The sequence below is a fragment of the Bolinopsis microptera genome, chromosome 4 (assembly GCF_026151205.1).
Source record: "Bolinopsis microptera isolate Bmic1 chromosome 4, MBARI_Bmic_1.0, whole genome shotgun sequence".
In the NCBI taxonomy this organism is placed as follows: domain Eukaryota; kingdom Metazoa; phylum Ctenophora; class Tentaculata; order Lobata; family Bolinopsidae; genus Bolinopsis; species Bolinopsis microptera.
The window spans coordinates 11,756,575-11,878,265 of record NC_087075.1 but is presented as its reverse complement, the minus strand read 5'-3'; the positions used below and the strand labels follow the sequence as shown (position 1 = coordinate 11,878,265).

At 38.4% G+C, this 121,691-nt stretch overlaps 7 protein-coding genes and 1 long non-coding RNA gene across 8 annotated transcripts; 3 read left to right on the top strand and 5 right to left on the bottom strand.

The window, feature by feature from the left end:
- Positions 1-3,749: 3,749 nt before the first annotated feature.
- Positions 3,750-5,030, bottom strand: LOC134813809 (uncharacterized). Its single transcript, XM_063821688.1, has one exon. The coding sequence runs from the start codon at positions 5,028-5,030 to the stop codon at positions 3,750-3,752; it is 1,281 nt and encodes a 426-aa protein (XP_063677758.1).
- A 26,563-nt stretch (positions 5,031-31,593) lies between these two features.
- Positions 31,594-34,261, top strand: LOC134813807 (glutaredoxin-2, mitochondrial-like). The gene is made up of 6 exons (XM_063821687.1): positions 31,594-31,622; positions 31,999-32,084; positions 32,292-32,380; positions 32,536-32,605; positions 33,372-33,555; positions 34,143-34,261. Exons 2-6 carry the CDS (start codon positions 32,067-32,069, stop codon positions 34,259-34,261), a joined length of 480 nt encoding a protein of 159 aa, XP_063677757.1. The 5' UTR covers positions 31,594-31,622; positions 31,999-32,066.
- Positions 34,262-37,935: 3,674 nt separating this feature from the next.
- LOC134814167 (uncharacterized) lies at positions 37,936-39,033 on the top strand. The gene is made up of 2 exons (XR_010160109.1): positions 37,936-38,096; positions 38,305-39,033. It is a non-coding gene; the product is annotated as an uncharacterized LOC134814167 (long non-coding RNA).
- Positions 39,034-39,670: 637 nt separating this feature from the next.
- On the bottom strand, positions 39,671-43,541 carry LOC134814467 (prothrombin-like). Its single transcript, XM_063822593.1, has 8 exons — positions 43,470-43,541; positions 43,137-43,272; positions 42,791-42,906; positions 42,172-42,283; positions 40,597-40,796; positions 40,277-40,423; positions 39,931-40,077; positions 39,671-39,792 (listed from the first exon to the last, which is right to left on the bottom strand). The coding sequence occupies exons 1-7, from the start codon at positions 43,519-43,521 to the stop codon at positions 39,947-39,949; spliced, it is 894 nt and encodes a 297-aa protein (XP_063678663.1). The 5' UTR covers positions 43,522-43,541; the 3' UTR covers positions 39,671-39,792; positions 39,931-39,946.
- Positions 43,542-43,779: 238 nt separating this feature from the next.
- On the bottom strand, positions 43,780-85,916 carry LOC134814466 (natterin-4-like). The gene is made up of 9 exons (XM_063822591.1): positions 85,878-85,916; positions 56,773-56,837; positions 56,442-56,577; positions 56,096-56,211; positions 55,607-55,718; positions 44,782-44,981; positions 44,419-44,565; positions 44,076-44,219; positions 43,780-43,937 (listed from the first exon to the last, which is right to left on the bottom strand). The coding sequence occupies exons 2-9, from the start codon at positions 56,822-56,824 to the stop codon at positions 43,930-43,932; spliced, it is 915 nt and encodes a 304-aa protein (XP_063678661.1). The 5' UTR covers positions 56,825-56,837; positions 85,878-85,916; the 3' UTR covers positions 43,780-43,929.
- LOC134814468 (cdc42 homolog) lies at positions 64,753-66,498 on the bottom strand. Its single transcript, XM_063822594.1, has 6 exons — positions 66,394-66,498; positions 65,974-66,046; positions 65,669-65,778; positions 65,408-65,521; positions 64,971-65,058; positions 64,753-64,835 (listed from the first exon to the last, which is right to left on the bottom strand). The coding sequence occupies exons 1-6, from the start codon at positions 66,496-66,498 to the stop codon at positions 64,753-64,755; spliced, it is 573 nt and encodes a 190-aa protein (XP_063678664.1).
- Positions 66,397-118,487, top strand: LOC134814464 (centrosomal protein of 290 kDa-like). Its single transcript, XM_063822589.1, has 54 exons — positions 66,397-66,520; positions 67,450-67,510; positions 67,811-67,901; positions 68,100-68,268; positions 69,729-69,842; positions 70,210-70,302; positions 70,760-70,918; positions 71,193-71,351; positions 71,522-71,656; positions 72,651-72,733; positions 72,881-73,049; positions 73,355-73,439; positions 73,723-73,856; positions 74,118-74,250; positions 76,324-76,432; positions 76,719-76,815; positions 77,858-77,948; positions 78,175-78,250; positions 81,334-81,426; positions 81,648-81,804; positions 82,001-82,141; positions 82,352-82,471; positions 86,584-86,696; positions 86,830-86,871; positions 86,988-87,051; positions 89,636-93,697; positions 93,807-93,927; positions 94,113-94,200; positions 94,360-94,597; positions 98,405-98,497; positions 98,704-98,763; positions 98,913-99,044; positions 99,412-99,522; positions 99,709-99,859; positions 100,013-100,116; positions 100,290-100,413; positions 100,584-100,679; positions 100,819-101,039; positions 101,182-101,321; positions 101,500-101,625; positions 101,830-101,914; positions 102,168-102,263; positions 102,641-102,765; positions 104,385-104,491; positions 108,807-108,914; positions 109,361-109,490; positions 114,246-114,377; positions 114,561-114,648; positions 114,798-114,923; positions 116,300-116,374; positions 116,839-117,047; positions 117,255-117,359; positions 117,643-117,702; positions 117,898-118,487. The coding sequence occupies exons 2-54, from the start codon at positions 67,489-67,491 to the stop codon at positions 118,028-118,030; spliced, it is 10,095 nt and encodes a 3,364-aa protein (XP_063678659.1). The 5' UTR covers positions 66,397-66,520; positions 67,450-67,488; the 3' UTR covers positions 118,031-118,487.
- LOC134814465 (uncharacterized) lies at positions 106,456-108,306 on the bottom strand. The gene is made up of 2 exons (XM_063822590.1): positions 106,896-108,306; positions 106,456-106,607 (listed from the first exon to the last, which is right to left on the bottom strand). The coding sequence occupies exons 1-2, from the start codon at positions 108,211-108,213 to the stop codon at positions 106,543-106,545; spliced, it is 1,383 nt and encodes a 460-aa protein (XP_063678660.1). The 5' UTR covers positions 108,214-108,306; the 3' UTR covers positions 106,456-106,542.
- Positions 118,488-121,691: the final 3,204 nt, after the last annotated feature.

The window sequence follows — 121,691 nt, the reverse complement described above, 5'->3', positions numbered from 1 at the left end:
AGTGGTTCACATCAAAAGAGGGACTGTGTTTGTGACTGCATGAGATGTTGCTTTTTACTCAGGGACCACCTGTTACTCTACTATTAAGTGCGTGTTTCTGAACGCCTGTTACTCTACTATTAAGTGCGTGTTTCTGAACGCCTGTTACTCTACTATTAAGTGCGTGTTTCTGAACACCTGTTACTCCACTATTAAGTGCGTGTTTCTGAACGCCTGTTACTCTACTATTAAGTGCGTTTTTCTGAACGCCTGTTACTCTACGTTTAAGTGCATTTTTCTGAACGCCTGTTACTCTACTATTAAGTGCGGGTTTCTGAACGCCTGTTACTCTACTATTAAGTGCATTTTTCTGAACGCCTGTTACTCTACTATTAAGTGCGTTTTTCTGAACGCCTGTTACTCTACTATTAAGTGCGTGTTTCTGAACGCCTGTTACTCTACTTTTAAATCTCTTCTTATATTCTGATGATTTTCCGTTAATCAGAGTTTAGGCTAGTAATATTAGTAATGGTCGTAAAATAAGTAATATTAGTAATGGCAGTAATACCCACAGATTTTGTGCTAGTATACAGAGCCCCACTTCACAGACCAGACCCGGAGTTGAGCAGGAGCCAGGTCTCAACAAGTGGATCAGGGGTACCAGGAGTAACATCCCCTCGTGATGTTACTATTAAGGTGGAGGTGGGTTTGTCTGTAATTTGTCTCAACGAGTGGATCCCCTCGTGATGTTACTATTAAGGTGGAGGTGGGTTTGTCTGTAATTTGTCTCAACAAGTGGATCCCCTCGTGATATTACTGTGGGTGTGTTTACACTGTGTTTACACTGTGTTTACACTGTGTTATCGGTTGTGGAGATCTTGGATGTTTTAGCTGGATTTTATTAATTTTACTATGGTGCTGTAATTTGTTGAACAAGTTTCTGTGTAACAAATATCTTTATAATGCATATTTTATCGGTTATAATCAACAAATCAGCATTGATACAATAACTTGTAGTTCTTTAGTTCAGTTTGTATCATGTATGTACGATGTGTTTCATTTCGATTTCGTTAAGGTTAATTAGCTAATTTTAAAATTCTCAGGAGGACTGTGAAACAGAGTTCGCCAGATCAGAACTAAAGCACATCAGAAACAGAAAAAACTTCCACGATATTGTAAAAAAGCTAGATCTGAATCTAGAGTTTGAGGTAAAAAAGCTAGATCTGAATCTAGAGTTTGAGGTTTTTGAATATTCTATTAAACATTTCTCATATGGTTTATGCATAAATAATTCCGTAAATTTTGTTATTATTAAAAAGAGCATGGATTTAAACATTGTGTTAGTACGTCTAAACAGTAAACTGTTTGCAGTAATTGTGTCGTCGCCATGGTTACCATTTGCATTACTGTTGCAAAGTTATTTTCAATGATCAAGAGTTTGTCATTTTCTATCTTGTGGCAATCATACTCTTGGTCAGAAAAACTGAAATTTCAAATTTGTAGTAAAGCTTAATATCCCGGATAGGCAGTTAATACGTCCACAAGCACTTACTTGCTTGGGTTACTTGGGGTTGCTTCATAGATCCTCTATCGGGTCATCAGAACGGCTGACCACCCGTGCAGCGAAGTTGCTGTCTTTTCTGCGCTCCAGTTCAATAACGAATTCCCGTTCTGGCAACAATATCCAGTAACAGGAGGTTCGTCCGGAATAGATGTAACAAACTCCGTCAACAATGACTTGAAACGTAGGGGGTCCTCGATAAGGTGCAGGTTTGCGGGAATGATGTTCCACAATCGAGGCCCCATCACTACAAATGAGCTGTCAAAGATCGATTGATTCCTTTGGCTACTGGACGTTGACAAGCTAGGGACTACTGCTTTCTGGCCATAACGGAGTGTATCTGTAAACTTCTTACTTTTTATTTAGTGATTCGATGTGAGGTTTCCAGTTCAGCTTATTTTCATTTTAGAGAGTTAGAGGATTCATTTTCACGTTTGTTTGGGGAGAAATACATATACTTACTTGATACTTGATAAGGTCTCCTCAATCATTCGAGTGGCCTGCACCAAGGAATTGCCGCTTATGTCGTATCATCTCTCTCCAGTGCTTTCGGTTTCCTGCCAACTCTCGGACCTTATCAAATACAATGTCTGGATCTCCTGTGAATGTTACTGCGTCTTCTAGGACACAGGTTCGCCAATTCTTTCTTGGCCGCCCACGTGATCTTCGGCCGTGAGCAGGTGTCCAATCAAATAGATACTTTGGTAGCCTGGTGTCCGGCATTCTAGAAACATGTCCAAACCAGCGAAGACGGTTGGCACTGATGTAGGTTATAACCGGGTTTATTCTTGCCCGCTCCAACACTTGAACATTGCTTGTCCGGTGGAACCACTTAATTCGAAGGATTCTCCTCAAACAGTTTTGATGAAAAACTTCGAAGCGATGTAGTTGCTTTGAAGTAGTGTTCCAGACTTCGCTTCCATAAAGTAATATTGTTAGAACCGCTGCAACATATATCCGTATTTTGGTGTTAGTTTGGATATTGCGATTCTTCCAAATATTACCGAGCTGATTGAATGCTCCTGAGGCTTTCTGGATCCGTGCAGACAAGTCCCGGTCAATAGTCCCATCACTTGATATAATCGACCCAAGGTAAGTGAAGTTGCTGACTTGCTGGATAGCCGTGTCTCCTACTGTAATGTCCACTGTTGATGCTTCAGTATATGGCCTCTGTGATGTATTCTTGCCGATGGCCATAACCTCTGTTTTCTTCGCATTGATTCTGAGGCCAGCCTGAGCCGCATACTTGCATAAAAGATCAGTCGTCTCCTGGAGACCGTCCTTGGTGTTGTCCATGATAGCCAAGTCATCTGCATAGTCAGTATCCAGGACGACTGTATCCTGACCGGAGCTGGTGGTAGCTCTCTTGTAGTAGTAAACCCGCGACGGGGTGGCATGTGCCTCAATAAAAATATTACAATCATTTATTATTATATCAATTTATCATTAAATATTTCAAAAATATCAATAACGTATGGTTGATCCTTCACACTTGGTAAAATATATAAAAATAAAGTTAATCTACACTAAAGAATAAATAATCTATATTATATAAATCAACAAGATTAACTCCCCATCTTCTTGTAGTCATTTATCAAAGCGGTAGAAATCCAAGTAATTTTGCACTGCCCCGTGTGACAACACTTTGTTATCCTCAGCCCGCTGCGCAGGCAGGTTGATGCAAACATTAAAGATAGGTGGACCCTGAATATCCCCCTGCCCAGAACCAGATGTAACGTCAAACCACTCAGAGAGCTCGCCATTATGTCTGACAGCACTGACGGTGCCGCAAAAGAATGCTTGCATTATGCGAATGTATTTACAAGGCAAGCCATAATGACTGAAAGCTTTCCAGATAAACTCCCGATTAAGTGAATCGAATGCCGCTTTAAAGTCAACAAAATTTATGTAAAGGGGGAGATTAAACTCAATGCTGTTGTGAATAATAGTACGGAGCGAATAAATCTGATCTATGCAAGACCTGTTTTTCCTGAACCCGCACTGATTCTCTCGGAGCAGTTCTTCAAGCCCCGCATTCATCCGTCGCAACACTATTATCTGATAGAGTTTTGATGCCGTGGAGCGTAGGGTAATGCCCCTGTTGTTCGAGCAGTATGATGTATCACCCTTTTTTGGGACAATAACAATGATACCCTTAACCCAATCCTCTGGCACATTCTCTGTCTCCCATACACGTGCAAACAGTTTCTCAAACAGTTTTCTCTCTGTCTAAAAGACCAGGAGCCCCATACTTCAGCTGTTCGTTGGAAATTTCATCAATTCCAGGGCTCTTGTGATTCTTCAGACTCTTAAAAGCTTCAGAGATCTCTGTTCTGCTAGGGGGTATATCACTATCACTCAGATACGGAAAACATGGTGCGACCTCTAGACTGTCTAGGTCTGAAAGGTCCACGTCCCCTATCTGCGGGTTTAGTAGTTCAGCGAAGTGCTCACCCCATCGTTTTCGTTGAGCAGCGGGGTCAGAAATCAACTTCTCGGTTTTATCTCTGACAGCAGTTGACTTCCGACTTTTCTTGCCTGACAAGGACTTGATCATCTGCCAGACCTCCCTCTGCTGACCGTGTGAAGAAGCTGTTTCCAGATCGGCTGCAACCCGTAAAGCCCAGTTCTCATCGTCCTTCTTGCAGCTCTTCTTAACACGCTTATTAGCAAGAGAATACTCAGATCTATTGAATCCATCACTTGGGCATTTCTGCTTGACCTTACTCCGCTCCGTGATGAGATCCTTTGTCTCTTGTGACAAGTGCTGCTTCTTCCTCCGGCGCGGGCGTTGACCCAAAACCTCCAAAGAAACCTCCCTGATGCCCTCCTTGACCAACTCCCACTCTCCATCCAGACTCTCTTCCACCGGTAGACCACTGAATCGGTTATGCAGTGCGATGCAATACTCCTGCACCTTAGATTGGTCACGCAGAAGCTCGATAGCTGGTGCTTTTCTATGTGACCCTTGTATCTTTTTGATTCCCATCAGTTTGATCCTCATAGGACTCTTGACCAAGTAGTGATCAGAGCCTATGTCTGCACCTCTATAAGTTCGAACATCAAGAAGAGAGTGACTCCACTTGGTAGAGATACAAACATGATCTATCTGATTGACAGTACGGCCATTGGGAGACCTCCAGGTGCCTTTATGGATGTCCTTGTGTTGAAACAATGTTCCCCCAACTGTCAACTGATACATGGCACAGAAATCCAACAGCCGAAGTCCGTTATTACTTGACGTCTCATGTAAGGACTCTCCTCCAATTACCCCAGACCAAGATGAGTTGTCGCGACCAATCTTGGCGTTGAAGTCACCAAGAAGAATCTTCACGTCGTGACTGGGTAGGCTGTCGAATGATCCACCCAACTGCTGATAAAAATCGTCCTTAACGCTATCCTGCGCATCCTCCGTAGGAGCATAGGCCACCACAACAGAAATATTGATGTGCCGACTATGTAGTCTAGCTGCTAGGATACGCTCCGACATAGGGGTGTAAGAGATAAGCGAATTCTTGACGGTTTTTGACAAAACCAACCCAACACCCTGCCTCCTATGCCCATCCGATCTCCCTGAATAAATGAACAATGACCCATTATCCAGCATTTCCTCACCAGTACCTGGTCTATGTGTTTCCGTAAGACCCAGAACATCCAACTTGTACTTAGAAACATTCTGTGACAATTCATAGAGCTTCGATGTGCTGCTTTCCAGAGACAGAACATTCCACGTCCCCAAGTTAGGTCTGTTTTTTATAAAATTGGAAGGGGATGATCTCCCTTTTTCGGCGTTCACGTTGGTGATGTGTGAACTAATAACACTGTGGCAATAAGGTGACCTCTTCGTTCTCATCTGCGTCCTGGGGTCCTTGCGGCTTTGCCCAGACCGCTTCATACTGGAATCACCGTTCCTTGCATTCCGAGAATCACTCCTATCACGGTTTTTCCTTGTTGTTTCAGTAGCGTTGTTATTTGAGGTGGAAGGGATGCTGGCCCTTCGCACCCGATGAACCGCATGCAGTCCTAACGAGACAGATGTCCCGGTTATATTTTTCGACCTGTTATACTGGTCTAGAGCCGCAGTGTTCTGTTACCGTTCACCTGTTTTAACTGGAATCACCCAGAACAGGCTACTAAGCTTAACAGTGGCACCTCGAGAAGGGTGTGGCTCTTCACCACGCACTACGGATCTTGGGCTCGGAGAGGTTGTGTAAGACACTTCACGAGCCTCTGGAGTTTTGGAAAACCCCTTAACCAACCAAATACATATAACAGCTCTTTTTAGCGTTAATGTGTGTAAACAGGATTTCAGAGTGACGGGTGACATGTTTCGTGTGGTAATGCTGAATATCCCAGGATTTCAGAGTGACGGGTGACATGTTTCGTGTGGTAAAGCTGAATATCCCAGGATTTCAGAGTGACAGGTGACATGTTTCGTGTGGTAAAGCTAAATATCCCAGGATTTCAGAGTGACAGGTGACATGTTTCGTGTAGTAAAGCTGAATATCCCAGGATTTCAGAGTGACAGGTGACATGTTTCGTGTGGTAAAGCTGAATATCCCAGGATTTCAGAGTGACAGGTGACATGTTTCGTGTGGTAAAGCTGAATATCCCAGGATTTCAGAGTGACAGGTGACATGTTTCGTGTGGTAAAGCTGAATATCCCAGGATTTCAGAGTGACAGGTGACATGTTTCGTGTGGTAAAGCTGAATATCCCAGGATTTCAGAGTGACAGGTGACATGTTTCGTGTGGTAAAGCTGAATATCCCAGGATTTCAGAGTGACAGGTGACATGTTTCGTGTGGTAAAGCTGAATATCCCAGGATTTCAGAGTGGCAGGTGACATGTTTCGTGTAGTAAAGCTGAATATCCCAGGATTTCAGAGTGACAGGTGACATGTTTCGTGTAGTAAAGCTGGATATCCCAGGATTTCAGAGTGGCAGGTGACATGTTTCGTGTGGTAAAGCTGAATATCCCAGGATTTCAGGGTGACAGGTGACATGTTTCGTGTGGTAAAGCTGAATATCCCAGGATTTCAGAGTGACAGGTGACATGTTTCGTGTGGTAAAGCTGAATATCCCAGGATTTCAGGGTGACGGGTGACATGTTTCGTGTGGTAAAGCTGAATATCCCGGAGCATGTGATGATGAAGTGGGCGGAGAAGTTTGGTTTTGAGAAGCCACTGAAGTACGACAGGAGGGATTTCACTAAGAAGAATGAGGTAGGGAAATAGCTACATTTAATGGGTAGTTATAGTAAAATAGTGACTCTGACTATTGAACTGCCACTCTGAAGTCCTGTTACTATGGTAACAAGTTTTGTTACTATGGTAACTATAAACTGCCTACTGTACAATGTTTGGCATGATAAAGGTAATAACTGATAAGTACGTCTAAGCTATGCTTATAATCATGCCTTAAAAATGGATAAATTTACAACTTGCCCTTACAGGATACCAGCCAGGGAAACGTAAATAAAACTAAAGGGATGTCTAAAACTAAAGGGATGTCTAAAACTGCATCCTCAAAGTCTGGATCACTCTCCAACGACCAGTCACCGGTAACTAAGTAACTAAGTAACCGGTAACGTATTCCGTGCATGGATTCTGTGCCAGGTTCATTGTAATATTAAATTTACTAATTTACCTCACGGCATCTGTATGTTGAGGTTTTTGGCATGAAATGTTTCGGGTTCGTTTGCGGTCTTCACTTTTAAGCATAAGATGTAATCTAAATCATCCTAGATGAGTCAGGAAGAAGAAGAGGACACTGAAGACACAGGGTTCTGGACCTGGATACAGGACACAATATTCTACATCCTCCACGGGAAGGTATTTAACATAATGTACTTTAAGTAATGGGAGTCACGATGTGATACAATGGGGGTCACGACGTGATACAATGGGGGTCACGACGTGATACAATGGGGGTCACGACGTTATACAATGGGGGTCACGATGTGATACAATGGGGGTCACGACGTGATACAATGGGGGTCACGACGTGCTACAAACATAATCGTGACAGGAAATAAATCAAGAAACATGTTTTGCACCACAACCATTAGTGACAGTGAAGGTTCGTTGAAATTTCAAGTTTCAGTTAGATTTCAAAGTACTTAAACCCTTTGAACCCCTAAAAGTTCTCTACCATGTGCAGGTACCATTTTACACGACAATGAGGGATAATTTCTTTCCAAAGTATGTAAAAGCCCCTTTCCTGACGAAACATAAAGATAAATACATGGGGAGCGACAGGAAGGACTTCTTCACTACTTCCGAAAGAAGCACTGTAGTAAGAGCACTGAGTTACCATAGTAACACAACTTGTTACCATAGTAACACAACTTGTTACCATAGTAACACAACTTGATACCATAGTAACACAACTTGTTACCATTGTAACACAATTTGTTACCATAGGAGCACAACTTGTTACCATTGTAACACAACTTGTTACCATTGTAACACAATTTGTTACCATAGTAACACAACTTGTTACCATAGTAACACAACTTGTTACCATAGTAAAATATATATATAAACAAAAGCTCTAAGAAACAGATAGTAAACAAAGTAAACATTTCTGTCCCCTAATCTTTCTCAAACAAAAGTCATGCAATTTGCATACTTCTCCATTTAACTCTATTCTGAGCAATTAACGTTAAATAGTCCAAATCACATAAATTATTTAACGATAATTTTCGGACACTAAGGTCGTGTAGAATCAGTGAGAAAAGGTTTGACTGCGGTCTTCCACGCCGCCCTTGAAGCTGTAAGGTGTTGACAGCAAAAACAAGCGACGAATAGGCTGGGCCATCTGTAGGCCCACGCAGTACATGTCCGAGCATCCTCCACCGACTACGAGTCACTTTAGCTGACAATGGTTCGCTATTGCAGCGTTTGTACAAGTTCTTGTTGGAGATGATGTGAGGGTATTTGTAATTCAAAATTGATCGCAGATGACGTCTGTGAGCAATATCTAGTTTTTCCAATACTGATTTAGGGGCAGCCCAGCAAGATGAATTGTACATTAAAACGGATACTACCAGAGCCTCATACAACAGAAGCCTCTTGCTCAGAGGGATCTTATGGTTCCAAGCTTTCTTGTATTTGTTAAACGCGGCATATCCCAGACATATCCTTCTAGAGATGTCCTCCTTACTACAAAGCATGGAGCCAAGCGCCAAACTGAAATTTAATCTTTGAATTAGAATTTAGAATCAATAATGTTATTTAATATTCACACTCATAAAATTGAATAAACTTATTAATTTGTTCAATAGTTAAGTTGCTAGAAGAAATAAGTTTAGCATTCAACATATTCTCATATCACCGTTAGCACATGTGATACAAAAAACCGCAGTTCTCTTACTGTAATATATTTTCTGATAATACTAACTGATTTACCACTTTGCAGGTGTACCATAGTAACACAACTTGTTACCATAGTAACAACTGAAGTAGTAGTAGTCACCATAGTAACTTTGCAGGTGTACCGACTTCTACAGCAAGCTCCTTACCACAAGGAGGGTAACAAGGAGTTCTTTGGGGTGGATGAGTTAGTTGCTAACGGTACTTATAAAGCAGCTTATCCTCTACACGATGGTCCTTATGAGACAGGTTAATGAAATTCTCTGCAAAGTTATTGAGGATGTATACAAAAATCAGGCATTGGAATAGAGTCAAGTTAGAGATATAAAAAATGTAGCGAAATTAAACTGGAAAAATGTACCTGAACAAGGGTAATAAATAATATATTTCACTCAAACACCCGGACGAATCTATATGTATAAGTTATTTGATTATTACAGAAGCACACGACATACCCTCCAACCACCGGAAACTCCTGAGGTTCTACTGGGCCAGCTTCAGGAGGTGGAACAAACACCAACCTCTCAACTTTCTGTTTCACTTTCTGTTTTACTTTCTGTTTCACTTTCTGTTTCACTTTACAGAAGCACACGACATGCCCTCCAACCACCGGCAACTCCTAAGGTTTTACTGGGCCAGCTTCAGGAGGTGGAACAAACACCAACCTCTCGACTTTCTGTTTTACTTTCTGTTTCACTTTCTGTTTCACTTTACAGAAGCACACGACATGCCCTCCAACCACCGGCAACTCCTGAGGTTCTACTGGGCCAGTTTCAGGAGGTGGAACAAACACCAACCTCTCAACTTTCTGTTTCACTTTCTGTTTCACTTTCTGTTTCACTTTCTGTTTCACTTTACAGAAGCACACGACATGCCCTCCAACCACCGGCAACTCCTAAGGTTTTACTGGGCCAGCTCCAGGAGGTGGAACAAACACCAACCTCTCAACTTTCTTTTTCACTTTCTGTTTTACTTTCTGTTTCACTTTCTGTTTCACTTTACAGAAGCACACGACATGCCCTCCAACCACCGGCAACTCCTGAGGTTCTACTGGGCCAGTTTCAGGAGGTGGAACAAACACCAACCTCTCAACTTTCTGTTACACTTTCTGTTTTACTTTCTGTTTCACTTTCTGTTTCACTTTACAGAAGTACACGACATGCCCTCCAACCACCGGCAACTCCTAAGGTTTTACTGGGCCTGGGCCAGCTCCAGGAGGTGGAACAAACACCAACCTCTCAACTTTCTTTTTCACTTTCTGTTTCACTTTCTGTTTCACTTTCTGTTTCACTTTCTGTTTCACTTTACAGAAGCACACGACATGCCCTCCAACCACCGGCAACTCCTAAGGTTTTACTGGGCCAGCTTCAGGAGGTGGAACAAACACCAACCTCTCAACTTTCTGTTTCACTTTCTGTTTTACTTTCTGTTTCACTTTCTTTTTCACTTTACAGAAGCACACGACATGCCCTCCAACCACCGGCAACTCCTGAGGTTCTACTGGGCCAGCTTCAGGAGGTGGAACAAACACCAACCTCTCAACTTGATACGGATGTACTTCGGGGAGAAGGTGGCTATGTACTTCGCATGGACGGGTAGGGAAACTTAAGTTTAGTTTTGTCAAGACTTGACAAAACTTGACAAAACTTGACAAAACTTTATTGCGAGCTTATTATAACATTATATAATACAGAAGTTTGGTGTGTAATAAGTATTGTAATAAGTTTTCTACAATCGAACTAATTGTCTCCCATATTCTCCTTTCAGGGTTTTACACACAGTCTCTGTTTATCCCTGCTATCGTTGGAGTCCTTGTATTCGGATACAGTCAGATGGGTATAACAATATTTAATTTTATAATGATTTGGCAAATAATAATTAAAAATTTGTTTTGGAGTATCCTAAAGGTTTTATATTAGGACCACTTTAATTTTTTAGTTTTACTGAATTTGGTTGAATAATTTTCATTTAAAATTTCAGTTTTGATCAGACACATGTGTTAAATTGTAAAGATCTTTATAATTTCTAATCCACTGACTGCACAGGACTGGGTGACGACTATGTAAGCAAGCACATCTGTAACTCTGAGAAGACGTATATGATGTGCCCTGCGTGTGAAGACGAGGGGTTCCCACCTTATTACATCTCCGATATCTGCAGCATCGCACAGGTAGTACTAGAGTACTAGCTAGTGTAAGGTAATTAGTGTTTCACTTTCACTTTTTATTTCACTTTCACTTTAGCCTAACGTATTTGTAGCATCGCCCAGGTAGTACCAGTTAGTGTAAGTGATCATTGATCATGCCATAACTTTTTCAAATAAACAAAAATGTATGAAGAAAATTAATTAATTGAACTGAGAAAAACCCTGAACATCAATCTTCTTAAAATGTTAATATGGCGATGTCAGTGAACACCAGACTTTCTTGTTTCACTTTCTGTTTCACTTTCTGTTTCACTTTCACTTTAGCCTAACATTAACCTTCCTAAGGCAGCGATGGCGATGAACAACGGAGCTACACTGTTCTTTTGCGTGTTCATGTCTATTTGGGTTGCTTACTTTTTAGAGTCATGGAAGAGAAAGCAGGCTTTGCTGGGCCATATCTGGGGTGTCCTGAAGTTTGATGAATCCGATGTGAGTTACCATAGTAACACAACTTGTTACCATAGTAACAACTGAAATATTTCCATATCTGGGGAGTCCTGAAGTTTGATGAATCTGATGTGAGTTACCAAAATTTGCCAGGCATTTTTCAGAATTTGGCCGCCAAATTTTTTAAAGGCCTAACTCAAAATTCCAATACAAAACTTAAGGTCCAAATGCGATTCTACGTTGATTCTGAAAATTTCATGTAAAAATATTGAAACCCTATTGTTCATTTTTTGCGATTATTTGAACACAGAATCCACAGTTAGGTAGATACTGAGCTGATAATCATAGAGAATGTGTAGTATAGGCTTACCTTCCATATAAAGTTAGTTTCGTTCAAAAATATTGATATTTGACCAATTTATGGGCCAAAATCTATCAAATTTGGTGCGTATGCCCAAATATGGTCATATGGTTTTTGGCTCATAACTCAGTCATTTTTTGTCCAATCTGGATGAAAATTCATATACGAGTTTAAGGGACCACTAGCTACAAGAAAAGCACCTAAAATCTGGTTTCTGAGCATGTTCAGGATATTTGGCTTAATTGGGCCTAATTTGGACCAAATATGGGCGTGGCTGCCCCGCGGGCACCGTTTGGCGGTTGGGGTCCGGGACCCCCTCACCAAGTTTCACAACTTAAACATTCTCTGTCGCCATTATTTTGGTTTTTATATAATTTCATTACTGTATAATTCTGTATTATTTGATAAAAGTTTTAAATCAAATCATCATCAATACTCACACATTCTCAGGAGCAAGTGAGGCCAACTTACACGCAGACCTGTGACAGCTGGGAGTACAACCCCCGGACTAGGAGACATGAACCTTACATGACCAAGAGGAAGCGATACCCACGCTTCCTTACTACTTTCACTCTAATTCTATTCATTGTTAGTAAGCGATACCCACGCTTCCTTGCTACTTTCACTCTAATTCTATTCATTGTTAGTAAGCGATACCCACGCTTCCTTACTACTTTCAGTGCTATAATATATATGCTATAATAATAGATATGACTTTATTTCCACTATTAAATAAATCTTCAAAGTTGAAACCCTGAATACCAGCGAGATAACAGTATACAAACTTTAATTGGAGTGAGAAAAGTAATATGTTTCAGTTAGCGTGTGTATTGATGTTTGCTGTTGCTGTTATTGTATACGATCTGGCTGTTTACCTGGCTCTCTTCGATATTCCAAGGTAGGTTTAGTCTTAATAAATTAAAACTAAATTAAACTGTATACTAAATTATACAGTTTACACACAGCTTTGATTTCATCTTACAACTTTTGAGGACTTCTGACCCCCAAAACCCTTATTGTATAATTGTTTTTTAAACCTGGTAACCTGGTAACCTGGTAACATGGTAACCTGGTAACCTGGTAACCTAGTAACCTGGTAACCTAGTAACCTGGTGACCTGGTAACCTGGTAACCTGGTAACCTGGTAACCTGATAACCTAGTAACCTGGTGACCTGGTAACCTGGTAACCTGGTAACCAACACAAGAGCCACATTAACACATCTTCCTCAGTATGAAGAGATATGCACGGTGGTTTTCATCTGTTTAGTGCGGGGATTATGAGCCTAACTCTCATTATCATTATGAGCAAGGTAAACAGCTGTAGTGCACGTGATTCATAACGTAAAATATAAGCAAATTGGAACTTCTTACGATCTTCCAGTAGTGAAATGTGTTCTGGGATGGTTAATTTGTAACCTGGTATCAGGTATAGTCAGTCTAAACCCTAGCTGAAAAGACTTCAATGCTGCAAATCTTCAATGCTGCGTCTCATAGCTTAATGAAATATAGTGTTCAGTGGCTTATAGTTCTGTCCACTATTTGCCATCGAATTTCAGTACTACGGAAAGTTTGCCGTAACAATGACGGAGTGGGAGAACTACAAGACTCAGTTAGAATACGAGAATACTCTAACCATAAGAAGATATGTGTTCGAAGTGTTCAACTTCTACAGTTCTCTTGTATACATTGGTTTCTTTAAAGGAAAGTGAGTTGTATGCAAAACTGTACAAACAAATTAAACTCAGATAATGGAGTCTATGAGATTAATGAGTGTTACCATAGTAAAACAACTTGTTACCATAGTAAAACAACTTGTTACCATAGTAACACAACTTGTAACCATAGTAACAGATTCGAGCATAAGATATCCCTGGCGGACTAACTGAGAACACCACAAAACAATGAGCACTGCTGAGACTTTTACCACCTCTATATATCCCCAGGTTTAACGGTTACCCCGGCAACCACCCCCTAGTTTTACCACCTCTATATATCCCCAGGTTTAACGGTTACCCCGGCAACCACCACCTAGTGTTACCACCTCTATATATCCTCAGGTTTAACGGTTACCCCCGGCAACCACCCCCTAGTGTTACCACCTCTACATATCCCCAGGTTTAGCGGTTACCCCGGTAACCACCCCCTAGTGTTAACTGTTACCACCTCTATATATCCCCAGGTTTAACGGTTACCCCGGCAACCACCCCCTAGTGTTACCACCTCTATATATCCCCAGGTTTAACGGTTACCCCGGCAACCACCCCCTAGTGTTACCACCTCTACATATCCCCAGGTTTAACGGTTACCCCGGCAACCACCCCCTAGTGTTCGGGGTTAAGATGGAGGACTGTCCACCAGGTTGGTGTATAATTTCAGTCGGTTTGAAAATATTTCTTTTATTTAAACGAGATTTTGTGCTCGGTTCACTCGATGTGTGAAGTTAAGATCGAGCTGAGATTTCTAGTTCACATAAAGAAGTAAGAGCTCATATACAGAATAAGATGTAGATTACCGTATCTTCCTGAACAAGCTGCCACATATCAACCCGTTTAATTAAAACCAAACATTCCAAAAACACTGACCCCAGGAGGGTTTTTTTTATTCCGACTGGGGTACCCCGGGTGGCGAAACATACTGACTGAAAAAAAGTTCCCTTCCCTTCTTCCGGGTTTAAATTTTTCCTATCATGTCACTAAAAAAAGGGGGCTTTCTGGGGCCGGTAAATGTTACCATAGTTTTCAAAAAGTAAAAACTTTGGGTTTCCAAAAATTTTCAAAAAAGGGAGCGGGTGGGACAGGGAGTTTACCAAAAGTTACAATACTTTTACCATAGGGAAAAATTTAAAAAAAGGGAGCTGCTGGGGAAGGTAGGTTAAACCCTAGTTTAAAAATAGTAAAAACAGGGGGCCCCAGTTACAATAATAAAGGGACGCTGGGGCAGGGGTTTTGACCATAGTTACCCAATTTGGGAATACCCAGGTTTCCATAGTTACAATAATAAAGGGGCTCTGGGCAGGGAGGGTTACCCTAGTTACAATACATTACCCTTGTTACAAAAATAAAGGGAGCTGCTGGGACGGGAGTTTACCAAGTTTACAAACCCGTTTTCCATATACAAAAAATAAAGGGGGCCCGCGGGACAGGTAGGGGTAACCCAAATTACAATACTTGGGTTAAACCCTAGTTACAAACCCAGTTACCATAGTTTTTAAAAATAAAAAGGGGGCTGCTGGGACAGGTATGTTCCATTGTTAAATATTTGTTACCATAGTTACCAAAAAATAAAGGGGGGCTGGGGACAGGGAGTGGGGGCCAAGTTACAAAAACAGTTCCATAGTTTCAATATTTAAAGGGGGCTTTCTGGGACAGGTTTTTATTCTACTGTTTTTTTAAAAGGAAAAGGAAAAGCGGCACATATTTCCGGGAGTAAACAACAGCAAACACCTTCGGGAAACCGAAAAGGGGAAAATTTAAAATCACAATTTTTGAAATATTTAATCAGAATGATGGTTAAAAAGTGGGGTTTAAAAATTCCATTAAAACCCCATCCCTGCAGGTTTTTAAAAAGAAAAATAAAAAAGAAGTGAAAAGGGAAAAAAAAAGGGGAACCAAGGGCCCCCCGGGGGAGAGCCTTTCGAACTAGGGTGAGACCAGAGACGTGTTTGCGGAGTATTTGGAGTGATATACAGGTTAACAAGTTACCATAGTTACACTACTAGTTACCATAGTAACACTACAAGTTACCATAGTTACACTACAAGTTATCATAGTTACACTACAAGTTACCATAGTTAGTAGTTACACTACAAGTTACCATAGTTACACTACAAGTTACCATAGTTACACTACAAGTTACCATAGTTACACTACAAGTTACCATAGTTACACTACAAGTTACCATAGTTACACTACAAGTTACCATAGTTACACTACAAGTTACACTACTAGTTACCATAGTTACACTACAAGTTACCATAGTTACACTACAAGTTACCATAGTTACGCCTTGAGATGATTATTCAGGTGTCATTGTATTTTAGGATCATGTGGAGTTGGAAATATTGATATTTTGTAGATAGTGAACCAACTTCTTCCAGTAAAGTGTATTTTAGATTTGATGCTGATTGATCACGTACGGAGAGACCTCATGTTCATGTTCAATATAGAATCTCACTAGTCGTCATTCAAATTTTACAATGAGCCCCGTCCGTACCTAGTGGTGACGTCTGTAACCTTTCATAACTATGCAATATCAATCTCACCTAACCCCTGCAGTATGGATTTGTGACGATATTTGTAGCAGCGTGGCCTCTTGCTCCCCTTCTAGCTCTTGTCAACAACCTTCTGGAGATACGATTGGACGCGTTCAAGTTCGTGGCCCAATTAAGACGCCCTACTGGCCTCAAGTGCAGGGATATAGGTAATTTTTTCTTTTTTTCCTTTTTAAAGATAGGCTGGACCTGGTGGCTCACAAGAGGAAAGCATGAAGATGCTCTTCCTGCCTCTAGGTATCCCTGCTACATACCAGGGTTAAATGTGTGGAGATGATAACGGGGTAAAATAAGTACTGTTAGTTCTACAACTATCAACTTAAACATAGTAACCTGGTAACCTGGTAACCTGATAACCAGGTAACCTGATAACCTGGTAACTTGCTACACGTTGTATACCTCTCGTGCACGCGAAGCGTGCACGCCGGCTGGCCGGCCGGCTGGAGAGGGGCCGGCTTCGCGCGTGTGTCAACTGGTAACAGTATTTGTCAGGTATTTGGTACGATATCCTGTCCGCTGTAGGGAAGATAGCTATAGCAACCTGGTAACCTGGTAACCTGGTAACCTGGTAACCTGGTAACCTGGTAACCTGGTAACCTGGTAACCTGGTAACAGTATTTGTCAGGTACTTGGTACGATATCCTGTCCGCTGTAGGGAAGATAGATATAGTCTGTAACGTGGGTATTATTGCTAACCTGGTAACCTGGTAACCTGGTAACCTGGTAACCTGGTAACCTGGTAACCTGGTAACAGTATTTGTCAGGTATTTGGTACGATATCCTGTCCGCTGTAGGGAAGATAGCTATAGTCTGTAACGCTGGTATCATTGCTTTTTCCTCTGATTTCCTTCCTATGATGCTCTACGCTTACGATGTTAGTTCAACCTTGAAATCAATAATCTGATCAAAAACTTAGAAAATATTGTAAGTTAAAGTGTGTTATCTTATAAATATTATTTATTTTAGTTATATTTTTTCGCTCTTCTGAGTGGGTCGATCATATTAGATTGCTTTGTTTGACTAAATCTGTACTCCTGTTACTATGGTGTTACTATAGTTATATTACCATGGTAACAGTGTATTCCACAGAATGCAGACGAATTTCAAGCCCAAGGTCTACAGGACCGGCTCAGTGGATATGTTAACTTCAGTTTAGCCTACGCTTCTCCGGAGATGACCGGACTCAATATAACCTGCAGGTAAAGTTGTTAATTTGTCCGGGTGTCTGGTTTTTTGGGTGTCTGGGTGTCTGGGTGTGTGTGTGTGTGTGTGTGTGAGAATAGCCGGGAAGGGCCGGTATTAGTTTAACTATAAATCTGTAAACATGTGACAGAAATCATTGAGTTTATTGTTAAGTTCAAGGGGAACAGAATGGAAGGTAAAATATGTGGATTATGCTTCTACTGACACTAAGCCTACAGCTGCCTCCGTTAGTCAGAAGTAAGCACTTTTTAGCAGAACTTAAAAGCTATTTCTATACCTTGTATTTTTATTATTTATATTCTTATACAATTATTTAGCTGAATTATTAATCAATTGCAAATGGTATTCTATGAAGAAATTAGTAGGCTGAATTATAATATGATTTACATCTTAATTCTTTTTCTGGGTACGATTATAAAAGAACATGTTTGGCAGGTATTGGTCGTATAGGGACCGAGACGGGAAACACAACTTCTTCTTCTGGAAACTATTCGCCGTTCAGCTTCTATTCGTCATATTCTTTGAGGTTATTACTTATAATTACTCAATTAATTGTTACTTATTAATAATTACTTAATATTTAATTACTCAATCTACTTAAAATAATAAGGGCTGATCGGCTTATGTCCTATTCTCTCACTGATTAACTAATACTACGGATTTTTTATAGAATTGTTAAACAGTTTTAGCGTTTAACTTATTCAGCCAATGGTTTTGCCAAGTTGCCAATAAGTTGCATATTTTGAAAGAAAATAATTCGGGGCCTTCAAAGGGGGGGGGGGGGGGAGTTACAAATGTTACAAGCGTTCTAGGTTCTTTTGCGATAGTCAAAACGCGACAACTAGCGCTGGATGGCGACAACTAGCGCTATCCAGCGCTAGTTGTCGCCATCCAGCGCTAGTTGTCGCTATCCAGCGCTGGATAACGCTGGCCAGCGCTAAATATATATGTTCGATAATTGTCGCTATCCAGCGCTAGTTGTCGCCATCCAGCGCTAGTTGTCGCCATCCAGCGCTAGTTGTCGCTATCCAGCGCTAGTTGCGACACTGTCGCACGCGATAGTTTGCGATGGCCAGCGCAACTGGCCATCGCAGAAAACAGTTCGATAACTAGCGCTGGATAGCGACAACTAGCGCTGGATAGCGACAACTAGCGCTGGCCAGCGCTGGCCAGCGCTAAGCGATAGCCAGCGCTGGCCAGCGCTGGCCATCGATATCCAGCGCAAAATTTTCGCGCTATTACCCGTCAGCTAGCGCTGGCCAGCGCTAACCAGCGCTAGCCAGCGCTAACCAGCGCTAACCAGCGCTAACCAGCGCTAGCCAGCGCTAACCAGCGCTAGCCAGCGCTAGCCAGCGCTGGCCAGCGCTAGCTGACGAGTAATATCGCAACTATATTGCGCTGGTTAGCGCTGGCTGACGAGTAATACTAATATCGAGCGTGCTAAATCACTCTACAGTCGATCTTCGAGATTGTTCTAAAAGGCCCCCGATTGTTGTAACCAACTTCAATCGATGCAATGTATTTTCGAACGCTAATTCCGAATCAACCCCCATGACATAGGGTTAAAATGCTCTCCTGACGAGATATTGGCGAAAAACTGTATCGATCACGTGATATGACCGTATAAGGAAGTTAGTCTAATTTCTCGTTAGGGTTAGGGTTTCAGCATATGTTTTTGTTAAGGATTGGGTTAGGGTTGGGATCAGATTAGAGGGTTAGGGTTTCGAAAAGTTGTTCAGTACCAGCTAGAGTCAGAGAATGGGTTAAAAAAGTCACGTGACAGTCGAGTGTAAAGTGATTAATCATCATCCGAGTAATATCGCAAGTATATGATTTTGTCTTTTGATACATTGCGCTGGCTAGCGCTGGCTAGCGCTGGCTAGCGCTGGCTAGCGCTGGCTAGCGCTGGCTAGCGCTGGTTAGCGCTGGTTAGCGCTGGCTAGCGCTGGTTAGCGCTGGTTAGCGCTGGCCAGCGCTGGCCAGCGCTAGCTGACGGGTAATAGCGCGAAAATTTTGCGCTGGATATCGATGGCCAGCGCTGGCCAGCGCTGGCTATCGCTTAGCGCTGGCCAGCGCTGGCCAGCGCTAGTTGTCGCTATCCAGCGCTAGTTGTCGCTATCCAGCGCTAGTTATCGAACTGTTTTCTGCGATGGCCAGTTGCGCTGGCCATCGCAAACTATCGCGTGCGACAGTGTCGCATAGCCAGCGACAACTAGCGCTGGATAGCGACAACTAGCGCTGGATGGCGACAACTAGCGCTGGATGGCGACAACTAGCGCTGGATAGCGACAATTATCGAACATATATATTTAGCGCTAGTTGTCGCCATCCAGCGCTAGTTGTCGCGTTTTGACTATCGCAAAAGAACCGCGTTCTATAATACAAATATGTATCACCTCCCCATGAGTATCCACATCTATAAATCAATCTAATTTATTTATTTAAAACAATGTATTCAGCACATAGTGTTCGGGATAGTGAAACTGATAGACGTTCTTATTCCTGACATGTCCGCATCAGTTCAACTGAAGATTGATATAGACGCTACAATTGCTAAACTAGTGCTAGAAGACGACAGCACAGCCATGGTATGTATAACTTATAATTAGGTCGCCTTGTTTTAATAAATTGTTTAATTGATCAATTGATTGATATGCTAAATTTGATTAATGGATGCTTACCTTCAGCCTCATTAACCTGTTGTACTAAGGGATCGTTCACATAAGCCAGCTATTTTTGCTATTTTAGCCCTCCTTCTTTTCCGCAATCCATTTTACACACAACTATAATAACAACTATTGTAACAGCTATAATAACAACTATAATAACAACTATAATAACAACTATAATAACAACTATAATAACAACTATAATAACAACTATAATAACAACTATAATAACAACTATAATAACAACTATAATAACAACTATAATAACAACTATAATAACAACTATAATAACAACTATAATAACAACTATATTAACAACTATAATAACAACTATAATAACAACTATAATTGTGTAAAGATTAAAAAGATTTCCAAACTAACACCTCCCGCACGTAATATGTGTAGTAAAACTGCGTTGGAGCGACTAATTATGATACAAGCAGTTATCTTTACTATGTTTATAGGTTGACAACTCTACCATGACAGAAGATGATAAAGATCAATGCTGAGTTTGTATTTTAACTACCGGTACCATCAAATGGGATCTTGTTGCCATGGAAATGACTATGGATTATGAAGGACAACTAAAACCAATCGAATGTCCGAATTGTTAGCTTTCTGTATTAATATTTTGATAGTTGGGGACGAAGTGGGACTCTCACGTCGTCCCCAACTATCAAATTGTATGATTGACCCACTTATAAGAGCGAATAAAGATTACTTTCTGTATTATTAATACTATTGAGATGAAATACCTTTTGATCTGTAGAGTGGAGACTATTTATGATTGATTTTATTGAGACTCTGATTCTGTGACATTGGGAAATTAAATTTTTGTTTCCGTGGACATGTTGGTAACCTGGTAACCGGGTAACCTAGTAACCTGGTAACCTGGTAACCTGGTAACCTGGTAACATGGTAACCTGGTAACCTGGTAACCTGGTAACTATTTATAATTGATTTTATTGAGACTCTGATCCTGTGACAATGGGGTTATTAATTTTTTTTTCTGTGGACATTTTGACTTTATATAAAGCTTATGCACCTGTAAGACTTTCTGATAAACTTTGTTTTATTCTTAAGTTATAAAATGAATTCCTTCTTTATGGGGCCCTGCCCGTACATTTTTGTAATGATAATTATTATAGTTATACTATAGCCTTACAGGGAAATTGTAAATACTCAATTTATTCCTATTTATAGTATTATTATTCAATTCGTCCGGGAAATCAAATAATCAAATCGCTCTAATATGAAATAGTTACAATGGAAATTTGTTTTGATATGACGTGATACTGTGGTAGTAATAGTATGTAACAGGTAAATCAGTTATATAATTCCCGTTGGAAGCTTCCAGATTCTTATATTTACAATTGATTACAATCAGATACCTTACAAGACATTTTTGTGGCGGACCAATTTGCGACGACCGAAATTTTGGCGGTCCGAAAATATGGCGAAATTGAACAAAAACCGTCACATTTCGGACGTCACAGAAAATAAGGGTATTTTTCATCATTTTGTTTTCTGACACAAAGGAAATTCCAAATTTTCTAAAAATCGGTAAAATCATGTTGAAACAAAATGAAACTTATAAATCGATTTCTTCATCTTCCTCTAAGGGGTCCGGCTCGACTCTTTCAGTTTCACTTATTGAGTTTGGTATTAAATTGTTTATCTTGACTTAGTCTCTTATAAGACGTTTATGTTAGCACATAAATGTAATTTATTGTAAATTTAAAACGTATTACTTGACATTAAATTCATCATGGAATATTGTGTTTATTTGTCCCACCATCATATCACTAACTTTTCAAGAACAAAATGAATCGATGAAGCCACAATTATTGGAATAAGATAAAAATAATGCGACGGATTCTATTACGACGACCGAAATTTTGGCGGTCCGAAAATATGGCGAAATTTCGGGAAAACCGTCGCATTTCGTACGTTATAAAAATGTCTTGTAAGGTAGATATGAATCACTCGCTAGGGTCAATCAATGAATAAAACTTTATCAATTGTAGCAAAGATATGGTCGAGAATGTTGAATATGATCTGTATGATTATAGAAAGATCCCTATAACCGTCGGATCAGAACAAGATATGAATTAACGTTGATAAAATCTAATACATGCAATTTCACCTAAAAGGTATCTTTAGTGATTTAAAATATTTCATCACTTAATTAAAATAAGGCCGGTAAAAGAATTAAACTTTCTTCGAATTCCACAACTTATAGCTGACTTACTACTTAACAGAGTCCAAGTATCAACTGTGTCGTATTCCTCTGCACCAGGGAGCATGACTCCAGTTACCCGGTTACCAGGTTACCAGGTTACCAGGTTACCAGGGAGCACTCCAGTTTCCTTCTTTTCACCTGGCTCTTGTCCTCGTACACTGGGAATTTCTCTGGCAAGTTCACTCATGACAACGGGCTGGTTTGTTCTCTTTGTTTCCACCATTTTGTGGTGAAGAATTGTCAGGAGAATCAGGAAAATAACTGATAACACAGTTATCAGAGTCAGATGCAGTTCTGAAAATAATTACACGTTAATTAATGTGTTATCAAGCAAGACTATAACATTAGATTATAAAAGTATTATAGGAGTTGCCTGGTTTGGATTATGATTTAGAAAGATTTGGGGATTATCACTATCAATCGTAGAATAGGATAGAAAGTTATAAAATAACTCACTCTTGGTTGCTGCTAGATCCTGCTTGATTGCTGCTAGATCCTGCTTGATTGCTGCTAGATCCTGCTTGATTGCTGCTAGATCCTGCTTGGTTGCTGCTAGATCCTGCTTGATTGCTGCTAGATCCTGCCTGTTGTTTTCAGCGAGAATACATCTGAATGGGATCTTTGTCACTGATCCATTTTTTTCACTTAGCACTATCTCCTCCCAACTTAGAATTTTAATAGAGGTGAGTACCTCCTCCTCCACAGAGCACATGTCAGATGACATTCTTTGTATCTCAGAGGAACTGAGGACTCTACTATAAATGTTCAACTTGAACATATCACCTCCAAAGATGTAAGCTGGTGTTCCATATGCATTGCTTCCCAAGCTCATCCTCCCACCAGTCTCTAGCTCCCTCTCATTAGTAGCTGTGGATCCTATTACATCTCCATTAAGGTAGACTGTGAGGATGTAGGTAGAGGTAGTCCAGGTCCAGCAGAGGTGGAACCACTCACCATCAGGAACATTGTACTCATCCCTCAGTATGAGATTAGTATTTACCACCCAGGTTGTATAAGTAGCCGGGGGAACCGAGAGCTATCTCGTAATTATCATAGTAGTTCAGCACTATTGGATATTTTGAATCAAATCTATTCTTGACCCAAGTGCACACAGAAAACTGTGATGTTGATGTATCCATTATACCATCTTTCTAGCAGGATGTAGTCCTCGACTGTATGTCCGAATCGGAGAGCACGTTGCTCCCCCTCAGAATGGACATGGGAAATTATAGCAGAAAATAAAATCATGAACATGTTGTCGAGGGTTCGAGTTGTAGGGAGAAAACGTAAGATCGATACGTGTCACATTTAAAATAAAACGACTCAGGCGTAATTTATAACAGTGCACCCCACATGCAGTCTTGATGAATCTTATCAGTCATTGTTTTGTGAATAGTGAATACCTTTATTGCTAAGTCACGGATATAAATCATCACAGAACTTCTTGATCATACAACAAACCCGTGGCCGGTCAGCCCGATTTACCAGATTAAGAGCTGTTTGTGACTCCGTTCATGAGTATGATATAATAGTAATACTCATGAAACACTATAAGTACATACATAAAAGTATAAACTAAAGACTGTGCGAAAACATAACGCGGTCAATTCAGGCTTGTCCGCCGCCGCCGAACGCCGCCGCCGCCGGGTGATTTTGCCACGCCGAACGCCGCCGATACACCCCGGCGTACATCGGCGTACGGCGTGCATTTTCTGACTTCAAAATAATTCTGTCTTCATTTGAAGATATCAGTGTTACTGATAGAGATTAGCGGCTAGGGGCAACACATACATGATACACACCTTTAGCTAACTTAACAATATTGTTTATACCGTATTATATGGAATAATCCGAACTACAGTTACTATAAGCAGCTATATAGCTCTCATCTGACGCCCACGTGTGACTCGATGTAACGCGACGCGTTACATCGAAAATTTCATGCTCCTTAATATAATATAATATAAGTTAAATTGTACTGATCTATTATTTTCTAATGTACAATTAGCAATCTGCACTCTGCAGTTTTAAGTCTGCCTATGTTTATATGCATTCACAATTCACAGTGAAATTGTACTCGTGACATGTTCATGTTGTAATAATAATTTATTGTTTATGTATTTTACCTTAAATAAAATAATTGTATCAATTTGTCTCAACTTTTATTTGATAGCAGATAATACCATAACAATATACCAACATCATTTGTTGAAGTTAAGTCTAAATTACCCAAATTAAGTACATGATCATATTCATATTTCATAGACCTCAATTTAGTTGGCCTTGATTTCACGGCTCACGCCGGCGTACGCCGCCGCCGCCGGTGTAATTTTAGTGAAACGCCGCCGCCGATCCATTTAGCCACGGCGGACAAGCAGCTGGGTCAATTCGGTCCTAAACATTAAATTTTAACTTAATACTTAGAGTTAGTTGCTTCGTTTAAAAACAAAACACAGGAAACTGCAGCAACCATAATAAGAAACAGTATAAATTAAGTTTTACTAACTAGTATAACTATAATAAGATATTATACATTATATGAGGATGATGTCGCGATACCTGATTTTTGTTAAATCGTGGCATCTGCCGCGAAATATCAGCGTGGAACAGCAGCGTTCAATCACCAACTAATTACAGTAAAACCCCGATTTACCGCGGCCATTTCCTTCCCCCAAATAGGGCTTAACATTCATAATGTAAAAATCAAAACCCCGATCTACCGCGGCTTCTTCATTTTATCAATCTCCGAAGTAAAAAGTTAACGGAGTATTACTGCACAGCACTACAAATTTGTTACAATTATTAAGGCATGATACTCAATACTCCCTTAATTTCCTAAAGACCTTGAGATACGTCGTGTGTATACATGATCACCATCAATCAAAAGATAATACATAATAAGTATTAAATAATATACTGAAGCCATCATGCTTTGAGACTGCGCGTATATATTAATATTGTGCCAAGGTATACAGTTCCAGAGTCTGGGACCCATTACACTAAATGATGTTTCATATAGAGTCTGATGAGCTTTTTGTACGGACATCTGGAACCTTAGCCAGGGTACCCAATCTTGGGTTTACTGTGAACTGTACTTCAAGGTCGTTGGATGTGAAACCATACAGGATTTTCCGGGGGGGGGGGGGCCAATGGCATAAATGGAGAAAATGGAGAAAATGGAGAAAATGGAGAATTACTCATAGGTTTTTCCATTTTCTTTATAGAAATAGTCTCCATTTTATGCCATTTTATGCCATTTTATGCCATTGAAAACCTGAAAAATTTAGAATTTCGAGACAAATTATTTTAAAAAAAGATATTTTCGGCCAATAATGAACAGAGTATCATGAAACATGGCGAAAAGTGGTTTTCAGAAAAACTTTGAAAAATGTTGACTTAGAAAATGTTCGGTCCGAGTCATTTTCGATACGTACCTCCCGTATCGAGAGCTCCCGATTCCGAGCTCGTGTTGCAAAGGGGAGGCCTGCCTTCCGAGATCGCATTACCTCGAGTCCAAAATTGTGTATCGAGAGGAAGGTGTGGACTTCAAAAACCGAAAAAATATTTTCGGCAAATAATGAACAGAGTAGCATGAGTAGCATGAAAACGTGGAGAAAAGCAGTTTTCAGAAAAAATTCCGAATGACTCGGGCCGAAAATTTTCTAAGTCAAAATTTTTCAAAGTTTTTCTAAAAACCACTTTTCTCCACGTTTCATGCTACCCTCTTCATTATAAGCCGAACATTTTTTTTGGTTTTTCGGTTTATCGAAGTCTGCACCTACCCCTCGATACACAAATTTGGACTCGAGGCTTCCCCCTGGTAATGCGATCTCGGAAGGCAGGCCTCCCCTTTGCAACACGAGCGCACTGCGCAGCTCGGAATCGGGAGCTCTCGATACGAGAGGTACGTATCGAGAATGACTCGGGCCGAAAATTTTCTAAGTCACAATTTTTCAAAGTTTTTCTAAAAACCACTTTTCTCCACGTTTCATGCTACCTTCTTCATTATAAGCCGAACATTTTTTTTTGGTTTTTCGGTTTATCGAAGTCTGCACCTACCCCTCGATACACAAATTTGGACTCGAGGCTTCCCCCTGGTAATGCGATCTCGGAAGGCAGGCCTCCCCTTTGCAACACGAGCGCACTGCGCAGCTCGGAATCGGGAGCTCTCGATACGAGAGGTACGTATCGAGAATGACTCGGGCCGAAAATTTTCTAAGTCACAATTTTTCAAAGTTTTTCTAAAAACCACTTTTCTCCACGTTTCATGCTACCTTCTTCATTATAAGCCGAACATTTTTTTTTGGTTTTTCGGTTTATCGAAGTCTGCACCTACCCCTCGATACACAAATTTGGACTCGAGGCTTCCCCCTGGTAATGCGATCTCGGAAGGCAGGCCTCCCCTTTGCAACACGAGCGCACTGCGCAGCTCGGAATCGGGAGCTCTCGATACGAGAGGTACGTATCGAGAATGACTCGGGCCGAAAATTTTCTAAGTCACAATTTTTCAAAGTTTTTCTAAAAACCACTTTTCTCCACGTTTCATGCTACCTTCTTCATTATAAGCCGAACATTTTTTTTTGGTTTTTCGGTTTATCGAAGTCTGCACCTACCCCTCGATACACAAATTTGGACTCGAGGCTTCCCCTTGGTAATGCGATCTCGGAAGGCAGGCCTCCCCTTTGCAACACGAGCGCACTGCGCAGCTCGGAATCGGGAGCTCTCGATACGAGAGGTACGTATCGAGAATGACTCGGGCCGAAAATTTTCTAAGTTGTAAGTCAAAATTTTTCAAAGTTTTTCTAAAAACCACTTTTCTCTACGTTTCATGCTACCTTCTTCATTATAAGCCGAACATTTTTTTTTGGTTTTTCGGTTTATCGAAGTCTGCACCTACCCCTCGATACACAAATTTGGACTCGAGGCTTCCCCCTGGTAATGCGATCTCGGAAGGCAGGCCTCCCCTTTGCAACACGAGCGCACTGCGCAGCTCGGAATCGGGAGCTCTCGATACGAGAGGTACGTATCGAGAATGACTCGGGCCGAAAATTTTCTAAGTCACAATTTTTCAAAGTTTTTCTAAAAACCACTTTTCTCCACGTTTCATGCTACCTTCTTCATTATAAGCCGAACATTTTTTTTTGGTTTTTCGGTTTATCGAAGTCTGCACCTACCCCTCGATACACAAATTTGGACTCGAGGCTTCCCCCTGGTAATGCGATCTCGGAAGGCAGGCCTCCCCTTTGCAACACGAGCGCACTGCGCAGCTCGGAATCGGGAGCTCTCGATACGAGAGGTACGTATCGAGAATGACTCGGGCCGAAAATTTTCTAAGTCACAATTTTTCAAAGTTTTTCTAAAAACCACTTTTCTCCACGTTTCATGCTACCTTCTTCATTATAAGCCGAACATTTTTTTTTGGTTTTTCGGTTTATCGAAGTCTGCACCTACCCCTCGATACACAAATTTGGACTCGAGGCTTCCCCTTGGTAATGCGATCTCGGAAGGCAGGCCTCCCCTTTGCAACACGAGCGCACTGCGCAGCTCGGAATCGGGAGCTCTCGATACGAGAGGTACGTATCGAGAATGACTCGGGCCGAAAATTTTCTAAGTTGTAAGTCAAAATTTTTCAAAGTTTTTCTAAAAACCACTTTTCTCTACGTTTCATGCTACCTTCTTCATTATAAGCCGAACATTTTTTTTTGGTTTTTCGGTTTATCGAAGTCTGCACCTACCCCTCGATACACAAATTTGGACTCGAGGCTTCCCCCTGGTAATGCGATCTCGGAAGGCAGGCCTCCCCTTTGCAACACGAGCGCACTGCGCAGCTCGGAATCGGGAGCTCTCGATACGAGAGGTACGTATCGAGAATGACTCGGGCCGAAAATTTTCTAAGTCACAATTTTTCAAAGTTTTTCTAAAAACCACTTTTCTCCACGTTTCATGCTACCTTCTTCATTATAAGCCGAACATTTTTTTTTGGTTTTTCGGTTTATCGAAGTCTGCACCTACCCCTCGATACACAAATTTGGACTCGAGGCTTCCCCTTGGTAATGCGATCTCGGAAGGCAGGCCTCCCCTTTGCAACACGAGCGCACTGCGCAGCTCGGAATCGGGAGCTCTCGATACGAGAGGTACGTATCGAGAATGACTCGGGCCGAAAATTTTCTAAGTCAAAATTTTTCAAAGTTTTTCTAAAAACCACTTTTCTCCACGTTTCATGCTACCCTCTTCATTATAAGCCGAACATTCTTTTTTGGTTTTTCGGTTTATCGAAGTCTGCACCTACCCCTCGATACACAAATTTGGACTCGAGGCTTCCCCCTGGTAATGCGATCTCGGAAGGCAGGCCTCCCCTTTGCAACACGAGCGCACTGCGCAGCTCGGAATCGGGAGCTCTCGATACGAGAGGTACGTATCGAGAATGACTCGGGCCGAAAATTTTCTAAGTCACAATTTTTCAAAGTTTTTCTAAAAACCACTTTTCTCCACGTTTCATGCTACCTTCTTCATTATAAGCCGAACATTTTTTTTTGGTTTTTCGGTTTATCGAAGTCTGCACCTACCCCTCGATACACAAATTTGGACTCGAGGCTTCCCCCTGGTAATGCGATCTCGGAAGGCAGGCCTCCCCTTTGCAACACGAGTGCACTGCGCAGCTCGGAATCGGGAGCTCTCGATACGAGAGGTACGTATCGAGAATGACTCGGGCCGAAAATTTTCTAAGTCAAAATTTTTCAAAGTTTTTCTAAAAACCACTTTTCTCCACGTTTCATGCTACCTTCTTCATTATAAGCCGAACATTTTTTTTGGTTTTTCGGTTTATCGAAGTCTGCACCTACCCCTCGATACACAAATTTGGACTCGAGGCTTCCCCCTGGTAATGCGATCTCGGAAGGCAGGCCTCCCCTTTGCAGTGCGAGCTTGTTTCGACTGTCGAGGATGTAGGTCTCACTTCTCAGTGCCTATTACTCTCCCCTATTACTCACTCCTGCTGTAGCCTGTAGAAATAACTTTACACTAGGCTTGAGTAATTATGATTTTGCCTGAAGTGTGCCTCTACTAACCTAGTATAAGCATCTAGTAGCCTACTATGAGCTTTCATAAGCTTGTTACGCCCCTAGTAAGCGTAAATAAACATGTTAGGATGTCCAATTTAGGTGTTAAATGGTGTTAAAGATGAAATTTCGAAGACAAAATTCATGGCATAAAATGGAGAAAATGGAGAATTACTCATGGGTTTTTCCATTTTCTCCATAGAAAAAGTCTCCATTTTATGCCATTTTATGCCATTGGCCCCCCCCCCCCCCCCCCCGATTTTCCACATGTGGATGACAATGTAACGTGACATAAATATAATTACTAATTACTAATAAACACTTAATTAAAGTGTACATTAGAAACTTTTGAAGTTGGGGTTAGTTTACCTGGGGATCTTTACCAGGCTATTATGTTCATAAACATAATAGAAATTCGGCGGAATGACAGGCTGAGCGCCACCCAGTAAAGCAGTAAGGGTAAGTCAGTTACTTTAAAACAAGTCTCAAAATATTAAATGATACAAACTACAGTCAATTACAAACCATCTCTTCAGTGGTCACATGACACATTCAATACAACCTTGCTGTCTCGCAGACAGCGGCGACCTGCACAAACTCACTAATCACGTGAGACAACTATGTTAATCAACACATGTGAGCACGTTCAGAAATCCTATGGTCACGGAATAAGGAATACAAGGAATACAAATACAAGGAATACAAATTTAAAATCTTAAGCTACAATAGTAACTGTTAAGATAATAACAATATCATAAGATTTGAATTTATTATATTAATATAACTTAAACTAAAGTGAAACATAAATATTTTGACAAAAAATATTTTGTTTACAATCGCCTTGGTAATGCTCTAATGCTTGAGCCAGGCTACTTTGCACTCTTTGTTGCGCGAGAAGAAAAAAAGCGCTGGTACAGTGATTTTCAGTGTTCATGTACTGGCCAGAGAGTCGACGAATTTCTTGCGGTTGTTAAAACACGTAGTGGCAAATCTAGCAACGACTCTCGTGAGGTGGACTTGACTTTCATTCGTGATTAATTCAATGATTTCACTGTTGCTGCTGATGAATTTGAGGACGTTTGCTCCAGGGATGACAGTGTAAACAGAACAAGATGACGCAGATGGTTTGATTGAATTTGATATGATTGATTGGATCTTGTCTAGGACTTTTCGCCTTGATGCAGCGTTAAGATCACAATGGTTAAGGAAGTGATCTTCATTCTCAATAATACCAGAACCTAAGACTATATTGCACCAGGAGCATATTCGCTCATCGCGAGGAGTTTGATTGTATCGGCCAAGTTCAATTTCGAGTCGATGTGCACTGATCCGCAGTCTTGTGATATTAGCACGGTCTGCATATTTAATGACACTGTCTAGGTAATACTCTTTGTTAAATTTGGATTTTAGGTCACGATAGAATTCTAATTTCCGAGAAGTGTTGATACAGGACCCCCAATATTCTCTAAAGCTACTTTTCAAAGTTTTAGTAATGACGTGTGGTGTGAATATTTTACTCCCGATGGGTTGTGTTGATTGCGGAGGAATTCGTTTCTTGAAACCGTTGTGAATAAGAAAGTCCTCTTTTGGTGGTTTTGCGATACTCGGGTTTCTTTCGAAAATTGACTTGGAGTGATTGTTTTTGAGTGTGCGGTAGGCTGTGACATGATCGGTAGAGAAACCTGATAATACTGTAGTCACGTGACACAAACAAAAGTCTCCTCAAGAAAGCGTGTAGGAGCTGTCTGTACTGCTGAGGAACACCAGTTACAAGTGAGTTGTTGTTAACTCTTATAAACATTTCCTGTTGCTTGTAATCAAGTTTCTCAGTTCAGTTGTAAGATGAGAGACTGTGAAGTTTGGAGAACTGATTGGCACACGATCACAGTCACATAACTGTCACAGATTATAAGGGTCGTTCACATATTACGTAATCACTTTTTGAACAATTTTTACCTCCCCCCTCCGTAATCAGTTTTACCCATAGCCATAGCTATTGTATTAAAATTTACACTAGCGTAATCATTTGGAAATCCGCCTCCCCCTTGGCTGATTACATAATACTATAATATGCGAACTCGACCACTAACTGTTAGTTTAAAATGTCAGCCCAGTTTCTAAACAGGAAACAACCATGCCGTAGTTCCTAACTTGACTACAATGTGGCTCTTTAATTTCTATGCGTTCACCTCACCTCACGTAGCTAATGGGTAAGAAGAAGGGTAAGACGATATAAATAGTTCTAGATGGTTCCAGCTCTAGTGAAGAGGAGAGTGAGGAGGATGCTAGAGTTCCACCACCTTTTGAAATAGGTATGATTCTATTGCAGCACGTTAATTGAAACGCGTTGGATACAACACGTTAATCGAAATTCATTAGATATAACTCGTTATCCAAAATTTGAATTATTATAGTTGCATTATTTTCGGGAAAGCTGCTCAGATCAATCTGGGACGAAATATTATTTTGATAATGGATTCAAAAGATGCCTAATGCTTATCAAATTAAATGTACGTACAAAGTTTTCATTAGAAGATAATAATCACGATTTGCCCCGTTTGCTCATGTTTATGATAGCCCCGTTTGTTTGCCAGAAATGCACTAAAAGCTGCTCACAATCATATGTCCAGGACTACAGTCACGCGTTAATTGTAACGCGTTAGATATAACGCGTTAATCAATGTTCAGGACTACAGAACCGTCCTCCGGGCAGGAATCACAGAGGAAGGAGGTTTGAGAGAGCAGATATTGATCAGATGGGGGTCCACAATTGGGTGAGTTAAGGTAAACGAGCTGATAGTTCTACTTATAGTTCTACTTATAGGTCTACTTCTACTTCTACTTCTACCTCTACTTCTACTTCTACTTCTACTTCTACTTCTACTTCTACTTCTACTTATAGTTAGTTCTTATTCTCACTTAAAAAGTTACAGAGAACATGCTTTCTATTTATATCTTCTGACGTGTTTTCCCATTTACAGGTTGAGAACATGTTCCACATGATAGAGACTGGAGAAGTAGACGAACATTCCGCTCACTACATCAACCTTGCTCACGAGATGATAAAAAGGTGGAATTGCTGGATAATTAGTAATTATTATTAGTAATTATTAGTTATTAATTAGCAATTAATAGTAATTATATCTGACTCGTTACTGTTATCTGTATCATTATTCCTACAATTCATTGATAAACTCACAAGTCACAGCCTATATTCTGCTTCAGGTTCAGCGCAGTTGTTTTTATGAAAGAAAAAGAGCGTCTCGGTAAAAAAGCTTCTAATCTCATACGAAAGGTAAACTAAAAATCCTTAAAATAAGTTTCCATCTGATTAAAACAGAGCATCCAAAGTAATAATTTATAGCTCGGCTGGGTTCTGGGGAGGAGGTCTGGAGTTGCCTCTACAGTCTCCGCCATCTGCACTACATTTGATCTTACCTGGGGCCCTCAGACTACACACTATGTATACACTATGTATACACTATGTATACACTATGTACACACTATGTATACACTATGTATACACTATGTACACACTATGTATACACTATGTATACAATATGCTATGTATACACTATGTATACACTATGTATACACTATGTATACACTTATACACTATGTATACACTATGTATACACTATGTATACACTATGTATACACTATGTATATACTATGTATACACTATGTATACACTATGTATACACTATGTATACACTATGTATACACTATGTATACACTATGTATACACTATGTATACACTATGTATACACTATGTATACACTATGTATACACTATGTATACACTATGTATACACTATGCATACACTATGTATACACTATGTATACACTATGTATACACTATGCATACAATATGTATACACTATGTATACACTATGTATACACTATGTATACACTATGTATACACTATGTATACACTATGTATACACTATGTATACACTATGTATACACTATGTATACACTATGTATACACTATGTATACACTATGTATACACTATGTATACACTATGTATACACTATGTATACACTGACATCCTGCCACAGGTTCGGACGAAACATCACATTAAAGAAGATGAAGCTCTAGAAGTTACTATCGACAACACCAGAGCTGCCAGAAAAGTCTACAGAGACCTGCTCAAGATTACTGGCATCAGAGATCTACCTCAGATATTTGTGAACGAAACTTTTATTGGTAGCTGGCAGGATCTGAAGACTCTTAACAAGACAGGTAATTATTTGAAACATCGGGAGCTACTCTCTCGAGTGCAATAATGAGCCTCATTAGGCGCAGTAACGAGCATGTTGGGGGATGACGATCGCGTTATATAGCGATTTGGTTGCTGTGCTATAAGCGGTCTCCAACCATTCAGGCCATTGATTGAGTAAAGATGTAACTGACTCACTGATTTAGTGCCAGATCACGTATCTGCAAGATCTTAAGATCTTAAAATGGTATTGGTCATAACTTGGCTTAGTTCGTTACTTGTAAACAATCAACTTGACATTTTGGGAAAGCACTTCAAGTTCAATTATCAAACCAAATGTGTCTAGAAAATTTCCGGAGTTCCTAGCTGAAAGCGTTCACGCTTTATGGCGACAAGAGTGAAAACGAGGGATCTTACCTATACTATAAACTTTAACTTGATAATTGGATGATTAATGAAGCCTTTTGTATGCAATTGCAAATTGCAAACAGAACCATTTTGAAGAGCACACGTTTAATCATTATTTGTGATACTGTCATTCAAGCATTATTATTTATTACGACCCAACATGGTCGGAAAAAACTCCCAGGATTACTCCCCGAATTTTCAGGTATGCTCTCGAAAGAATTACTGAGTTCAATAGGATTCAAAGATTTGTTCTGTCCGATTTGCGCAGAGACTGGAGGGAAAAACCACGAGGCCCATAAAGATAGGGTAAAGAACTTTTAGATGGCTGAGTCTAGCAGGTAAGCACATGTTTTATAGGTATTATACTGCAGGGCTAGACAGAACTCAGAATCATCAGCAAGTTTATGGTTATCCATCCCTCGTCAGCTTTCATGAGACGATAGAATATGAGCAAGACTAGATGGTTTTCCTGTGTCCAAAGCAAGGGATGAAGTACCGTGTAAGATTCAGAAAAATAAAGAATTGACTCAGAGATGGAAAAATGTGTTGAGACTTGACTGTTCATACATAGTCATATTCGATCATTTATTATAATTTATCTAAAGTAATGTGATGCGAAGACTTTGTAATCATTCAGTTGACAATAAAAAGGGTGATTCCACAATCCGATGGAAAAGTTTTAAAAAACCATTACAATTTGAATCAAATGCAATAGTTACTGTTAATCGCAGAAAACATTCAAGCATAACTATAAACACCAACAGAAATTAGTAATCTGAATTTGACTGATCCTACTAAATAGACTAAACACCATGTTCATTTTTTTTCATCAAGATATGACATTTTGTTTTTTGCTTTGGCCGGCCGGCAAAGCATAATTAAATCAACCAATGGTCTGAATTATAGCTCAACTCTTTTTAATATCTCAGTTTTCAGTTAGATTTTAAAAATCGATGGTAATATAATCGCAGTAACTGTGAGTAAGTTCTTCTTTCCGTTTATCCGTAGTTTTTGCCGCACATGTGGATATGTTTGCAGACTCCATCACAGAATGAGAGACCGTTGCTACATCTATCATCTCCACCATCCTCCTTCTTCTCTTCCTCTTTCTGTGATAAAAAAGCTTGTACAACTAACCATATTGGGTACTTATACTTATATTATTATAATATTAGAGGCAATGCAAATAGCGAATCTCAATTGTCGCTAATTACCTAACATTACGTGATAATTTGGTAATTTTGTATCTTTTATAAACAACTTCATAAACAACAATGAATGATAAGGCACTCTCAAGTACCAGTGCGCTTACCATTTCATCTGCGGGACATTTCTTGAAAACTTCAATTTCACGAATGTGTAAAAACTTTTCTCCTGAAACAAGTTGAATCAATGATCTGTAGCATATTACGGTTACCAAAGTGCTACTATACCTCGTCAAGTTCATTCGGAAATTTTGAAATATACCCAGCTTAGAACCCGTAAGTCTACCACAAAAGACGCAATAATTTAACTATGGTCGATTTTTGATTGATCGAATTTCTGTGTTTTTTAATTTCAAGAATCATCATTTATCACGCAGTGTTTAATTTAGATACCTGGTATTTCTACTTTGACATACGTTCCAACTGCACCTTTGCAATTAACCGTAACGCATTTATCGGTCTTTTCCACTTTCACCAAGCCACACAAAATCTGAAAATGTTTGCGTCTTAATGTGGTTATTCCGAATCTTTAAGTTAATTATGAATATTATTAGAACCGATAAGTCGAGGAATTGAAGCTCTGAGGCGTATTTTGCCAAGTCATTTGGCTCATCCTAACGAAACTGCTATTTTATTACAGGCCAGGAACTGCAGAAAAACTTAATATTAAGTTGGTAGGTTATAAACTTGCAAGATAAAGCAATAATCTGATTCAATTTTACCGCGTCCATATCGTCGTTTAAAACGGAAACTTCGGCTCCGTTCAGTTGATCCCAGCAACAGTCTTCTTGAACATTCTTTATCTTAACATCACCGACGCGGCTATTTTCAAACATCAACTGAGAAGTGTTTTTCATAACGAAAAATACTGCCTGAATCCTAGCCATAAAGATATAAACATATCTCCAGAACCTTTAACAAGAGCCATGATAAATTAAAAACAAAATTTACAATCCTGTCGGCGCTTTTTACTTTTAGTTATACGTGACTTGCTCATGAGTCATGTGGTGTGTTAGAAACAAAAATATCTTGTCAAATTTTTATTCGGTTCAGGACAAAAATGGGTTCTTTTGCGATAGTCAAAACGCGACAACTAGCGCTGGATGGCGACAACTAGCGCTATCCAGCGCTATTTGTCGCCATCCAGCGCTAGTTGTCGCTATCCAGCGCTGGATAACGCTGGCCAGCGCAAAATATATATGTTCGATAATTGTCGCTATCCAGCGCTAGTTGTCGCCATCCAGCGCTAGTTGTCGCCATCCAGCGCTAGTTGTCGCTATCCAGCGCTAGTTGTCGCTGGCTATGCGACACTGTCGCACGCGATAGTTTGCGATGGCCAGCGCAACTGGCCATCGCAGAAAACAGTTCGATAACTAGCGCTGGATAGCGACAACTAGCGCTGGATAGCGACAACTAGCGCTGGCCAGCGCTAAGCGATAGCCAGCGCTGGCTAGCGCTGGCCATCGATATCCGGCGCAAAATTTTTGCGCTTTTACTCGTCAGCTAGCGCTAACCAGCGCTAGCCAGCGCTAACCAGCGCTAGCCAGCGCTAACCAGCGCTAGCCAGCGCTAGCCAGCGCTAGCTGACGAGTAATATCGCAACTATATTGCGCTGGCCAGCACTGGCTGACGAGTAATACTAATATCGAGCGTGCTAAATCACTCTACAGTCGATCTTCGAGATTGTTCTAAAAGGGCCCCCGATGGTTGTGTCCAACTTCAATCGATGTATTTTCGGACGCTAATTCCGAATCAACCCCCATGGGCCCATGACATAGGGTTAAAATGCTCTCCTGACGAGATATTGGCGAAAAACTGTACATGTATCGATCACGTGATATGACCGTATAAGGAAGTTAGTCTAATTTCTCGTTATTGTTAGGGTTTCAGCATATGTTTTTGTTAAGGATTGGGTTAGGGTTAGGGTTGGGATCAGATTAGAGGGTTGGGGTTTCGAAAAGTCGTTCAGAACCAGCTAGAGTCAGAGAATGGGTTAAAAAAGGCACGTGACAGTCAAGTGTAAAGTGATTAATCATCATCCGAGTAATATCGCAAGTATATGATTTTGATACATTGCGCTGGCTAGCGCTGGTTACCGCTGGCTAGCGCTGGCTAACGCTGGCTAGCGCTGGCTAGCGCTGGCTAGCGCTGGATAGCGATCACAACTAGCGCTGGATAGCGAAAACTTGAACTAGCGCTGGCTAGCGCTGGCCAGCGCTGGCTAGCGCTGGATAGCGACAACTAGCGCTGGCTAGCGCTGGCCAGCGCTAGCTGACGAGTAATACCGCAAAAATTTTGCGCTGGATAGCGATCCAGCTGGCCAGCGATGGCTATCGCTTAGCGCTGGCCAGCGCTGGCCAGCGCTAGTTGTCGCTATCCAGCGCTAGTTGTCGCTATCCAGCGCTAGTTATCGAACTGTTTTCTGCGATGGCCAGTTGCGCTGGCCATCGCAAACTATCGCGTGCGACAGTGTCGCATAGCCAGCGACAACTAGCGCTGGATAGCGACAACTAGCGCTGGATGGCGACAACTAGCGCTGGATGGCGACAACTAGCGCTGGATAGCGACAATTATCGAACATATATATTTTGCGCTGGCCAGCGTTATCCAGCGCTGGATAGCGACAACTAGCGCTGGATGGCGACAACTAGCGCTGGATAGCGCTAGTTGTCGCCATCCAGCGCTAGTTGTCGCGTTTTGACTATCGCAAAAGAACCTAACTTGTTTGTGTTGAAATATTTTAGTCTGTACTGTACACTAACTATGCGCTAACGCCCATTGTACAGGTTCGTGTCGGGTAGATCTCGTTTACCAAACGACATAGCGGATGTGTCACAAAGGTTCCAGATAATGAAAACAGATAAGAGCAAGGATGGACTGCCAACTTCACAAACTTGCTTCTTCCAACTCAGATTGCCTGATTACTCATCTGAAGTCATTATGGAAGAAAGGTGATATTCACGTTACATTACATATTTTGTGTTTGCTTTTAGTATTAGTAATGGATTCAATATGCTGGTTTACTATTATTTGGAAGCGCACATATCATGTTACACCAAGCGATTGTGCGTCTTAACGGAATGAAGTTAAAAAGGTTAATGACCGATTAGTTGTTGTTAGTTGTTATTGAACGTTAAATAATATAAAACCTGATCCCAGATTAAGGTATGCGATACACAACTGTAGAAGTATTGATGCAGACAATTACATGTTGGCTCGAAACGTTGAGAATAACACACAAGGAAGCTTTGAGGATGGCATCATATGACTAGCAGGTGAGGGAGGGGGGAACTCGTCCCAGTTTCAACCCTTCCTTGATGACACATTGTGATTTCACTGACTGGTAGTTCGGGGAAACAGATATTTTGGTAGCAATGAACACTAACAGTTTCTTAGCCACCGATATTTGGTCATTGATAGAATGCGAGTTTTATAAATAGAATTATCCATTATGCTTGATGAATTAATAAGGTGTATCTCTACTCTACTGGTAACGAGTAAACATTAATTTAGTTTTAAGCCAATGAAATTGTCGTGTTTCTCACATAAGCATGGTACTGGTATTGTATTAAAGTTAATTTAAACTGTCTTATCGAATTATTGATTTTGAAAATTGTCGTTTTATGTAAACAGATTAATATAAATGTTTGTTAATACTCAATTATTCATAGTGATTAACTCCGGATTGTACATACCTTTTTTTGCTGCGTACTGTCATGTATTTTAAACTATAGATATTGTTAATGATTGTATATTTGCACTATTACGAGGGTATGATAAATATTATATTTTAGTTTCTAAATATGTGTTTTCTGTTTCGTGATCTAAGGTTTGGATATGATTTTATTATTAATGAACCGTGTATTTACAGAAAGGTATTCTCTTTATTTCTGGGGCGGGATTTTAAATTCTTGATATTGCAGTTCAAAGTCCTATACCTATGTAATATATTCTGTGATAAAATAGCAATCTTTTATTTTAAGAAACAAGCATTCCTAATTGTTTACCTTATCGGACGTTATTTGACCGAACATTGCGTGAACGGACATTAAAATGATGAATGAACACTTGAAGGCATTCAATTAATGTATTTGATTTAACTATTTTGTCTGACTTTATTTGAACGGAAATTAAAATAAACGCTAATGTCCGTTTAAATGAAGTCCGATCAGGTATATATACATATTTAATATGGGGTCGTTCACATATTATTATTACGTAATCACCTTTTGGAAATTTTTAACCTCCTCCCCCTCCGTAATCAGTTTTACACATATAATAGCTATTGTGTCAAAATAACACTAGCGGCGTAATCATTTTAAAACCCACCTCCCCCTCGGCTAACTACTTACGTAATATGTGAACGACCCCATATTGTTAGCTACGTTTTTACCACATCACCAATCACACAAGTGCAAACATCGTGCAATATTGGTCATAGAATATGGATAAGTCACAGAATAAATTTGCTGAATTCAAACAACGTGTCTCAAGGAATGAATAATTAATCAAACATGAAATTAAATTTTAAAGATATCCAATATCGCACATTTGTGTTTGAGTTAAAAATAATATATAATGTAATCTTCTAATCTACGTGATTCCTTGTCCTTAAACGCTCCAGTCATCCGTACTTTTATTATTCACCTGAAATATTTTCCTATTACTGCTACTTCCGCAACAACTTATAAATTGCACAAATTTTGTACGATGCTCATATCAATTTCACCAGGACTTATGCTTTTATTTTATTTTTAGTGCAAGTTGAAAATAATGCCAACTTACGTTTGTAATTTTCGAATCACCCGGAGATTTCGGCCTCACGCTTGGCTTGGACAATGTTCGGTTGATCGTAGTCCCACTCATGTTGCTCCATATCAATATAGAACCCCACCACCTCTTTAAACACACCCTCCTCTTTGCAAGTGCAGCCTGAGGAGAAAGATCTTAAACTAATCGTACTTAAATTAGGTGCGGTGGAAAACAAAAAACTGTTCGTGTACCTACTTAGATTTGGTAGGTTAAGAATTAGCGTCATTAAAGATTTCTCTATTCATACATTTGGAATTTATTTAAAAGCTCCATGTCCTTAGTTTCGATTCTTCCATTATTAAATTTTGCTTTAACTTACTGTTTAGTCTTTTGTGTGACCAAGTCATCACGTAAGGAACTTCAACTCTGTCCTTTGTCATCACCGCTTTACACACGGCCTTCTTGTTGGGTGGGGCGGTGCAAGGTAACTCCACGGTCTCCGTCGTTGTAACAGTACTTGACTCCCCTGTAAAATTTCTAATCAGTATGGAATATTTATTGAATGTGTTATACTTATATGCTAATTAAGCTAATATATATATTTACTATTTATATGTATAACTATAAGTATAACTATAAATATACGCTAAAACTGAATTTAAAGCATTTCGAAAATTAGCAATAATAGCTTGTTTATACCTGCACTGAACTCCATAGATGCACTCATCTCAGCCGAAACTGAACCAGATACTACCCCTGGGACTTCAGCCGTGAATGATGTGCCGAGTGTGACTGAAGCACCCGTAGTACGAGAGAACTCCATCGTATCAGAAACCTCAACAGATTGCACAACCAGGACTGACAAATCTGTGCTGCCTCCATTTTTCAGTTCCTCTTCGCTGAATATTTTACTCAATTTATAATAATAATGATAATTTTGTCGACCGCAGTCGTGGAGCCGATCTGTCTAATTGCATTTCGGCCACGGTCCTTTCGGTACAGATTTCCCTGCAGTATAACTATAGACATTAGACATAGTCGGGACGCAACCCCAGGCGTATACACTCGTGTTATTTTCGCAGCTCTAATGAAAGCCACTACCATTTTGATTTACACCATGGTTTGGTGAGTGATGGCTGCCCTTCAGTTTTTGAGATCTTGGCCCAACTGGGATTCGAACTTGCAACCTCCAGGCCAATAGACAGGCGGATTAACCGAATGAGCCACTGAGCCACTCTATTTATAATTACTATACCAATCGTTCATAACTATTTCATGAATCCAAATAATCAAAGCTTGTGAACTGATCCAAAATTTAAAAACAATAGAAAGTTTAACAACAATAACATAAATTCAATTTCCTTACTTTGTAATCGTATATTGGATCATGCATACCGTAGAACTAGAATGGGGGAACTTCGCCATGTTTTACAGCTATTTCATGTTATTTCGAAAATAGTACGATACGACTACGAGTACTTGAAAAAGTTTATAGCTCATATGAACAGGATTGGTAAAGCAAATAGTTTCGTATGAACCACATCAGCCAGGCATAAATAGTCAGCTAGATTGGTGCCACTGAAATCAGGGCAAAGTTACTCTGCAATATAATGGGGTAACTTCGCCATTCTGAAACAATACCATATTCGGTGCTAGCACCATACCACTCGAGACTCAATTATATTTCCTTGATATACCTGCCAATTTTACTTATCTAGCTCCTAGCCTACGTGTTACAATGGGCAATTTGGTCGCGGGGGTAACATCGCCATGCTGCGGGTAACATCGCCGGGATGAAGTAGAAATGTAGTCGAACTTCGCCAATACACGTGCGTGACTTTGCCAGCCGCGCGCGAATTTCGCGCCAAACTTCGCCGAACAGATGTGAGATGGGATCAGAAAAGGGTAACTTCGCCACACAAAAATTTGAAAACGTTATAATATCATTTGTGTGCATCATGGTTAATTAACTTCGCCCTTAAATGAACAGGACATATACTAACGATGTCGCACCAAATTTACATGGAAATTATGGGAAATATGCAAGCGGGAAGTTTTAGCCACTTTATTGCATTATTTCATGTTGCCTGAGGTTAATTAAAATAGCAAATGCTTATTTTTTAATAGGAATACCTTTATAACCATTTTTTCAACACAATACTATACAAAAACTTGATCTCCTAACAATTCAAAACGGCTAAAATGATTATTCGAAAAATACTGGCGAAGTTTCCCGATCACACGGCGATTTTACCCCAATTTACGGTAACTTACACAGCAACATCAGGCGGAGCTGTGGAAACGATGCCATTATCAATATCGTACTTGATGTGGGTAGCTTTGAAGTCCTCTTCATTGACATTGGTACAGTCGCAAGCGTCTGTCGCTAAAAATAGACTTTTTAATGGTCTATTAATAGAATTGACTTATTTCAGTAGCTTATACTTTTTTACTAACAGTCAAGTTAAGCCCCGCAAAATCAATAGAACTTATAGTTTTGCGAGATTTATAAAGAAAGTCACGAGGAATATAATATCAAATATTTAATAGAATTGACTTATTTCAGTAGCTTATACTTATTTTACTAACAGTCAAGTTAAGCCCCGCAAAATCAATAGAACTTATAGTTTTGCGAGATTTATAAAGAAAGTCACGAGGAATATAATATCAAATATTTCGTATTATATACAATAAGTATTTAATCTATACATCATAATATGTACATAAGATTAAGTATACTAAAAGTGGAAACCTGCTTCCTTTACCGATCACAACCAAAATTATAAACGAATTAAGTTTGTGCGTTAATGTTACCTAATCGTATCATGACGTACCATAAAGCACCACAGTACGTGTGCTATTAGTATTCTGCATTGTATAAAAGTCAACTCACAACAAGTGGGTACGTCACACCAGTCATATCTCACACTAGGGTTTGTTGTATAGCACCAAACATCGCTGTACTTCCTCTCTGGATTTCGACAATAGTTGTTATCTTCGATACCATACCTGCAGTCAGAGATTGATGAGAAGATGAAATACTTGATAACGTGTCTTTCGAAAATCACAAAAACAATGGACTGCAATTGTGACGGTTCCACAATACACCTGTCCCTAGTATCTCACACTTAAGTTATAATTGTGGAGATCGAGACGACAAACACTTCTCAACATGTACAAAAATTGAGTCATTGAGTTCACTCACAAAGTTAAAACATGTAATTATATTATGTACTTACGTTTTCTTAATTTTTGATTTGTGGACTTCATTTGATTTCCAATTCTGACATGTGTAACCTAATCTTGTTCTAGATTGAGTCCCATCGTATCCTGATCCTTTGTTTGCTCTATCCTTGGCATCCCAACATTCCCGAGCTGAAACACGTCGATTTGTCATATTATGAGAGTTAATAGTAGTAGTATAAAGACCTCCTTTTAAAAAGCTTGGCTATTTAATTGACAGGAATGATTGATCCAGATTAATTGTCAGTAGCATATGCATTATCGGACAATTCAAGTTGCGATGAACCTCCATAGAATCATCGATTGATTCGTTTACAATTGAAACTTACCAGATAACAATGAAATGATCGAGAGTAAGGTTACCAAGAAAAACATTGACATTGTCTTGCTTTCTGAACTCAATGGTTGGTTTTAATATAAATCTTTAGTTTGTTGGCATTAAGAATCACAACGGTATTTGTGAATCAATATATTAAATCATGGGTAACAGTGTGGCAGATCATATTAGTATTGCAATTGATCATATTAATCGTGTTTCATCGTTTAAAGATGTGCAAACATCCTTACATATTGGTCACACATTGGTCATAGAATATGGATAAGTCACAGAATAAATTTGCTGAATTCAAACAACGTGTCTCAAGGAATGAATAATTAATCAAACATGAAATTAAATTTTAAAGATATCCAATATCGCACATTTGTGTTTGAGTTAAAAATAATATATAATGTAATCTTCTAATCTACATGATTCCTTGTCCTTAAACGCTCCAGTCATCCGTACTTTTATTATTCACCTGAAATATTTTCTTATTACTGCTACTTCCACAACAACTTATAAATTGCACAAATTTTGTACGATGCTCATATCAATTTCACCAGGACTTATGCTATGATTTTATTTTTAGTGCAAGTTGAAAATAATGCCAACTTACGTTTGTAATTTTCGAATCCCCCGGAGATTTCCTCACGCTTGGCTTGGACAATATTTGGTTGATCGTAGTCCCACTCATGTTGCTCTATATCATATCTATTCCCCACCACCTCTTTAAACACACCCTCCTCTTTGCAAGTGCAGCCTGAGGAGAAAGATCTTAAACTAACTGTACTTAAATTAGGTGCGGTGGAAAACAAAAAACTGTTCGTGTACCTACTTAGATTTGGTAGGTTAAGAATTAGCGTCATTAAAGATTTCTCTATTCATACATTTGGAATTTATTTAAAAGCTCCATATCCTCAGTTTCGATTCTGCCATTATTTAATTTTGCTTAAACTTACTGTTCAGTCTTTTGTGTGACCAAGTCATCACGTAAGGAACTTCAACTCTGTCCTTTGTCATCACCGCTTTACACACGGCCTTCTTGTTGGGTGGGGCGGTGCAAGGTAACTCCACGCTCACCGTCTTTGTAACAGTACTTGACTCCCCTGTAAAATTTCTAGTTCAGAGGATCAGAACCGCTGAAAATGGCGTTTAAGAAAATGAAGATTGAACGATTTTCAGGAATTTTGACAAGTAATTAAGCAAATATATAATTAAATATTTACTATTTATATTTTTACTATTTATATGTATAACTATAAATATACGCTAAAACTGAATTTAAAGCATTTTGAAAATTAACAATAATAGCTTGTTTATACCTGCACTGAACTCCATAGATGCACTTATCTCAGATGAAATCGAACCAGATGCTATCCCAGGAACTCCAATCTCGAATGATGTGCCGAGTGTGACTGAAGCACCCGTAGTACGAGAGAACTCCATCGTTTCAGAAACCTCAACAGTTCGCACATACAGGACTGTCAAATCTGTGCTGCCTCCATTTCTCAGGTCCTTTTCGCTGAATATTTTACTCAATTTATAATAATAATAATAATTTGGTCGACCGCAGTCGGGGAGCCGATTTCCCTGTCTAATTGCATTTCGGGTACGGTCCTTTCGGTACAGATTTCCCTGCAGTATAGTCGGAACGCAACCCCAGGCGTATACACTCGTGTTATTTTCGCAGCTCTAAGTCTAATGAAAGCCACTACCATTTACACCATGGTTTGGTGAGTGATGGCTGCCCTTCAGTTTTTGAGATTTTGGCCCAACTGGGATTAGGACTCGCAACCTGCAGGCCAATAGACAGGCTGATTAACCGACTGAGCCACTGAGCCACTCAATTTATAATTACCAATCGTTCATAACTATTTCATGAATCCAAATAATCAAAGCTTGTGAACTGACACAGCTGCTCTAATATTGTCTGGACACAAAGGGTTCTTATTTCTGTTGTCAAGGAGAAACATTGGGAGTTTAGTAAAATGGGGATAGACATGTCATCAGCCTTCGACACGATACATCGGTCAACTCTCCTCAGGCTACTCGAAGATGCAGGATGCTCAGAAGATGACATAAGACTAGTTAGATATCTGCTCGCTAACACCAAGCTCAGAATTAAGATCAAAAAGACGACATCGGGAGAGTTCGAAGTCACAATAGGAGCCTTTCAAGGTGACTGTTTGTCTGGCTCGCTGTTTACCATGTACCTAGCTGGAGCACTCTACCACCTTAGAGTTGTTGTTATACATCTACGCCCAAATCCCCCCATATCTGAAAGCTCCCTTCCTTTAGAATGGGAATATGCTGATGATGTGGACTTTGCTGATGAAGATGAGGATTCGTTACACCAGCTCCTTCCAATTTGCAAGGAAATTCTCTCAGAATGGAATTTGTTTGTGAATGAATCTAAAACCGAGTTTGTAAAGTGTTATCTGGCTGGAAGTAGTGAGAAGGACGAAAAAGGAGAACCTCTAAGAAATAGAGAACCTTGGAGGAAGTGTGTGTCCCTAGGCTCTAAGCTATGTAGTAAAGAAGACATACAGCATCGTATAATCCTTGGAAATGTCGCATTCGAGAAATACAAGAAAGTTTGGATGCAAGGATCTAAGATTAATCTGAAGACCAAGATTAAGATATACGAAGCATACGTTACATCTGTTATGCTCTATAACTGCAATAGCTGGGCTACCCCTCAGAACCTATTTGACAAACTTGATGCATGTCATAGAAGACACCTGCGTCAAATATTGAAGATGACTTATCCCATTATTATCAGTAATAAAGCACTCTATGAACGCTGTGGTGTAACACCGTTGTCAGAGCGAGTGACATATGCTCGCTGGAAAATGCTTGGACATGTCCTTCGCAGTGACTGCTCATCACCAGCTCAGAGAGCTCTTCAATTTGCTGTTAATGCGTTATTTACCATGAAAGGACGTGTTGGTCGACACCAAAGTAATCTTTTAAAGTTTATTATAAATGATTTGGGCAAGTTTCCATAACTAATTTTTTGTGATCAGCGGTAATAACCGCTTTTTTTACGCTAAAAAAGCGCTTATTGATAAAACCCACCGTTATTTGGCGATTATAAAGCGATTATAAACGGTCCCGTTAATAAACGATTAAAAACGATTATAATCGCTTTTTCCATAATTTTTTTTTGCAAAAGCGATTATTAGCGCTTTAAAAGCGATAATAAATCGCGAATTAAAATTATTAGTGATAAAAAAACGCTTTTATTTTAGGGTTGTCGATTATTATCGCTCCGTAAGCGCTTTTCAAAAAAACGCTTATAAACCGTTTTTTGGACCGTTTTTAAAACGCTTTTAATCGACTATAAGCGATTATATTCACTAGGGAAAGTTCCAAATTAAAAAGCGCCTACTAATCGTTAAAAAACCGCTTTTTTATCTTAAGTTAATAAGCGGTTTAAATCGATTATAAAACGATTATAAGCGACAATAAGCGATTTTTTGAAATCTGGTAAAAAGCGATATTTTCACTATGATCAGCGCTTATAACCGCTTTTCTTGAAATTTTCCTACTGAAAAGCGTTTATAAGCGCTTATTTATTTGCTGTCTATAAGCGATTATAAACGATTATAAGCGCTTTTTTACGTATTTGAAACGAGGAAAAAATTGTCAGGTACGAGATATTATAAGCGATTATAAGTGATTATAAAGTATCGTAAATGTTATTGTCTTCAATTGTCGCTTATAAGCGATTATAAACGATGAAAAGCGCTTTTTGACGCATTTTAAAACTATGATCAAAATATGTTTTGATTTGATTTATTTGGGGTATATAAGCGATTATGTAAGCGGGGTATATAAGCGATTATAAACGATTATGAGCGCTTAATTTTTTACGTATTTGGAACGAGGACACAATTAACAACAAAATTACGCGATATTATAATAATAGTCCAGTTATTAATGGACATTTATGGAAATGAACCTGCAAATTTTCAGATACTCACGAAACTTTGCACAGACGTTCCAAAAGGTATGAATAAACGATTTTCGGTTGGAGACATTTTTTTTACCATGGGGAAAACCCAGGAGGGCCACGCCCATATTGATCCAATAATGTAACTGACCCTTTTCTTCTGAAAGTCGTAGAGACTTCAAAATAGGCTTAAACGAAGCCGCATATGCATCTTTATATAGAAGTTATTGATCAACACATGGCCTAAAATCCTTACTTTTCGAGAAATTCACCAAAAACCATTTTGGGCGTGGCGCTGAGCCCATTTTACTAACTTTTGATATGATCGTGATAGAGTCTTCGGATAGAGTGCAAAAGAACCGCAATTGGCATATTTATATATGACTTATGAAGAAACATATACCTTAAAGTGCTTACTTTTTCAGTTATTGGCGGAAACTGATTTTCGGTTCCAGAAATCATGCAAAAATATGGGTATCTGGTAAATTGGGCTATGAAGGCCCTAGAGATTTTTGAATGGGTGCAAATTGTGCAAAATGGCCATGTTTATATACAACTTATGAAGCAATATGTACCCTAAAATGCTCACTTTTCGAGTTATTAACATAGAACGGGAGGCAAAAATGGCTGATATAACCAATTTTGCTCTATTTCGTGAAAATTTTCTCTGGTTTTCCCCCAAATAACTCGAAAAGTGAGCATTTTAGGGTACATATTGCTTCATAAGTTGTATATAAACATGGCCATTCTGCACAATTTGCACTCATTCAAAAATCTCTAGGGCCTTCATAGCCCAATTTACCAGATACCCATATTTTTGCATGATTTCTGGAACCGAAAATCAGTTTTTCGCCAATAACTGAAAAAGTAAGCACTTTAAGGCACATGTTTCTTCATAAATTATATATAAATATGCCAATTGCGGTTCTTTTGCACTTTATCCGAAGACTCTATCACGATTATATCAAAAGTTAGCAAATTGGCTCAGTGCCTCGCCCAAAATGGTTTTTGGCGAATTTCTCGAAAATTAAGGATTTTAGGCCATGTGTTGATCAACAACTTCTCTATAAACATGCATATGCGGCTTCGTTTAAGCCTATTTTGAAGTCTCTACGACCTTCAGAAGCAAAGGGTCGGTTACGTTATTGGGTCAATATGTGCGTGGCCCTCCTGGGTTTTCCCCATGTTAAAAAAATGTCTCCAACCGAAAATCGTTTATTCATACCTTTGGGAAGGTCTGTGCAAAGTTTCGTGAGTATCTGAAAATTTGCAGGTTCATTTCCATAAATGACTGGACTATAAGCGATTATAAGGTATTATAAATGACATAGCTCGGCGCGCTCATACTAAATCGCTCGCCCAAATTTTAAGAAAATTCTTGTGAAAAGGCCCTTTGGGTATGAAATTGATCTGAATCGATGTATTTTTGGACGCTAATTCCGAATCACCCCCCATGACGTAGGGTAAAAATGCTTCCCTGGAGAGTTATAAGCAAAAAAAAAACCGTTTTGGTCACGTGACAGGCTAGTAAAACATGAATTCTAGGGAAGCTTGGGATTTTTTGCACATCTGCCAATATTTTCGCAGCAAATTGGAAATAAAAGATATATCTTTTGCCGTCATGACGATAATTTGCGTTTTGATTTTTAATAATTTGCGTTTTGATAAATTACAACCGCTTCTTAATCTTGAGTTAATTACATTTGTTTCACTATATGTTATACCTTATCGGACCTTATTTGGACGGACATTACATGAACGGACATAATTGTGAACGGACATTAATATGAACGCTCGAAGGCATTCAAAACCATCAAAAATCCGAATTTTTTTCAATTTTTGACGTTTTTTTAATTTCAGCAAATGATTTTTTAATCCATTTTTTATACAGTAAGTAAGAAAAGCAGTCATTAAGCAGTAAAAATGTTAAAATATGTGTACATGATCAGTGTCTAATATCACATATCATCTTCATTAAATAGGTTTTCGTGCATGAAATAGTCCATGCTTAAACAAGCATCAGTGATTTCTAGCTTTGTGGAAACCTTTTTTATCAAACTACCCTGGTCCTGCATTTCAGTGTTAACTTTTACAAGCCATTCGGCGTGAAGTGGTTTTATCTTAGACAACTTTAGGTTAACCTTAAAATCACGTGGAGCTTTCCTAGCACTGTTTCATTACCTCCCCTCAGTAATATGAACTATAAAAACGTCGGACAATGTCCTTGGCAACACGATTTACCGTAATATCTAGAGACTGGAACAAGTTTGTCATGTTGGCGGGGACTAGCTCATGAACTATGTTGTTGAGTGTCATGATTTCGTTGACTTTTTCCTCCAAGTGACCCTTGAAAACATCATATACTAGTAGAGTTTTCTGTGCCTCCGGCAGACCAAGGAGAACCTTTCCGTCGTTAACTTACGGCACAATAAAGTTCTCATAGTTGTCATATTCTGGGTAAAAAGTTCGAAATGGAAAAATTTCAAAAAATTTCAACGGACTTTAACTTGGACGGACATTAATTGAACGGACTTTATTTGAACGGACATAAAGATGAACGCTAGGGCCTCCAGCGTTCAAGTAATGTCCGTCCAAATAAGGTCCGATAAGGTATGAAAATATATGGTTACACTGTACACATTGACATAATATTTAGCGATCTATCTTAATCCTTGTTGCCAGAGAACTGAAATTTGCAACCACAAAAATTGTACAACGATGATAAGATGTTGGTAATAAGGAGAAGGAGAAGGAGAAGGAGAAGGAGAAGAGAAGGAGAAGGAGAAGGAGAAGGAGAAGGAGAAGGAGAAGGAGAAGGAGAAGGAGAAGGAGAAGGAGAAGGAGAAGGAGAAGGAGAAGGAGAAGGAGAAGGAGAAAGAGAAGGAGAAGGAGAAGGAGAAGGAGAAGGAGAAGGAGAAGGAGAAGGAGAAGGAGAAGGAGAAGGAGAAGGAGAAGGAGAAGGAGAAGGAGAAGGAGAAGGAGAAGGAGAAGGAGAAGGAGAAGGAGAAGGAGAAGGAGAAGGAGAAGGAGAAGGAGAAGGAGAAGGAGAAGGAGAAGGAGAAGGAGAAGGAGAAGGAGAAGGAGAAGGAGAAGGAGAAGGAGAAGGAGAAGGAGAAGGAGAAGGAGAAGGAGAAGGAGAAGGAGAAGGAGAAGGAGAAGGAGAAGGAGAAGGAGAAGGAGAAGGAGAAGGAGAAGGAGAAGGAGAAGGAGAAGGAGAAGGAGAAGGAGAAGGAGAAGGAGAAGGAGAAGGAGAAGGAGAAGGAGAAGGAGAAGGAGAAGGAGAAGGAGAAGGAGAAGGAGAAGGAGAAGGAGAAGGAGAAGGAGAAGGAGAAGGAGAAGGAGAAGGAGAAGGAGAAGGAGAAGGAGAAGGAGAAGGAGAAGGAGAAGGAGAAGGAGAAGGAGAAGGAGAAGGAGAAGGAGAAGGAGAAGGAGAAGGAGAAGGAGAAGGAGAAGGAGAAGGAGAAGGAGAAGGAGAAGGAGAAGGAGAAGGAGAAGGAGAAGGAGAAGGAGAAGGAGAAGGAGAAGGAGAAGGAGAAGGACAAGGACAAGGACAAGGACAAGGACAAGGACAAGGACAAGGACAAGGACAAGGACAAGGACAAGGACAAGGACAAGGACAAGGACAAGGACAAGGACAAGGACAAGGACAAGGACAAGGACAAGGACAAGGACAAGGACAAGGACAAGGACAAGGACAAGGACAAGGACAAGGACAAGGACAAGGACAAGGACAAGGACAAGGACAAGGACAAGGACAAGGACAAGGACAAGGACAAGGACAAGGACAAGGACAAGGACAAGGACAAGGACAAGGACAAGGACAAGGACAAGGACAAGGACAAGGACAAGGACAAGGACAAGGACAAGGACAAGGACAAGGACAAGGACAAGGACAAGGACAAGGACAAGGACAAGGACAAGGAGACAAGGAGACAAGGAGACAAGGAGACAAGGAGACAAGGAGACAAGGAGACAATGAAACAAGGACAATGACAAGGAGACAAGGTGACAAGGACAAGGAGAAAAGGACAAATAGACAAGGGCAAGGACACAAGGAGACAAGGACACAAGGAGACAAGGACACAAGGACACAAGGACACAAGGACACAAGGAGAAGGAAAAGGAGATCAAATGAGGTTATTCTCTTGCCGACACATGAACACAAAGTGCACATCTCTCAGTAACACTTCTACTAATACTTATAGCTATAATCTATATAGAACTAGTAACATGGTCGCCTTTCATCCGTTTACGAATACGTTTATGATACCGCGTGTTCCGGGATTTTCCGTGAGGCCGGGATTGAAACTGATTACGCGTACGATTTATTTAACTAGCAAGCCGTCGGCTAGAGAATAACAACAATTTGATACTCCGTCTCCGTCTCCGTCTCCGTCTCCGTCTCCGTCTCCGTCTCCGTCTCCGTCTCCGTCTCCGTCTCCGTCTCCGTCTCCGTCTCCGTCTCCGTCTCCGTCTCCGTCTCCGTCTCCGTCTCCGTCTCCGTCTCCGTCTCCGTCTCCGTCTCCGTCTCCGTCTCCGTCTCCGTCTCCGTCTCCGTCTCCGTCTCCGTCTCCGTCTCCGTCTCCGTCTCCGTCTCCGTCTCCGTCTCCGTCTCCGTCTCCGTCTCCGTCTCCGTCTCCGTCTCCGTCTCCGTCTCCGTCTCCGTCTCCGTCTCCGTCTCCGTCTCCGTCTCCGTCTCCGTCTCCGTCTCCGTCTCCGTCTCCGTCTCCGTCTCCGTCTCCGTCTCCGTCTCCGTCTCCGTCTCCGTCTCCGTCTCCGTCTCCGTCTCCGTCTCCGTCTCCGTCTCCGTCTCCGTCTCCGTCTCCGTCTCCGCCCCCGTCTCCGTCTCCGTCTCCGTCTCCTCCTCCTTCTCCTTTCCCTTTTTTGAATTCGATTGTTTAGGGCTAGGGCTCGGGTTAGGGTTGTGGTAAGGGTATCGGATAGCTTCGGGATTATATATTATGGTTGTTAGGGTTGGGATTAGGGTTTATGTAAAACCGTTTTGTACGGCTGCAAAACTATAAAAACCTTGTATCACGTCGTGACCCCCATCGTTACCTGGGGACCCCAGGCTATTATGTTTCATAAAGAATAAAGATTCGGCGGAATGACAGGCTGAGCGCCGCCCAGTAACCCCCATCGCCGTTTCACTATACCCCTGTAGAGTTTCTACGATACAGGGGAGCCGCGCACCTGTGCGCGGCGGGTCATACAACGTATGACAATAAAAACCAAAGTCACATGAAATTTTTGGCTCTTACTGATTCGCTCGCCCAAAAATTTCACGTGACTTTGATTTTTATGGTTTTGCAGCCGTACAAAACGGTTTTACATAAACCCTTATCCCAACCCTAACCCTAATCCGTAACCCCGAAGCTAACCATAACCCTTACCACAACCCTAACCCCACGGCTAACCCGAGCCCTAAACAATCGAATTCGTATTTTACTAGCCTGTCACGTGACCAAAACGGTTTTTTGCCCATAACTCTCCAGGGAAGCATTTTAACCCTACGTCATGGGGGGTGATTCGGAATCAGCGTCCAAAATACACTGATTCAGATCACATTTCTTATATACCCAGAGGGCCTTTTCACAAGAATTTTCTTAAAATTTGGGCGAGCGATTTAGTAAGAGCGGAAATTTTTGGGCGAGCAAATCAGCGAATTAGTAAAAGCCAGTTCGGCAAGGCCCAATTAATAGTGCATTTTGCTGCGATCTACGTGGTTGCGAGAAGAATTATTTGATGCGCGGCGCAGTCCAGTCTAGTCTAGTAGTGCATCGCTCTACAAGTAATTGTTCTACTTTATTGTATATCCCAGAGTGGTGTTTGGCAATTAGAAAAATTGATCGTGCGTGGTTTAACCGCGGCAAAATTTTTGTTGAAATTCTTGTTAAAATTCTGCACGCCTAATATAAACAATTATAACGTGCGTCTTACCTGGGGACCTCAGGCTATTATGTTCATAATAGAGATTCGGCGGAATGACAGGCTGAGCGCCGCCCAGTAACGTGCGTCAAATACCACTCTGGGATACAATAAAGTAGAACAATTACTTGTAGCGCGATGCACATTGCACTACTGGGCTGCGCCGCGCATCAAATAATCCTTCTCGCAACCACGTAGATTGCGGCAAAATGCCAAGCTGGCTTTTACTATTTCGCTCGCCCAAAAATTTAATTTCACGTGACTTTGGTTTTTATTGTCATACTTTGTAATTGTATGACCCGCCGCGCACAATTGCGCAGCTCCCCCTGTATCGTAGAAACTCTACAGGGGTATAATGAAACAACGATGGGGGTACAAGGTTTTTATAGTTTTTCAGCCGTAAAAAACGGTTTTACATAAACCCTAATCACAGGAGGAGCAATGCGTGGGCGCGATTGCAGCAGTTAGTGCCCGTTTGTAGCAGTCAGTGCCCGTTTGTAGCAGTTAGTGCCAGTTTGTGGCAGTTAGTGCCAGTTTGTAGCAATTAGTAGCAGTTTGTAGCAGTTTGTGGCAGTTTCTTTGCACTTTGCTCCTCCTGCGTAATCCCAACCCTAACGACCATAATATATAACCCCGAAGCTATCCGATACCCTTACCACAACCCTAACCCGAGCCCTAGCCCTAAACAATCGAATTCAAAAAGGAAAAGGAAAGGAAAGGAGAAGGAGACGGAGACGGAGACGGAGACGGAGACGGAGAAGGAGAAGGAGACGGAGACGGAGACGGAGACGGAGACGGAGACGGAGACGGAGACGGAGACGGAGACGGAGACGAAGACGGAGACGAAGACGGAGACAAAGACGGAGACGAAGACGGAGACGGAGACGGAGACGGAGACGTTACCTGGGGACCTCCGGCTATCGCGTAATTTTTGTTGTTAATTGTGTCCTCGTTCCAAATACGTAAAGAATTAAGCGCTTATAATCGTTTATAATCGCTTATATACCCCGCTTACATAATCGCTTATATACCCCAAATAAATCAAATCAAAACATATTTTGATCATAGTTTTAAAATGCGTCAAAAAGCGCTTTTCATCGTTTATAATCGCTTATAAGCGACAATTGAAGACAATAACATTTACGATACTTTATAATCACTTATAATCGCTTATAATATCTCGTACCTGACAATTTTTTCCTCGTTTCAAATACGTAAAAAAGCGCTTATAATCGTTTATAATCGCTTATAGACAGCAAATAAATAAGCGCTTATAAACGCTTTTCAGTAGGAAAATTTCAAGAAAAGCGGTTATAAGCGCTGATCATAGTGAAAATATCGCTTTTTAGCAGATTTCAAAAAATCGCTTATTGTCGCTTATAATCGTTTTATAATCGATTTAAACCGCTTATTAACTTAAGATAAAAAAGCGGTTTTTTAACGATTAGTAGGCGCTTTTTAATTTGGAACTTTCCCTAGTGAATATAATCGCTTATAGTCGATTAAAAGCGTTTTAAAAACGGTCCAAAAAACGGTTTATAAGCGTTTTTTTGAAAAGCGCTTACGGAGCGATAATAATCGACAACCCTAAAATAAAAGCGTTTTTTTATCACTAATAATTTTAATTCGCGATTTATTATCGCTTTTAAAGCGCTAATAATCGCTTTTGCAAAAAAAAATTATGGAAAAAGCGATTATAATCGTTTTTAATCGTTTATTAACGGGACCGTTTATAATCGCTTTATAATTGCCAAATAACGGTGGGTTTTATCAATAAGCGCTTTTTTAGCGTAAAAAAAGCGGTTATTACCGCTGATCACAAAAAATTAGTTATGGAAACTTGCCATGATTTGAATAAAAGAAACCTACCATTACGTGATATTAATGATCTTTATGATCTTAGGGCTACTGCCTCTAACAGAGTTTTGTGGAGAAAATTATTTACCTCATAATTAACCTTTATTTTTCAGAGAACTGTTATGTTTTTTTGGGCACTTATCAGTCTCTTAAGATGTTTCTTTACTATTTCGAGATTGTTTTAAAAGTTAGATAATAATGTGAACTGATCCGAAATTTAAAAACGATAGAAAGTTTAACAACAACATAAATTCAATTTCCTTACTTTGTATTTTGTAATTGTATATTGGATCATGCATAACTTATTAACGGGTGATACTCGTAAAATATCTGTTCCATATATTGGACCGTCGACGAGTCCAACTCGGCGCGCGTCCTGGTAGGTTGTAAACCTACAAATAACTTACAGAACAACATCAGGCCGAGCTGCGGAAACGATGCCATTATCAATATCGTACTTGATGTCGGTTGCCTTGAAGTCCTCTTCATTGACATTGGTACAGTCGCAAGCTTCTGTCGCTAAAAATAGAGTTTTTAATGGTTAATTAATAAAACTAACTTATTTCAGTTACCTAGCTTATACTTATTTTACTAACAGTCAAGTTAAGCCCCGCAAAATCAATAGAACTTATAGTTTTGCGTGATTTATAAAGAAAGTCACGAGGAATATAATATCAAATATTTCGTATTATATACAATAAGTATTTAATCTATACACCATAATATGTACATAAGATTAAGTATACTAAAAGTGGAAACCTGCTTCCTTTACCGATCAGAACCAAAATTATAAGCGAATTAAGTTTGTGCGTTAATGTTATCTAATCGTATCATGACGTATCATAAAGCACCACAACGTGCTATTAGTATTCTGCATTGTATAAAAGTCAACTCACAACAAGTGGGTACGTCACACCAGTCATATCTTACACTGGGGTTTGTTGTATAGCACCAAACATCGCTGTACTTCCTCTCTGGATTTCGACAATAGTTGTTATCTCCGATACCATACCTGCAGTCAGAGATTGATGAGAAGATGAAATACTTGATAACGTGTCTTTCGAAAATCACAAAAACAATGGACTGCAATTGTGACGGTTCCACAATACACCTGTCCCTAGTATCTCACACTTAGGTTATAATTGTGGACATCGAGACGACAAACAGTTCTCAACATGTAAAAAAATTGAGTCATTGAGTTCACTCACAAAGTTAAAACATGTGATTATATTATGTACTTACGTTTTCTTAATTTTTGATTTGTGGACTTCATTTGATTTCCAATTCTGACATGTGTAACCTAATCTTGTTCTAGATTGAGTCCCATCGTATCCTGATCCTTTGTTTGCTCTATCCTTGGCATCCCAACATTCCCGAGCTGAAACACGTCGATTTGTCATATTATGAGAGTTAATAGTAGTAGTATAAAGACCTCCTTTTAAAAAGCTTGGCTATTTAATTGACAGGAATGATTGATCCAGATTAATTGTCAGTAGCATGCATTATCGGAAAATTCAAGTTGCGATGAACCTCCATAGAATCATCGCTTTATTCGTTTACAATTGAAACTTACCAGATAACAATGAAATGATCGAGAGTAAGGTTACCAAGAAAAACATTGACATTGTCTTGCTTTCTGAACTCAGTGGTTGGTTTTAATATAAATCTTTAGTTTGTTGGCATTAAGAATCACAGCGGTATTTGTGAATCAATATATTAAATCATGGGTAACAGTGTGGCAGATCATATTACTATTGTAATTGGCCAAATTCTGAATTTCGCATTGCGAAATTTTTTTAAAGGCCTAACTCAAAATTCTGTCCCAAAACTTAAAGTTAAGGTCATGAGACAATTCTACGTTGATTCTGAAAATTTCATGTGAAAATGTTGAAACCCTATTGAGTTCTATTGTTTTGAGCGAAGTCAATTTTGCAAATATCGCGAACTGAGATATGGGCGATTTTGTTCATTTTTTGCGATTATTTGAACACAGAATCCACAGTTAGATATTGGCTGATAATCATAAAGAATGTGTAGTATAGGCTTACCTTCCATATAAAGTTGGTTTCATTCAAAAATATTAATATTTGACCAATTTATGGACCAAAATCGATCAAATTTGGTGCGTATGCCCAAATATGGGCATATGGTTTTTATCCCATAACTCGGCCAATTTTTATCCAATTTTGATAAAACTTAATATGTGTGTTCAGGAGACTAGTAGCTACAAGTAGAGCATCTAAAAGCATGGTTTTGGGCATGTTCAGGGTATTTGGCTAAATTGGGCCTAATTTGGACCAAATATGTGTGTGGCTGCCCCGCGGGCACCGTTTAGCTGTTGGGGTCCGGTACCTCCTCAAAAGTTCGGTCACCGGTCCTAGTTTGTTGGTCAACTGCTATCTCGAAACCAAATTTCACAAAAAAATCAGGGTGAACCCCCCCCCCCCCCCCCCCCCTCTTAATAACTCACGTAATTCTTCTTAGAATTGCACAGAAATTTCAGAGATTATAGATATGCGTCTAACTTAGATTTCCTGAAAGTTTCGTCAAATTTAATTAATTACAGTGGGTGTGGCACGCCCTTCCCTTTTTTTCACTATTGTCACCATAAAGTAAGAACGCTTTCAGCTAGGAACTTCCAAGTTTCTAGACACATTTGGTTTGATAATTGAAGTGCTTTCCCAAAATTTCAAGTTGGTTGTTCACAATTTAACCGAGTTATGACCCTTTTAAGATGTTGCAGATACGTGATCTAGCACTTAATGATAATCAGTAATATCTTCACTCAATCAATGCCCTGATTAGTTGGAGACTGCATATAGGACAGCAACCGAAGCGCTATAACGCAAATTTCTTCGGTTTTAAGGAACGTCACTATCAGTATTCACTCAAAGTGATCAGATCGTCATCCACCAACATGCTCGTTACCGCCTGATGAGGCTCATTGTTGCTGGCTAGCGAATAGCTCCCGATGAGATTACTGATTGGGTGACGAAATCACTGATTAAGTGCCGAGATCACGTTTCTGCAATATCTTAAAAGGGTCATAACTCGGTTAAATTGTAAACAACCAACTTGAAATTTTGGGAAAGCACTTCAATTATCAAACCAAATGTGTCTAGAAACTTTAAAGTTCCTAGCTGAAAGCGTTCTCACCTTATGGTGACAATAGTGAAAAAGAGGGAGTGGCGTGCCTATAGACCAAGTGGCCAAGTTACTATCCTTGTTCTGTTTTCTAAGCTATGCATTCAACGTTAGACCAAGTGTCCAAGTTACTATATTTGGTCATGCTACCACCCCAATAGATCTTCTTCTCCTTAGGGTAGAATGTGAAGCTGTAAATTTTAAGTTGATCAAAGGTTATTGTCCCGATCAAAGATAACTGTCCCGGTTGGAGATAATCCATTTTTCCTTTAAATTCCGCTTCGGGTCCATCGTCCATTGTTAGAGACAGTGTGAAATCGTCGTTAATGGTAATTGTTCGGCCTTCGGATTCGAGCAGCTTGCAGGGACTGGGATCAGCCCATTTCGTGCATTTAACGTTAGACCACGCTTTTTTGGGATTCTTTTCACCATCCCAATAGATCTTTCCCTCCACAGGGTAGAATTCGAATACGCTACTTTTACCTTTGAGATCTGCATCACCCCAGTTAATGGATCCGGTATTTGGAATAGCTGTTTGATCAATCGTTCCTTTGGAATCCGGTCGAGTATTGTCCCATTGTAGAGTCAGTTCGTTTTGGTCAGCGTTTATTGTTGCAGATCCGTATACGAACGAGAGGCAGGGAAGTTAAGGTCTCGGTTCTGGTTTTGGTTTGGCGTCGATAACTACTATAGCCAACAGGCAAGTCAAAATAACGGCAACTGTCCTCATACTAGAAACGTCTTGAAGAGAACACTATAGAAAATAAAATTTTAATTGTAATTGATGTCGCTTTAATCCTGCCCCCATGAAAAGATGTCATGTATTCCTTGCTCAATTAAATTTGTTGCAAATTGACCAGAGGGAAGAGCTGGATACAGCTGTTTTGTTAAATTGCTTTCAGGTCGGGTTTAATTTCTATGATACACTGCTAACTCTGAATACATTCAAGAGAAAGGGGACGTGAACAAAGGAACAGCCGCATTGACTGGAGTGGTTATTACTGGAACTTCCAGTTCTCCGAACAATCGTTTAACTTAAATACGAACAGAAACTCCAGTAATGTTACATCAAACTAATTCGGCAAGTTTCCATAACTAATTTTTTGTGATCAGCGGTAATAACCGTTTTTTTACGCTAAAAAAGCGCTTATTGATAAAACCCACCGTTATTTGGCGATTATAAAGCGATTATATTTATAAACGGTCCCGTTAATAAACGATTAAAAACGATTATAATCGCTTTTTCCATAAATTTTTTTTGCAAAAGCGATTATTAGGGCTTTTTAAGTTTCTACGACCTTCAGAAGCAAAGGGTCGGTTACGTTATTGGGTCAATTGTCAATATGTGCGTGGCCCTCCTGGGTTTTCCCCATGGTAAAAAATGTCTCCAACCGAAAATCGTTTATTCATACCTTTGGGAAGGTCTGTGCAAAGTTTCGTGAGTATCTGAAAATTTGCAGATTCATTTCCATAAATGACTGGACTATAATATAAGCGATTATAAGGTATTATAAATGACATAGCTCGGCGCGCTCATACTAAATCGCTCGCCCAAATTTTAAGAAAATTCTTGTGAAAAGGCCCTTTGGGTATGAAATTGATCTAAATCGATGTATTTTTGGACGCTAATTCCGAATCACCCCCCATGACGTAGGGTAAAAATGCTTCCCTGGAGAGTTATATGCAAAAAAACCGTTTTGGTCACGTGACAGGCTAGTAAAACATGAATTCTAAGGAAGCTTGGGATTTTTTGCACATCTGCCAATATTTTCGCAGCAAATTGAAAATAAAAGATATATCTTTTGCCGTCATGACGATAATTTGCGTTTTGATTTTTAATAATTTGCGTTTTGATAAATTACAACCGCTTGTTAATCTTGAGTTAATTACATTTGTTTCACTATATGTTATATGGAAATATATGGTTACACTGTACACATTGACATAATATTTAGCGATCTATCTTAATCCTTGTTGCCAGAGAACTGAAAGTTTGCAACCACAAAAATTGTACAACGATGATAAGATGTTGGTAATAAGGAGAAGGAGAAGGAGAAGGAGAAGGAGAAGGAGAAGGAGAAGGAGAAGGAGAAGGAGAAGGAGAAGGAGAAGGAGAAGGAGAAGGAGAAGGAGAAGGAGAAGGAGAAGGAGAAGGAGAAGGAGAAGGAGAAGGAGAAGGAGAAGGAGAAGGAGAAGGAGAAGGAGAAGGAGAAGGAGAAGGAGAAGGAGAAGGAGAAGGAGAAGGAGAAGGAGAAGGAGAAGGAGAAGGAGAAGGAGAAGGAGAAGGAGAAGGAGAAGGAGAAGGAGAAGGAGAAGGAGAAGGAGAAGGAGAAGGAGAAGGAGAAGGAGAAGGAGAAGGAGAAGGAGAAGGAGAAGGAGAAGGAGAAGGAGAAGGAGAAGGAGAAGGAGAAGGAGAAGGAGAAGGAGAAGGAGAAGGAGAAGGAGAAGGAGAAGGAGAAGGAGAAGGAGAAGGAGAAGGAGAAGGAGAAGGAGAAGGAGAAGGAGAAGGAGAAGGAGAAGGAGAAGGAGAAGGAGAAGGAGAAGGAGAAGGAGAAGGAGAAGGAGAAGGAGAAGGAGAAGGAGAAGGAGAAGGAGAAGGAGAAGGAGAAGGAGAAGGAGAAGGAGAAGGAGACAAGGACAAGGAGACAAGGAAAAGGAGACAAGGAAAAGGAGACAAGGACAAGGAGACAAGGACAAGGAGACAAGGACAAGGAGACAAGGACAAGGAGACAAGAAAAAGGAGACAAGGACAAGGAGACAAGGACAAGGAGACAAGGACAATGAGACTAGGACAAGGACAAGGAGACAAGGAGACAAGGAGACAAGGAGACAAGGAGACAAGGAGACAAGGAGACAAGGAGACAAGGAGACAAGGAGACAAGGAGACAAGGAGACAAGGAGACAAGGAGACAAGGAGACAAGGAGACAAGGAGACAAGGAGACAAGGAGACAAGGAGACAAGGAGACAAGGAGACAAGGAGACAAGGAGACAAGGAGACAAGGAGACACGGAGACAAGGAGACAAGGAGACAAGGAGACAAGGAGACAAAGACAATGAAACAAGGACAATGACAAGGAGACAAGGTGACAAGGACAAGGAGAAAAGGACAAATAGACAAGGGCAAGGACACAAGGAGACAAGGACACAAGGAGACAAGGACACAAGGAGTCAAGGACACAAGGACACAAGGACACAAGGACACAAGGACACAAGGACACAAGGACACAAGGACACAAGGATACAATGAGACAAGGAGACACGGAGACAAGGAAACAAGGACACAAGGAGACAAGGACACAAGGAGACAAGGAGACAAGGAGACAAGGAGACAAGGAGACAAGAACACAAGGAGACAAGGACACAAGGAGACAAGGACACAAGGACACAAGGAGACAAGGAGACAAGGAGACAAGGAGACAAGGAGACAAGGAGACAAGGAGACAAGGAGACAAGGAGAAGGAAAAGGAGATCATAATAAAAAACAAAGTCACATGAAATTTTTGGGCGAGCAAATCAGCGAATTAGTAAAAGCCAGTTCGGCAAGGCCCAATACTGCATATTGCTGCGATCTACGTGGTTGCGAGAAGAATTATTTGATGCGCGGCGCTCCGCCGGCGCAGTTCAGTCTAGCTAGTAGTGCATCGCTCTACAAGTAATTGTTCTACTTTATTGTATATCCCAGAGTGGTGTTTGGCAATTAGAAAAACAAAAAATTGATCGTGCGTGGTTTAACCGCGTTGTAGGTTTACAACCTACCAGGACGCGCGCCGAGTTGGACTCGTCGACGGTCCGAGTTGGACTCGTCGACGGTTCCAATATATGGAACAAATATTTTACGAGTATCACCCGTTAATAACCGCGGCAAAATTTTTGTTGAAATTCTTGTTAAAATTCTGCACGCCTAATATAAACAATTATAACGTGCGTCTTACCTGGGCCGGGACCTCAGGCTATTATGTTCACATTCATAATGCTAATAGAGATTCGGCGGAATGACAGGCTGAGCGCCGCCCAGTAACGTGCGTCAAATACCACTCTGGGATACAATAAAGTAGAACAATTACTTGTAGCGCGATGCACTACTGGGCTGCGCCGCGCATCAAATAATCCTTCTCGCAACCACGTATGACGTAGATTGCGGCAAAATGCCGAGCTGGCTTTTACTAATTCGCTCGCCCAAAAATTTCATGTGAATTTGGTTTTTATTGTCATACGTTGTATGACCCGCCGGGCCGCGCACAATTGCGCAGCTCCCCCTGTATCGTAGAAACTTTACAAGGGTATAATAAAGCAACGATGGGTTTTGTTAGGTAAAACGTACTGAAAATTAAAATTAAGATTAAAAATTGAAAACGAACTGAACTAACAAAAAGAATGACACGTCATGCTAAAATACATATTCCGAAGTAAAATTAAACCCAAATTTTCCCCAAATGTTAAAATACTTGTCGACAAAGATTTCAAACCGTTTTGCGCAAGGCAGTAATATTAAAACTTTGTCGTGAAAGTTTACGAACTAAATATTTACAATCCAAAATAAAACTGTTAAAAGAACTATTAATACGAGCTAAACGAACTAACTAACTAATAAATTTACCATAATACTGGCCTTTGGGATTATTCCCATCTAATAGGGATAATTAATGACATTAAAATTATAATCGTTCGACGTTCCTTTTGTCTTGCAGGATGTTACTCGTCTAAATTTCTTCGAAGTAGCGCGCGCCGCGCCGCTTTCTTCTCGACGACACGAGCTACGAAGTAGCGCGCGCCGGGCCAGATCATTAACAATGGTCAACTACCAATAAGAAAATGAGTGACGTATGCGCTACAAGAGCCGCGCGCCGCGCTGAGTTAGATTGTAAAATCTGATTATTTGATTGTAAAATCGCATAAATGCGCTATGTGCGCGTTTTAGAGGGTTCAATTACGCCTTACCTGAGGACCCCAGGCTATTATGTTCATAAACATAACCTGGCGTAATTGAACCCACTAATACGCGCAAACGAGCGTACTAAATCACTCTACAGTCGATCTTCGAGATTGTTCTAAAAGGGCCGCCGACAGTTGAAACCAACTTCAATCGATGTATTTTCGGACGCTGATTCCGAATCACCCCCATGACATAGGGTTAAAATGCTCCCCTGACGAGATATAGGCGAAAAACTGTCTCGATCACGTGATATGACCTTATAAGAAAGTTAGTCTAATTTCTCGTTAGGGTTAGGGTTTCAGCATATGCTTTTGTTAAGGATTGGGTTAGGGTTAGGGTTGGGATCAGATAAGAGGGTTAGGGTTTCGAATAATCGTTCACGACCAGCTAGAGAACGGGTTGAAAAAGTCACGTGACAGTCGAGTGTAGAGTGATTAATTATCATCCACGCGCAAATAGGCGCGTTTATGCGATTTTACAATCAAATAATCAGATTTTACAATCTAACTGAGCGCGCGGCTCTTGTAGCGCATACGTCACTTCTTTCTTATTGGTAGTTGGCGTGCACGTGATCTTTTGCGCTGCTGGAATTGGTTCTGACCGATCACGTGAATGCGAGTCACGTGCGCTCTAACATCCAATGAGCATTCGCACTTTTTTCTTGGGCGATGGAGGTCGTAATTCACTCAGCCCGAATAAAGATTCGGCGGAATGACAGGCTGAGCGCCGCCCAGTAAATTACGCCAGGCTATTTTTATAAACATAATAGCCTGGGGTCCCCATGTAAAAAGTTTTCTAAGTATAACCTATTTTATTTTTTAATTTTAAGAACTTTCGCTTTCACTAGACTTTAAAAACTTTTTCTTTGAAAAAGCATAAGTCGTCACCGCACCGATTAAGTCAAATTTTGACTCCAAAATATCATACGCAAGTTAAAAATTGCTACACGTCATATAATTCTCTCGTGCACTCCGACCGGCCGGCCGCAATCAAAAAGGGTTGCAGCGAGTGTCAAGTTAAGAATTAAATTTTTTTCAGAAATGTACCGACCAAGTGCAGGCGTAAAATTAAATCATGTGCAGCACGGCTCTGTTTTTTACAATTTATATATCATGATAATTTATTAAACACACAAATTCATGATTTAAGGAAAATGGGTTATAATTAATGCAAATGTAATCAAATGCAGATGAAAATGAAAATTATTGCGCAAAAATTAAATTACATATACCAAGTTTTAATTTTTCAAATGTACTTGGTTTTAAATTATAAATGTTATTGATTGGTGACGTAATTAATTCAATCATCATTATAAATACCAAATTAGTTTTCTATATTTAAATAGTACATATGGTATTATGGAGACAAAATGAACATAAATTCATATCATCAGTAATTAAATTTATGGTGTATAATAGGAGGTAGAAATCCTCGTTTTCCCAAAAGCTACTATAGTTTTGAACGCATTTGAGATTCTAAAGTACTCGACACATCTTTTTTTCACGGGCAGGAGGACACAACACCGCCAGTATGGCCTCATCAAAAACATCCTTTAGTCCTGCAGTAAAAAGTGATTTCATGATTACATACATACCTTTGCAAGAAACAACAAATTTGTGAACTACACAAGAAAAATGTTCTATAAAATTATTTTAGTTATATTATTAAATGAATTATAGTATTATTTGTTCACCTTTTTGTGTCATAGCAGAGCATTCCACATATTTTACAGCTTTAGTATCTTTGGCTAGCTTTTCCCCTTGTAGTTGTGTGATAGGCTTCTGTGAAGATGGTAGTTTATTAGTTGATCAGCGGATTGCTTCTTCTGCATGCTGCTGATCAATTTATAGCAGTTAAATGTACCCAATGTGAAATATATAATTTTTGGTCCATATTTCAGTTCCATTTTCAATGACTTAACAAAAATATTGATTCTTTGTGATTTTCAAAAACCAGTAGATTGTTTTGATTGTCTCTATTTCTTCGACTTTCATCGCTTATCTGATGCTTTGATAAAAGGATTGTACAATTACCCAAGAAACCATAAATAATTATGTTTTTTGTAATCAGTAATCACAATGTATTATTACTATATTATATATATGTTATAGATTTGCTTGAAATTTTTACCTTTCGGTCTCTTTGAAGCTCTGCGATTTTGTTTTGATCATCTCTCAAGTCATTCTGTGTGCCTACAATCAGGTAGACAGCTGTTGGAACATGATGAGTTATTTCTGCTATCCACTGAAATAAGATGTCTTATTAGTTCAGAGCTGTGGCAAGTAGGGTAACGTTGCATATTGGTGCCTCATCTACCTTGCAAAGTATTTATAATTCCTATTAGACTTTTTGAACACCATATATAAAAAGGTTATAGAAAAGTGACAGCACCTTTTCTTTGATATTCTCAAAAGATGCAGGGTTGACGATACTAAAGCAAACTAGAAAGACATCAGTGGACGGGTAGCTGAGGGGCCGTAATCTGTCATAATCTTCCTGACCTGTAGTGGAAGTGTTAGGTACTCTTTCCTGGGCAAAATCAGAAGTGGGATATAGTTTAGCTTACCAAAAATAAATTTGTATTTTAATCATGTTTTAATCGTGGGAATATCTTCTTTTTCGATTCTATATAATAGTCTAAAAATTGAATGTTTGCATGATGCAAATTTTAGAAGCATAGAATTAAATTTCCTGACCTGCTGTGTCAAACAAACCAAGCGTGTACGGTTCACCACCAATCATAACCGTCACCGCATAGTTATCAAAAACCTGTTGAACATTGTGAAAATGAAATATTAAGTGTGAACTGAAAACTTTATGTTGAGAAGTTATGATTTATTTAAATGTCGCTGGAATACATTCTTTGTGAACTGTGACTTGTTGCTGGCAGTCACCCTCTTTTTTGTACAGTACAATTATTATCCTTTTGCACTGAAGCTAAGTCAGGATACAATAACCCCCTCCAGTCAGGGCTCAGGATACAAGCTTAGTCAAGTGCAATGTTTCATTAAAATTTCTTGTTCTATTGAACATAAGCCGATTCACAGTAATTCAATATTAATTCCTGCTTTATACTGTTAAAATATCTGAAGGTATTATTTCTGAAAATAACTCACTGTAGGTACATATGTAGTGGGGAACTTGTTCTTGGTATACGAGATCAGAAGGCATGTTTTTCCTACCGCCCCATCACCAACAACTACACACTTAATCGTATTCATAACACTTCTTGATCAAGACAAGGTTAATTGATTAAAGCTAAGAAAACATCTTAAGCTGACTAAGTTTTTATTCCTTCAGTGAACGAAATTTGTGAAGAAACGTTTTGCGAGTACTATGATTTTCAAATACGGAATAAAATTCAAAATCAATGAACCTACTTTTTAAAAAAAATTCTGTATGTCTTAATTTTTCAATAAACGACTCGATACAATACAACGTCAAAGCAATGCTAAATAAGATTGTTGTGATAAGAGTTGGTCTAAACATTGTGTTTATGTTTATTTATATCTCAACTCTATCTGATTATTATTAAGGAAGTACGACGCAACAATTATCATGTTGGCTATGATAGCACTTACAGTGAGTTAGGAAATGTAGAAAATTTAGGAAATGTAGGTGTTCTCTCTATCTCTCTCTCTCTCTCTCTCTCTCTCTCTCTCTCTCTCTCTCTCTCTCTCTCTCTCTCTCTCTCTCTCTCTCTCTCTCTCTCTCTCTCTCTCTCTCTCTCTCGTCTAGGTCACCAGAATGAGATATGATTGAAACGTTTATAAACTTATAAATATTAAATAAGTTATGAATAAGTTATTGGTGGTGTGTGGTTAGTGTAGTTGAATAAGTAGAAAACCTGTGAGATAATATAATTTGAAGAAATTTCGGGAACATAATATTTATTATTTCTGCCAGGGATGGGCATTGATACAGCCTCTGAAATGCACCAGAAACACCATGTCAGAGAATAACTATGGGAAAATATCACAATTTCATGTAGTGCCCATAATATATTTATATCTGAATCATTATTAAATAATCCTACCTAGTTATTTTAGTATTCACTATTAGATACATAAAATATATTAATAATATTTGATTATCAAAACCATTGAATTCATTAAACTGAAATCCTGTCACCTGCATTTCCTTGATCATATTAACTGAAAGTTTTACCACAGGTAGGTTACACCATGAGCTGAAATCAAATAACAGATTAGATGAAAGACACAATTTGGCACAGTAAGTGGTGTTAAAGTCTTTGAAGTCGCATCTAGTTTTTAAGAATTAGGTTTCTAGTTCTGTGTCTTGCAGATGAAGGTTGCATTTTTAAATCCATGACTACTAGATCAGGTAACATTTTCTGGTCTAAAGGATGATTTACAATTGAGGAATATCAAATATAATATATATGTTTGGATGCTAGTAGCAGAGAGCGTGTCATGGCGCTTGTCCAGATCAATTTATATCCTTAACCTTAGTCACATAAAGTTCTAACTGAAATTAATTAAAATTGAGCTAATTAAAATGACACATATTCAGATCAAGACATACAACATGAAGAGTTGAAGATAAACATAGAAAATGTTGATTCCAGTATGAACAGTGATGTTAACTGCTTCACTTTTAACATGTAAGATGAGTGGTTGACTTTTCAATTAGAAAGAAACAAACCTTAAATAAACAAAATATTAACAGAAGTGTTCATAAACATATAAAGAAACATTTTACTGTCTATATGCTCCGGTTTTGTCATGATCTCCGATTTCTACCAGTTGTCATGGCAACAACATTATTTTGTTTCAATTCCGCTGATTTCTCAACTTCTCAGATCACCCCGCTACGCATCAACTCCAAGATACGACTCTAACTCTCACCATGTGTCACATGACTTCAACAGATCATATGATCTCAGCAGATCCAGTGATTTCAACAGATCACATGATCAGAACAGATCTCTACCAGAGTGTTATCTCCCAAGCAGGAACCTTCACTCCAGGGTACGTGGTATTCTTGGTTTTAACATTGGGTTAACCTTTAATCTTCAACCAGTGCTGAGCTCGTAAAATAGCATATTGTGTTTGTGATTTGTTATTCGTATCGTGCGGTTTAGTGGTTAAGATATAACTCTTATTGCTTATGCCTATTTGAGTATTTGTAACTTTATAACATATTGACAACCTACCACATGTCGACTTGTTTATCTGTGTCGTAAGTGCACATTTTACTCGGTTGATTTAACTGTAAAAACTGAGGAAATGACAATGATATTGATAAAATGTTGGATACTAGAAGTAAAGTTCATGATGCTAATAGTTATTGTTGACACGGTTCGTGCCAGCCAAGTCCCGAAACAGATCTCTCACAGCACCTGATAATGTATAAACAATATTTAGTAAGTGGTATTACCTATATCAGAACATTGTAATTCTCCAGCTGATCTGTCATTATCCTCTGCAACACCGCTATATTGACAAATGACCTGTAAATTAGAGTACCGATATATTCATGTAGCATCATTAGAACACTTTGTCTAAACGAGGTATTATCTTTAACCCCTACAATTTTAATCACGTGATAAAGTTAATCACGTGATATACGAGAGACTTCTATCAGAACTGCTCCAACTCCAAAATCTTCTTCTTGTTATTGCAGTGATCTTGATATTATTCACTATAGTTTTGGAACGACTATAACTGACATCCCGACATTTTCTAGGAAATCTAAAATTAGGTAATGGTAAGTCATTTTTCAAAATATGCGCTTTAATTGAATCTCTGTTTAAGAGGGTACTTAATTCATGAATTAAGATACGAAGTTGCATATTTTGAAATTCGATAACAGTCTATCGTTATGAACTTTATGTCACGCTATACAGAATTCTCAGTCGTCATGGTAACCTATAACTCCCAAAGACTGATAAGGAAACAGCAAGCTTACAATATTACAAACAACACACAATATCACAGCTTAGCTCATTTGTTAACTTCGTTTGTGTTCTTGATTTAAGTTCCTTCGTTAGTTTTTTTTTCAGAAGATGTTTGTTGTTGCAGTTATTAATTGTGGAGTACTGGTCTACATTTGAGGGTTTGTTTTTGTAACTCTAACTTTTACCAAATCGTGATGGATATTTGACATATTTTCATGACATTATGGATATTCAATACAAAGCTTGTGCTATTAAAGGACAGGTTCACCAGCACATGACTATTCGTGTAAGTATCCCGACTAGTAGCAATTGTCGACTAGTAGGGCCAGGAAATATGGTGGATGGGCGAATATCTTGTATTAACCGAGACTATGGAACACCCCACCTTTAGCGGGCTGCAGCGTCATGTTCCATCTCCTAGGATACCACACAACTCTCTAGTATATTGCCGCAACTTACTACAATTATAAGATTATAGCACTGAGCGGCAAAACACAAACACTAGATATACATTGAAACAACCTCCCGCAGAGTTACCCAGGGTTTGAAAGGGGCGAAGAGAGGCAGCAAGGGAAGAAAACTGTCCGGTTCAGATCGAGAAGTTTCGAGAATAATAGCAACCGAAATATCATCAGAAATAAACAGGTAACAGACATCAATAGGGTGTTTCATAAGTATGTAATATATTTTCTTACTTGCTTGGTCTAATTTTGCAGACCGTCGGAAGTTGGGTGCAGTGAGGACTGGTGAGGAACTATTTTAGGTGGGGTCGATGGGGGTTTGGGTGTCTTCTCACCTTGAGAGAAGGCACCCAACCAACTTACCACTTCAGTTTCTTTTGTCTCTTTACTAGTTCGACAGGATTTTAAACCTTTTGCTCTAAAGTAAGGGTTACATACTGGTTTGCTCTAAAGTAAGGGTTATATACTGGTTCACAACACTGGGAAACTTGTTTTCATGTTTAAATTTAATCATTTAATTAATCAATTAATTTAAGTTCAATATCTGTCAGGGTCAGGAAAGTCCGTTAGCGCTACTCCAAGAACTGCTTGGTATGGACTCTTCCCGGTCCAGTTTTACAGATGTTATTTACCGAATAGAAGAGGTTTGGGTTCTTTTGCGATAGTCAAAACGCGACAACTAGCGCTGGATGGCGACAACTAGCGCTATCCAGCGCTAGTTGTCGCCATCCAGCGCTAGTTGTCGCCATCCAGCGCTAGTTGTCGCTATCCAGCGCTGGATAACGCTATCCAGCGCAAAATATAAATTTTCGATAATTGTCGCTATCCAGCGCTAGTTGTCGCCACCCAGCGCTAGTTGTCGCGTTTTGACTATCGCAAAAGAACCGAGGTTTGCTTGGTCTGAATGTTTACATTGTGGTTGTCTCTTTATTTTTAGTATCAGTAGCTTCCTGGACTATGAATAGTTAGATATTCAATATGAACAGTCCTTACTCTCACAGCACAATTAAGAAATCACAGCAAAATCCTAGGCTTTCTTAATTAGAAACATTCCTGACCTAATTCTGAAACATTCCTGACATTCCTGACCTATTGTTGCAGCTGCAAGACCGGGTTGCCTCAGAACATTTTGTAACGCGTAAGAAATCCCACGAAATCCAAAGACTAAAACACAGACTAGACAATGCAGGAAAGGAGATTGATAGTCTGAAGTTCGAGAACAAGAAACATTATGTTAAAAACAGAGCATTTGATATAGAGGTAATGTTTTAGAATGTTCAACGTTAAATTCTAAATTTTGTGTTTATTCCACTCTGCTGAATAATATTATCTGGCGAATGTAATATTTCTGTATTAAGTTGATTGGTGCGCACTGCGCATGTATTTGCATCGCTCGCCTAACTGTAGTCATATATCTCTCCACCGAGTGCATCAGAATTTGAAGCCCCTTTTAAATTTTCTAAATTTGTCACCTCCCATTTCACTCAAATTAACCTCCCTAAAACCCTACTGTCCTGATGAAACCCTTGCTCAGGTTTTCAAGATGGGGTCACGTAAGCGGCGTCGCCAGCTCCGCAGCTTGAGTCTCCCCGACACTTCCTATCTGCCCCGTAAAGTGTCCTCCTCAATGGTGGAAGGGAGTGTTATCAGCTTACATTCCGCTAGCTGGGATAGTGTCGGGGGCAAGGAGGAGGTTTGTCTTTGTAGCTTTATCATGTTCTGTATAACTTAGCTTTTAAATAAATATTTTAAAAAGTGCGTCCATTATTGTTAATTAGACATACACCAAGGTCGAATTAGTGGAATCTTTGTTGTCTTAATTCTTCCCCATATTTTGGTTTTTGTAACCGTCTCTCATTTCAGCTGGACAGCGAAAGAAGACCTAGTTACCTATCCGAAGTGGTATCAGAAGATCTGGACTTCACGTGTAACGACTTTGAGGCGACACTCCAAGACTTGGTCTTGGAGGAACCCAAATACCTTAAACAGAAAATACAGGTGAGTTTTACTGCTGATTAATTTAGCAATTAACAGTAGTTATTGACTTGTTAATTGATATGAAGGTACTGCAGGTCTTCAATATCGGTAATAATACCCCACATAGACGCAGCTAACTTAATTATGTCTCTGCTGAGTGCATATAATAATCCTCCTCATTTCATTTGTCTCTTAGCATTACTCCCACTATACCCTATACCCTTTAACACCACGAATGATAAACCAAGTATCTAATGTTATGATTCAACTCACCCCAACAATTCTAAAACAGATCACCACAAATCTAAAATCCAGTGTACTTCTAGAATTACTATCACCCGATACCGGTTCTATCAGTTCCTCTCTTCTACAAAACTGATAAACTACCACCAGTGTGAGCTTCATACCCCACTTCACCGGAACTATAGCTAAAACCGTCAACATATTACATGTCGTGCATCACGTGACATGAATAAAGAGCTGTGATTGGTCCTCCGTAATGAAATGGAGGTTGCTGGTTGGTGGGTTGCCAAGGTATGTGTCCTATCATTGGTTTGGTTGGGTGTCCTAGGTGGCTATAGTTTCTTCCTATACCTCTAATAAAGTTAAGAGCTCATTAAGCGGGTTGCTATGGCAACGATGCTGGGTGTTCTCCAAGGAATCCAGTCGCATTTATAACTACAGTTAGTATTTTATCGGCAATTAGTTTCTTTAGCAATTGTACTAGACGTGATGGGGTTTTAATTTAAAAGAATCAAGGTTAGTGGTATGTTGGCATCTTGGATATGATTTAGTACCAAATCTAATATATCATTTTTAATTTGCAGGTTATATACCGACAAAAAATTATCCAAAAAACCCACCACGTACAAACTTTTGACAACGCGTCTGCTTAAAAATCTTGCAAAATGCACTCTAACTTTTCATTGACTGCTTTATTTAAAATTTCAATTGATAAAGAGGCATCTGTTTTTTAGCTTTTATCCCGAACCGTCTTCATTTCACTGTTTTTCAGATTTTAGAGAGATTACTGAAGGAATCTACAACACTGCACGCTCAATCTTCTAATATAAACCCTATGTTAAATGAGGAAGATGGGTGAGGCAGCGGTTATCATTTCATTTGTCTATTGTATTGGTTTGATAAATGTATGTTTTGTAAATTCAAACGTCCAGATTTAACTATTCTGAAATTATTTCATTATACTGCTTTTATTTTTCGTTTTGAATATTGTTGTCCGTACAGGGACTCAATCAGTAGAGTTAAATACGATAGACTGAGATCAGAGCACGATGCGTTGCTACAGAAACACTCTAAGCTTGTCTCGGAAAGGGTTGAGATATCACGTGAGATGGATCAGCTGAATTCAGCTAACACTCAACTCAGAACTGAGATAGACAGATTCGAAACTCAGGTTACTTTTCAGCTATCTCACCGGTCTTAGACTGGCTATTAACCGGTTACGTACCGGTTATTGACCGGTTACTTACCGGTTATTGACCGGTTTTATATCTGTTATGGAGAAAGTGGATATCACCTGACCACTGTACTGCGGGCGGATAAATGATAATGTAGTTTACCCTCCCAATGGGGGGGGGGGGGGGGGGGGGGGAGGGGCTCCCCTAATGTTCTCAGTTCACCCTTTGACTCTTTAAATGGCTCTAGGATGAACCACTTTACATTTCATAACCTGAGCAGCTCTGACATATTCCTCACCAGGTAAATGAACTGAACCTGACTAAAAGATCACGTGACAGCGAGAAAGAAGAGAGTTGCGTATGTGAGAGCTGTTTATCTCACCTTGGTACGACGACTATTATATTGTATTATTTATTATTTTATCAATAAAAGGAGCACCGTTTGCCTGCCATCTTCTTCTTCTTCTTATCATTTATTAAATAACACAAAATTCAGAGACAGAGATGAGACCACTAAAAATTGTATGGTTTTAGAGAATGCGTGTTTTAGAGAATGCGTGTCATAAGATTGTCCGTAAAATATAATATTACTGATACAAATATTTTTTAAATATGAATATGTTGAAAATATTTTAAAATATGATGTTCCGTTAATCACAACCCCTCTAGATACGATACAGAGTCTACAGAAGGAATTGGGAGAACACCTAAACACAAACAATGAAAAGTACGAGAGAATGGTGGATTACTATGATAATGTGCTGAGGGAGAGAGCGGCTGATTTAGAAGATCTTCAAAATCAGGTGAGCTGGTTTGTAGTGTTCTGATTGGTTGGATTGGGTCATGTGATGTAAATACTGTGTTGTAATTGGTTAGTTTGAGTCACGTGGTGAACTAAGTACCTTTCAACTAACAGCAATGATTCAGTACAGAAAGAAATGATGAAAATTATACTCTGAAATCATGGCCTTTAATGTCATTTCTTTAAAAACAAAGGGAAATCAAAACAGAGATTACGAAGCACTAAATTATAAAGCACTAAATTACAAAATACAATATTTCAGAATATTGAAATACAAGAGGAGAACTCTAACCTGTCCAAGATCCTGCGAACAACTGTTAGTGGTAACAACCAGAAGGCCACTCCTGAGCAAATAAAGAGCTTCAAGAGGGTGTCACGTGTTTCTGCTATATCAGGTTCGTTACTCACAACACAAACTCGTACTTAGTACAGACCCGACCTATTTTAGACATTACTGTAAGTTCGATTTTTGTTGTTGATGAAATTCAGTTAAAAATAACTGTGAAGTTAGATTTTGTCCAAAATTATGAAAGTGGAAAATAGTCACACTTTTTACGAAGGTTTGCTGCTCTCAGTTATCTTATACATTTGATATTATAGCTAAATAACAGCATAATTTAAAAAATCATATCATTTTTCAATAATGACTCTCATAATCTATCAACAAAATACAGAGTAACCAAACCTAGCAGTCAACCTCAAACAGTAAATCGTTCAAGTGTGTGACGTGCCTCATGGACCTGAGATTCAGAGTGAAATTAGTTCTAATTTGTCCGGAAAGAATGCCAAATTGACAGATTGACATCACTCTGAAAGTAATCCTTGAACCAGAACAGATTCAATATGTATTCAGGATTTAGTTTGTTTTAACTGAATTTGGCCCACCCCTGAAATCTGCAGAGCGCATTGTTGAGTGTTTGAATTCTGTTCTTATTTCTTTGGTCTAGTTCTTTTCAGTTCTATTCTTTTCATGTTTTTTTTTTTCAGTTTTATTCGTTTTATTCGTTTTTTTTTTCAGTTCTATTCGTTTCATAACACTATCGTAACCTTCAGTGTCCAGTTTTCTCAGTTACATGCTCTTAATATTTTCAAATCACCCCTCTAATCGAATATCCATCACAACAAAACCCAGGGTGTTGCATTTTCCCTGGATCGCTATGACAATTTATAACGGCTACAAATTACATAATAAGACTCCTGATAAAATGCTAAATAAAGCTCCACATGACTGTTGTTGCTACGATCCCAGGTATCAGGGTTACTACCTATTGTAATACTAATACCTAGGTTTACAGTTACTACCTATATTGTAATACTAATTAGAGTTTAACTTGTGTCGCCCCTCTGCCGCTACCTGATAGCACTACCTCACGTTATATAGCCTAGCTCCTTGTGATTTGTTTACTGTAGTGAGTAGTATTTACTCTGTCAAATACCCGTCTAAACCAAGATAAGGAAGTAAAGATAAGAGATAAGAGTAAGGTATGTCTTATGTGGTATTTAGCGATAACTGGGTAATAACTAGTACTATGATAAGAATTAAGATGACCGTGGCCGGTGGAAATACAAACTATCTATTAATGTGAAGCTGTATATGAAGCTGTAAATTTGCCGGAACCTGCACCGTTATAATAGTACCGTAATCAGAATATTTACCAGCTTTGAGACTGTTTATTGGAACGCCCCTTGATTCAGAATTTCTTAATCTCGTTGTTATAGTGCAATACAATACCTATCTGATCGATGATCCACCGTAGTTAGAATTTGGAATCTGATTAGATTAGATTGAAAATTTGCACCCCGTTCCTATTTAAAGTATTGGACGTGATTTTTAGGTTCATCATGCTTACTAACTATCTGACATTATATACCAGTGTGTTGAAATTTGTGTTGTTATTTGTTCTCTTGTTCTCGCATGACTATTGTTAACGGATTTTTGTATTTTGGTATCATTGAGCCATGAAATATGTTCAAGCGATTGATTGTAAAACACAAGAAAAGACTTGCAAAAGGTAAATTGAGTTCCTCAGCTTGGCGCTATAATTAGTAATGTACTGTAATAATGTTACTAATAATTACAATAACTTCTATAATTATCGTATGTTGGCTTTTTAGTTTGTAATCTTGGTTATTATATTGAAACGCAGTACGAAACCGGAAACATGAATAACAAATAAAAGCTTGGCTTAGTTTCGGGAATAATCGCGGGTAGCACTCAACAACCAAGGTATCATTGTATTATATTGACACGCAGTACGGACAGACTCGTAAATTAAAAGAAATCGGACGGCTCCTCGTAAATGATAGTAGAAATTATCTTCACACGAAACAGCGATTTACTAATCAGCTGCAATGAACTTGCTGTCAACATTAAGTTAACCTCCCTATCAGGTATCATGTGATTATAAAGTAATGATAAGTATCACGTGATTATAAAGTAATGATACGTAACTCTACTCACTACTCAGGTCCAGCGTCAGTACCACGTGACATTGATAAGGATCAGCTGATAGCACAACTAACTAACGAACTAAACCGGTCTAATGCTGAAAACACCTCTCTTGATAACAGTCTCAGGTATGTTATTTATTAATCATAATTGGGATAATTTTATACTATATTATCAATTAATGTTAATTTAACATTATGTTATTTTAATTGGGGTTTCGCAATTCTTGCCATTTTGCAAGTAATAATCATTGAGTAAACTTGCTCAAGTCTCAACAGTTTTATTTCTAGCATTCGTTAATTTCACATTATAAACAGATTGAACCAGTACTTGTAACTATATTTTCAAGAACATTAACTGTACTCTCAGTGCTCGTAATTAATTAACTTATTAACTAATCAACATTACCCTCAGTGAGCTAACGACGAACAACAGATCACAGATCGAGTACCTGGAGAGTCAAGTAGAACTACACGAACAAGAGAAGACTGACATTGTCGCTCAGATACAGGTACAACTAACATTGTACTGGAATGATTCTTCGGAATTTCGCTGGATTGTACAACTTTCGTCTTGGTAGATTCCAAACACAAGGAAATTTTCCTTCTGGTTGGTAATATACTCAATGATGGGAGTATAGTGTATTGGCTATGCCCCGCTTACTAGTTTAGCTCTTTCTAGTCCCCTGCTACACGGCATGTAAACAGGGATTGGCTAGTTAGAGGCGGTCCGTGTAGGCCTTACACTGTGCTTTCAGCAATACTCATAACATACATAACATTGTACCACTAACATCTTAACATGTCTTAACACGTCTTAACATGACGTGTATCTTTGTCTTTTCACCTATTGGCTATTTGTCGGTTTTGTTTCCTCCATATCATGATACTACGCTTCTAGTTCGTCTGTGTTCTTTCGTTTGTTTCTCGGTCAGCATACTTTATAGTTGTCATTATGGTATTGATTTAAAATCTCTCTCTTTATTCATGTAGAAACACAATAAATAATATAGTATCACCATCTATTAAATCAACGTTAAAATTACAACAGTTTATCCTGAAAATCATCCTAAATTTCCCATCTCGAAACTCTCCTAGACCATCTCATTTTCTGGCGATGTTCCAGTAAAATTGTTTACATTTTACTTTAAATCTGGAACAGGGATGTAGCACGCGGAGGTAAGTTAAAGTTACTGCAGTTAACTCAATCACACGGCTCTAACCTAGAGGATAGCTTTCATACCTGCATCTTGGGCTATGTGCTCTAATGGTCGTATATTCAAACGGGTAAACCTGCCCCTGCTTTCAAGTTTCAGCGTTGTGCTTTAGGACAATTGCATTTGGGGTTTTTGTTTATGGATGTCCTCAGTCCTGCATTTTAAAGTTTGAAGCTGATTTAATTCGAATATTCGTTTTTGACGCCGCTACTTATACTTTTAAATTGAATACTAATATCGAGTTTGTGTTAACTGTAAATCAATACGTCCCAGCAGTACTGTTAATTTATTTATTCATTTAATTTTATAAACTTTTATCATTAACATTCTTTGTTAGGTAAAGCTTGAAGACAGGGAATTTTTACGAGCTATTTTTGAACAAAAGAAAATTCAAGACCCTCCATTTTTCAAACAGCTTATAACAGAAGGTAAGCATTAATATGAAAGTTATGTATACACAATAGCTGGTTATAAATCTGTTTTGTAATCAATACTTCTATTCAATCAACTTTAGAAATTAGAAAATATCGTAACAATAATTAATGGTATCAAGTAAGAAGCGACATTTTCATTATCACACAAAGTAAACGTTTCAACGTTAGTGATTAATGTTTGTTTAATAATAAGGTTGTCATGGCAACATCTCCGTATCAGGTAGAAGAACGTCACATGACATGGAGAGCGAGGAAGATCTAGAGTTCAGACTCCGACAGAAATGCGACGAAGTCAGGTTTGTTTTTAGTCAGGTCTGTTTGTCTGTTTGTCTGTTTGTCTGTGTATTTGTGACAAATTCAGGTAGAGTCATTACATATTATGCTTCTTCACTCATAAGTTAGGTAAAAGACATTAGTTAAAGAACTACCTTAAGAACGACAAATTTAGTCTACCATAAATTTAGTCAAACTTTTGACTAAAATTGTTGTAAACCAAATTTTATGTGACTAAATTTTTCGGCGACTAATTTTGAAGTAGACCAAACTTTTAGTAGAGCATATATGAATTAAACTTTATTGAGCTTACATTCTTTATCATATGTTTATGATAAACAGTTAAATATCGCTAACTGTACACAGGTCCCTACTTCTTGTAATAAGAAATTGTATGCTTTGATGTGTAACTTAAACTAATGTATGAAATGTTGGCTCGCCGTTGGAATGTTCCCAGATCGAGAATATGCCTCCTTACCAAAATACGCCCGTATGGTGTAAGTTACAGGATCACGAGGTTGATAATTTGTCCACGTGACCATTTGGCGCGCGGTGTGCACGTGGGCCCATGGGAAATTTCTGATGCATGTGTTCCGTTGTTTATACTTAGTTCACTAAAAAGTATGACTTTATATGCGAAATTGAAAAAAAAAACTAGCTTAATAATGGAAAAATCAAATAAATGAAATGGAAAATGGTCTCGAAAAGTCAAAAAATTCGACTAAATTGTTGTAGACTAAAAATTTGCGAAATTTGTGCCCAAAATTATGGTAACCAAAATTATAGTAACCAAATTTATTGTGACTCAAATTTGTTGGCCCTAAGGTATCTCAACCCTACAAATACTCGTAATCAGAATCGCCTCCCCTCCACTCCAGATAGAGCCTCCTCGCATTCCTCACATTCCTCACACACCTCCTACCACTCTTCCTCAAGTACTTCATCGTTTGTTTCTGATAGAGCAGGATGAAACTGTTCACCGTGCACTGGAAACACATGAATGTCACGCTCAGGTAGAGCTCATCACAGAGGAGAAGATCAGTGAAAGTCCAGTTTGTGTCCCCTTTGTCTCCTGTGTATCCATTGTCTCCTGTGTCTCCTGCGTCTCCTTTGTCTCCTGGGCATCTAAATGTATTGTTCCAGGATACCACGTAGTATGCTCTAGTTGCAACAATAGAAATGAAGAAACAGTAAGAGAACAGCACGTTGAGGGTTATTATGAAGCTGGCTCTACTGGCAGATAGGAAGATTTGAGAGTCTATCCTTGATTTGTTAAGCCAGATCCTTGCTTGAGTGTACACTGACATGTAAACAATTGCAAATATAATCGCGCAGTCAGCAATGTCATATGCTTCTACGGTACGGTTTGGGAACAGCAATTTGTTCCCAGTTCCTTTCTTATCAGATTTGAAGTGCCAGAGAAAACAAGAGAGCAACCCATAGAGATAAGCCATACCGATTATAACCCACGACACGGTTTTAAGTTTCCTCAGCACATGCAAAGCAGACATCTCAGTCCACAGCACCCTAATCAAACACAACCCAAACACCAACACTATGTTAGTATCAAACGTAAAGAGACTGATGTAGCTAGCTACCTCGTGCTCCAGATTACCCCAAAACGCCACAGACTGATGGTCCTCATTGCTCCACAGGTTAACCGACACCATGATCCCCACCACAGAGTTCAACAAGTCCACTATAACCAGGTTAAAGTAGATCATGTTGGAGGGGGAGTTGAGGAAGCCTAGTTTTAAGAAGACGAGGAAGTTGGTGAGGCTGAGGGGGGTGTTTATAGTGGTTATCAGGGGGAGGAGGTATTGGAGGAAGGTGTTAGCTGATATCTCCAGGGTGTTATTTGAGGTGTTAGTTGAGGTGTTAGTCAAGGTGTTAGTTACTATGTAGCTAGTGTTTGAAGGCTGTGCGTTAACTGCAGGGAAGGGTTGGTTGACGAGAAAGGAGGACTCAACAAAAGGATTCTGAACAGTAACAACCATTGTAGGACGTATGTGGTTCCTATGGAGAGAAATTAGATTTTAATAGCTCTAAAAACTATTCTAAATAAACGAAACTCAAATCATCGTTACTAAGATTCTATAGACGAAACATTTGCATCAACAAATTTAATGGGGTAAAAATCATTGAGCAAGAGTGTATCATATTACATTAAATAAGATTATCTCGAACGGAAAATCAAAAGTCGAAAAGTCGCATATTCATTAGTTCTATTTTGGTGCATTTGCCAAGTCTGGAGCCGTTATAAGTATTACAGTTTGGTATTAAGCAATGGACATTCCGGACACCCCCTCCTCCTGTGCGTGTTGTGGTATTCGTTTCCATGGAGACAAAATTGTTTAGACTCCGGGATTTATAAGACAGTATTAATAGGACTCCCCGCAAAATGGTGTCACAAGAACGGCACAGAGTGTACTTTATATATTTATAGTGAGATATGGTTGTACCAATGAGTAACGTCAAATATGGAATGAGTTTCAGATACAGTGCCTACTGCTATTAAAGTAATTGATGTGGTAACTCAGATCTCAAGGAATTTGTAAGATACGACCCAAAATAACAAAAATCAGTGTTGAATCTCAAAGAAGATTAGAAGCTTAAAACACACCGAATATTTATTACGACAGGAGAATAATACACTGTAAATACGGTTAAAACATTGTGAGGAAGGGCAAGCTTAGAAATTTGAAAAGTTAAGAAGTGAACAGATAGCACCTACAATCCACAGCCACGACAGAAGATCATTTAATCCCGGGAAAGGTGTAGACCTTCAGCTTATATCGGCTATTAACCGAACTGAAAGGTGTAATATTACAAAGTTGTGGAGCAGTGCTTCTACTCAACAACTAGTTTCGGTTGATTCCCACAGAATCACTGCAGCAGTTTCCTGATTTATGGAATTTTAGGTATTTAATAGTCGCCGGAATCCTTCTAGATCATTCTACACTCTGTCATATCCCTTTCAGCAATCGCATGATTGAAATTTATGTTAAATGCTTAAGTTTTCATGACAATTTTGAAGTTGTACGTATTAGAGTTGTTCAAGTCGCAGTGATGAAGCTGAACTTTATAAATTATAATATTTATCCAGGGTTTTAGAACGAGAGTTACAAGAGGCTGATGAACACAGACAAACGTTAGAAAGACAGCTGGAAAAGGGGCACAATGAAAATAAAGAACTTAGGTAAACACTGGTTGCGAAATATAACGTAATTATACGCTTGTACCGTCATCAAATTTATCAGATAAATCAGATATTATTCTTGAGAACTGCAGAATGATTTATTTATTACCCAAGAGTATTTTCAATTTTATAGATTAAATTAAATTAAATAAAAAATGTCACCATTCCGACCTCTATGAATAGACAAGCTCCGACGTACTCAACCGATAAACTGTTTACAGTCAGAAAAGTAGCCAATACCAGTACGCTAAAGACTCCCTGGATCAGATCGTCAAGGAATACTGCGCGGGTGGTTTATTCCCACGAAAACCGGAGACTTTCCTCTTTATTGATGAGAAACTAACTGCTCTTGTTACTACCTTATACGGCAATTTCACGGTACTTTAAATCTTATCTTAATATAGCAAACCACAAATTTAGACCTGTTTTAACTGATTGAAGAGCGGATAAGGATGAATGGCTCCCAAAAAAGTTACAGTCTGGGAACAATTATAAATTAGTTTTAGTGCTAATTATGTATTCCTTATATTTCCCTTATTTTCTCTTTTCAAATTACTATTTCCCATTTGACCAGAGGATCAAGACGTTGAACGAGGAGGTAAAATGGTACGAGACGGAACTGGAGAAACAAAACGAGGACCAGACATCTGTAAAGATAGAGAACCTGGAGAAACTGGTTGTTTCACAAAAGGAGCAGATCTCAGAACAGTTCAAGGTCCATTAATATTTATCTTTTACTTCTTTATTCTTTCAGTGAGAGAGGCTAAGTAAGAGAAGTTGTTCTTAAAGTTCATTATTTACATTTAATTGTTTATTATTTACATTTAATTGTTCATTATTTACATTTAATTGTTTATTATTTACATTTATTTGTTTGTTATTTACATTTAATTGTTTGTTTAATGTAATATTGTTATTTAAACAGGACAAGATAAAAGACAAATGTAAAATACGAGATATGGAGGACGATGTCCGGAATAAGGAGGAGGAGTATGAGGAGATGATGCAGCAGATACAGACTCTCCAGCAGGAGAAAGAGAAATATGTGAGTAGAGGAGGGGGAGTAGGGTTACTAATAATTGTGTTACAGTTACACAATGCTTGTGTTACAGTTACTTTACACAATATATTAACATAGATAACACAATATATTAACATAGATTATCCTAAAAAGTAATGTAACCGTGTAAATTAAATAATAAAATTCCAAATTCTTGTTCTGCAAATGTTTGTATAATATAATAAAACAGATTTAACAGTACTTCCTCAGTGTTCACACTTATAAATACCCCTTTAATTCATTAGTGCTAATAAATAAATATTAAATAAATTCTATCATTACACGTTCGACATTAAAATGTACCCAACGAAGATGTATGTATTTAAGTCATTCAAGCGAGACTTTGTAAACATCAAGATTATGCACTTCTATCTCAGTTCAGAATCTATGCACAATTATTAGGGGTATCATCTAAACTTCAAAAGCTAGGTCGAAATAAAATGTTTTAAAAAAACATTTTGCAGCTATTGATAATGCTCTCACTGAGTAAGGTAATTCGTTCCAAATTTGTGGTCCACAAAACATAAAAGCAGCATCTGTTCCTCTGAAATGTGGTGCAAGAGGAAATGAGGAACTTTCGGCAAATAAAAGTAATTATCTAGTAGTAGTCTGGAACTTCGTCTTCGTACTTTACTCAGATTGATGTATCATTTTAAGTACTGAGGGGATTATGTTATTAAAGCACTTGAAGACCAAAAGTGCGATTTAATAATAATTTAATTTAAAGGGATTACATCTTTACATGGACCAAGGGTAGTATCAATTTAGTCATAATTGTGTGAGTTTTATGATTAGTAAAATAATATTTGTCGGATTTTAGCTTGCGTCTGCAAATTATGACAGCAACACAGTGTTAGTTAAGTCAATAAAGCAATTAGAATTATATACAAAAACAACAACAATTCATGTCACCTTTGATTACGAGCTGTGTGTCTCCATAACAACAATACAGATATTTCCACTGGTTGCTTTTACTCTCAATTAAAGAATACGATTTTGAATTTCTTCTGAAAAGCAGAACCCTAGTTGTTTGCTTTTCAGAAGAAGGTTCATATTAAACTAATTTACATTAGAGCTAAGTTCATGCTCATAAAAATGAAATAACTACTTTAATTATTCTAATAATCAATTAGTTAAAATGAATAAAATCCTCACCACATTTTCGACATTCCGGTTGATGAGACCAACATCCTCCCCTCCGACACGTGACCTCCTTTTCACCGATCAGTGCGTAACGTTTGGGATTTCTACATTTCACTAAAACAACTGAGTTCTCCTTTATTTTGTCGCGGAGTTCAGGGTCAGGAGTAGAGGCGGTGGTAGAGGCGGTAGAGTTGGTGGTAGAGGCGGTGGTAGAAACCCATGCTCCCGTAACATTAAAAACTTCACAATAAATGTCTGAAATTATGATTTTGTTACTAGTTAATCTAGACTTAGAATCTCGGGTTTCAGCTTACACTTCACTCTTGTTTGACAACTGACAGCAATTTATCTATTTGATTGGTCGCTGCTATACAGGCTAATTGATAAACCAACAATTCCTTTTGTCATAATATTGTAGCGCATTAAATGAGCTTATCTTTAATTGGAAATAGGTTTTACTAACAATTAGCAATTAAGCAGCTATTATAAATTAACAAATGGCCATTAACAAATCTACAAAGTAACTCACGCCTGTAGTCTATGCACGAGTCACATGAGCAGTGGCCAGCTGAGTTACCACACCAGCCCCACGAAGAGCAGCAGTTGAAAGACTCACACCGAGCCGCACAACCTCCGGTCAGAGGGTATTGTGGTCCACATCTACCATCGTCCCTGTAGTTCTTTACTCCTGGGGGTATTTCATTATAGTTTGATAATGGGATACAGCTCTCTTACAAACATCCTGCGAATTTTGTCCAGATTGAGGCTATTTAAAGGAGATTTTAGGATCTCTTAATTTATTTTATTGAAATTGTATTTTTGTCTTTTGTAAGTAACAAGACCTGTCTAAAGGGAAATGAAAGAAGACAAAAATCAATGATTCTCCTTGATCGCATCTCACAAAATAAAATGGTGATTACCATCCATCCCTTAACAAAAAACTCGGATTTTATTTATAACTATTCACAATTATGGCATATAATATGATCGTTAAAAATGATATGGAATTATTTTATCAGTAAAACAAAGTATCACCTTCTATGGATTCGTGGTTACAACAACCTGCAACAGTGGATACCAGGAAAATGAGAAAGTATGAAGTTGCCATTCTCTGCTGGTATTTTTACACTTCTCGCTGAAGGATGGGTTCTGAAATCTTATATTCACAACAAGTTAGAACGGAGTAACTGGGTTAAGGTGGAGAATGATCTACTGCCTGTGTGCCAGCGCTGGTCTATGTGACTATGAAATATTTGCATATAAACTGAAAAGTGACTATCTTACTATCTTACTATATATAAAGCGAGACGATATATATATATATATATTTATTTATCCGCACCATTTTACTGACACCACGGCATCAACTTTAACACGGGTTTCCGCAAAAACCGTACAAGATTTAAAACTGAAACTTTTTAAACTGATTCAAATGCTTTAATGGCCTTCAAATCAGCATGAAAAAATCGAAAATCGGCCAAGGAATAAGAATTTTAGTACCCAAAATTTGGACCCCCAAGTGGTGTCAAAAACGCGAATTAAATAGGCAATAATTATTTTTACTGGGAGACTTTAGGGTAGGAAACTGATTCGGCCACCAAAGAGCCTTGACACCAGTCTTAAAGGTTTGACGGGTTCCTGCTAGTATATATAAAGCGAGACGATATATAATATGGATCCGTACCATTATACTGACACCACCGCATCAACTTTAACGCGACTTTCAACTGGGTCAAATGCTTTAATGGCCTCCAAATCAGCATGAAAAAATTAAAAAATGGCCAAGGAATAGGATTTTCAGAGCCCAAAATTTGGATCCACAAGTGATGTCAAAAACGCGAATTAAATAGGTAATAATTATTTTAGTCTCTTGAGTCTTGACACCATTTTAGGGTAATACGGGTTCCTGCTAGTGAAATATAATGCCTTCACTAAATGAGGACCAGGACTAAGCGCTATCACAGTCACTAAGTGAGGACCAGGACTAAGCGCTATCACAGTCACTAAATGAGGACCAGGACTAAGCGCTATCACAGTCACTAAATGAGGACATAAATAAGCGCAAATCAGGCTAATGCTTAATAATTATTCATATCGTCAGGAACCAATTTTTTTTTTTTTTTTATTTCTCTTGGAGAATTTCTCTTTAGACTCTTAACTTGCGAACAAAATGAAGCAGCAAACTTTAGGCTAGAAACTTTATTGAATTGAAATAATCATTCCACGTAACAACGTCTTCTTCAGTTCTCAAATTATTTGTTATATAGTAGTGTTGAAAGTATTAAAACTGGAAGGAACCAACTTGGCTCTTTCGGAGCGTTACTTTACTTTACTTTATGTTGTTTAGCTGCAAGGCAGCAGGGTCATCTATGAAAACCACCCTTTTTCTTTAACTTCGGACAACCATGGCCGGCACCAGCACTTACAGGAAACCGAAGGATCGATAACTAAGGCCAGCAACGGTTAAGGTATTATACCAAACTTTCTTTGCCCGTGGCTCCGCTGTATTGATCATGTACAGCTCCTCATTTAACCCTCTCGAGCATTCGGCTGAGTAGACCGGGGGGCTGCATAGGTCAATCGGAACCCTTAGCAGAACGGCAACGCCGCTCACCCCATGGCTAGTGAGTAGTGACACAGGCGGGGATCGAACCCGCAACCTCGTGATTGAGCAGCATATCACGAGTAAGGCAGGTCGACTAACGAACTGCGCCACTAAGCCATTACATACTGAAGTAATAATTACTTTCATGATTTTATGGAAAAGACAGTCCTCATTTCAATACCCTCCTGTTTCCCGCATGGTCATATACTGGGCCTGGTTACCTAGTGTTAAGCTGATACTTAATTAATACAACTATAAATGTACCCCTACCCAGATGTTACAATGTTTAATTCAACGTCCCTGTCCCCAGAAATTAGAAATTACAACGTTTAATTCACTGTCTCCCCAGAGTGAACGACTAGATGAGACGGACATGAGATGTGCTGACTTGGAGGACGAGTTCCACCAGTACAAGAAGGAGGTAGAGGACGACAGACGGTCCCAGAAGGGGTCAAAACTCAAGTAAGTGTCAGGTTAACTGTTTTTTAAGTAGCTGTTGCTGGAAGGATGCCAAATTATTAAAAACCTGTCAATTTACCCAGTATCAACGTCTTCAAGTAAAAAATAATTAAGTAATTAACTGACTACTATTCAGAAACCTGCAGCTGCACTCTCAAGTCTGGATCTTGAAGAACAGGTTGGTTTGTCACGGCATTTATTATTGATAGGAAGAACCTTAAATGATCATTTGAACTGTTTTTGTTTTGTCATTTAAATAATTACACTTTGATATTTATGATGCCAATATCACAGGGTATCAAAATTTGAGAAACAAAGACAAGAAGTTTCTAAAAATAACGAGCTTTTGCGTGAAGAGGTACTCAAACATTTTCCAATTTTCTACTTCATTATAAATAGATAGTCTACATGTCCAAAGTTCATGTTTAACATTAACTTTGGACACATAGACTATTGATAATTGGATAATATTCGGTTGGAAGAGACAAGGACAAATGAAACAGGAAGTTAGGAATGTAGGCAAATTTTCGGCGTCAACGCCATCTTCAGGCTAAAATAGGTACAAATGTTAGTATACAATTATAAATGGTTCTATACTAGTTAAAAAGCTTATTTTAAACACATTTTAAATTATCTATCGGGGAGAATTAAGTCATTACGAAGCACCACTTTTGGTAATTATAATTTACGTTTTTTCCGATTTTTACCCGATTACATTTTCTTGGCCTACAACCTAGAGACACTTTCGGTACTAATCGGTGATTACCCCTTATTAATTCTACTCTATCTTCAACGTGACAACAACACGTGATGTTCGCCTCTTCTATAATTGCTTTCATGCTTTTACGAACCTCGTTATTATGCAATTTTTACACCATATTACTTCGAACCACGATTCATACTAGACAGACTAATTCATACTTTACACCTACGTCGTAGGACATTTATCTCTACAATTTTACTGTCAATCCCAGCTTTTCTCATGGCCAAGTGACATTAAACTCAGTAAGTACATATTATATCGATTCATGACGATAGTCTTCCGTAAGGGCTGCAATCACCTTCGGATTGCAGGTTGCATGTCTAGGTTTTTTCTTTTATGTCGAGGCGGAAAAGGTGCAGGAGACCACCTACTCCACGATGGTATCTGATACAATACAATACTATATTAGGCCAAAACCCATTTTTCCACTGTCGCGTGTTGCGACTATAGCACTTAAAATCAAAATAACTCGGTTTCTGATTGGAGTTAAGAGCTTAAATTGGGCAGTAAAATGATCATACTGACATGAGTGGGGTTAAGCCTAGTTTCAACGTCATCAGGCATCAGGCTGTCGAGTTAATAAACCAAAAGCTTGCAAATAGACCAAAGGCTTGCAAATTTCACCATCTAGAAAAGCCAGTTTTTGTCAAAGCAACAGCTCCAAGTTGGCGTTTTCAATAATGCAACGCAAGTCATCTCTATGCTAATCTCCTGGGGCTCTTAGAAGGATAGAAAACGTAAAGATGGCGGTAAGCAATCTTCCTTAACTTCAAACCTTTTGTTTCAGACATTTCCTGGCCGCACGAGTTCTTGGATTAGCCTAGAACACCAGATAATTTTGAACAATTTGGTGGCTCGTATACGGATCTTACAACCACACTGAATATTCAACGCTCATTTTAGTGGATCTGACTGGCGTCCTGGTGGATTTAATCGATCGCATTACTTTTAAAACTATTGTATCATAGCGGAGCGGTATACACGCTCACAGGCTACCAGTACCACGTCTCGTGTAACCCAGGATTTTGTTTCGGATCGGACACTCTTAACAATGATAGAGGAGCGGTCTACACGCTCACAGGCTACCACGTCTCCTGTAACACCAGGATTTAACACGCTCACAGGCTTCCACGTCTCGTGTTACTCCAGGATTTGGTTTTGGATCGGACACTCAAAACAACGATAAAGGAGCTGCAGTCTACAGTGACGTTACAGGAACACTGCATACTCCTACGAGTGGCACGAAATATGGACAGAACTCAACAAGAACAACAACCACACTCAAAGACTGAGGAATCAGGAGGACTCTGTATCCCATACAGCTATCATCGCTCAATAATCGGTTTGGTATCGACCTTACATACTTTGATTTTCCGACTATAAAGCTGACTTAAGACACCAGGGAATTAATTTTACCTTCCTAACATTAAATCGTTGATTTAATTTATATATCACTTTCTTTTTTTTCAAAACATTCCAGTACATTGTGCAGAAAGTTGGAGATTAAAATTTTTGGAAGCATGTAGGGATTTAGACCTGATATCGATCGTATTATATACTTAAAATACTCTAGCACAATTGTAACAACAGTTTTACAGAACTCTAAATGAACACACTTGCAGGTACCACCCGTATTCACACTCAGACCTGAGTTTAGTCATTTTCCGATACGAGATTGGGGACAGGTTCTATAAACAAACAAACAAACAATCAGTTAAAATGCTAAATTTAAATTACACACACTGAATACAGGTTACATCAAATGGTATTACATTATATATTACATTTTATGTAATATATAATACCATTTGATGTAACCTGTATTCAGTCTGTGTAATTTTAATTTAGCATTTTAACTAGTATAGAACCATTTATAATTGTATACTAACATTTGTGCCAATTTTAGCCTGAATATGGCGTTGACGCCGAAAATTTGCCTACATTCCTAACTTTCTGTTTCATTTGTCCTTGTCTCTTCCATCCGGATATTATCCAACTATCAGTATTTCAATCATGAGACTGATAAACAGCGAACTAATCCATCATTTGGCATAGACTATTAAAAGACTATTAAAAGACTATACCGTAATACAAATTGATCATTTCTGTCTAACATTCTACCGACCATAAAAACAAGAATAACAGAGGAACATCTCTTTACTACAATGTTTTGTTTCAGTTGCAAATGGCACGTGACAAGTTAGAAGCAGCAAATCTCCAGATGGCAGAGCAAGAAAGAACATCACGTCGGGTATCCAATATCTTAAAACCGGGTGGTAATCTCACTGGTAAAGATGCCATTATCAAAGACCTCAAAGACCAGCTTAACCGCCAAAAGTCTTACAATGACAAACTGGAAAAGAAGCTTGATGACAAGCAGGAGAAACTGCGAGGGTTGGAAAATAAAATAAATGACATCACCCTGGATAGAGACGCTGCAAAGGATGAGCTACAAAGATCTTTCTCGAGGATGGATAGTGAGGAGCCTGACTTCCATGATAGCAGCGCTAATTCTGGTCCTTTGAGCATGGATCTTCTCCTGCAGATGGACTCCAAACAGCGGCACATATCAGTTGATTGTACTGTCCACGAGGAGGATGTTCACGAACAGTTCAATGAAGTTGTCAGGGAGAATGAGGACTTGAAAGTGGAGTTGGACGAGATAAAGCGTAAACTTAAGAGGATTCAAGGCGAGTTGGAACGCGAGCGGCTTTATGTTGAAAACTTTGATCACAATTACGAGGTGCAGCTATTGAAGAACTCGGAACTGCAGCAGAAACTAGATGATCAGAATCGTTCCAAGGTGACATCAACTCTTCCAGTGATTCAGGAATCGTTTGAAGAATCATTGTACGACGGAACGCTAACACCACAAGAAATAACTGAGTTACTTGAAAAACTTTCCGTTCTCCAAGAGGAACTCGGAAATGAGAAACTCTACGTGAACCATTTAGAGGAACAAAACGAACAGTTTAGAATAGATCTTCATAGTGTTTCAAACGTAGAACATCTCACTGGAGATGAAAAGGAAGATCTCGTTGGAAAATATTCCGAAATGGAAAAGAGACTAACCGAGCGTTTGAGGGAACTTGAAGAAGCTCAGCAAACTATAGATGACCTCTTAAAGCGTATCCACGAATTCCAAAAGAACGAGCTGGAGTACAAGGATGATATTGACAATGTTAGTGAGCAACTTGAGCAATCCCTGGAGGACATGGTGGAACACGAATCAAAGGTTGGTGTCCTCACGGCTGAGAAAACTGAGCTAGAAGCCCAAGTTAGGGAGATCAAGGATGACAATTGCAGACTTGTTCATAGGAATGTTGCTCTCCAGGAAGAACTTATCGTGGTTAAAGAAGGCCGGGATTCTGAGACCAACGAGAAGATAAAAGATAAAGATGACATTATTGAGAATGCAAATAAAAATGTGGCAAAATGGAGGAATGACTACGAAGAAAGTGACCGGAATCTCAGAGCTGTTACTTCCCAGTTTGAGGGTGCGAGGAAAGAGTTGCTCCAATCTAACTCAAAGGTGGAGAGTCTTACAAGTGAATTGGAGGAATCTGAAAATAGGATCAAAGAAAAAGAAAGTGAGTGTTCTGAGGTTCTTCTCAAAATGGAAGAACTTAAAGTTGAAGCTCAAAAGGTGCAGCAAATGTTAAATGATGTAACTGAGAAAGAACAGCAGTCAGCTGCAGCTATCCATGAATTAGAGGATCAAGTACAAAATCTACAGAAAGAGAAAGAGGTTTATGAAGAAACTCTGAAAGGAAAAGAAGAAGATGTAATGCTGATGATGAAGAAACGAGAAGAATCAGATATTGATACAGTAGAACTTAGACAAAAACTAGAGGAATTAACTCTGGTACAAGCAACAATCAAAGAAAAGGATGATTGTATCAATACACTGAACAACAAAGTGCTAGAACTGACCGAAGCGATTGAAAAAGAACAACTTATGAATGAAAATAACAGAGATCTGATGAATGGAATGCAAAGAGAGGTTAGAGATGCACGGATAGAACGAAAAAAGGCACTTTCCATGCAGGTTCAATCTGAAGCCAGCATTAAGAACATACAAAAGCAATGTGATGAGAAAATAAAAATGGAGAAAATAATGAACGATAAGAACAGGGGACTTATGACTGGAATGCAGAGTGAAGTTAGAAAGGCTCGTGCTGACCGAGCGATAGCAGAGACTGCACTTGCTGATGCTAAGAAAGCTATTAGTCAGTTAGAGGGAGAATTAGAGAAGGCAAACTTTGAGTTGGAGGAGTTGAGAGAGAGCAAAGAGGTGGCGAACCTACAGTCAGCTATGAATTCCATACAAGACGCAATGCAAGAGATGGAACTTAGGGACGCAGAACTAATGAAGACGCTTGAAGAAAAGGCAGAAAACAACTTGGAAATTCAAACCGAACTTTCAAGTTTGCAAAACAAGCTCGATAAAGCAGATGAGCTCAACAACGTAGCTCTTGTCGAGAAAGAATCAACAATATCGGCATTGGAGTCAGCCCTTTCTGAAGAGATGTTCCGAGGTGACGAACTTGAGAAAAAGCTTGAATTATTCAATAACCGAGAATTTCAGGAACAATCATGTCAGTCTGGAATTGAAACCAAAAACAATGAATGTCAGAGCCAAGTTGTCGTTCGTTCAGATGCAGGTTACCAGGTTTCCTGCGAAATAAATGAAGCGGTTACTCAAACGAGTATGACAGTGGAGGCTCTGGTACAACTCCAAGAGAAAGTGGAGGTACTAGAGGAACAGCTTCATAGCATGACGGAGGAGTCTGGGTTATCTTGTAACCAGCTTATTGTAATCAGAGAAGAGCTGGTTGCCGAGCAGGAGCGATTCAAGGGAACAGTTTCAACTTATGAAGCCCTTGTTGTGAGCAAACAAGCACAGATTTACGTGTTACAAAAGGATGCTGTAGAGCTTGCCACTCTCCAAGTCGAACTGTCTCAACAGCTCAAAGTTACCCAAGACGAAAACGCTAGAGTAAAACTGGAAGGGCAGAGAGTTTCATCCGAACTTGCGAATGTAAAACAAGAAAATCAGAAACTAACTACAGCCACCAATGCCCTTCAAACGGAACTTGACATCCAATTAGAGGCAAGGAACGAGATTGACACGGTTATTGAGGACAAAGAAAAGTCGTTCATGGAGGTGGCAGACAAGTTTAACCTTGAGAAAATAGAAAAAGAAGCCGCAAAGGAAACGATCACCACTCTGGAGGAAGAAAAGGAGCAGCTAGAGAATTATCTTCTTGAAACAAAGAAGAAGCTCGACGATGAGATGGAACAAAGTAAAATGTATCAAGATGAAGCGAGTGAAACTATTAATTCTCTCAATAATGAGTTGAGAAGACGTCTCTTGGAACAATCCTACGCTCATGTTCTGTCCAGTGATTCAGAGACTGATGACCAGATTAGTACGCTGCCACGTCCTTTGAGAAAATCTGCTGACTTCAGAGATGCTCTAGAAGAAACCAAACTATCGGTCAGAGCTCTTGCGAAAGCAAACCAAAAGCTTGGTCATCAAATCGACAAATTGCTGACTGAAAAAGATAGCTTCCGTCAGAAAACTGAGGAAGAGTTGAAAGAAGTGGGTATCATAAAATCTACATTATACCAAGCTCTCGCCGAGAAAGACAAATTTGAAACAACCACTAAACAGCTTGAAATTGAGTTGATGGAACGGGAAGTAAGCATGGAAGGTCTTGAAGAAACCATAGTGTTCCTCAAACGTGAACTCGAAAACCAGAAAATACACCGCCTCAAAAAGTCACCTCACTCCCAAGGAACACTCACAGAACTTCACAACTTACAGCACAGGTGCTTCATGGTGATGCCATCTGATCCAGCCCGGGAGATCCTCCACATGTTTGTTAGCCAGTACAAAGACAACCTCTGTACCAACTGCTACGCTAGGATCACCACTCTGGGATCCAGACCTTGTACTCCACGCAAGAGCCCGGTGACAACCCCTCGGAAGAGTGCTGGTTCCACTAGTGATATCGTGGTTCAGACTGATAGCTCACTCTTCATATACGGGACAGATTCAGCTTACAGCTCTTCAGTTTCCATACAGACAGAGCAGACTAGCAATCAGAGTGTGGAGAGGTTGAAGATGAAGAATCAGCAGCTGTCTAATGATCTGACAGATAGCAAAAACTCTGAAAAGGAGTTGGAGTTAGCACTGCAGTATCAGCTCAAGATTGCTGGAGATCTGCAGAAAAAAGTGAGCAAATTTGATTTTCATTTCTGTTTTTCATTTCATTTCCATTTCATTGTATTGGACTGAAATTAGTTAAAACCGTATCACTGATTCACAAAATCTAAATTTAAAGGTTGGGAAGTTAGAAAAGCGAGAGAAGGGGTTAATTGAGCAGGTATCAACTTATAAAGATAGGGAGGTTGAAGCGGAGAAGAAGGAAATGCTGTATGAGCAGCTTATAGAGAGATACAGAGGTTTGTGGAAACTGGAAGTTGAAAGATTGTTTTAGGATTTTGAGAAATTTTGCCAATTCAAGGTTCAACCAAAAATGATGTTATCATAATAATCAATAATGTAATTTAAGGGGGGCATGTGAGTGACTGAGGACTTTAATAGACTTTATCATGAGATAATCGTTTCTTTAAAAAATATATTCCAGCTGTAAAAGAGGAGCTGATAACGAGCGCAGAAAACGCTGAGAAATTAGAGTTAGAGCTGAAAAAGAGACAAAACTGCACTCCAAGATCGTGAGTAACTTCATCTAACTTTTATCTTTTAGTGGGTTTTTTAAAACTGCAATTTTTCTGGTCCAACCTAAATTAATTCTCAACATAATCGTCTAAGTTCTGCAAGTAAAAAACCTCATTTATTACCAATCATACAATTATAACCTGGCAACTACCCAGGAGCACACCAGATGAATACAACACACCTCCTCACACGGAGGTCTCCCAACTCTACCTCTCTCCCATCACTAACCGTAGCTCCACCACCAAGCTGGTGTGTGACCGGCAGTGTGACACCATGAGTCCTCTCATCCTGACCTGGGCTGACGAGGAGACCCAGACTTCACTTGAGGGGGAGGGGCAGGGGGAGTCGACTCAGAGTAGACTGTTGAGGGAGCTGCAACGGTGCACTGAACAGGTATAGCTTACTTTTTAAACTGTTCTTTAAGTGGGATTGCGAAATTAGATAGTTGAAGTAGAAATATAGTTTTATAGATTAAAATGTTGAACTTCATCTAAGTTTCTTTAAATGGGCTGAGTATTATTGTAGTAGAGGTTGAATTTATAATTGATTCATTTTAGTTGTAACATTCATCCTGCATGAACGGTTAAACATGTTTACCCCTGTCTCATGCCTCATACATTACCCCAAAATCCCACACACATTCCAACCGTCAAGTTATCTTATGACCGATAAAAATATTTCCTTTCTTAAGTTATACTGTTGGTTCAGTCGAGTCCATGTCCTGGATAACCCAGTTACAATGCCACATGGTAAACTCTTGGTGGTGGAAATGTAGAAATCAGCTCGGGTGACGTTTCAATCTTTTTAGCGAAAATTCGATCATTGTTGAACTTAATTATTTTGGACATTTTAGATCTTTAGATGAAATAAGTTCGATGGACATCACGCTATTTTTCCTCATTCTAGTGCTAGTTGCTACCATAATTGATTTTTCATCAAATCATCTGTAGAAATAGGAGAACAGCGCCAAAATCCCAATTCTTAACCAACAAAATAATGCTACGATAAATTTAAACCTACTCGTGAAACTTACTCGGGGACATTTCAACCAATCACAGACCACAATCGGAGACGATAACCAATAGAGCTGGTCCCCCTGTGTGCGGTAACTGTTAACATGTGGCATTTGATTAGATCGGGGACTTGTTGCTATAGAGCTTGACTTAGTGATGCTACGGAGCTGGGGGTTTTAGTGGGTTTGTTAGATAATGCAGTGCTAGTGGGTTATTTATATTTCCCTGTTTCATTTGGGGGAAACTTTGCAGTGCTGGTGGGTTATTTATATTTCCCTGTTTCATTTGGGGGAAACTTTGCAGTGCTGGTGGGTTATTTATATTTCCCTGTTTCATTTGGGGGAAACTTTGTGGGTTATTTATATTTCCCTGTTTCATTTGGGGAAAACTTTGCAGTGCTGGTGGGTTATTTATATTTCCCTGTTTCATTTGGGGGAAACTTTGCAGTGCTGGTGGGTTATTTATATTTCCCTGTTTCATTTGGTGGAAACTTTGCAGTGCTGGTGGGTTATTTATATTTCCCTGTTTCATTTGTGGGAAACTTTGTGGGTTATTTGTATTTCCCTGTTTCATTTGGGGGAAACTTTGCAGTGCTGGTGGGTTATTTATATTTCCCTGTTTCATTTGGGGGAAACTTTGCAGTGCTGGTGGGTTATTTATATTTCCCTGTTTCATTTGGGGGAAACTTTGTGGGTTATTTATATTTCCCTGTTTCATTTGGGGGAAACTTTGCAGTGCTGATGGGTTATTTATATTTCCCTGTTTCATTTGGGGGAAACTTTGTGGGTTATTTATATTTCCCTGTTTCATTTGGGGGAAACTTTGCAGTGCTGATGGGTTATTTATATTTCCCTGTTTCATTTGGGGGAAACTTTGCAGTGCTGGTGGGTTATTTATATTTCCCTGTTTCATTTGTGGGAAACTTTGTGGGTTATTTATATTTCCCTGTTTCATTTGGGGGAAACTTTGCAGTGCTGGTGGGTTATTTATATTTCCCTGTTTCATTTGGGGGAAACTTTGCAGTGCTGGTGGGTTATTTATATTTCCCTGTTTCATTTGGGGGAAACTTTGCAGTGCTGGTGGGTTATTCATATTTCCCTGTTTTAGTTTATAATTTGGTGGAATATGATGAGCTTGATTTTAGAAGTATCAGTTGAAGGTTAGATAACTCTTCAGTTTTTGAACCCCTGAAACGCGAACAATTTTTAATGGTTTCAATTTCGAATGAGTATTTCGAATAACTCTCCGATAGGTACTTGATTAAGTCTTTTATTGATTTTATTTGTTCGTTCAGTTCGTTAAATTAAATAACGTCTTCATAAAACAAGTATCAAATATTTGATGACTAACAATTGATGGAGGAATTTATTAAATCGTGCAAGTTAAGAAGTTAGTGACTGGGGAGGGAGCACTGAGCATTACTTGGGGTTTGAGGTGTAGGCCCTCACAGTGTTTACTTCCTTTCATCAATTATTTCTGTCCTTTTATCAATCAAGCTTGCTACAAAAGTGTTTTCGCTCAATCTAAATAAACATGACAAAATGAGATACCTATCAATTCAAATGATGTGGTAATGAGTAATCATGTAATCATCCGTGAAACACACCCTCGATAATGAGATTCCTCATTCCTTAAATTCTATTTCCTAGTGGTATCACCTACATAAACATTCACCAGCTAATTACAGTGTTATTTCACCTGAATTTCATGTCTGTATTACTATTCCACATTCTCTCATTTTAAGAGGGTGTGCACTTTGTGTAGTGTATTTTAAAGTTTTAATAGTGTTTGGGTATCTCTTTGTGTTTGTGGTCGGGGTTTGATCGTTGTGGAATGATAACCATTTCTCTTGTTTCTCATATCCTGAACTTTGTTTCTTGTTCTATTAATCTTTGAGCTCTGGTCTATGACGAAGTCTATTTTACTACGTGCAGTAAGTTACTAACTGATCGAGTAATGTTGTGGGAAATGTGTGCCTTGTCCTAAATATTGTGCTAAATAATGTGCTAAATCCTTTAATTATATAATATTGCCTTTTACATGAACTTAATGGCTGGTCCGCTCGCATTGTATAGGCATCTGTTTTCATGAAAATGATAAAAATCGGCAAAATGTTAAACGTTGAGCATGATGAAAATTTTGAATGTTAACTTTTCGTATTTGATTACATTCCTGTCACATTGTCTTGACAAAATGTCACCACGGTAAAATACCTAAACACACCCTATCATATCTACTACCTATAATAGATGTGCATATTTTTGACAGCGATAAAAACAATCAACATCCACTACTGGCAAATCAAACCCCAGAATCCAGGTCTTAAATAAAATGCCTCACCTCCCCACCAGAATCCACATCTACTGACTTTACTGTTACATAACTGTTCAAAGTTTACAATAAGAAATACAATAAAGTGTACACTAGAGCACGTGCCCAGACACGATAGCTATTGTTCTCAGGACAATGCCAAATATCAAAACAATAAAATGTGTCCTTGTCAAGTTGGGGTGTTGAACAATGGATTAATGGTTTCTGAGTAAGGTTAAATTACACGTGTTTTGTAATACCTGATATGTTGTGGGCTCATTATACTACTTCTGGAATCTGGATTTGAGTCTACATCATTTAATGTAACTGATAAACTCACTTACTCATTTACATATATAGTTCATGGACTCCACTAATAATCACTTCTTCATTCCCAGTTCCCACACTGGTTTACTGCACCACAATTTACTGCAAAACCCGACTTATTATATATATAACACAGTTTTACTCTATAACACCATATTCCCCACAGTTTTACTCTATATAACACCATATTCCCCACAGTTTTACTCTATATAACACCATATTCCTCACAGTTTTACTCTATATGACACCATATTCCCCACAGTTTTACTCAATACAACACCATATTCCCCACAGTTTTACTCTATATAACACCATATTCCCCACAGTTTTACTCTATATAACACCATATTCCCCACAGTTTTACTCTATATAACACCATATTCCCCACAGTTTTACTCTATATAACACCATATTCCCCACAGTTTTACTCTATATAACACCATATTCCCCACAGTTTTACTCTATATAACACCATATTCCCCACAGTTTTACTCTATATAACACCATATTCCCCACAGTTTTCCTCTATATAACACCATATTCCCCACAGTTATGTCATACGCTGAGACTTGAAGACGACACCCTCCCAACCCTCACAACCGCTGTACTTCACAAAATAGAACAGCTCAAACACCAAAAAGAAGTGAGTTTGCAAGATAACTTCCTTGTTGGTGCCCTGTATAAAGGTGCTGTCATTGCAGAGATATTCGGCTAAATCAAACATAAGTTTTCTTATTTCAGAGAATCATTGACACAAGTTATTTGGCCTAAAAATCTGTTTTCCACCCGCCAAAAATTCTGAATATGCAGAATGCGGATGATCAAGTTCGTTAAGTTTAATTTTCTCAGGTGTTGGAACAAGAAACTCAGAGAGAAATGAATAAGCTACAGGAGGAACTCTTGGCGGCCGTAAGTGCATTCTACTTCTTTATATGCTGTAATCTTCTCTATACCTAATTGCTTAGTTTGGTTATTGCAATTTGAACGAAACTTGAAGAATGATTTCATGATTACCCTTTCTGCTAAAAATCCTTACATTTCTAACATTTGCACTTCAGAAAAACCAGATCAGTGTGAGTGAAGACTCAGCTCTGGATATAGAGGAGGAACTGAAGAGAGTTCTAGATTTCCAGGAGAAGGAGCGAGTTGAAATGCAGAATAAAGTCAAGAGTTTTGCTAGTCAGCTGCAGGTCGGTGTAGTTTTATATTATTTCCCTTTAATTTATACCAATCATTTTCACTTTTTCAGACTGCTCCTCTGTACTCAGGTTGGGCGGTTTCCCATAAATGAGATTCACCTTATCTTTACCTCGCTATCAGTAGTAATGTTTGGTATAATAGGTATACTAGATAAGAAATTAATGATTTAAGAGGTATTATTTGACTATTCCTACTTTACCAAGAATCAATATTATCCGCAATCAACCAACTATAAATGAGTTTTTAACTTCCAATAAAATCTTTTTAACATTGGTATAATATTTTTCTTCATCATCAGTGCCTAATAAAGATATAATTATTACTCCAATAAATCAAAATTAATTAAGACTTTCCCAGACCGAACTGAAGAAGGCACGGAATGGTAAGAAATTCGCAGAAGAGGCCCTCAACAATTCAATTGATAAGATAAATGAGGAATCCAGTCTGCTGAACGAACAGCACGAGCAGGTTAACAGAATGCCAGAATTTCTGTTTTTAACTTTTATTTGTTTTGAGTTTGAAATTTTATTGAGCGAAGAGACGTCTACATGCTCATATATTGACTTCAGCAATTACACTTTTAAAAGTGGTCCCACCCCTTTATTTCATTCTGAACATCTGTAATTCTAAATTTAAAACATAAAATGCTTTCAGTCTTTGGTGTCGATGAAAGAGGAGCGAGATATGCTGGAACATAAACTGGAAGAAATAATGAGTAAGTCAAAGGGGGATTATGAACAGCTGATAAAAGATAAGAATGAGCTGGAGAGACAGTTCTTTGATTACAAGATCAAGAGTGTGTCTGGTGAGTTCCCTGGTTTTTAGTTAAGTAGATCTTCCAGGAAACTTGGAGCTTGACAATGAAAAGGTTTCAATATCTTGCAAAAATCTTCTAAGTATTTTGAAGACCTTAAAGAAAAAGTTAAATATCTCAATGTGAATCGTTTTGCTCCGCCAGAAAAAGAAAACTTGATAGAATCACAGACAAGCAACTTGGCTCTTCTGGAGAAACTGAAAGTTGAATACCAACACAAAGAAGACCAAGTCAACGCTATACAACAGGTATAAATGATGAAAAAGTTGCATCTCTTTTATCTCGTTCTGCTCCTTGATTATTCCCTTACGTTATCAGAATCGTTTCAATATATTAATATCACACAAAAAAACTTACTAAATCAATATATATAAATATGATGGATTTCCTTCAGAGTAAGTTATAATTTTTACTGTTTCAGCAATGCACCGAAACAATAGAAAATCTAAAATCAGAGATGAAGGAAATGGAGATAAAAAATAAAGAGAAATCGTTTGAGATAGAGCAACTCAAAAACAATATCCATCAATACACAAACAGAGAAGGTAATAACTTATACACTAATTTTTTTTGTTTTGAAGAGTATTTATTCAGACTGCTACCTGAAACCAATTAAAAAGAAACTTTAACCTCTAAAAACCTCTAATTACCATTAATAACCTTTAATTACCTACTCTTTTTTAACATCTAATTATTAACTCTTGTCTAACTTCAGTAGACGCCTCGGAGAAGTTGTCACAGAGCCAGAAGATAATTGATGCCTTGAAACGAGACGTCCTAGAAACCAGAGCGAGACTTGAAACCTTAGCGGGTGAGAATCAAGGAGTTTTCCACGAATGTTTATTTCACGTACAAAAAAGTCAGACTTTCAAATCAAAAATGGCCCGCAGTAACTGTCCACCAATTAATCATATCCTGATAACAATCTGTACATAAAAATAACTGTTCAGGTTACGAAGTTAAGTGTGGTGACACGGAAACAGAGAATGTGGAACTTCGCTCTAAAGTGCGAGATCTGGAGACCACTAAGTTAACGTTACTAGACGAGGCAAAGGAGCTGAAGGAAGCCATTGAGAATGCGAGGGATACTCTAAATTCCAGGGTGGTGTCTGAGAGTTATAAGAATCCTGCTCTTGCAGCTGTTGCTGCACTTTGGGTGCAAGAACGAGAGGTGAGCAATTGATCCATCACTTTTTTGTTTTTATATAATTTTTTAAAATTTATATAAAGATGTAAGTTATAATAAATAGCTGGTGATAATTAATAGAATGGATATGATCTGGTGAATAGCAGTTACCTTGACTAAACTTCAGGAAGTAAACGACACAAAAGATGCGCTCCAAGCCACAGAGTGGGAGTTACAAGAACTTAAGGGGGATGCTAAACAATACCAGAGTAAACTAGCAGAGATAGAACAACTTAAGAAACAGATAGCTCAGGGAGAAAGTGAAAGGTATAAGATGGAAAAGTTTAAATTATCGAGAAAATATATCACACGGAGAGATGAATTGTTGAAATATTTTAAAACCGCTCAGTCGATACTTTTAAACCAGAATGTCAAATAAATCATCTCATTTTATTTTTCTTGAATAACATATTTTATCATTATTAATCTATTAATTTAAACCCAGAGCGATAATAAAGACGAAATTGGCAGAGTTCCAGGAGCGACAGATTGAAGCTGAAAACAGCGTTGAGAATGCTAAGGAGGAACTCAACTCATCACAGACTCAGATGCAAGTTCTTGAGTCTGATAAGTTAGTTCTAGACTCTTCTAAACAGTTTAAATATTCTGACCTTCTTGAAAGAACGGCTTTAACTTAAATTATTGAAAAGAACTGCTTGAACTTAAATTTGTAAGCAGCTAAACGTTAAAACACATTTTCAGTTTTTACAATTAACTTTCGCACTTATTACACATTTTTCCTCTACGTAAAGATAAACTTATTTAACAATCTTAGAGAGGAGTTACAGGCTCTGATAGCAAAACATACTCACGAGAAGGACAGACTGCTTGAAGATCTGAACCAGAGCTTTAAAGAAAAGGTAACAGCTTCTGTGTACTGTAATAACAATAATTATAATAATTAGAATAATTACAATGATTACAATCTTGATTGTAGAAAAAACTAATTAATCAATTGAACTGAGATTTCTACCATCTCACAATATCCACGTATTGAGCTAAGAACCGGCCTAAGTTTGTAATTCGTTAGCAGGAGTATCACAAATTATTCAATCAGATTAATTGATCAAGTAAAATAAGTTATAGTTAAACTATAAGTATGCTCATTATCAGAATGAGAAAGAAGTGAGACTGGAGAGTTGTCTTTGTGAGCTCTCTTCAACACAGGACCAACTCTTCACTGTTAAAGAGGAACTCGTTAGAAACCGGGTAACTTACATATTTAACATATTTAACATATTTTACTTTACATATTTATTACATATTTTACTTAACGTACTTTACATATGTAGCGTTGTAATTTAGTTTTAAACTAATTACAACACTACAAATCTATTACATTTATTGAGAATTACGTAATGTAACGTGATGGAAATATTTTAAACGGTCATTTCCTTCCAAACCCAGGATGCACTACATAAAGAATTCGTTGTAACTTTGTTTGAAAAGCATTGGCTGTTTAGGACCCTCGTTATACTATTAGTGCTTTTCAAGTTAAAACGAGGCTTTTATGTTGCAGACTATAGAGCAAGGGTTTGGACTTTGTATAATTTCAAATTTGCCGATATAAACTTACCCACCATCAGATGGAAGCGGAGAAGCTACGAGAATCCCTCCTACTGGCTCGATCCGAGCTGGATGATTTAGATAAGAATATTGGCCAGATTAAAGAGGAGAGAGATAAACTGTCCGCTTCACAGCCTAAAAGGAAGTGAGTAAAAATTTACAAAAATGAAGTGAGTAGACATTTACAAAAATGAAGTGAGTAGACATTTACAAAAATGAACTATGAGTTAACATTTACAAAAAACTGTCCGCTTCACAGCCTAAAAGGAAGTGAGTAAAAATTTACAAAAATGAAGTGAGTAGACATTTACAAAAATGAAGTGAGTAGACATTTACAAAAATGAACTATGAGTTAACATTTACAAAAATGAACTATGAGTTAACATTTACAAAAATGAACTATGAGTTAACATTTACAAAAATGAACTATGAGTTAACATTTACAAAAATGAACTATGAGGTGAGTAAACACTTGGGGAATTGTGCGGTGGGTGGTGAGGTGAAAAATTGTTTTTTGTCGATTTCTGCAGTTAATTGGTTTTACTTGATTTAATGGTGTTTGTTCTGTATTCTCGATTTCATCTTATCATCACCTGTTCAGTACAGTTACTTCTGGTTTCAGTAATTGTATTAAACCCCAAATCTTAGGCTAGTCGGTTATCATCAGATTAAATAAACGATTTCTAGTTTGTTCAGCGTGGGTAAGACCAGAATGTTCTGAATTTATTAGTGTGAGATTCTGATATTCAATCTTATATTACTGCTAGGATGGTGATAACTTATTACGAATATAATAAAAGCTGTAAACCGTTGCCATGGCGACCAAAGTTCTAATTTACATCTCCCTTTTTCTTCCAGTCGGAGCGGTTAGGAGTTCCACAATTCCACAATTCTACCAAAAATGAGCACTCTTATTAATATGACCCTTATATTACCCTCTTATTACCCTCTTATTACCCTCTTATTACCCTTATATTACCTCTCATTACCCTTGCAAAATTGCATCGAATTGCACTGGTAGCTTTAAACAGATTTAGCTGTTCATATACCAGTGGGCTTCGTAAATTAGAGGTAGAGATTTAATAGTCGTCTAGGGTAAATGAGGCCCACCTGCGAATGAGGACAGATCTTTTGTGGGCTATTTGTTAGTTTAATTTAACATGAGAAGCTGGTTACAGCCTATGGTGTATTCCATTAAAGTTGGTGTATCCAGGTGCATTTAAATGGATTATACTAATTCAGTGATGAGGAACCCTCACCAGTCACCATACCCCCTTATTTGCTGTACCATTTAGTAATTAACTAATTAACTTAATGTAAAGACAGTAGAGGTACATTCTTCCATATTATGAAGATGTTCGTACATCGTGTATAGAGATAATATCTTACACAGCCCAATGTGAATAGAAATAACAAGGATAATAACACCAGTCTTAGGATACAGTTCTTTAAATTATCCATTAACTATCAACTATCTGTTAATAAGTCTAATGCTAAAGTCAGAGCAAATAAATTCTGTCCAGTCTATCGCCGACAATTAGATAATTAGGGTTTATTTGATAATTTTTGCATAAAGGTATCTTTTCAGCTTATATATTTTGATGTAATCCAAGTAATTGCGGACGAAGTTCACTGTGTTTTTAACGTGTTTGGGTACACATCATATTTTACAGTTGCAGTTGGGGTATCATATCAATCCGTTCTATGCTATAATCACTGTTTGCTAAAATTCGAACAGAACTATCTAATAACTAAACTCGTCAGGTCACTGGAGAAGAAGATAACCGACCTGGAGCTGTTGAACAAGTCTCTGTCTAGACGACTAGCTGTAGCTTCAGAGGAGAGACAACGGGCGGAGGAGCAGGCGAGCGGTGAGGATATTTATTACTTGTTATTTTAATATTGAAAATACTGGCGAGCGGTGAGGATATTTATTACTTGTTATTTTAATATTGAAAATACTGGCGAGCGGTGAGAATATTTATTACTTGTTATTTCAATATTGAAAATACAGGCGAGCGGTGAGGATATTTATTACTTGTTATTTTAATATTGAAAATACAGGCGAGCGGTGAGGATATTTATTACTTGTTATTTTAATATTGAAAATACTGGCGAGCGGTGAGGATATTTATTACTTGTTATTTTAATATTGAAATTACTGGTGAGCGGTGAGAATATTTATTACTTGTTATTTTAATATTGAAAATACTGGTGAACGGTGAGAATATTTATTACTTGTTATTTTAATATTGAAAATACTGGCGAGCGGTGAGAATATTTATTACTTGTTATTTTAATATTGAAAATACTGGCGAGCGGTGAGGATATTTATTACTTGTTATTTTAATATTGAAAATACTGGTGAACGGTGAGAATATTTATTACTTGTTATTTTAATATTGAAAATACTGGCGAGCGGTGAGAATATTTATTGCTTGTTATTTTAATATTGAAAATACTGGCGAGCGGTGAGAATATTTATTACTTGTTATTTTAATATTGAAAATACTGGCGAGCGGTGAGAATATTTATTACTTGTTATTTTAATATTGAAAATACTGGCGAGCGGTGAGGATATTTATTACTTGTTATTTTAATATTGAAAATACTGGTGAACGGTGAGAATATTTATTACTTGTTATTTTAATATTGAAAATACTGGCGAGCGGTGAGGATATTTATTACTTGTTATTTTAATATTGAAAATACTGGCGAGCGGTGAGAATATTTATTACTTGTTATTTTAATATTGAAAATACTGGCGAGCGGTGAGAATATTTATTACTTGTTATTTTAATATTGAAAATACTGGCGAGCGGTGAGAATATTTATTACTTGTTATTTTAATATTGAAAATACTGGCGAGCGGTGAGGATATTTATTACTTGTTATTTTAATATTGAAAATACTGGTGAACGGTGAGAATATTTATTACTTGTTATTTTAATATTGAAAATACTGGCGAGCGGTGAGAATATTTATTGCTTGTTATTTTAATATTGAAAATACTGGCGAGCGGTGAGGATATTTATTACTTGTTATTTTAATATTGAAAATACTGGCGAGCGGTGAGAATATTCATTACTTGTTATTTTAATATTGAAATTACTGGGCTACTGGATACTTGGGCTTTATTGGTTATCTCCTTAGCTTAGCTTAGCTTAGGTAGCACTTTAAAATTAAGTCTTCAAATCGAGCCACCTGGAACTTGACCTAGAAGCTTCAGTTAAAATGGCATTCTGAGTTCTGAGGTTGTGTAATCCAGTTTCAACAGTATTTGCTATGTGAGCTTGTGTTTACACTTTACGAGGAGATAAATGTTTTAACAGAAATTAAAACCTCATCTCTCCACAACCACTCACTTGCAGGTCAAGAGAGGGTGACCAAACGTATCTGAATAATATGTGAATAATATGTGAATAATTTCCCCACTCGTTTGCTATGTTCCAACGTAACTAATTTGTAAAGAATTTGTGAATGATATGTAGAATTATGGATGTTAAGATTGGTTTCATCCTTGTTTGAAATACTTCAAGTTTCCTTCGTCGACTTACTAGATTATTTAGAAGTGCATTAGTACAAAATTTGGTATGAAATGAAACTATTTGTCACTTTTTAAATGAATAGTAAATAAGGCTAAGCTACATAAATTTGAAGATCGCTACCATAATTTACCGCAAAATCAAGAAGGTTTAGAAAAAACAATCTTCGAATTATGGTCGTATAAATTTCGATATCAGTTTATTTATTAATTGAATCTTTACAAGTATCTAGACTGCAAAGCTAATCAAATGCTAATTTAATTCATCTGATAGAAAAATCAATTAACTGCACAAAAAAAAACAAGTCGATACGTTTTAAAGAGTGCTCTTCGAACATTGTTCAACTTTTTTGGTAACGTAATCATCATTTTGGACCATCAAGGAAAATATCTCTTGAAGAATTCGATGAGACGCTCCGTAACTCGCGTCCCTTTGAAATACTCTGAAAATATTAGTGATTCAAAGTTCTTGAAACAAATTGTAATTGTTGTGCCACGTAATATGTATGTCTAATCTAAACTTAATTTCTTTTTAATTACTCACCATCAATTAACAATCAATGAACAGTCGCTAATAAACTTAAGCTTAGTGCTTAAAATCTCCTTATATCGTGAGCCATAGTCTTAATCAAAATAGCTGAAAGACCTAAATAGCAATTCCAAAGCCCTTAGTTTACGATGAAACACCAAAATCTACCTTAAACTACCTAAATCTCGACATAAAAACTTACCGAGTTTCTCCCAGCTTTCGTCGAGGATTGCGAGCATATCTTCCGTCAGGATTTCGTCGAAGAAAGATTCCGTGTACAAGATGTCCCAATGCGTTGAATTAGTCACTCTAAAACAGTTGAACCCAGAGAGACCCTTCTTTATCTCTTTTACCTCCTCCTCTAGCTCCTCCACTTCAGCCAGAGTTTCGTTCAGATCATTTCTTGTCTCCTCCAAGTTCTTCTCTGTCTGGTTTAACTGACTAACAGTAACTGCAAGGTTAGCTTCAACCTCCTCCATGTGTTTTTCTGTTTTGTTCAGTCTTGTCTCCGTTTGGTCCAGCTTTTTCTCCGTTTGATCCAGCTGTGTCTCTGTTTGGTTCAGTTGTGTCTCCGTTTGGTTCAGCTGTGTTTCTGTTTGATTCAGCCTTGTCTCCGTTTGATCCAGCCTTGTCTCCGTTTGGTTCAGCTGTGTCTCTGTTTCAGTAAGCTGGCCAGTAGTTTGCTCAAGATAAGCTCTCACTTGCTCTAGCTCGGACGACGTATTGTTCAGATTTATTTCTGAACGGTTCAGCTGGTCTGAAATCTCCTCCTTGCTAGCCTTGGTATCGGTCAGTTCTTTGCGAGCATCCTCGAGTTGTTCCTCTAACTGTTCAACTCGACACGTGTCTATTTCAGCTCTGACGTTGCCTGTTCTTGGTTGCTGCAATATTTGTTCCCACTTCAGTTGGCGAACATCATCATATTTGCTCTCCACATCAGAGCAGCGACCTGCAGAGTACAGTTCACTTACTTCAGATGAGGTTAGTTTCTTGGAGAAGATATTTGTTTTATCAAGTTCCCCACCAAACGATTGACTTGAATCAAATGATCCGCCGTAGGTGTCCTGGTCTTGCCCCAAAACAAGATATCCACCTGCAGTGAGTCTTCTTCCTGAGGGGGTTGTAAAGGACCCAGTTTGTCGACCATTGTGGTAAATTGTTGCTGTGCGGGAACTGAGACTCCAACACAAACAGTAGTGGTACCAGACTCCTGCAGTTACACCTGCCTGGGCTCTTACATTTGTGCTATAACTGTCGAACACGTAGTTACTGCTTCCTTCATCCGTAATGACTATCTCATTGTAATTTGATCTTGTCGCGTACGAGAACCAGTGTGCTTGACTGCCAGATCTCGATTTCCGAATCCAGGAACACAGAGAAAATGCTTCAGAGAAAGGTTGCATATTAGGCTTAAACCTAATATAATCCCCTACAGTATTCCCAAACTTGAGTACCTTGTGCGATTGAGCAGCAGATATCTCCTGTACTATCAGGACCATCAGTAGACAGGACAACCTCATCTTTACAGTAGACTGTGAACCGTCAACAAATTATGAGAAACTGACGATTTGAAAGTAACTAAATACAAATGTAGGTTCTTGTAAATATTAGTCTTAAACGTAAGGGACGATGAGAAATGAATACTAGGTTGTGAAATGTGATTAATTTACAGATGGGAATTTTACGGGTATTCGTGGCTCCCGAAAGTCGATTTAAGTTTTACTGCCAGGATGAAGTCTTAATCTTTAGGTGCTTTTTTCTAATTCAATAACAAAAAGGAAGCCTGGTGTTTATTCTTATCTTCTTGTTAGAATAATTATTGTGACTGGAAATTAATAGGACAATGTTGTAATTTTATCTTATCGTCATATTGTTCATATGCAAGATCACACTAAATCTTTACCATTTTAATATACTGGTTTAAGCACAGAGCAGCGATATAGCATTTCCTTTACTGCATGTTCCAGTATAGGGGGGCGGGAATACGTGACACGATATAATGGGTCACAATCTGCAAAGAACGCTAATTCGATTTATCTTGAGGAGTCATTGATTCTCCTAACTGCATCTAAAATCAAGAGTCACTGATTTTACAAAGTCTGTTTATCCCCAGGTGTAACGGAGAAGCTGGAGCAGGATGTGACTGAGATCCTGGAAGCATTTGAGGAGTATAAGGAGCGGACTGGAACTGCTCCTGAGAAAGTTCAGGAGCTCAAACACGGTACGTTGTGGAGAAGTTTAGGTGTTTTCTTTACTTCCCAGTGTGTTTAGACTTCAGTACCGCGTGTTCGGTACCGTGTTATATGTATCTGATGTTTATTCGAACTAATATTTATTTACTTTTTCAAATCTCTAGTAATTGATTCTGATGTTCATGATGTTCATGATACTCGAATTATAGGCTCGCTTTAAATTGTCTAATAAAATGTTACATTAGTTAAAAGTAAAATATCTTACATCTTAAGATATTAAGTTTACTTTTATAAATAACATAAAATTGTAAACTAAAACATAGCATTTTATCTCAAAACGACTGCACTAGTTCCACATGACATATCACATGACATATCACATGACATAATATCACATGACATATATCACATGACATATCACATGACATATCACATGACATATCACATGACATAATATCACATGACATATCACCAGGAATGGCCGCTCTACAGGAGACTCTGCACCAAATAATGAACACTAACTCTAAACTGACCAAGGAAAAAGTCAGACTTACTCAGGAGGTTGAGAAGTTCAAACTTGAGAACTTCAATCTTAGCCAGGAGAGGTGGGTATTTAATATTTATATTTGAAATTGTTACTAGATAATAATTTGACATCGCATTTAAAAACACCATCTAACCTTACCATGTAATGCTTGTTTGTTTGTTTGTTTGTTTATAGAACCCGTCCCCAATCTCGTATCGGAAAATGACTAAACTCAGGTCTGAGTGTGAATACGGGTGGTACCTGCAAGAGTGTTCATTAAGCATTTAGAGTTCTGTAAAACTGCAGTTACAATTGTGCTAGAGTATTTTTAGTATATACGATTGGTATCAGAAATATATCCCTACATGCTTCCAAAATTTGTAAAGCCGTAGTACATACATATCACACTACACCGGAGCCTACACAGTGCAATCTCCTCCATACCAGTCGATCTGCGCCGCGTATGTTTATATAAGCGCGCGGCGCAGACTGGAGGAAACCACACTCTGCAAGTTCGATCCAGTGCAATGCTACATGTACGTACTACGGCTTCATCTCCAACTTTCTGCACAATGTACTGGAATGTTTTGAAGGAAAAGAATGAACAAAAAAAAAGTGATATATATAAATAAAATCAGCGATTTAATGTTAGCCTTAGGAGGGTAACTTTAATTCCCTGGTTTCTAAAATCAGCTTTTTAATAAAATAAAATAAAGTATGTAACGTCGATACCAAACCGATTATTGAGCGATAATAACTGAGTAGTTTATTCCTGGGTTGCGGAGTCATTCAGATGTTCCAGTTTTCGAATGTGGTTCTTGTTCAGTTCTTGACCAGAAGTGTCTAATGAAGTAAGTCAGACAAGCAAACTCTTCCTTTAATGCTGATATAAGTCGTCTCAATCCCAGAAATTATGAATGATGACCCAGTGTAAAAGTGCAGAAATCGACCGAAAATAACAAAAACTAAAAACAGTTAAAAAGTGACAAGATTCAAACACAAGGAAAATTAATAACTTAGAGCGTAATAAGCAATATCTCCAAACGGAGTTTTCTGAGAGGGTGAGAGGTTCTTTAATTAGAGCTAATGATAAAATGAGACCCACTAAAGGTACTAAATTAACCGGACTGCTAGCAAGGAATCGAGAGTGGAAATAAAAATAAAAGCGGAATAAATTTTAAGATAATGAAACAGAAACTGAAAGCTAAAATATATACCGTTCTAGAATGCCTCCGCAAACTATTGCTCCTTTGTAAAGCACGTGTTAGTAAGTGTAGTAAAAAGATAAAAATAATAAAGCTATAAAAATGAACGGAGCGTTGAAAATCTGAGAGGGTGAGAGGTTCTTTAATTAGAGCTAATGATAAAATGAGACCCACTAAAGGTACTAAATTAACCGGACTGCTAGCAAGGAATCGAGAGTGGAAATAAAAATAAAAGCGGAATAAATTTTAAGATAATGAAACAGAAACTGAAAGCTAAAATATATACCGTTCTAGAATGCCTCCGCAAACTATTGCTCCTTTGTAAAGCACGTGTTAGTAAGTGTAGTAAAAAGATAAAAATAATAAAGCTATAAAAATGAACGGAGCGTTGAAAATCTGAGAGGGTGAGACTGAGAGGTTCTTTAATTAATAACTTAGAGAGGGTGAGAGGTTCTTTAATTAGAGCTAATGATAAAATGAGACCCACTAAAGGTACTAAATTAACCGGACTGCTAGCAAGGAATCGAGAGTGGAAATAAAAATAAAAGCGGAATAAATTTTAAGATAATGAAACAGAAACTGAAAGCTAAAATATATACCGTTCTAGAATGCCTCCGCAAACTATTGCTCCTTTGTAAAGCACGTGTTAGTAAGTGTAGTAAAAAGATAAAAATAATAAAGCTATAAAAATGAACGGAGCGTTGAAAATCTGAGAGGGTGAGAGGTTCTTTAATTAGAGCTAATGATAAAATGAGACCCACTAAAGGTACTAAATTAACCGGACTGCTAGCAAGGAATCGAGAGTGGAAATAAAAATAAAAGCGGAATAAATTTTAAGATAATGAAACAGAAACTGAAAGCTAAAATATATACCGTTCTAGAATGCCTCCGCAAACTATTGCTCCTTTGTAAAGCACGTGTTAGTAAGTGTAGTAAAAAGATAAAAATAATAAAGCTATAAAAATGAACGGAGCGTTGAAAATCTGAGAGGGTGAGAGGTTCTTTAATTAGAGCTAATGATAAAATGAGACCCACTAAAGGTACTAAATTAACCGGACTGCTAGCAAGGAATCGAGAGTGGAAATAAAAATAAAAGCGGAATAAATTTTAAGATAATGAAACAGAAACTGAAAGCTAAAATATATACCGTTCTAGAATGCCTCCGCAAACTATTGCTCCTTTGTAAAGCACGTGTTAGTAAGTGTAGTAAAAAGATAAAAATAATAAAGCTATAAAAATGAACGGAGCGTTGAAAATCTGAGAGGGTGAGACTGAGAGGTTCTTTAATTAATAACTTAGAGCGTAATAAGGAATATGAATATCTCCAAACGGAGTTTTCTGAGAGGGTGAGAGGTTCTTTAATTAGAGCTAATGATAAAATGAGACCCACTAAAGGTACTAAATTAACCGGACTGCTAGCAAGGAATCGAGAGTGGAAATAAAAATAAAAGCGGAATAAATTTTAAGATAATGAAACAGAAACTGAAAGCTAAAATATATACCGTTCTAGAATGCCTCCGCAAACTATTGCTCCTTTGTAAAGCACGTGTTAGTAAGTGTAGTAAAAAGATAAAAATAATAAAGCTATAAAAATGAACGGAGCGTTGAAAATCTGAGAGGGTGAGAGGTTCTTTAATTAGAGCTAATGATAAAATGAGACCCACTAAAGGTACTAAATTAACCGGACTGCTAGCAAGGAATCGAGAGTGGAAATAAAAATAAAAGCGGAATAAATTTTAAGATAATGAAACAGAAACTGAAAGCTAAAATATATACCGTTCTAGAATGCCTCCGCAAACTATTGCTCCTTTGTAAAGCACGTGTTAGTAAGTGTAGTAAAAAGATAAAAGTAATAAAGCTATAAAAATGAACGGAGCGTTGAAAATCTGAGAGGGTGAGACTGAGAGGTTCTTTAATTAATAACTTAGAGAGGGTGAGAGGTTCTTTAATTAGAGCTAATGATAAAATGAGACCCACTAAAGGTACTAAATTAACCGGACTGCTAGCAAGGAATCGAGAGTGGAAATAAAAATAAAAGCGGAATAAATTTTAAGATAATGAAACAGAAACTGAAAGCTAAAATATATACCGTTCTAGAATGCCTCCGCAAACTATTGCTCCTTTGTAAAGCACGTGTTAGTAAGTGTAGTAAAAAGATAAAAATAATAAAGCTATAAAAATGAACGGAGCGTTGAAAATCTGAGAGGGTGAGAGGTTCTTTAATTAGAGCTAATGATAAAATGAGACCCACTAAAGGTACTAAATTAACCGGACTGCTAGCAAGGAATCGAGAGTGGAAATAAAAATAAAAGCGGAATAAATTTTAAGATAATGAAACAGAAACTGAAAGCTAAAATATATACCGTTCTAGAATGCCTCCGCAAACTATTGCTCCTTTGTAAAGCACGTGTTAGTAAGTGTAGTAAAAAGATAAAAATAATAAAGCTATAAAAATGAACGGAGCGTTGAAAATCTGAGAGGGTGAGACTGAGAGGTTCTTTAATTAATAACTTAGAGCGTAATAAGGAATATGAATATCTCCAAACGGAGTTTTCTGAGAGGGTGAGAGGTTCTTTAATTAGAGCTAATGATAAAATGAGACCCACTAAAGGTACTAAATTAACCGGACTGCTAGCAAGGAATCGAGAGTGGAAATAAAAATAAAAGCGGAATAAATTTTAAGATAATGAAACAGAAACTGAAAGCTAAAATATATACCGTTCTAGAATGCCTCCGCAAACTATTGCTCCTTTGTAAAGCACGTGTTAGTAAGTGTAGTAAAAAGATAAAAATAATAAAGCTATAAAAATGAACGGAGCGTTGAAAATCTGAGAGGGTGAGAGGTTCTTTAATTAGAGCTAATGATAAAATGAGACCCACTAAAGGTACTAAATTAACCGGACTGCTAGCAAGGAATCGAGAGTGGAAATAAAAATAAAAGCGGAATAAATTTTAAGATAATGAAACAGAAACTGAAAGCTAAAATATATACCGTTCTAGAATGCCTCCGCAAACTATTGCTCCTTTGTAAAGCACGTGTTAGTAAGTGTAGTAAAAAGATAAAAATAATAAAGCTATAAAAATGAACGGAGCGTTGAAAATCTGAGAGGGTGAGACTGAGAGGTTCTTTAATTAATAACTTAGAGCGTAATAAGGAATATGAATATCTCCAAACGGAGTTTTCTGAGAGGGTGAGAGGTTCTTTAATTAGAGCTAATGATAAAATGAGACCCACTAAAGGTACTAAATTAACCGGACTGCTAGCAAGGAATCGAGAGTGGAAATAAAAATAAAAGCGGAATAAATTTTAAGATAATGAAACAGAAACTGAAAGCTAAAATATATACCGTTCTAGAATGCCTCCGCAAACTATTGCTCCTTTGTAAAGCACGTGTTAGTAAGTGTAGTAAAAAGATAAAAATAATAAAGCTATAAAAATGAACGGAGCGTTGAAAATCTGAGAGGGTGAGACTGAGAGGTTCTTTAATTAATAACTTAGAGCGTAATAAGGAATATGTTCATGTAATGCTTATACTTATAGACTTGTTTACAATGCTCCTTCATAATAAATTTGCAACATTATAAAGTTTAATTCGTCGTTTCACACACTTGACGTCACGTGACCACAGGAACGAGTTTAAAGACCAGCTAGATAACAGTTTGATAGACTTGTCTAAAGACGGTGAAGTGTCTAATGAGCTCCTGGCTCACAATCAAATGTTACAAGCTCAGTTGGACGGCATGTCTACACGCTCTAATAGGTACTTTTATGGCGTGTAAATTGTAATTAAATTTTAATTAAAACTATTAGTTTTAGTTAATACTCCTACTTGCGATGGTTTACAACTTCAAATTTATTATTTGCAGAAAACTTCCTTTATCACGATCTCGATTAAAATGGGTAAAATTCCTCATATTTTACTTGAGATATTCTTTTTTCGTAGGCTTGACAAGCTAGAGCACGACAACACCATTCTGAAGAATAAAGTTCGGAAGATGAAGGAAATGCTGAGGGACAAGGAGGATCAACTGGTACGTGATCATTGTATTCGTAAAATGTATGCCAAATGAGTAAACAAAATGGTGACTTACATTCTAGTCAAGAATTATGTCTTTAATTGCTTTAAAGTTCTAATCATTACAGTTGGGTGATCTAATTTGTTTAAGAAATAACGCTTCAGATAAACTTGAACGATTCTAATGAGATGAAAGACGAACTAGAAAAAGAGAACTCCCATTTTAAAAAGATGATTAATTCGTTGAAACAGAAGCTGGATACAAGCAAAGACGCAAACGTTATGCTGAAGGTATGAACCAAATTTTCTTTATCCGGACAATATAATATTTGTGCCATATTTATTTTAACTGCCAACGCGCGGCGTTGTAGTACGTAGCGCGCGAAAACATTTTACTGTTGAAGTGAGAAATCGTGATGCCTTTTCAAAGACATAATATCATGCACGGCTGTTCAAAACGTCGATTTCTGCGATTCTAATTAGATAGGATTACCCTAGGATTTATCCTAGCGCGTCCGAGATACCTCGGATTTTATCAATCCTAACGCCGATCCAGTCCCCCCAGGATACCTCCGATGAATTCCTATCGCCGAGCGGCGATAGGATGTGTAAGTTCCGAGAGGCGATAGGATTTGCTCTCGGACCCGATAGGAAATTAATAACCTATCGGATCCGAGCGCTAATCCTAGCGGAGATAGGATTTAACAATTCCGAGTGCCGATAGGATTTGCTCTCGGACCCGATAGGATACTCAATTCCTATAGGATCCGAGAGCAAATCCGAGAGGCGATAAAATTTCGAATATCAGGACCGATATAATTAGAAGACGACGCATATCTAACTGTAGGTTGAAACTTCATGCTTTCTGTCAGTTAACTTCAGGATCATATCATCGCTTTATCTTAAGTTGATCCACGGTTGCCTGCAGGCTACAGCAACATGGAGGTTGTTTAGGTTAAATTAAGTAGATAAATGATAACTTGAAGCTAACTTGTAGTTCTCTATAAGAGTTAACTCTAGGATACCTTGTAGTACTCTTCAAGTTAACTTCAGGATACCTTGTAGTACTCTTCAAGTTAACTTCAGGATACGTTGTAGTAATTTTTGAGTTAACTCCAGGATAACTTGTAGTACTCTTCAAGTTAAGTTCAGGATACCTTGTAGTACTCTTCAAGTTAACTTCAGGATATAACCTTGTAGTACTCTTCAAGTTAAATCCAGGATACCTTGTAGTACTCTTCAAGTTAACTTCAGGTTACCTTGTAGTACTTTTTGAGTTAACTTCAGGATACCTTGTAGTACTCTTCAAGTTAACTTCAGGATACCTTGTAGTACTCTTCAAGTTAACTTCAGGTTACCTTGTAGTACTTTTTGAGTTAACTCTAGGATACCTTGTAGTACTCTATAAGTCAACTTCAGGATAACTTGTAACTTACTCTTCAAGTTAAATCCAGGATACCTTGTAGCATGCATGCAAATTAAATTAATTAATAGCGCGCACTTGATATTATGCGTTATATGGCGCATAAATGACTGGCACATCGTTCATGCATCATCGATTCGTTATCAATCAATTAAATATTTAATTTTGGTAACCAATCGACATAAAATCAGAGGGATGTGTTCTTTTTACTTGCCCATCAAGTTAAGCTTATCATTCGTTTCAGGACAAAATAAGAGACTTGGAGGAAAGTCGAGATCAGTTCTTGGCGTCCACGCCGAACCACTCTCGGAGCAACAGGGTAAGTTCACTTCTTCATAAACTTCTAGTTTCTTATGTTTTACTAATAAGAACACTTAGAAACCATGTGTTAGCCTGCAGCTAGTAGATCGACATTGAGCAAGCTGAGGAATTAGAGGAACTAGCAGGAACCCGTATAACCCTAAGATGGTGTCAAGACTCAAGAGACTAAATAATTATTACCTATTTAATTCGCGTTTTTGACACCACTTGGGGGTCCAAATTTCGGGCTCTAAAATTCCTATTTCTTGGCCAATTTTTTATTTTTTCATGCTGATTTGGAGGCCATTAAAGCATTTGACCCAGTCAAAAAAGTTTTAGTTGTATATTTTTTACGGTTTTTGCAGAAATTCGCGTTAAAGTTGATGCCATGGTGTCAGTAAAATGGCACGGATAAATATATATATATCGTCTCGCTTTATATATAGTAAGATTAGAGGAATGCTCTAAACCATTTATTTGCAGAGCTTGATGGACGTATCCGATGAGCTGGAACCCATCCGATCTGACAACGATCCTCGGCGTCTTGCTGTCGAGAGTCGAGCCTCCATGCCAAGTCTCGCCTCACAGAGTCGTGTGTCCATGGCAACGTCTCAAATTTCTAATGTAGAGACATTGTGTCTCGCTGAGAGGTGCAAGACTTTGGATATTGAGCTTAAAGATTTGAAAGAGAGGTTTGTTGTTATTTCTCAAAAAACTTGAGATTCAAATTAATGGAGAGTTTGCGTCTACCAGTTAGCACTAATAAACATGACTATAAAGCTCGTATAATAACACTATGTATACGAACATAATAACACTATGTATACGAACATAATAACACTATATATAACATGGTATAATAACACTTCCTTCCGTATTTTAATGACTGTATCTCCCAGGTATAAGATCCTACAAGATACTCACGATTCAGAGCAGAATAAAGCTCACGAAATGTCGGACGCTCTGAGGAGTTCAGTGCGAATTCTTAAAAGCTACATCGACAGGTTACCCTGAAGTTAACATAGCTATAGTCTATACTTATATCAATTTATCCCTTATTTTAATTTTTACTTACAGTATAAATTATAGCTGTCAAGATTATGAAACCTTATTAAATTTAATTAATTTCCATTTTGTATCGCGCAGCTCTGAGTTCTCTTCGACATTCTACAATTGGAAGATTAAAACTCTCTTACGAGCCCTATTTTGATACTTGTGAACTCAATTCTGTGACATTATTTGCATTGGGAGTACCTATTATGTATACATTAAAGTTCGTTACTTCAGGAGTGGGGATGTTAAGGGTGAGCGAATGTGTGAGCTTCAAGACCAACTTGAGATTCAAAGGTATTTATTTGCTTTCAGTTGCATCTTGTAGTAAAAATAATAATAATTTGCTAAATTTAGTTCGCAGTTAATTGAAGATTTGCTTTATCTTTTTATTGTAAGTGTAACTAAATTCCCTCAAGAATGAAGAAAGTAACTTGGGGAATGTTTCCCAAAGAATTTGATCGAGAAACTTGTAAACTCTCCGTTCTGCAGGTCACAGCTGTTTAACATGGCGGATCAATTAGGAGTTGACTTGGCTCAGTCTTCTTTCTACCCTCCTGACGGTGAGTCACTAGCTAGTGTCAGCACTGTTTGTTTAGAAGGGACTGATAATCAACTCATCTGATTAAATGGCGGATCTGACGAAATTGAATGTTTGTAAGATTCTTATAGTTATTACAACGGAATTTTCATGAACGGATAATGAAAGGGAATTATTATGTCATGTGATTTTCAAAGTTTAAATGATGATCTTTTTTTGATACTTCTTTCTTAGTTCACATCTTTTTTTTATATTTTGACAATTCTTCATCGTGTACAGATATGAATTAAATTTGTGATAAGAAAAAAACCTTTCAGTTATAGTCGCAAAATGTGAAATCTAGAATGTATATAGTTGCATGAACAAGCGCAGTTTTAATGAGATTATAGGTATTTATGCATATTGCATGTTAAGTTTGGTATTAATTATTTATGCATGTTAAACTGCTTGGTCAGGACAATATCCAGAGTTTGTAAATTATTTCTTAAGGAAATCGATTTTGAGATTTTCTGCTTTATTTTATATTTTAACATAACCTTTATTTTTGAGTTGTATTTATACTAATGCGTGATCACGACATATTCTGTTTTTAAATGATACCTTGCTATTGTATGGCAATTTTATTGATAACTTCAAGAATTTTCAGTTTTATTTGTTGAACTTAATGCGCGCACTATTATAACATATACCTTATCGGACCTTATTTGGACGGACATTAATTGAACGCTGGAGGCCCTAGCGTTCATCTTAATGTCCGTCCAAATAAAGTCCGTTCATTTAAGGTCCGTTTATTTATAGGTCCGTCCAAGTCCGTTGAATTTTTTTCAAAAATTTTTCCATTTCGAACTTTTTGTCCAGAATGTGACAACTTTTTAATTTCAGTCGATTTCAATAGCTATCATTAAACTAAACTATATCGTTGAATCAATGAAAACACATGAGTTTTATAAATTTTGACAGCTAGTTTATGAGCAAATCCTCGCCAACATGACAAACTTGTCTAGCCTCTAGATATTAGATCGTTCACATAGCCATGTGTATACGCGTACTGCGTGACGCGCTTGTTTCACAAGTTGAATATATATCCTTTGCCGCCTTCGGCGGTCGCGCGCTACTGCAAGCGAGAGGGCTCTGGTTAGAGCAAATTAGATCGCGCGCGATCAAAAGGGGTTATGTGTCAAGTTTAATGTTTATTGCGTTTGTACGCTTCAATTATTCCAAGAATGCAATTTCACAACGTACCACGTGATACGATTCAGCCAATTTCAGAGAACAAGAATCCGCAAAGTTAAAGCTGCGCACTTTTATAAGGCCCAAAATAAGACTTTTCGCGATAATTCAAAATCTATAATGTCCCTAATTTTCCTCCTGGGGAGGTAACGTTATTTTTACAAGGCGAACATTTTGTTGAAAACTAGACGTTTCTATCTCTTTTATTTTCGAAGTTAGGCCCCTACCGGTATAGTAAGGTTTCCTGGGTATGTTTGGATGTTACTTGTTTAAATTTCTTCGAAGTTGCGCGCGCCGCTTTCTTTAACGGGTGATACTCTTACCTGGGGACCCCAGGCTATAATGTTCCGCCGAATAGAGATTAGGCGGAATGACAGGCTGAGCGCGGTGCGCCCAGTAAGTGATACTCGTAAAATATTTGTTCCAAATAGCAGGACCGTCGACGAGTCCAACTTGGCGCGCGTCGGCTTGGTAGGTTATAAACCTACGTACAACGCTTTCTTCTCGAAATGGCCCGATGGCAAGTGCTACAAAGTAGCGCGCACCGGGCCAGACCATTGATAATGGTTCCGCGGTCAATGGCCGAATAAAAGGTCACAGCTTTATAATTTTGCAAATTAATGTGATTGTCTATGTGGTTATCTCTGAATGACACCATGGATGAATTCACTATTCAGATTGTAACACACTAACACGTGTACGTGCGCATGGTACTATTTGATTCACGATGTCAATCCTTCGCAGCTCGGTGAGGCACAGTGGTTGCGAGAAGAATTATTTGATGCGCGGCGCGACCCAGTAGTGCATCGCTTGACACACGCTGCAACCCCTTTTGATCGCGCGCGGCCAGCCGGCCGGCCGGCGTGCACGCTTCGCGTGCACGAGAGGTATACAACGTGTAGCAATGCATCGCGCTACAAGGTACTATAGATTAGGAAAGTTTTTCAATTTATGCATTAAAATGAGTACAGTGCGTTCTTTACAATGATACTGTATACTGTCAATATTTTATGTGAATAAAAGCCAGACTTGGTACTTGCCGCTGGGGGTACCGTCCTTGTACCAGTAATTGACGAAGCAAAACTTGGCAGCAAAACCCCCATACAAGGCTGCAATAATTAAGTTGTAGGTTTACAACCTACCATGAAGACGCGCGCCGATCGAGTTGGACTCGTCGACGGTCCTAATATATGGAACAGATATTATACGAGTATCACTCGTTAAGCAGTGACGTGTATGGTGTATCTAGGGGGTGCACGATAAAAATAAACTTGCTCGTATTTTCAAAATTTTTGTACCATTGTTTTCTAGAGACTGTGAGAATTTTTACAGTACCAAATTTGTCATACCTTTTTGGAATGATCGGTGAGTTTCGCCTATGGCCTAGGTGCCATATTTGATGGTGCGCGGCTTTTGGAGCAAAATTAGGTGTAAAAGTCGCGTAATTTGACGAAATTCGTTGATTTTTGTCGTATTATTCTATCATATTTTCGGTTCCTGAACATGAATCATGCTGAAAATTTGTCAGAACCTCCTAATCATACTTAACTACAGAACCTAATTTAGTTGGGAGAGATTGGCCTTGATTAAGAGGTCTAAAATGACAAAATAGGTATAAATCCGTTGATAACTCAAATTCTGACATATGACCATCGAAATATGACCATTGACATTTGACCATCGAAATTGCTCAAACTAATTTAGGTTCAGTAGAACATAAGTGTTTACGTAAGCTGACCAAATTTCAACAAAATTGTTATATGGGAAGTATTATAACTTTTTGATTGTTTCCGAAATAATGTGCTGGCCGAGATACTTAGTCAGAATTAACCCTGTAATGTGTGTGATAATTGCATCGTAACTCCACATTTAACCGGTGACTCTTTGCACTTTTAACACTCAACTATCTCAGAAAGGTTCAATAATCACATTGAGAAGCAGGACACACTCACAGAATGTAAATTCATCATTAGAGGTGCAAGAAATGAATATTTTGTGATTTCTGGCTCATATCTGCACAATTAACAGATATAAAGAGATGAATGACTTAATTATGTGACATTTGAATCCTTTTGGACCACATATTAAAATTTGGTTAACTTTCATAGCATACTCCTTGAGATACAAGTATTTTTAAATGCTTCACACAATTTTGGCAGTGAAAAATCAATCTCTAGTGCCACCTTTTTATGAACGTGTTCATATATAGACTACAGTGTGATGTTACCTATTATACTGAATTGACATAATTTTCCAGCTGTTCATGAAGATAGTCCTGCTGAGTTGATGTAGAACTGTTCCATCACAATCTCCAGTCCAAGCCGTTGTTCAATGAAAGTAACTAGTCAATCTCTTGGTTTACCAACACAGAAATTCAGTCGAGATCATGTATCAAACTTGGACGAAATGGATGATGCTTCCATTGAATACCTTCTTGGAAAGCAAAAAAGGTTACTCCTCAAGAAAGACTTGCTCCCCGACAAAGGAGTGAAATTGGAGAAAGCAATTAAAGATG

Excerpts from the sequence above, each read along its gene's own strand:
- LOC134813809 (XM_063821688.1), bottom strand. The coding sequence starts at position 5,030 with ATGTCGGAGCGTATCCTAGCAGCTAGACTACATAGTCGGCACATCAAT.
- LOC134813807 (XM_063821687.1), top strand. Across the intron at positions 32,606-33,371 it reads CTTCTAATCTCATACGAAAG|GTTCGGACGAAACATCACAT; the intron begins GTAAACTAAAAA and ends ATCCTGCCACAG. Across the intron at positions 33,556-34,142 it reads GAAGACTCTTAACAAGACAG|GTATGCTCTCGAAAGAATTA; the intron begins GTAATTATTTGA and ends CCGAATTTTCAG.
- LOC134814467 (XM_063822593.1), bottom strand. The coding sequence starts at position 43,521 with ATGTCAATGTTTTTCTTGGTAACCTTACTCTCGATCATTTCATTGTTA. Across the intron at positions 40,797-42,171 it reads GCTCCGCCTGATGTTGCTGT|CGAAGAGGAACTGAAAAATG; the intron begins GTAAGTTACCGT and ends TAAAATATTCAG. Across the intron at positions 40,078-40,276 it reads GTCACACAAAAGACTAAACA|GCTGCACTTGCAAAGAGGAG; the intron begins GTAAGTTAAAGC and ends CTTTCTCCTCAG.
- LOC134814466 (XM_063822591.1), bottom strand. The coding sequence starts at position 56,824 with ATGTCAATGTTTTTCTTGGTAACCTTACTCTCGATCATTTCATTGTTA. Across the intron at positions 56,578-56,772 it reads GATCATTTCATTGTTATCTG|CTCGGGAATGTTGGGATGCC; the intron begins GTAAGTTTCAAT and ends GACGTGTTTCAG. Across the intron at positions 44,566-44,781 it reads ATCTATGGAGTTCAGTGCAG|GGGAGTCAAGTACTGTTACA; the intron begins GTATAAACAAGC and ends GAAATTTTACAG.
- LOC134814468 (XM_063822594.1), bottom strand. The coding sequence starts at position 66,498 with ATGAATACGATTAAGTGTGTAGTTGTTGGTGATGGGGCGGTAGGAAAA. Across the intron at positions 66,047-66,393 it reads CCACTACATATGTACCTACA|GTTTTTGATAACTATGCGGT; the intron begins GTGAGTTATTTT and ends AATGTTCAACAG. Across the intron at positions 65,779-65,973 it reads TGGTTTGTTTGACACAGCAG|GTCAGGAAGATTATGACAGA; the intron begins GTCAGGAAATTT and ends CTTCCACTACAG.
- LOC134814464 (XM_063822589.1), top strand. The coding sequence starts at position 67,489 with ATGAAAGACACAATTTGGCACA. Across the intron at positions 67,511-67,810 it reads GAAAGACACAATTTGGCACA|ATCAAGACATACAACATGAA; the intron begins GTAAGTGGTGTT and ends ACACATATTCAG. Across the intron at positions 87,052-89,635 it reads ACGAGCTTTTGCGTGAAGAG|TTGCAAATGGCACGTGACAA; the intron begins GTACTCAAACAT and ends GTTTTGTTTCAG.
- LOC134814465 (XM_063822590.1), bottom strand. The coding sequence starts at position 108,213 with ATGAGGTTGTCCTGTCTACTGATGGTCCTGATAGTACAGGAGATATCT. Across the intron at positions 106,608-106,895 it reads CGAAAGCTGGGAGAAACTCG|AGTATTTCAAAGGGACGCGA; the intron begins GTAAGTTTTTAT and ends TAATATTTTCAG.